This window comes from Schistocerca nitens, chromosome 1, assembly GCF_023898315.1.
Source record: "Schistocerca nitens isolate TAMUIC-IGC-003100 chromosome 1, iqSchNite1.1, whole genome shotgun sequence".
Taxonomy (NCBI): Eukaryota; Metazoa; Arthropoda; class Insecta; order Orthoptera; family Acrididae; genus Schistocerca; species Schistocerca nitens.
This window is the reverse complement of record NC_064614.1, coordinates 982,619,163-982,763,341: the sequence shown is the minus strand read 5'-3', so window position 1 is coordinate 982,763,341 and position 144,179 is coordinate 982,619,163.

Genomic DNA, 144,179 nt, shown 5'->3' with positions numbered 1-144,179 from the left:
TTTCATTAAATACGGAAATTAAAACAGTGCACCGAGCCACAGATATCGGGCGATTAATTTTAATGCGGACGTAAGCTCATTAATAAACCAAATAATTCCAAAACAAAGTTCCCCTGCATTCGCGTTCAGCTGCGCCGCCCTACGCGGGGGGTTGACACACGACTGGCTGCCGGATTCTCGGCAACGCCGCAGTCAGCTGCACAGCTGCAGAGGCTCCAGTTTGCGATCTGTCCACTGTGAAAGTGTCAGGTGGTGTGGGGCTTTCATTTTAAAAAGTATATCGTATAAATTAGTCACTATGCTCGACCATAGTTCTGTTCCATAGAGAATTTTGGAGGACGTTTATACATATTTTATTGTAACAACATAATGTGTTTGATACTCTGTAATATAATAGCTAAAGTTCTCACATGGAGTCGTCAATCAATACTTCTGGAGTTCTGCGCGTATGCGGATATGCGCTATGTACTGCATCTGCGTGTTAATAACTAGCAAGTTTACGGTTAAAAGGCTACGCCGATGAGGATATCCGCGGAGGTACTGTATTAATAATCACTTTGAACTTGAAAGGTAACTGGCGGTGTCAATATTACGATATTCGTCTATTTGCTTTACATGAATCAATAGTAATAATTATTATTGTTAGGTATTTCATCCAATGCTTCCTGGTTTACCGTGTAACTACTCTTGCATCCTGTTTCCGCCTTACGTGCAGTTGCCTCAGGTCAAAATCACTTCTGTTTAGTTTTCAGCAACAAAGGAGATCATGTATGCAGTTCCCATCAGTTACCACAAAACTAGTCAGAGTAGGACACTCAAAAAGTGTGCTCTAAGCACTATGGGACTTAACATCTTAAGTCATCAGTCCCCTAGAATTAGAACTACTTAAGCCTAACTAAACTAAGTACATCACACACATCCATACCCGAAGCAGCATTCGAACCTGCGACCGTAGCAGCAGATCGGTTCCGGACTGAAGCGCCTAGAACCGCTCGGTCACAACGACCGGCTGAAGGACACTCCACTGAGGGGAAACTTCGCTTCAGGCTATGACTCCTGCTTGTGTATCACATATGGCACAATGGTAGCTACGAAATCAGTGAATCTATTAAAGTTCGCCTTAAATACATTATCAATTACTTGATGTACTTCATTGGGGACATGTTGAAAATGTGTGCCCCGACCGGTACTCGAACCCGGGATCTCCTGCTTACATGGCAGACGCTCTACCCATCTGAGCCACCGAGGACACAGATGAATAGCGCGACTGCAGGGACTTATCCCTTGCACGCTCCCCGTGAGATCCACATTCCCAACATGTCAACACCACTACGTTCGCAGTGCGCCTAATAGATGTTGGCCCATCATACTCATTACTCGTGGCAGATTAATCTACCAAGTCCCGTACGAGTTCGGGCATAGCGTGTGCGTACGCACAAGAAGGTCAATGGCCGGAAAGCCATATTTTAACTATATATGACGGTAGTATCTGTTCCCGAAAGAACAGTTACCGTGGATGACCATGCAGCTTGCTAGAAATGAAATGATAATTAAATGGACACCCTAGCTGCAAAAAATGAAGCACATCAACGCCTGTTTGCAGCTAGGGTGTCCATTTAATTATCATTTCATTTCTAGCAAGCTGCATGGTCATCCACGGTAACTGTTCTTTCGGGAACAGATACTACCGTCATATATAGTTAAAATATGGCTTTCCGGCCATTGACCTTCTTGTGCGTACGCACACGCTATGCCCGAACTCGTACGGGACTTGGTAGATTAATCTGCCACGAGTAATGAGTATGATGGGCCAACATCTATTAGGCGCACTGCGAACGTAGTGGTGTTGACATGTTGGGAATATGGATCTCACGGGGAGCGTGCAAGGGATAAGTCCCTGCAGTCGCGCTATTCATCTGTGTCCTCGGTGGCTCAGATGGATAGAGCGTCTGCCATGTAAGCAGGAGATCCCGGGTTCGAGTCCCGGTCGGGGCACACATTTTCAACATGTCCCCAATGAAGTACATCAACGCTTGTTTGCAGCTAGGGTGTCCATTTAATTATCATTTCATTTCTAGCAAGCTGCATGGTCATCCACGGTAACTGTTCTTTCGGGAACAGATACTACCGTCATATATAATTATCAATTACACAATGCAAAGCTTATCACATTGAGAAGTGTAGCAAGTTATATGATTATGATGAGTTAACATACAATCCACGTATGAAATATGTGAAAAAAATGGTGCAAATGGCTCTGAGCACTAAGGAACCTACCATATGGGGTCATCAGTCCCCTAGAACTTAGAACTACTTAAACCTAACTAACCTAAGGCCATCACACACATCCATGCCAGAGGCAGGATTCGAACCTGCGACCGTAGCGGTCGCGCGGCTCCAGACTGAAGCGCCTAGAACCGCTCGGCCTCTCCGGAAATATGCGAGAAACATGAAATAGCATGCAGTACGTCACGAGAACTTGTAATATGACATCATTTGACTTCCTAGTACTTCGGAAGTGCTCCACAGCAAATGGCACAAAATCCGTTTTTTAATATTATGATAGACGAAGCTTTTCATCAAGGTGTCAGGGCGTGTTGTATTAAAACGTAATCGTAATCATGATCAATCTCTACGACCTTAGTTAACGGCAAATAAATAACGAGATCCAACGTAAGCAGGCGAAAATTTAGGCCTTAGGGAATCATAACGTCAGCACTCCTGCGTACCGAATCAGTTAAAGCGGTTTACACAGTTATACCTCATATCCGCGGCTGCAAATGCGGATAAAACACTTATTGATGAGGCATTTCCGAATGCGTTGCGGTACACACCTCTAAACATAGAACTGTTGCGCTCAATCAAGCGTCCCAGGAAAATAATGTAGGAAACTCGGCAAGAAAGGCTTTACCCATTCTCGGAGAAAAAGTTATCTGTCGATGGATGTGTACACAACTGCCATGAATCTATGTACCATCTGTCGACTATGTGTTCTACTGGTAGTATCTTAACACACTACACATTTCAGAAGCAAAGCATTAGAAATATACAAATGCCTTACCGAATTGGTACATAGCAACAGTAAGATTTTGGAGTAGACCAAGAATATCATAATATATTTTATTAAAATTATGAATCATAAAAATAGTTTTAAAGTGTCAGATCATTAGTTTCGGCTCGTAGTAAGCAATGTCAGACCTGAGTGTACAGTTTGTCTTTCAAAGCGATCAGCATATGTGAAACGATACGGTCAAAAACTGAGCAAAATAAGTTTAGTAATTTTGATTTAAAACTCTAAGTACAGTTGTAATACACATGATCATTTCATGAAGAAGTACCTTCTGCTAATTTGTGTAGCTATTCTGCGGTGTACTACATTCTGCATGGCTCCCTGAAAATTTTTCGCTGCTCAGGGAATATGCTCTAAATTATGATTAAGTATGGAGCTGTTGTATATTCAAACCCCCGTTTACAATCTAAGAGTGACTTACCAACTACTGGGCTCTTGTTTAGTTTTGATGACTTCACCTGGATTTCAGTAGACATGTACAACATTCATATCTGGGTGAACATACTAATGAAAACATTAATAAATCGCAAATAATTCCTTGCAATATGGATCCTAAGTGGGTGTTCACGTTTGAAATGATCTCCCACGAATGTGTTTTATCCATGTAGTATACATGAATATGCAACACACGTTCTTACACACAAAGACAAACTGAACAGATATCAGTTTTCTTTGCTTAATAGCGTCATATAGCTACAATGTAATCGTGCAGTCATGGGTACACAAGATGGATGAGATATCTGTTATCTCCACGCGTTGTCATAGCAGATCTACAGTTGTCGCAGTCACTGCACACAGAACAAGCCTTGTTCTATCAGAACCTATACACTCCCAGTGGGAAGCAGGTCTCGCATTCGTGTTGGCCGAAGGCGTTGTCGAGCGCGCTCGGTCACGACACAAATAAGTACAGTGTTAGACATAAAAACTGACCGCCGGCCGGCCGCCACAGAGACTAAGTCCGAGTCGTTCACTTAAGGTGGCCAATAAAACTGACCGCCCCTGACAACTCTAAGTCCGGCCATCTGTACAATCTGGCAACACTGTAAGATGGGGAAGTGTCAAGAGGAAGTGTTGTCTACTTGCGAGGTATTGGCGGATTGTGTGAGCCCGTGATCTAGTGACCCCCAAAATGTCGAACTAAAATATCCTGACGTACGGTGGCGCGTGGTGTCGAAGACTGTACACGATGCCATGCTTGATTCTGATGTTGTTTCCCAATGGTACGTAGTCGTTAATGGGAAGCTGGTGACGCAAGAACGTCTCTACAATATCCACATGGCAGAATCTCCCAATTGTGTGGGTTGCAATACAGTAGATTCTGACGAGCACCGCCTCAGCTGTGGAGAGGCGGAACCGGTTTGGCACCTTGTGCGGCAGATGCTGGCTTATCTCTTGCGAGTTAGGCCGGAGCATATATCTGCACGCACGTTATTGTTTCCGGATGAGACATTTTACCCTACGACTCGAACCAACTCTGTCAACTGGATATGTGGACATGCGGTCCATTACATCTGTCGTGACGGACACAAGAACTTACTTGACTTCTGGCTCTATTTGCAAGAAAGACATCATGCTATTTCCGGGCATACCAGATATCGACAATGCTTCGGAAACTACCTCTGGAGTGCCTTTCACAACCCGCCGTATAGATGTAATGTTCCAGGCAGTGGTAGATGAGGTCAGAACGAACTGCAAACGATCATATATTCAACAATCCTTATCAGTGGGCACAGTCGCTGGGAAGCCTAGCTACGAAGTAGTGGCTTTATTTTCATGTTATTTATGTTTACTATCTTCGATGGTGTCTTCATTCTGTTATAGTTTCCAGGCTTCATTAACTATGACTGTTCGCACATTGATATCTATATAAATAAAAAGAATGAAAAAAAAGTAAAAAAGTAAAAAAAAAAACAAAAAATAATTTAAAAAAAATTACCTTCCGCGCCCTACTAGAAATACACTTCCCACATTCCTTTCATCGTGTTTTTGTGGGTTGATGCACATTTTCGATGGGGGGTGCTTACATATAGTTAGGAAGGCAACGCCTGAAGAGGTAAGGGTTCATTTTTGTTTGGAGGGACACAAGTGGCGGTGCCCCGTAGGGATGGCTATGATTTTGTTTTATTTCTTTTGATAGGAAAAACAATTTTAAAAAAAGGGGTAGCGTCTAAAAAAAAGTGGAAACCGTCGTGTATTCTAAACTTATAAGTCGCCTGTTCGCGTCCAACTGTACCTTTTTTTTTTTTTTTACATTTCGGCCCTCGTCTAAAGTTATGAGTCTGCAGGATAGCTCATGGCTGCGACGTGATCAGAACAGCTTACGCTCGAGCGTTTCCTCGCGCTGCAGCGGCTACCGGCCACCGGCCAGACGCCACCCGCCGCCCGAAATCCGGCGCCGCTCAGGTGAACGCGGCGCGACGCTGTCAGTGTATGTGTCAACTGTGATTTTCGAATTTGAAGCTCTAGTTATCATCTTACAGTTAAGCATTGAATTTTGCATAACTGAAAATCATGAACTACGGTTAAGCATTGTAAAATTGAGTCGCAAGTGGAAAAAGGTGTAATATCTACAACACAATATATACTTTTGGTATAACAGAGGGGTGAATGCAGAGGAGGCAGCTACAAAGATTTGAACTGTGTGTGGAGCGAGTGCTTTTGGGAAAAATACGCCAGAAAAAGATATTCTTGTTTCAACAAAGATCGTTCTGGCATGAATGATTTTCCACATTAAGGAAGTCTCGACTACTGATATATGTGATGGATTACCACTTAACCATCATGCGACATTTGCATTCAACAGGGAAAGTTCAGAAGTCTGGTGTAGGAGTACTGCTTGCTCTAATTCGAAACAACAGAAATCACCGGAGTGAATATTATTGAACGTCATCAGGTCGCTCATTGAGCATTCCTATGCAGTACTGTTAGTGGTAACGAGTTATGATGCCTTTATCGTTAACTTTCTAAGAAGAAATGAAAGGCTGAGCCCACTAAAAGACATAAACTCGAGCAAAGGGTAGTGTGAACATAATAGCTTACATCTGATGGCACCAAAAATGTGTTTTGGGCTACGAATTATGCTCCAAGGAGTGTGTGCATCACAGCAGGAATTTGTTACCAACAACTGAGACACCTTTCGGTCGCAGTGTACGAAAATCGACCGACAAAACTACATCACCTGTGCTACTGCGTGATAACGCACTCTGCTGATTTGAGAAACAGAACCATCCAGGAGATTGATAGGAAAGTCGTCTTTCAAACACTTGTATTGATAGGGAAGTCATCTCTCAAGCAGTTGTCCTCGTCATATACTCGTAGAATTTTTACGTTTCCCGCTCTTGATCGATCAACCGTCAAGACAATTCATTTCTAGACGAAAATACTCTTCAAACCACACTGGTTTAATGACATCGTTAGAAGCAGTAGGTTTCTACGGGCGTGGAATTTGTAAACTACTTTAGCATTGTCAGATTGTTTTAGATATCGTGAAAGAAAATTCTGCTGCTGATTAATTTCTCTTCGATGATGACTGTTGCGTTCAGTAAACTAATGGAAAACGCAATTAAAATATTCACTGTACTAACACAAATTAAATTCAGCTTACCTCAGAAACATCACGACGGCAGTCTATCATAATAAAGCATTAAGTATCTGTAAGACTATTGCGCCTATTTTAACACTAATTAGTAGGATATTACCCACTTCTGACTTCAAAAAGGTCTGTATTTACTTCATTTACTGTACCATTCGCAAGTATTATGAAAATGTGGCAGTTCATAGATAAAATTATGTATTCACAACAAAAAATATGTCGGCTTATAACAAAAGTGGCATATGAATTTTGCAGTACCGTAAGGTTTTCTCTCTGACACTAAGAGGTACTAAAAGTAGCAAGACGAATTTTGCTCGAGCGTTGTCTTACGATTCCCTTATTGAGTTTGTATCTGCGTGCTTGGTCCTCTGCTACGAAAGAATTAAAAGTCTGGCTTCCAGCGAGTCTCGAAAGGCTTGCACCTGGTAGCCAAGCATGTTACCTGAGAACTGGTTTTTTCCTAAAGTGGGTAGACATCATTTTGAGGTTGAATTGTTGGCAAATGTCAGTCAGACGTATGCTGTTGGTGTAAGTGTTTCAGTGTGTTGAATTTGTACCATTGATTTTTCTACAGGTTTTTTCTGTCCCAAATGCAGAGTTGAAGTCTCCCAAGCTGTTCCACAGAGGAAGACCGCACTGCAGTTCCTTCTCTAAACCCTCGCACAAAAGGAAAAATGGCTGACATCAAAATAAGTGCCGAAGGGATAGAGAAGCAACTGAAATCACTCAACAGAGGAAAGTCCACTGGACCTGACGGGATACCAATTCGATTCTACACAAGTACGCGAAAGAACTTGCCCCCCTTCTAACGGCCGTGTACCGCAAGTCTCTAGAGGAAGGGAGGGTTCCAAATGCTTCGAAAAGAGCACAGGTAGCACCAATCTTCAAGAAGGGTTGTCGAGCAGATGCGCAAAGCTATAGACCTATATCTCTGACATCGATCTGTTCTAGAATTTAGAACATGTTTTTTGCTCGCGTATCATGTCATTTCTGGAAACCCAGAATCTACTCTGTAGGAATGAACATGGATTCTGGAAACAGCGATCGTGTGAGACCCAACTCGCTTTATTTGTTCATGAGACCCAGAAAATATCAGATACATGCACCCAGATAGATGCCATTTTCCTTGACTTCCGGAAGGCGTTCGATACAGTTCCGCACTGTCGCTTGCATTTGTAGGTCCACATGACAATGACCTTGTTACCTCTGCCCACATATTCTCTATCTGGTTGATGTTCGGTGATCTTGTAACAAACCGCTATGATTTATCCTCTCTTGGCCCTGAAACCAATCTTGCACTGCTCTGGTATGATGTATGGGGCACTGTTCCTGTAAATAAATTGTTCTCTCGTTACTTCATACATTTATATTCAAATAACGTTTTTGTAATAAGCACATTGTATTAGTATTTTCCATAGTGTTTAAGAATTCAGGCCCTGTCGTAGATAAGTGATCCAGATTCAGCAGTCCGATTAAGAATGTGGTTTACCCAGTCTATCGTGTATGATGAGAGCCGTAGTCGGATATCCACATTAAGACTGACTGGCTGATTCCGATTAGAACGATCTGATATCGAAAAGAAATTACAGAAATCGGATAATTTGAACGTCTGTATTGCAACAATGCTGGGCAGATAATTCCTTTGATGGAGTAACATTCAGCAACTGTCTAAGGAGAAGTGAAAAATATGTCTACTAGCAGCAATGTAACGTAATTATAACCCACAATTATGTGATGGAAATATTGAATCGAACAATACACATCTACTCCAGTGGTGGGAAGATACACCATATCGGACTTGCTGATGACATAATGATAATATTAATAATAATAATAATAATAATAATCCAGTGTGGCGGATTGGGGAAAGCCTCCCACATATGGTTGGTAGCGAGGAAATCAAATACTTGGGGTGAACCAAATACTAACACAATTCTGAACGGCTACTCAATCTGTTGAACACAAAATCCAGACACGTCTGAGGGAAAATCACCGGTACTCTGGTCACCGTCTGTTAGCTCAATGAGCTCGGCTGAAAATATTTTCTTCCAAAGGCTTCAGCACCCTCTGGTCCTGTCTGGTCCTGGTATCACCCAGGCCATACCAATGAAACAGTAACAAACATGAACTGTGCAAACAAAGTCAGCTTTACCCCAGGTGGTACACAAAGCGCCCGTCGAAAGGCGACAGCTGGATTTTCGGATTCAGGGGAGTGCAGGCTAGCACGGCAAAGAATATCGCAGATCTCTGGTAAATTTCCCTACAAGCAGAAAACATGCATTTACAAACTAAACATCGATACATTGATGCAAACACGAAAACTACATAATCTCACATAAGAAATCGACCGACAAAAAATTCTCATGCTTGCTCTTCCAGAACCACGACTAACTAACAATGAAACGTTGCATTACGGGAACCATCGCATCTTGAAGAGCAAAACACAACAAAAGATAGCGAAATGCGCAGCAATCCTCGGCATGGCATTTCTCGAACACAGATCTATCATCAACTCTGTCAAAGAAATCACACACCTATCAACACTCGACTTATGACTATGCTCATTCAGATCCCTAATAAAAAATATACACTCATCAATGCACATGCCCAGACGAACATCAAAAATAAGAAAAACACCGAAAAAGTCGATAAATTCTGTAACACACTCGAAAAAACTATGAGCTAAATACACCAAGAGACATGTAAATACTAATCTACTTCTACATCTACATTTATACTCCGCAATCCACCCAATAGTGTGTGGCGTAGGGCACTTTACGTGCCACTGTCATTACCTCCCTTTCCTATTCCAGTGGCGTATGGTTCGCGGGAAGAACGACGGCCGGAAAACCTCCGTGTGCGCACGAATCTCTCTAATTTTACATTCGTGATCTCCTCGGGAGGTATAAGTAGGGGGAAGGAATATATTCGATAACCCATCCAGAAACGCACCCTCTCGAAACCTGGACAACAAGCTACACCGCGATGCAGAGCGCCTCTATTGCAGAGTCTCCCACTTGAGTTTGCTAAACATCTCCGTAACGCTATCACGCCTACCTACGAACCCTGTAACAAAACGCGCCGCTCTTCTTTGGATCTTCTCTATATCCTCTGTCAACCCGACCTGGTACGGATCCCACACTGATGAGCAATACTCAAGTATAGGTCGAACGAGTGTTTTGTAAGCCACCTCCTTTGTTGACAGACTACATTTTCTAAGGACTCTCCCAATGAATCTAAACCTGGCCCCCCCGTACCAACAATTAATTTTATATGAACATTCCACTTCAAATCGTTTCGCACGCATACTCCCAGATAGTTTACAGAAGTAACTGCTACCAGTGTTTGTTCCGCTATCATATAATCATGCAATAAAGGATCCTTATTTCTATGTATTCGCAATACATTACATTTGTCTATGTTAAGGGTCAATTGCCACTCCCTGCACCAAGTGCTTATCCGCTGCAAATCTTCCTGCATTTCGTTGCAATTTTCTAAAGCTGCAGCTTCTCTGTATACTACAGCATCATCCGCGAAAAGCCGCATGGAACTTCCGACACTACTAGGTCATTTATATATATTGTGAAAAGAAATGGTCCCATAACACTTCCCTGTGGCACGCCAGAGGTTACCTTAACGTCTGTAGACGTCTCTCTATTGAGAACAACATGCTGTGTTCTGTTTGCTAAAAACTCTTCAATCCAGCCACACAGCTGGTCTGATATTCCGTAGGCTCTTACTTCGATTATCAGGCGACAGTGCTGAACTGTATCGAACGCCTTCCGGAAGTCAAGGAAAATGGCATCTACCTGGGTGCATGTATCTGATATTTTCTGGGTCTCATGAACAAATAAAGCGAGTTGGGTCTCACACGATCGCTGTTTCCAGAATCCATGTTCATTCCTACAGAGTAGATTCTGGGTTTCCAGAAATGACATGATACGCGAGCAAAAAACATGTTCTAAAATTCTACAACAGATCGATGTTAGAGATATAGGTCTATAGTTTTGCGCATATGCTCGACGATCCTTCTTGAAGACTGGGACTACCTGTGCTCTTTTCGAAGCATTTGGAACCCTCCCTTCCTCTAGAGACTTGCGGTACACGGCCGTTAGAAGGGGGGCAAGTTCTTTCGCGTACTTGTGTAGAATCGAATTGGTATCCCGTCAGGTCCAGTGGACTTCCCTCTGTTGAGTGATTTCAGTTGCTTTTCTATTCCTTCGGCACTTATTTCGATGTCGGCCATTTTTCATTTTGTGCGAGGGTTTAGAGAAGGAACTGCAGTGCGGTCTTCCTCTGTGGAACAGCTTGGGAGACTTCAACTTTGCATTTGGGACAGAAAAAACCTGTAGAAAAATCATTGGTATAAATTCAACACACCGAAACACTTACACCAACGGCACACGTCTGACTGACATTTGCCAACAATTCAACCTCAAAATGATGTCTACCCACTTTAGGAAAAAACCACTTCTCAGGTAACATGCTTGGCTACCAGGTGGAAGCTGCTTTCGTTCGCCTTTCGAGACTCGCTGGAAGCCAGACTTTTAATTCTTTCGTAGCAGAGGACCAAGCAGGCAGATACAAACTCAATAAGGGAATCGTAAGACAACGCTCGAGCAAAATTCGTCTTGCTACTTTTAGTACCTCTTAGTGTCAGAGAGAAAACCTTACGGTACTGCAAAATTCATATGCCACTTTTGTTATAAGCCGACATATTTTTTGTTGTGAATACATAATTTTATCTATGAACTGCCACATTTTCATAATACTTGCGAATGGTACAGTAAATGAAGTAAATACAGACCTTTTTGAAGTCAGAAGTGGGTAATATCCTACTAATTAGTGTTAAAATAGGCGCAATAGTCTTACAGATACTTAATGCTTTATTATGATAGACTGCCGTCGTGATGTTTCTGAGGTAAGCTGAATTTAATTTGTGTTAGTACAGTTAATATTTTGATTTCGTTTTCCATTAGTTTACTGAACGCAACAGTCATCATCGAAGAGAAATTAATCAGCAGCAGAATTTTCTTTCACGATATCTAAAACAATCTGACAATGCTAAAGTAGTTTACAAATTCCACGCCCGTAGAAACCTACTGCTTCTAACGATGTCATTAATCCAGTGTGGTTTGAAGAGTACTTTCGTCTAGAAATGAATTGTCTTGACGGTTGATCGATCAAGAGCGGGAAACGTAAAAATTCTACGAGTATATGACGAGGACAACTGCTTGAGAGATGACTTCCCTATCAATACAAGTGCTTGAAAGACGACTTTTCTATCAATCTCCTGGATGGTTCTGTTTCTCAAATCAGCAGAGTGCGTTATCACGCAGTAGCACAGGTGATGTAGTTTTGTCGGTAGATTTTCTTACACTGCGACCGAAAGGTGTCTCAGTTGTTGGCAACAAATTCCTGCTGTGATGCACACACTCCTTGGAGCATAATTCGTAGCCCAAAACACATTTTTGGTGCCATAAGATGTAAACTATTATGTTCACACTACCCTTTGCTCGAGTTTATGTCTTTTAGTAGGGCTCAGCCTTTCATTTCTTCTTAGAAAGTTAACGATAAAGGCATCATAACTCGTTACCACTAACAGTACTGCATAGGAATGCTCAATGAGCGACCTGATGACGTTCAATAATATTCACTCCGGTGATTTCTGTTGTTTCGAATTAGAGCAAGCAGTACTCCTACACCAGACTTCTGAACTTTCCCTGTTGAATGCAAATGTCGCATGATGGTTAAGTGGTAATCCATCACATATATCAGTAGTCGAGACTTCCTTAATGTGGAAAATCATTCATGCCAGAACGATCTTTGTTGAAACAAGAATATCTTTTTCTGGCGTATTTTTCCCAAAAGCACTCGCTCCACACACAGTTCAAATCTTTGTAGCTGCCTCCTCTGCATTCACCGCTCTGTTATACCAAAAGTATATATTGTGTTGTAGATATTACACCTTTTTCCACTTGCGACTCAATTTTACAATGCTTAACCGTAGTTCATGATTTTCAGTTATGCAAAATTCAATGCTTAACTGTAAGATGATAACTAGAGCTTCAAATTCGAAAATCACAGTTGACACATACACTGACAGCGTCGCGCCGCGTTCACCTGAGCGGCGCCGGATTTCGGGCGGCGGGTGGCGTCTGGCCGGTGGCCGGTAGCCGCTGCAGCGCGAGGAAACGCTCGAGCGTAAGCTGTTCTGATCACGTCGCAGCCATGAGCTGTCCTGAGGAATTGTTTGTAGAAGTTCTTGTTATTGCTGGTGGGTAGAATGTGAAGCGGATTATGTTCGGTGTTCAACCAGACTCATAACTTTAGACGAGGGCCGAAACGTAAAAAAGAAAAAAAAAGAAAAATTATGTTTCAGTTGGACGCGAACAGGCGACTATAAGTTTAGAATACACAACAGTTTCGACTTTTTTGTTTCTGTTCTTTTTTTTTCATTTTTATTTTATTTTATTTTATTTATTTATTTATTTTGTAAAAAAAAAATAAAGTTGGACGCGAATAGGCGACTATAAGGTTAGAGCGCATGACGCTTGCCACTTTTTTTTTTTACCAGGAACAGGGTAAACGAACAAATGATCTTTATTGGTACAAACTTAAATACAACAGAAATGCCATCCTTCCGGCGAAAATAACACATGACATACTCGTACAACGCGATTTTTTTTGATGAACAAGTTGTAGGAAAAAAAAGAATAATAATACTGATGTAAGCTAAGAGGTGTGAAGCAATATACAGTGGAGTGAGGGAAAAACCAGTGTTTTCTGGTATAGTGCATAAAAGAAAGGAGGCGCGTGTCCATGTGCCTACTCCACTGTGGGTTACAATGTAGAAAGTAGCGCGGGGAGTCTCAGATTTCAGCAGAGGGGGCGGGAGTTTTGTCGGCGTGTGGCACCATCCAACTGAGCGGGGTGACGTAAAGATCGCATGTAGGTAATTGGCGAAGAAGTCGCGGTAGCGCGGTCGGTGTTCGACTTTACTGTGGGCGGTTTCTAAGTACTGCCAGAAATCAAGGTGTGATTTGTCGCCATCATTATACATGTAGGTGATCGTCCATCCCTTGACCCATACAATCGCATGATTTTTGGTGGCGGGGAAATAAGTATTCTCGGGATGGATAAAGGTCCATGGGTCAATCGAGTCCGGCGGAACGCGGAGGTAACAGGCAACGAACTGTCGGGCAAGTTTCCAGACGTCACTGGTGGCAGCACAAGTCAGTTGGTGGACATCGTCATCCACGAGGTGGCAAATGGAACAAAGTGGAGAGTCCTTTAGTCCGATGGCGTAAAGACGATGATTTGTGGCGAATTTTTCATTTGCGACTTGGTGTCATGTTGCCCGGACGTTGGAGGGAACAAAAGGCTGGTGGATGTGACGCCAAACCGTGGGCCACCGCGTGGACGGATGTCTCATTTCGATATTGTTGCTGGATATGGAACGAAGGAGTGGGGTGTAAAAATCTTTAGGTCGAGGAGAAAGCGTGGCCGGTAAGTGTGTGAGAGCATAACTGAAGTCGACGATGAAATCAGAAATGTGCGTCAGATGGTGCTTGATGTGTCCGACTGGTACTGGTGGTGTTATGGTCGCGGGCACAAGAATTTCCAGCAAGCTGCGCGTAAGGGAGGTGCCCCCGTGCCACTGCTTGTGCATGGTGGACATGTACTGTACAAGGACGCCGCGCGGAGTCCCACATTGACAAGGCCGAGGCCCCCCGCTCGCGGGGGGAGGGTGAGCGTGTCGTAGCGGGCCTTAAAGAGCGTACCGGCCGTAAGGAAGTATCCGAAGGCAGCCTGGAGGCTGCGTCCAATAGTTGATGGCAGCGGGAGGACCTGTGCAATGTGGACCATTCTGGACGCCACATGTTGATTCAGGTATTGGACACGTTGTAAAGAATCGAGTCGTCGGAGAATATTTTGTCGCACCGTCGTGCGGATAGTTTGGAGTGCACGCCGAAAATTGATGGCAGCGGCGCGGCGCACGGTGGAGATGAAAATGATACCAGGGTATCGTAGTTTTTGTTCACACGGGAGAGGTGCTACGTCGTCGTGTGAGAGGCCGCGTCCAATGGGCATCGCCGCGGATTTAGCCACATTCATGTTACTGCCCGCTGCAGTGCCGTACGTTGATATCAAATCAAGTACCGTGTGTGTTTCACTCCGTGAGCGGATCAAGAGGAGGAGGTCGTCCGCATACGCACGACATCGAAAACTGTGCTGTCGCAAAGTGAGACCAGAAAGGTGGCTCGTCAGACTCCCGATGAGTGGCTCCATACTTATGGCATAGAGTAGGGTCGAAAGTGGGCAGCCTTGCCGTACGGAACGCTGGATCCTTATGGCATAGAGTAGGGTCGAAAGTGGGCAGCCTTGCCGTACGGAACGCCGGATCGCCACTGGTCCCGCCACGCGGCCATTAACATGAATCAGCGATTCGGCGGTGCCATACATGCGCCGGATCACGTCGATAAAGGCTGGTGGAAAACCCATGCGGTTCATCATTGAGAACAGAAAAAGATGCCGCACTTTGTCGAATGCGCTGTCAAAATCAATGGCAACCACTGCGGCGCGGAGTCTGCACGCCGCTGCCAGTGCAATTAAATCGCGACATTCTCCTGTGGCCGTTTGTATATTAACTGAACCGCCCGGAGTTGTCTGTTCCGGGGATAGAATGCTAGGCAGGACCTTGCGGCATCGCGTTGCCAGTAGGCGTGTAAAAATTTTACAGGCTGCGTTAAGCAGAGTCAGGGGACGGTAATGTGCTGTCGTCACACCTGGTGTCTGTTTGTGGATGGGTATAATAATTCCCGTGACGAAGGACGGCGGTACGGCGTTCCCCATCCTCAGCAGTTCATGAAACATCGTTGTCCACCGTGACGCCATTAGTGTGAAGAAAGCGCGATAAAATTCTATCGGCAATCCGTCGACACCAGGTGACTTATTCAGAGCACCTTGCATCGTGGATTTCGTCACGCGTAATGGGCTCCATCAGCTCGTCCGCTTCGTCGCTGGTGAGGGTGCGAGTTACGTGTGGTAACACAGACTCCTCAGCATGGTTGTTGGTAGTCTCCTCCTGGTACATTGTGCGGTAGTGGTCGACAAAGGCACTGACGATTTCGGTCTGGCAAGTGACGTGCTGGCCGCGACAGGTGGTGATCTTCGTGATGAGTTGTTGTCGTCGATGTTTCCTAGCGGATGCGATATGATGCATGGTCGAATGTTCTTGTTCCGCCGAATCTTGACATCGGGTTCGCACCATGGCCCTCTGCAGTCTACGGCGTGTCAAAGTTACAATTTGCGCCTTAATCTTGCTGCGTTCCCTCTGGGTGTCGGGGGTGGGCGGTTGGGCGTCCAGGTCGCGGAGAGCGGCGTAGAAATATTCGGTAGTGTGCCGGCGCCACATAGCAACTTCCTTTCCATAATGAATCAAAGTACGTCGAATGGCAGGTTTGGCACATTCCAGCCACTAGGTCAAGATCGTGCAATATTTGGGTAAGCGACGTTCACAGGTGGCCCATGTCTCGGTAACACGTTGAAGACATACGGGATCATGAAGATGGAAGGTGTTTAGCGTCCACGGTGCACGACTACGCCAGACCACTTGCTTGGGGAATAGAATGTTGCAGATGTAGGCACAGTGGTCCGAAAAGAACAGGGGCCAAAGTTCTGCACTTTGGACTGCAGGTGTGGGTTCCCGAGAGACGTAAATTCTATCAAGGCGGCTGGCGGAGTGACTAGTCTGGTAAGTATGTCCAGGCGCGTCGCCGTGCTGAACTTCCCAAGTGCCGCGGAGCAACAGATCTCGGACGACAGGACGCAGTTCTTGACAGGTGTTGTAGTGGGGCACTTGATCTTTAGGGTGCAAGACACAATTAAAATCACCCCCAAGCAAGTAATGGTCGAAGAGTCCAAGAAACAAAGGAGCGATTTCTTCTGAATAGAAGAGTGCCCTGTCGCGTCTGCGGGTGGAGCCTGACGGAGCGTAAATGTTGACGATACGCGTCCACATGACGGTGACGGCCATGCCTCTGGCAGATGGAAGGTATGTGATATCGACCACGGGAATGCCTTCTCTGGCGTAGATGGCTACGCCGCGTCCCAGTTGGTCACCAGGAGAAGGATAAATGTTATATCCCGCGACGTCTGGAAGTGTGGCCAAGTATACTTCCTGTAGTAGTGCGATATCGACGTCCGACGCCCATATCATCTCTCGCAGCAGTTGATGTTTCACGGGTGAGCTAATGGTGTTAGTGTTGATCGTCGCTATTCGGTAGGTTTGGATCCGTACTCCGCCGTGGAAGGGAACTCCACCGGCGGAGGATGAAGAGGGGCGAGGCAACGGCGAGTCGTGCCGTACGCCACCTGACGGCGCTATCAGCGGCGTAACGATGCTTCCGTCTGGGGTAACTCTGTCCCCAGCGTGTGGTCCGGGTCCTCATCGACGTCCTCACTCCACACCATTGAAGGCGCTGTCGTTGTGATGGTCGTACGTTCCACTTCGGTCGTAGGGGCGGAGGACGTCTCGGCGGCAGTCGCAACGGTGGAGTCCATTGGTTCAGGAGCACCTGAGCGAGCCAGTAGAGTAGGCATCGACACAGCCACAGTCGGCGTCATGTTGTTGTCATTCGTATCGTCATGTAGGTTCTCCGAGGCCTCGTCGGGTCGGACGGCCTCTGGAGCATCAGGGGGACGTGATCCGTCTCGTTCCGAGACCGTACGGCGCCTCCTCTTGCGGGTGGGTGTCGGAAGTCGTTGCTGTTGGTAGTGGCGCCGGAGTAGCGTCAGGCTTTGAGCGCGACGTGTCGGCCCCGGCGGTATCCGCAGCAGCTGGAAGGGTCACCGGTGCGTGGTCCGATGGGCGGCGACCGGTGGGAGGAGAAGAGAGCGCCGATGCGTAGGTGATCGGTAAAACCGTCGTCGGAGCCGGAGGTGCCACGGTAGCGGCTGGCAATTGGGTGATTCGTCGCTGAAGACACTCAGATCTGAGGTGGCCTTCTTTGCCGCACCCGGAACAGGTCTTGCGTTGGCCGTCGTATATGACAACCGCGCGGCACCCGCTAATTTGCAGGTAAGATGGCACGTGGCGATGGAGGTCGATGGTGATCTGCCGTACACCGTTAAGAACGGGGTACGTTTGGAATTGAGCCCAGCGTTCTGCAGTGTGGCCATGTAGAGTGCCATAGGGGTGGAAAGCCGCGATAACCTCTTCCGCCGGAAGCTCGAAAGGGAGTTCGAAAACTCGTATGGTGCGCATTCCTAAGTCGGCATGGTCGACAGTGACCGCTCCGACATCGCCGTCGGCGTAGCAAAAGCGTAATCCATGGTTGGTGTCACAAAGTATTCTTTCACATACCGCGTCATTGACGACTTTGTCGTACACGGTACTGCTTAATATGGACAAATGGATGCCCAAGATGTCGGAAGCTGGGATCTTAGCAACGTCGCGTAGGAAGCGTTCCACTTCCAAGGCCTTTGGTCGTGCGTATTCGTTGCAGAAGTTGAATCGTAATGTTGATTTTCTAAAACGGTTGGCCATGGTTCTAGTGCACGTAAGCGACACGTAAGTGACGGCCGCTGAAATGTAAACAACAGCGAGCGCGCGCGCTCCGCAGGCGGAAACAACAACACGTCCGCACTGCACGGCTGCGAAAGCCGGACTGCTAGACCACGGGCTCACACAATCCGTCAATACCTCGGAAGTAGATAACACTTCCTCTTGACACTTTTTTTTTTATTTGGCCTTTGAGTGTGTACTCAATTTAGCCATCGGCAACACATAGTAACAATGTACACATATTTGAATAAACAAATACAGAAATGCATATTCACAAGAATAAAAAGCTTAACTGTTACAGTTTTGTACATAATGTTTTAAAAGTTGAATTGAATTGAATTGGAAAATAATTAAAAGTGTCTTGGCTTACAATTCACACCAATTCTGAAATATCTTCGTCAGCAAGACATATTTATAATTGACGTACACCATTAAAACCTACAGATTGTGACCAGTACTCTTGATGAAGTTAACGATCACTTTATATAGACGAACGTCTTTAGTGCACGAAAGAGAAGAAGCTGATTGAGGAAGATGGTAGCCCATACTCAGCAATATCTTCAAAAAGACCAACCGATCACGGTCAAATTTGGGGCACATAAATAAGATGTGGCTGACATCAGCTTCCGACTCAGGATCACACTCACATGCTGGTGAACTGTAAACGTTGATCAGATGTAGATGTTGTGGGAAAGAGGCATGATCGAAGCGGAGTCTTATGATGGTAGAAATCGTGGATCGGCCCAGATGTGTCCTCATGAACCACGGCTGTGAAGGAATCCGAGGTTGTAGCACTGTGTAATAACCGCCTTTTGTCTGTTGAGAAACGTTCCACATTTCCTGCCATTGTTGTCTTGCGTGATCCTTGACTGCACGTAAGTAGTCTTTATAAGGAACTCTTGACACTTCCCCATCTTACAGTGTTGCCAGATTGTGGAGATGGCCGGACTTAGAGTTGTCAGGGACGGTCAGTTTTATTGGAAACCTTAAGTGAACGACTCGGACTTAGTGTCTGTGGCGGCCGGCCGGCGGGTAGTTTTTATGTCTAAGACTGTACATGATATTGTATTGTTAGCACAGCAGTCTTACAATTGTAGGAACGGGAAGAAGTATGTTCGATAGTGTTCTGGATGCATCTTGCACTATTGCTTTGTAGGGCAAAGCTCCCCGAACCATAACTGACGGAGATGTTACTGAATCATATACGGATGGATGGATCTAAGATGATTGGGTGCAAAACAACGAGGTAGTCAGCGCTCTTCCTCAAGTACTGGTGTATGGGTGGTTACTGTTTTTGAAACGAAAAGCTAAGATCATGTAACTACTATATTTTCACATACAGTTTCCAGTATATCTGTTCATACCGGTGTCATATGTTAAGAATAGCACTAAAATATTGGACAGCATTACGATGGCTGGTCAGTCACTGAAGTAATAGGATAAGCCCAAGACGCAAAAATACATAAAAACCATCGTTCAACTCAGCATCTCTCTCGCGACCAGAGTCCCACTCAGAAAAAAAAGTCTTCACTGGCACAAGGTACAATCAGGTCACTTAACTGAACACAACCTTACCTCATTCTTCTCAGGGTGTCCCAGAACGACTGGTCAATATTCAGGAATATGAAAGGAATGACCTGTCGAAACAAAAATGTCGAGTACACACGGGCTTTAAAGCCTATGGCTTAAGAGCTATGAGCAATTGTGCATCGTCGCTACTGAACAAGTGCCCGTAGCTCTGAAGACATGGGCCTTAGAGCGCATGCATACTGGACAGCTTTCTCTTGTTATCTGCTCCCAAAATACTGAAAACGAAGATCTTGCAGTAGAGGAAATTAGTTTCGCACTATCGAAGATGAAAAAGTGCTCATAGCTCTTAGGATATGCGTTTTAGAAAACATGTTCAGCATACTTTTTGCTTCGAATAATCGCTCCTGTCATATTGACCATTACTCCTGGGACCCCCTGTATAGCTGAGATTTCCGCTATCACGTTGGAGGTGGAATGAGGATGAGGGGTCGTGGGACACACAATCACTCGCCGTCACCCAACTTCTACTCATTGCGCGGATGTCAGTGGCTGCTCGTCTGCTAAATCGGTCCTGGCGCGTAAACTACAGCTGTCCGGAACATGAACGACGAGATTAAGCGCTTTCTGTAGACCAACTGTTAGGAAACGGAATGTACTCTCGGTAGCCACGGTGTGGGAGAGGGCGGCAGAAACGTTCTCCCGTCGCAGTCTCCAATGATTTTGCTTTCCTACCACGAACGTTGAGGTCTGAAACTGGTCACAGACCTCTGGAGCGACAAAGGTAGACGTCAAAAACTCGTACTCCGTTTCGTAAGTCTTTTGAAACAGTTTACCTATCATATACGAGGAAGATACAAAACTGATATTCATTTAAAGAGGAAAGTAGCATCAAATAATACTACTAAAATAAATGTATTTGAGAGCAAGTAGTTAAAAAGTAAGTTGTACGAAAAGCGAAGCGGGCGTACTCAAGAGCTCGGTGTTCTCAGCACCAGGAAAGACGATAACGCCACAAACGTATTTTGTCACTTAGAGTGTCCAGGGTATGGACATGGACCTTAGCGAGCTCTGCGTTTGCATCCGATGACGCTTTACGGGTATTTACGTAGCCGTCTTAGTCTCAACGTATGAGACAACTTAATGTTAAATTGAATATTATTCAATGATTTTCTTTTCATGTGGCCTCTCATGCATACATTCAGGTTTTCAATGTGTGATAAAGTGAGTTTTCTTTTCTCTTTTAACTTTTTAATATCTCTCATCTCACGCACGCTCGTGGTGTTTTATATCATTAGGTATACAGACTATAAAACTATTAATCAAGATAACAGGTTGAAACTTCCTGGCAGATTAAAACTGTTTGCCGGACCGAGACTCGAATTTTTGACCTTTGCCTTTCGTGGGAAATTGCTCATACCAGAGCACACCGCTGCAGACTGAAAATTCATTTTGGAAACATCCCCCGGGATGCGTCAAAGCCATGTCTCTCCAATACCCTAACTGCCAGGAGTTTTGTCCTGGAAGTTTCGCAGCAGAGCTTCTGTGAAGTTTGGATGGTAGGAGTCGAGGTACTGGCGGAATTAAAGTTGTGAGGACGGCGCGTGAGTTGTGTTTGGGTAGCTTAGTCAGTAGAGCAGTTGCCCGCGAAAAACAAAAGTCCCGAGTTCGAGTCTCGGTCCGGCAGACAGTTTTAATCTGCCAGGAAGTTTCATATCAGCGGGCAATCCACTACAGAATTCTGGAAGGTAACAGTTTGTTTGAGGTACTTTTGTGAAAGCTTCACTGTGCAGTAACGTCTTGGCCACAAAGTTTGTTGCTACGTCTGATTAAGTAGCGGTTAAACACTCTCTCCTTTGGTGATTTATATGGATCTTTTCATCCAGATCACCGTTGTTACACTTGTTCCCATTAAATCCAGTGTCAGAGTTGTGGAAAGTCCATAATCAGCGATAAGTTTTACGAGAACATTAAAATTCACAAATATCTCATGATCAACGCTTTGGCCAATTCCTCGAAGGGAACATCCACAAGGTCGCAATGTGACGTGTGCTTTCCTGTCGATGTCTCATCCTAACTGACCCAGCATAAGTTCGAAACAATGACCGCCCACTCAGCATGTCAATTACAGCTATTTTTGGCTCGGTGGTATTATGAACAGTGCGTAGTTCATACTCCGGCTACTTCACAGAGCTTTGAATCATTCCCTATATTGCCTCCTAGCAGTGTCTTAATGCGGTATTTCTAAGTCCTGTCTTTGGTGTTTTTCATTTTCCACTCGTATTATTCGTGCTGAAATGGCCTGTCACTTGGAAAACCATTAAGCCCTGCCAGCACTTACGTTTCACGCTGCGTATTCACCCGCTGCTGTAGTTGCCGCACTAATGAGCGAACTCAGTGGAGCGTGGGAGAGGGGAAATGATCTGCACAAACCCAACTCGAGTATCGCCCACCACGCGTAGGTATCAGTTTGAAGAAAGGTGGAATAAGTAATGCATATTGACTACTAGCAACTGTACCCAGAATAATTTATCGAGAGACTAACACAAGTTGCCTCCTCCCCTTAAGTTCTGATGTCGTGTCTCGTCACTGGTCCTACCACCAGCTGTGAATGAAAATGTGGTCTGTGCGGCGCAAACAGGACACAGGCGACAATGTGAGCTGAGGTCTATTCCTTTAATGGGGTGAGAGGCAGAACGTCTAGTAGCATATTTAGCAAAGATTAAGTTGGAACGGAGAGGAGAAGTTTATTGGCTAGGTACGAAGTTAATAACGATGCAAAAGTTCCAGATACAATTTATAATTCTCGATAATTCAGCCCTATTGCCAGAGGTGCCTTACAGTGTCTTTTCACAAGTCATCGACTACTCTCCACTGCTTTATATTGTAAAGTAAATGCGGCAAATTCGCTGAGTAGCTACAGCCATATTGCCAATGTTCGTCATTAGAAATGGACTCGATAAGGAACCTGAGTTATCAGTAAACTGAATTTAAGCTGCTAAACACTGTGTGCGTGTTTTATCAGTGTCAGTTTCACTGTATTTAAGCCCTCAACAGATCGATACATGAAAAACTTAAAACTAACATTTGGATAAGGTATCTGACTGCGTATTTGAATATGAAAATCTACAGGAACAAATGAACCTCTAACAATGAATACCTGAGCTATCTGACTGCGTTTTTGAACAATAATTTACAAGTGATGCAAAATCTGACTCGTGCAACGGAATTTACTGGATTAGAGTACATGACGTGTTGTGATGTATCAGTGTCTCTGTTTTGGCCCTAAGTTTTGCACTCACCTCCTTAGATGACTGCCTGTTTCCATGTCGTTTACAGCAATTGGCAACAGCATACAGCAGGAGCGGCTAAAGCTTATTGTTACTAAAAATGAATTTAATAAAAAGGAGCTTCCTTGGGTCCTTTTAACTACTAAATAAATCGTGAGAAGGGATTTCATAAATTAATACTATTTAAGACTCCAGAATCATCATGACCAATAATAGACGATGACAACTAGAATGACATAGGTATCAATAATGTGTGAGTGCCAGATTAACAAATTATTTCAATTTCAGAGTTACATTAACATTTAATAACCACAGCATTTATTTATTAATTAGATGTGCAGAATAATTCTTATTATTTGGAGCATAAGGAGGATTCTTTAACTAACAATAAAAACATGGAATTATTGCAAACTCGGACTGACAATCACGAGCTTAACCGTGCAATTGCTTTCGGTCTATGCTTTCGAATTTTACCTTCAATTCCATCTTCAAACGTAGTTAAATCATCTAAATCTCTCCTGGCTATGTGAATTAAATCAGGCCTTGAGTATGATAAGATCTACCATTACCGACGTGAGGACAGCGTGAGACGTCTTCTGTCTCCGAGCTCTCGAACGACGCACTATTTCCACTCTTGCAGACAGACCTCGTCTCACAACAAAGAATCGCACTCCCATGTTTCGCCCTCAGATTGTTACTATCGATATCTGAGCGCTTATACAACGCAAGGAATGGCGTTAACTTAGATATAATGGTTCATGTAATGGAGAGTTCTGAAACACTCCTTACAACATGTTAGTCTTTACGAGCAACTCGCAGTTCCATCTTTCACTATCAGAGGCAAGTGCTGTACTTGCGAGTCGTTCTAATGATACACGATCAATATTCGAATCAAGATAAGAGAAGAGTACGAGGTAGCTCTGATAGACAGACAAATACTAATTGTCCTTCATTACAACTCATGCAATAAGACACTTTATTCACGTGTAACACGCCAGTGTTCCTCTGAATTTTTTTACGCACAGAAGTGCTATTGCTCGTTGCTACTTCTAAAGGCAAACTCTGACAACCTTGTTCTTTACTGGCAGGCACAAAATAAAAGGTAATGCTGGTAAGTTGTAAGTTCTATGGGATCGAACTGCTGAGGCTATCGGTCCCTAGGCTAACACACTACTTTTTGTTGTCGTGGTCTTCAGTCCTGAGACTGGTTTGATGCAGCTCTCCATGCTACTCTATCCTGTGCAAGCTTCTTCATCTCCCAGTACTTACTGCAACCTACATCCTTCTGAATCTGCTTCGTGTATTCATCTCTTGTTCTCCCTCTACGATTTTTACCCTCCACGCTGTCCTCCAATGCTAAATTTTTGATCCCTTGATGCCTCAGAACATGTCCTACCAACCGATCCCTTCTTCTAGTCAAGTTGTGCCACAAACTTCTCTTCTCCCCAATCCTATTCGATACCTCCTCATTAGTTATGCGATCCACCCATCTAATCTTCAACATTCTTCTGTAGGACCACATTTCGAAAGCTTCTATTCTCTTCTTGTCCAAACTATTTATCGTCCATGTTTCAGTACCATACATGGCTACACTACATACAAATACTTTTAGAAACGACTTCCTGACACTTAACTCTATACTCGATGTTAACAAATTTTTCTGCTTCAGAAACGCTTTCCTTGCCATCTCCAGTCTACATTTTATATCTTCTCTACTTCGACCATCATCAGTTATTTTGCTCCCCAAATAGCAAAACTCCTTTACTACTTTAAGTGTCTCATTTCCTAATGTAATTCCCTCAGCATCACCCGAGTTAATGCGACTAGATTCCATTATCCGCGTTTTGCTTTTGTTGATGTTCATCTTATGTCCTATCAGGACACTGTCCATCCTGTTCAACTGCTCTTACAAGTCCTTTGATGTCTCTGACAGAATTACAATTTCATCGGTGAACCTCAAAGTTTTTATTTCTTCTCCTTGGATTTTAATTTGTTTCCTTTACTGCTTGCCCAATATATAGATTGAATAACATCGGGGAGAGGCTGCAACCCTGTCTCACTCCCTTCCCAACCACTGCTTCCCTTTCATGCCCCTCGATTCTTATAACTGCCATCTGGTTACTGTACAAATTGTAAATAGCCATTCGCTCCCTGTATTTTACCCCTGCCACCTTTAGAATTTGAAAGAGAGGATTCCAGTCAACATTGTCAAAAGCTTTCTCTAAGTCTACAAATGCTAGAAACGTAGGTTTGCCTTTGTTTAATCTTTCTTCTAAGATAAGTCGTAAGGTCAGTATTGTGTCATGTGTTCCAATATTTATACGGAATCCAAACTGATCTTTCCCGAGGTCGGCTTCTACAGATTAGGTCTGCCATTTTGTCATGTCACGGCCAGTCCACACTAGGCGACTCCGCTGCGCTCTCCAGAAGGGCTGAGACGACACCCCGCCTCGCAGGCGCTATCTCTTCCAGCAGCCGCGGCCCCTGCTGTGCCGGCTAACGACGCGCTGTGGGCCGGCCTGGCTATCGCATCGGCGCCTATTGATCGGCCCGCGTCCCTCCACGGCCAACTGGCCAGCCATCAGCCCGCAGTCGCGGTCGCTCCGGTTAAATCGACCGCGAATTAGCCGAGCGATAGCCGCCTAATGAGCAAACACGTCACGTCGCGCCGCCCCCGATTGTCCGGCATCGGCTGCACGAATGCTGCATAACATTTACCATAGCCGTCTCCTGGCTCACGTCCAAACGGTTAGCGTATACTCCTCGCCTGCCTGTGGCAGTTACGTTAAGAGGCAAAAGAAAAACAGTTCGTTTTCGGATATTAAGGTTCAACGACGTGAAGTGTTAGCAAACAAGCACACGAACACACATCGTCTCATATTTTCCGTCTGGTTACTCAGTTTACGTAATTCTGCATCGTGAGGTAAAGAAGATACAACAGTTGCAAGTTACACGGTATTCTGTAGACATAATACAGTGTGAAGTAAAGAGCAAATGTTAACTGGTGTCATTCGAATCTAAGGAAGAATGAAGTTTGAGATAGTTAAAGACTAAGTACGAGCTCAGCTGGACAACTTTCGCGGCACCGGTCTTATGATGCAATTTCATGTGGTTCGCCATGGTTTCCTCTCCTCTACCAATCTCTTCATTCCAGAGGGGCACCTACACTCAGTGTCCTCAATTACTTCTCATAAAAACTTGGTATTTCCCTATACATGTTACTTTCTACGGCTCGCTCTAGTATCATGGAAGTTATTCTGATGACTTAACACATATAATATCGTCCCGTCCTTTCTACTGTCTCGTGATTTTCTATCACTCCTTTCCTTGTCGATTTTGTGGAGAACATCCTCTTTTCTTGCCAGCGAAAAATAGAAATGCTGCAATTTAAATCACTTAGAAATAAAATCAATACGCAGTCCTACGAAGTTAAAGCGAAATGGTTCAATACAGCACAACTGTTGGGTGTCGGTTGTGGTTGGGTGCATACGCCTATAATGCACAGGACCAAACTCCGTTGACGATCAGAGTGAGGAACAACCACAAACGATCATGCAAATTAATTTAAAACGGGGATACCTTCGTAGAATGGAAACGTCTAATTTAAATGAATATTAATTGGGGGTGACTCAATTAAGCATGGAACAAATGGGCGCTACTCCGCTCATATAGACATAGTAATGCATGGAAGGATGTTCTAGCCACGAATGGAAACAAACGGTCGCTATAACAAACAGATTTATGAATTTTGCACCTCTCGAAGAATGAAATTACAATGAAATCCAGACCATTAGCTGCTTACAGGCGTTGATAAATATCAACTGGGACAGTTGAAAATGTTTGCGCCGACCGGGACTAGAACCTACGATCTCCTGTTTGCTTGGGAGACGGTCTATCCGACGAAGCCATCAAGGAAACACATGATAGTGCGACTGCAGGGACTAATCTCTGGCACGCTTCCCGAGACCCACATTTCCAACTTACTGTTCACTCACTACGTTTGTAGTGCCCTGCCCACTGTAGTCATTACTCGCAGTAGTTAATCTATAGATTCCCGTAAGAATTTGCGCAAAGTGAGTGCTCGGTAGATTGACTGCCACGAGTAATGAGTATAGTGGGCGGAGGCACTACAAATGTAGTGTGTGGACAGTAAGTTGGAAATGTGGGTCTCATGGGGAGCGTGGCATAGAAATGTCTCTGCAGTCGCACTATCCTCTGTGTCCTCGATGGCTCAGTCGGGCGTCCGGCTTTCGCAGCCGTACAGTGCGGACGTGCTGTTGTTTCCGCCTGCGGAGCGCGCGCTCACGTTGTTTACTTTTCAGCGGCTATCACATACTTGTCGCTTAAGTGTGGTAGAACCATGGCCAATCGGTTTCGAAAATGAACACTATGATTCAGCTTCTGCAGCGACTACACTCGAGCAAAGACCTTGGAAGTGGAACGCTTCCCACGCGAAGTTGCTAAGATCCCAGCTTCCGATATCTTGGGCATCCATTTGTCCATATTAAGCAGTACTGTGTACGTCAAAGTCGTCAATGACGCGGTATGTGGTAGAATCCTTTGTGACACCAAACAAGGAATACGCTTTTGCCACGCCGAAGGAAATGTCGGTGCTGTCACTGTCGACCATGCAGGCTTGGGAATGCGCACCATACGAGTATTCGAACTTCCGTTCGAGCTCCCGGCGGAATACGTTATGGCGGCTTTCCACCCCTATGGCCCTGTACATGACCACACTGCCGAACGATAGGCGCAATTCCAAACGTACCCTGTTCTTAACGGTATACGACAGATCACCGTCGATCTCCATCGCCACTTGCCTACAACTCAGCGGATTCCGCGATCGTCATATATGACGGCCAACCCAAGATCTGTTCCGGGTGCAGCAAAGAAGGCTACCTCAGGTCTGAGTGTCTTCAGCGACGAATCACCCAATTGCCAGCCGCTATCGTGGCGCCTCCAACTCTGACGACGGTTTTACAGATCACCAACGCATCGCCGCTCTCTTCTCCTCCCACCTACGCCGTCCGTCGGACCACGTGTCGGTGAACCTTCCCGCTTCTACGGATACCGCCGGGGTTGACACGTCGCGCCCTCAACCTGACGCTACTCCGGCGCCTCTAGCAACAGCGACGACTTTCGATCCACACCAGGCCGATGATATTGACCCTCCTTGACTTATCGTTCCCGCGACGGCCTTCCTCTTTGACCGCTGCGACTCCTTCCGTCTTCCGACACAGAGGGACGAACACGCAAATAACGTTCACCTAAAAAGCACAAGAGGAGGCGCCGTACGGTCTCGGAGAACCTGCACGACGACACGAATGTCGACAACATGACGCCGGCTGTGGCTGTGCCGGTGCCTGCTCTGCTGCCTCGCCCAGGTGCACCTGGAAACAATAGACTCCGCCGTTGCGACTGCCGCCGAGACGTCCTCCGCTCGTACGAACGCAGTGAAACGTTAGAACATCACAACGACAGTGAATTCAATGGCGTGGAGTGATGACGTCGATGAAGGCCCGAACGACACGCTGGGGACGGAGGTACCCCAGATGGGAGCCTAGTTACGCCGTCGATAATGCCGTCAGGTGGCGTACTGCATGACTCGCCGTTGTCGCGCCCCTCTTCGCCCTCCGTTGATGGAGTTCCCTCCACAGAGGGGTATGACTCCAAACCTACCGAGTAGCGACGATCAGCATTAACACCATTATCTCCCCCGTGAAATTCAACTGCTGCGAGAGATGATATGGGCAACGGAAGTCGACATCGCCCTACTACAGGAAGTACAATTAGCCACACTTCCAGACGTCAAGGGATATATCACAAATCCTTCTCCTCGTGACCACTTGGGGCGTGGCGCAGCCATCTACACCCGAGAAGGCATTCCGGCAGCTGATATCACGTACCTTCCATCCTCCGGAGGCATGGCCATCACTGTCATGGGGACGCGTATTGTCAACCTTTTCGCTCCATCAGGTTCCACCTGCAGACGCGATAGGGCACACTTCTATTCAGAAGAAATCGCCCCTTTGTTTCTTGGACGCTGTGACCATTACTTGCTTGGGGGTGATTTTAGTTGTGTCCTGCACCCTGAGGATCAAATGCCCCACTACATCACCTATCAAGAATGCGGCTTGTCGTCCGCGATCTGTTGCTCCGCGACGCTTGGGAAGTTCGGCATGGCGACGCACTAGGACATACTTACCAGACGAGCACTCCATGATCCGCCTTGATAGGATTTACGTCTCTCGGGAACTCACACCTGCAGTCCAGGGTGCAGAACTTTGGCCCTAAGTCTGTAACATTCTCCTCCCGCAACAAGTAATCTGATGTTGTTGTGCACTGTGGAAGCTGAACATCTCTTATCTTCATGATCCCGAATGTCTTCAACGTGTTACCGAGACATGGGCCACCTGTGAGCGTCACTTACCTAAGTGCTGCACAACCTTGAATTGGTGTCTGCAATGTGTCAAAACTGCCATTCGATGTATCTTGATTCAGTATGGCAAGAAAGTAACTGCAAGGCGCCGGCACAGTACCGGCTATTTCTATGCCGTTCTCCGCGGCCTGGACGCCCAGGTCGAAGATGGGGCTAACATCTTCCTTGATCAATAGCTCCCCATCATCCACGTACTACTTTTTGCGGACTGCATCCTTCTTTGGTCCAAACAGATAAGAGTCAGAAAGAGCGAAGTGATGTGACACCACTCCATTAATTGCAATTTTGTTTCTGGTTCGATGTGATGAAACCATGTCTCATCGCCTGTGTCGATGTTCGGCAAAAAATTGTCACGATCAACCTCGTAACGCGCAACCAGTCCCGCACAGATGGTCCTTCATTGCTCCTTATGATCTCCTGTCAGGAGGCGAGGAACCCAGAGGGCGCGCACCTTTGAGTATCCCACCTGGCAGTCGAGCACGTCAGCACTACCAACAGAGACGTCCAATTGAACAGCAAGGTGTTCAGTTGTAATCTGTCCATCACCTCAAATGAGAGTGTGCACACATTCCAACTCTGCAAGATCCACAGCTATATGCGGCAGGCTGACACGCAGAAGATAGGATAGGATTGCACGACCTTATTACGATGATGACAGAACACACCATTCTTTTGTTCTCTTCTCATGAATATCTGCGATGCTCCGAGTTTCCTCCAAAATAAACTCAATCTCTGCTTGGAACACACCTCCGTTACAGAAGTCATTTTGGAACGCCGTCAGCTGTTGCAGCATCATGAAACTACAGCGGCTGAAGTGGAAATACACTCCTGGAAATGGAAAACAGAACACATTGACACCGGTGTGTCAGACACACCATACTTGCTCCGGACACTGCGAGAGGGCTGTACAAGCAATGATCACACGCACGGCACAGCGGACACACCAGGAACCGCGGTGTTGGCCGTCGAATGGCGCTAGCTGCGCAGCATTTGTGCACCGCCGCCGTCAGTGTCAGCCAGTTTGCCGTGGCATACGGAGCTCCATCGCAGTCTTTAACACTGGTAGCATGCCGCGACAGCGTGGACGTGAACCGTATGTGCAGTTGACGGACTTTGAGCGAGGGCGTATAGTGGGCATGCGGGAGGCCGGGTGGACGTACCGCCGAATTGCTCAACACGTGGGGCGTGAGGTCTCCACAGTACATCGATGTCGTTGCCAGTGGTCGGCGGAAGGTGCACGTGCCCGTCGACCTGGGACCGGACCGCAGCGACGCACGGATGCACGCCAAGACCGTAGGATCCTACGCAGTGCCGTAGGGGAGCGCACCGCCACTTCCCAGCAAATTAGGGACACTGTTGCTCCTGGGGTATCGGCGAGGACCATTCGCAACCGTCTCCATGAAGCTGGGCTACGGTCCCGCACACCGTTAGGCCGTCTTCCGCTCACGCCCCAACATCGTGCAGCCCGCCTCCAGTGGTGTCGCGACAGGCGTGAATGGAGGGACGAATGGAGACGTGTCGTCTTCAGCGATGAGAGTCGCTTCTGCCTTGGTGCCAATGATGGTCGTATGCGTGTTTGGCGCCGTGCAGGTGAGCGCCACAATCAGGACTGCATACGACCGAGGCACACAGGGCCAACACCCGGCATCATGGTGTGGGGAGCGATCTCCTACACTGGCCGTACACCACTGGTGATCGTCGAGGGGACACTGAATAGTGCACGGTACATCCAAACCGTCATCGAACCCATCGTTCTACCATTCCTAGACCGGCAAGGGAACTTGCTGTTCCAACAGGACAATGCACGTCCGCATGTATCCCGTGCCACCCAACGTGCTCTAGAAGGTGTAAGTCAACTACCCTGGCCAGCAAGATCTCCGGATCTGTCCCCCATTGAGCATGTTTGGGACTGGATGAAGCGTCGTCTCACGCGGTCTGCACGTCCAGCACGAACGCTGGTCCTACTGAGGCGCCAGGTGGAAATGGCATGGCAAGCCGTTCCACAGGACTACATCCAGCATCTCTACGATCGTCTCCATGGGAGAATAGCAGCCTGCATTGCTGCGAAAGGTGGATATACACTGTACTAGTGCCGACATTGTGCATGCTCTGTTGCCTGTGTCTATGTACCTGTGGTTCTGTCAGTGTGATCATGTGATGTATCTGACCCCAGGAATGTGTCAATAAAGTTTCCCCTTCCTGGGACAATGAATTCACGGTGTACTTATTTCAATTCCCAGGAGTGTATTCCATGATGTCACCCAACAAATTTCACATTTCTTTTTCAACCAAAAATGGCCGAGAAAAGTGTTGCATTGCTTATTGGGCGCCCCTCGTAACATGCCAACCCCATAAAGATAAGGGGTAAAGCCCAGGAAAAAGAAGAAGAAGAAAAAATTGAAGAAGAATACTGTCAAATGCAGATTAGAGAGAGGATATTAGGGAAAGACTGCACTGCAGTCATCTACTACGAAGAGGGTCGAGTTACGTGAAATGCGATGAAGTCGGTGTTGAGCTGGTGGACGAAAGGGACTCTAGTATTACACTCATTGTGTGGCAGAGTTTCGAAAGACGATAAAACATCGCATTAGGGATAGGTAATATCTACATCTACATGGGTCTCTCCAAAAGAAATGCGCACTATTTTTTTACATACATCTTTTATTCTACATGTTGGAAAGTTTTACAGTGTGTAGATACATCCTTTAGGAACATTATTTTCATTTCTCCACATGATTTCCATCCCTCTCAACTGCCTTACGCCATCTTGGAACCAGCGTCCGTATACCCGCACGGTAAAATTCTGGACCAACCTGTTGGAGTCACTGTTTGGCAGCATGCACAAGGGAGTCATTATCTTCAAACCTTGTTCCACGATGAGAGTCTATCAGTTTCCCAAAGAGATGATAGTCACATGGAGCCAGGTTAGGACTGTAAGGCGGGTGTTTCAGTGTTATTCATCTGAGTTTTGTGATCGCTTCCATGGTTTTTTGACAATGTGGCCGTGCATTGTTGTGCAGTAGCAAAACATCCTGCTTTTGCCGATGTGGTCGAACACGACTCAGTCGAGCTTGAAGTTTCTTCAGTGTCGTCACATATGCATCAGAATTTATGGTGGTTCCACTTGGCATGATGTCCACAAGCAAGAGTCCTTCGGAATCGAAAAACATCGTAGCCATAATTTTTCCAGCAGTAGTCGTGGTTTTGAATTTTTTTTCCTTGGGTGAATTTGCATGATGCCACTCCATTGGTTGCCTCTTTGTCTCTGGTGAAAAATGATGGAGCCATGTTTTATCACCTGTTACAAATCTTCCAAAATATTCATCTCCACCATTCTCGTACTGTTCCAAACGTTCGCTGCATACCGTTTTTCTTGTTTCTTTGTGAGCCACTGTCAACATCCTGGGAGTGGGTTCCCAGGACTCTTGCTTGCGGCACAAACCTTTCTTAATGCCAACACTTTCAGAATTCTGCAAACACTTCCTTCCCCTATCCCAACGTAGCGTGACAATTCATTCACTGTGATGCGTCTGTCAGCAGTAACCAATTCGTTAACCCTGTGCATATTGTCTGGAGTGTGTGAAGTACGAGGCCCACCGCTGCGAGGACAATCCTCAATATTGCTGTGCCCGCTTTCACCACGTAAGCTGCTTGCCCACCGACTAACTGTACCCTCCATACACCTTTTTTCAACCTCTTGTGGGTGTTTCCCACCGTCTCGTTTTCACAGCACAGGAATTCTGTGACAGCACATTGCTTCTGACGAACGTCAAGTGTAGCAGCCATCTTGAAGACATGCTGTGACGGCGCCACTCACGGGAACAGGTTGAACTAAGTACATCTTCATGATTACTCTGAAATTCACAATTAAGTGCCTAGCAGAGAGTTCATTGAATCACTTCTAGCTGTTTCTCTACGGTTCCACTCTCGAACGGCGCACGGGAAAAACGAACACTTAAATGTTTCCGTGCGTGCTTTGATTCCTCTTGTTACACCATGACGATCATTTTATCCTATGTCGGTGGGTGCCAACAAAATATTTTCGCACTGCGAAGAGAAAGTTGGTGATCTAAATTTCCTGAGAAGATCCTGTCGTAACGAACAACGCCTGTGTTTTAATGATTGCCTTCCCAATTCGCATAACAAATCTGTGGCAGTCTCTCCCAGTTTTCGCTATAATACGAAACGAGCTGCATTTCTATAAACTTTTTCAATGTACTCCGTCAGTCCTATCTGATGCGGATCCCACAACGCACAGAAGTACTGTAGAAGAGGGTGGACAAGCACAGTGTAAGTAGTCTCTTCAGCAGAGCTCCTGAATTTTCTAAGTGTCCTGACAATAAATCGCAGTCTTTGATTTGCTTTCCCCACAACGTTATCTTTTTGATCACTCCAATTTAGTTTTTTTCAACTGTAATCCCTAAGTATGTAGCTGAATTTACAGCCTTTAGGTTTGTGAGATTTATCGTGTAACATTTTTTTTAGTACTTATGTGGATGACTTCACACTTTTTATCGTTTCAGAGTCAATTGCCACTTTTCGCACCATACAGATATCTTGTCTAAACCATTTTTCAATTGGTTTTGATCATCTGATTACATTACAAGACAGTAAATGGCAGCATCATCTGCAAACAGTCTAAGAGGGCTCTTCTGATTGTCTCCTAAATCGTTTACGTAGATCAGGGATAGCAGAGAGCCTATAACGCCTCCTTGGCGAACGCCTGATATTGATTCTGAATTATTCCATGGTTTTCCGTTAGTTACTATGAACTGTGACCTTTCTGATATATCACGAATCCAGTCACATAACTGAGGCGATACTCCATAGGCACGCAGTTTAGCTATGAGTCACTTTTGAGGAACGGTGTCAAAAGCCTTCCGGAAATTTAAAGTTTTCGTATCATTTTGACATCACCTGCCGATAGTTCTCATTACAGACTCTCTAAAATCACCGGGGAAGGCGACAACCAGTCGACTACGTCAGCTAGTTTGCAGAATCTAAGAGACTGTAGACATACCATCGGACTTTCGTAAGAGTATCATCCACACAATTCCGGTGACTACAAAGGGCAGGTGTCTGCGAGAACTTACACACGAGCAGTTTGATCGGAAACGGAAGCTGAGGTTCGCTTCACAGTGTAAAGTGGTACAAGATGTCAGAGATTTAGAGACAAATTGGTATACGCTATACAGTATGTACAACGAGCAACAGGGGATCGATAAGAATGGAAGACCTACAGATATGTTTTTTCTATTAATAAACGCGGAAGCCAGGAGTCATGTCTTTCTTCTGGACTGCTCAAACCCGTATATCCAAGTGACATTGAAGAATGGTTAAGAGTTGAGATTAAAATTCAGGGTTAATCGATACGAGTAATAATATCCGATGATGATATCACTATCGTTTACGAGAGCGAGGCAGAAGTACATGATTTCTTTAATGGTATGCATAGTCCACTGAACACAGAATACGGTTTCAGAGTAAACCAAGAAATATTTAGGACTACCAAATAATGACTAGCGACAAAATTAACATCAGAAATGGAGACTTCATGGTAGACGATATGAACGAATTCTACGACCTCGGAACCAAAATAATGAATGTTGTACGGAGGAAGAAGTGCACGAAGCATAAAGTAATCACTCCTCATCAAATTCTATCTGTTAGTGTCAAACATAGATCTTATTACAAGAAGGAAATGTCTGCTAACGTACGTCTGGAGCACAACGTTACGAACTACGGAAAAACCAGAAATGAAAGAGAATAGAAACGTTTACGATTAGTTGTTAAAAAATGCTGAGAATTAACTCGACTGATGAAATTGGAAGGTTCTCCGCTGAATCGACGAGAAAAGGGATATTTAGAAAACCCTATCTAGGAGAAGATGTAAGTTGACAGCACGTGCATTAAGGCATCAGGCAATAACTTTCATAGTACTATCAAGTCGGTAGAGAGCCATAAATGTAGGGGAAAACAGAGATTGGAATATATCCAAGAAATAATTGAGAACGTAGAGTGTAAGTACTATTCTGAGCTGCAGAGATAGGCGCAAAAGATGAAATCTTAGCTGATTGCATTTACAAAGTTAAAAAAAAATGATGTTTGATAACCAGAGTTAATAAACAACAGTACCCAAAAACATTACGGGAGAGACGGTGGTTACCTCCGTGAAATGTGGATGATTGTAGGTAAGTGGAACACATACAGTGATCTTAACAGTCATGTCTTTTCAGGAACGTCAGTAAAAACTCGACAACGTTCGATTCAGCTGCGATAGATCCAAGCACGAAGTGGAGCACATACAATGATCTTAACTATCATGCCTTTTCAGGAACATCAGTAAAAACTCGACAACCTTCGATTCAGCTGCGACGGATTCTCTTCAGTACAGAGACGAGAAGCGCCAGCAGCGTTCACTGCTATCAGAACGCACGAACTGGTAAAGTATCGTATCAGGATAAAGAGGAATATTCGACACTAGTGGCCGACTTTGATCAGTGATGTAGCAAACACGCGACATACGTCGTTAACTGCATGGCGACTGTAACATCACTGGCTTTTTTTTAAACAGCCTAAGATATATACCAGTCAGTCACCACGTCCAGTTTTTAACTTGTCGCTAAGGGTTAAGTGTGACACTGCAATGCTTGCAACTTTGCGTCCTCGAACAAATGGCGTTTTCTAAATTTTAAATTTAACGTGCTGTAATGCAACTTCTTTTTTCCGAAAGCCATTGCCACCCTTCTCTTTGCTGGTTCGATTATTATTTACAAGTAACGCCAAAACCATCACAACCAATTGCACTGCTTCTGAATTGCGCCAATATTAAATTGTGTGTGATTTATTAACAAACTCAGATAAATTGTAGTTACACGTTACTAACGTTATAACACTGTATTCACTACTAAACTGTGATTTGCTATGAATTAAACATACTGTTTCTTGCGTGTCTCCAAACGTGATATGAGTGTGCTGATTTGGATAGTGGTGCGAATGTATTGTATTCGTTTCTCTGATTTCTGTTTTTGCATGTTCTATTCGAAATTAGCAATGGCGTTACCGTCTATCTGGGCACTGTTAACTCAGATAAATTGCAGTTACACGTTGTTAACATTTACAGCACAGTGTTCAATTTAATAGGGTTATGAACAGCTAATAGGTGAGCTAATCGTTTTGAAAATTTTCAGTGCTGACTTTCTGTGAGATATTTCCGAATCAAAACAATCACCGTTTTTGTGTATTGTTTAGGATTATTTTTCACTATAAGATATCCCAGAAACATCTATCGAAACTTCCTTTTGAGTTCAACTATTTTAAGTGGTTTAGCAGAGAAAGCGATAGTGAGAGCTATTTAACCAACACCCGCAAATTTTAACAAAGAAACATGTTAATCAGTTCGATTTAAAAGAATTTTCGAAGAAAAATTTTGTGACACCAACTTTTATGTATTGCTCCAGTTAAGCTGTAATTTCTAGAGAACTTCTGGAAAGAATACTGAAATGAAACTAAGAAAGTGAATAGTATAAATGAAAAAAATTTATGTTTCGTAAACATTTTCTAGTAGAAATTTCGGAATCGAAATTATTTCGTGAGATAAAGAAGAGTAAAGCGAAAAAATGCAGGAGAAATTATTGTTAACATGTGGAATTCAAAACTCTGTTTTTTTTTCTTTATTTACGGAACTGGTGTTGCAGTTCTTATGTTCGTGCTTGCTATGAAGATATGACAACGAATTACGCCTTATGCAAGACACCTTTAAAAGATGTTTTGCATAAGGTGGAATTCCTCGTCCTATTTGTATACAGGGTGTCCCATTTATCTTGACCACCCTAAATAACTTTTTGTCCAGATGCAAATTACAAAATGTTTCAAGCATATATATATATATATATATATATATATATATATATATATATATATATATATATATATATATATATATATATATATATATATAACATTAAACTATAGACAATAAGTAAATATATTTCCTGCAATCATAAATCTACCAACATTATATACCAAAACTGATTTTAGAGTGATAGGCGAAATACGGGATGCTGTCGGCAGCGGGTCATGTAACCGTGGTGCAATATAGAAAGAATTGTTTAAAATAAATGTTTTACGTTTTATGTGCATGAAGGTAAGTTAGTTTCACTCACAGAGTCGTAAAGTGTGGCTTTGGGTCATATATAATCATAACCCTGGAAATTCCCACTTATCCTTGCTAATATTATAAATGCGAAAGTCTTTCACGCTTGCACGACTGAACTATTGAACCGATTTCGATACAATTTGGTATGGGGATAGACTGAACGCTGAGGAAGAACATAGACTACTTTAGAAAGTGTGTGGACAACATATTTATTGATTTGAAGAATATAATGTGAAATATGGAACAATAGTGACTCTTTAGAAAAGCTGTTTACTCTCTGACTTCCGTACTTCATCATACTCGTATTTATGAAAATAATTTTATTATTTGATATGTTCTACATAATACGATCCAACGTAATGATTACGGTGTTTGGACAATGCTTTACGTGTTTAACCCATACATCCATACTAGTATCAGTCACAAACCCGTTGCATTTCAGCCGCGGAGCATCATGTGTTTCTTTTTAGTTGCGTTCCGACTTTTGTGAACAGCTCGTGGTCATGCGGTTAGCGTTGCTGTTTCACAATTATGCGCTCCTGGGTTGAATTTCCGCCCAGATCGTTTTTTTTTTTTTTTTCTGTTCGCTTCTGGATGTGTGCGTTGTCCTCATCATAATTTTACCATCATCGACGTGCAAGTCGCTAAAGTGACATCATATAAAAAATAAGCTCTCAAACATCCACACCGGAGTCTTTTGACCAATAAAGGCATATACACATTTCTGGCGCTCGATAGCGGCCGTGGGCAACAGCAAGAATACAATGCTTATACAGTACTCGAAATTTTTAATCCATGCCAATTCATACTTCCACACTAATATTATGAAATTAACTCTGTTATGTTTTCACGGCCCTACCACTGAACCCATTTCAATAATATTTGAATGGAGAGAGGTTGAACCGTGAGGAAGACCATATGTTACTTTAGACTGTTGCATCTTTTTGAGAATTACTAACATTTTTAAATGTGGTATACATTGGTGGCACGCAGACGACGCTGGTGCAATGGTCGGCTACTCTTTGTGCTTGTAGATTATTCCGTGACAGCGCAAATCCAGTGTTATTGTGCGTGGTTCACGATATAGGATTCCTACACCACCTGCCATAGCATGGGAGTTTTGGTGGATGTCAACAATAAAATCAGGTGGTACGCCCGAGAACCATATCTAAAACTATTATTATAAGCCTCGTAAACGTAAGCCTGATTTAGTTCATAGTTCTACCGAAAGTTACTCGAATCCAACGAACCTCAGAGAAAATTCGTGTGTACCGGAACTAGGACGCAAAACGTCAGGCGTTCTTACGAGATACAGAGACATTAGAACACTCACAAGCGCGTCACACATTAGACGCTGAGCGTCAAGTATTACTCATAGCTTTTAAGACGTTTGAATAGCCACAGCGACGGCGTTATTTAAAGGCTGTAACGACAAACAGAGAGCCATATCTTTACCTGTGGACCGTGGGAGGCTTCTGGTGAGGCTGTATTTTATTACAATCCGTTAACGGACCATGTTAATCACAAGTTATTCATCACAGGAGGAAGAACCAAAAATATAGGCACCGTAAAACACTTTAAAGTGGAAGGAAGAAACGACTGATTTGCGTTGCTCTGGTGGCACAACCTCACATGCAGTGCTAGGTGAGCCGGAGAAACCCCTTAAAGCTCTACTTCTGCAAGAATATAATGAACTGAGGCGTTTTTTTAAAATGTAATTAAAAATGTAATGCATGCTTTCGGATTAGACATGCAGCAAAATAATGGAAACATATTCGTTATGTACCTACATACCGGCAGTGCATACATTTTTATACATACGTCTCTACAACACTATAAACACAGGCATCTTGTAAATTTACTTACTTACTTACATACTGCCAGTCATCATAACAAAACTACTGACATGCGAGCGAAGCAGCGGGTAACAACTAGTTCCAAACCAATATATAACGTCTCCCTCGAAATAAAAAATTTGGAATTTATTACAGGCTATCTGTAACGTCTCCTGGCGAAACACATATTGCATGTGTTAAAAAAAAGAGAAGAATAATTGAACTGGATGATTGTAATTGTGTGGACAATGATTGTGTGAACTTTATGTAATAAAGAGAAACCATTATGTGTCATGTTTTATACTTATATAGAATTATGTACCGACTTTTTTAAAAGATAATATCTGTGTCGGCGAGTACTGAAACCGCCACAGATGATACTTATTAAATATCAAACAAAGATGAAAATATATCAAATAGTAGTGACCGAGCATTAATTTCTCTGTCATCTTTTTGGATACACGTGAGTAGGAAGAGCCTGTGACGCCATATTGTATGCTTGTGTAGCATTCTTTTGTCAATATTGAGAGAAGGACGCCATTAGGCATTGATTTGTAAAGGTGTGTAAGAATTTAATCTGTCTAAAAGTTTTGAATAGAATTACTTAGTGAAAACTTGCATTATGATTTGTAATAAGCTTGTCTGGTATTTTATCCCATGCTTTTAAGACATTTTCAGCTATTTAAATATTACCCGTGGTGCAGAGCTGAGTTACGAACGAACGAGCCGCTGCCGCGGCGCATTCCAACTGCATTAAATGAAACCAACCATACCGCAAAGAACCGGACAGGTAACAGTGAACTAAAATTATTTCTTTCAGCTTTCGGGATTGCAGGGCAGAGAAGCAGATTTTATGATGTGTTTTACAGGTGGACGCGGACTGCGGATGATGTTATATTATTAACAGTGTAAAAGATAATTTACCTTCATGACGTAAAAGAAATCTTGCTGTGCGTAGTTCTGATCTGGCAACCATTATAGTAAAAACATTTTTTCTCTGATAATAGTCTCACGTTCTCGTGTTAGTCGTGGTACAAATTGGTGTTTTAATGTTAACAAAAATCCACAGCAAAATTTTGATGTTGAGCAAACATTGCGTACTGTAACATCAGTATTGATAACGAAATAATTTTCAGTAACCTTTTCAATAACTTTGAAGTAAGAAAGATATGTTGAACTTTATAGCGAGTTACAGTACCGAAACAATGTTCCCTTTATAGAAAGCCAGATCCAGAAGAATAAGAACATAATACATTTCGTTCTGATGAAAATTAATGATCCAAAGAAAGTCAAAGCACGGCATCCCTAAAAAGTATTTTAGGGCTCTTTTCGTAGCAACATATTTCATCTCATATATTAGCTGTTGAGCGAGCAATAACAGAGCAGACAGCGTAGTAGCCTAACAAATACCAAGTCCTTATATTTTGCCCAACAGACGTCACATTCACGACGTTTCGAATCTAGTTCGAATATTATCATAAACATGCACTACCACAGCCACCTTTAGGATAATTACTGAAGGTTAGCAAACTTTCTCAACTCTGGTCAGAAAAATGTTCGTTAGTTTTCATCCTGGAACAACTAAAAATGAATATTTAAATTATGTGAGGTGGTCGTGAAGTGCTGGCTACAAAATCAAATATAACATTATCATTTTACCCTTCCTCGTTGAAAAGATATTTTCTGTAGCGCTGTTCATGATTAAATTATGATCAACCTGCTGAGATATTATCCGTGGACACAGGTATTAATATTTAAAAATGTTTATGTAACTGTAGTTGCTATTACGGATTCAGTTTACGAAAAATCAAGTAGGTGCATAGCGTAGTATGAAGTATTGATTATTTAGGAGAACATAGAGATGGAAATGTGCAGCTAAAGGGTTCATGTCGATCTGTTTCTGCTGGTAATGGTAACTGACGCTACAAACGTGTGATTTTTGTACAGTTCAAATGGCTTTGAGCACTATGGAACTTAACATCTGAGGTCATCAGTCACTTAGAACTTAGAACTATTTAAAACTAACTAACCTAAGGACATCTCACACATCCATGCCCGAGGCAGGATTCGAACCTGGGACCGTAGCGGTTGCGCGGTTCCAGACTGAAGCGCCTAGTACAGCTCGGCCACAGTGGCCGGCTTTGTACAGTTCTATAAAAATTTTCTGTTTTGGACAACATGAACTTTGGTCTTGGAACTTAAAGGAAAAGATTTCGTTTTTCTTGTTAACGTACAAAAATCGAGAAATTGCTGCTTACGGATGCGTCTCTGATATCAGAAGTTCTTTGTCAGGTGGTTCCCTTTGCCGGTGCCAGAATTATTAGAGGGGCCGCACTCCTGAGTGGAGAGGCGTTCACGACGAGCCCGCTTTACACGTCCGCCGGACCGGAAGGCCGGCTCTGGGAGCTGCAGAGTCTGGAGAGCGCGTTGGAGAGGGGGCGAGGAGGGGCGGCCGGAGGTGGAGGGAGGTATTATGGTCGACCCTAACAAATTCAATTCCTCGATAAAATGCGAATTTAAAGAAGCTTAACAGAACCTATCTATCCTGCGCGTCGTGCAACCAATTTACCCCGAAACACTCTGCAGCTTACTTTAAATTGCCAATTTCCGCGCCAACAAGATATATTACGGCTACCGACCTGACGAATAACATCAGCTTATGATGTGTAATATTCCGGAGCAGCGTCGGGAAAGGCACAAGTTCCGCGTCTCCTAAACCCACCGGAAGGCATCTGGTACAAGCTGCGGGGATTAACTTCCTCACTTGAGAGAATTACAGCAAGTTTTTCTTAACAGTGCGTTGCCTGCTTCCTACCAGCAATTCTGAAAGGAAAGGGATCCATACCGCTCATTGAATATGGTACTCTTCTTTGCATTTGCAGTTGTACGTGTGTAAGCATAATGTGGCAAATGATCTAGCGTCTATTGTGCTGCATCCTGTGGTGTTGACAGATGTGAAACCTTTAGTGAACGATGAATTGTATGGCTCTCTTTCCAATCTCTTTGTGTCTCAGATGGTCATCCAGGCTGATACGGACGACACAGACACAGAAAACAGTATATGTCCACAAGTCACTTCTACAAACAAGTTTTAATAATGGAAATAATGGTAATTTCGATTGCACGCGAGACGTTAGGACTGTGTGTAGTATCGGAACTCGAACCTGATCGCGAACATGTCGCTGTCAATTACGCTATCCGAGCACATATCAGGGTAACACTCAGATGTTCAGTTTCAGACACTCTTCCAACCGTGTCAGTGTTTCTTGCCGCATTGATTAACAGAGTTTATACGCTGCAAAGAAGAATTTAATCTCTGAGTTAATTCTATTGTATACTAAAAGGCACTGAGTTGCAACGTAGATGCCATGACATCGTTTAAGTAGAAAAGAAGGTGTGAAAAACTGTTGGAAGGGAGGAGGAGTCCAAGAGTTGTAGCAAATCATTGAGAGGATACAAGATATGAATCCACATGGGAGAGATGTAGCAGGTATTTTGTATTGGCTGTTCGCTCAACAAAAAGAAAGTAATCTGTGGCCGTATTAATTTCGAAAATTCAAACAGGACACAACTGGGTAAATGATTTCTTTCGGTGAGAGATACCTGCATGCATGTTATGTATTTAGTGGATGTGGGGTTGGAGATGAGGGAGGAGTGTGAACAGTGTAGTGAATCCTAAGGACACTACACTAACTAGTTTGTCTGTAGGATACTGGCCATCACTCAGAAAACGTAGACTGTCATTCCCATTATTTCACATTCTACACTCCTGGAAATGGAAAAAAGAACACATTGACACCGGTGTGTCAGACACACCATACTTGCTCCGGACACTGCGAGAGGGCTGTACAAGCAATGATCACACGCACGGCACAGCGGACACACCAGGAACCGCGGTGTTGGCCGTCGAATGGCGCTAGCTGCGCAGCATTTGTGCACCGCCGCCGTCAGTGTCAGCCAGTTTGCCGTGGCATTCGGAGCTCCATCGCAGTCTTTAACACTGGTAGCATGCCGCGACAGCGTGGACGTGAACCGTATGTGCAGTTGACGGACTTTGAGCGAGGGCGTATAGTGGGCATGCGGGAGGCCGGGTGGACGTACCGCCGAATTGCTCAACACGTGGGGCGTGAGATCTCCACAGTACATCGATGTTGTCGCCAGTGGTCGGCGGAAGGTGCACGTGCCCGTCGACCTGGGACCGGACCGCAGCGACGCACGGATGCACGCCAAGACCGTAGGATCCTACGCAGTGCCGTAGGGGACCGCACCGCCACTTCCCAGCAAATTAGGGACACTGTTGCTCCTGGGGTATCGGCGAGGACCATTCGCAACCGTCTCCATGAAGCTGGGCTACGGTCCCGCACACCGTTAGGCCGTCTTCCGCTCACGCCCCAACATCATGCAGCCCGCCTCCAGTGGTGTCGCGACAGGCGTGAATGGAGGGACGAATGGAGACGTGTCGTCTTCAGCGATGAGAGTCCTTCTGCCTTGGTGCCAATGATGGTCGTATGCGTGTTTGGCGCCGTGCAGGTGAGCGCCACAATCAGGACTGCATACGACCGAGGCACACAGGGCCAACACCCGGCATCATGGTGTGGGGAGCGATCTCCTACACTGGCCGTACACCACTGGTGATCGTCGAGGGGACACTGAATAGTGCACGGTACATCCAAACCGTCATCGAACCCATCGTTCTACCATTCCTAGACCGGCAAGGGAACTTGCTGTTCCAACAGGACAATGCACGTCCGCATGTATCCCGTGCCACCCAACGTGCTCTAGAAGGTGTAAGTCAACTACCCTGGCCAGCAAGATCTCCGGATCTGTCCCCCATTGAGCATGTTTGGGACTGGATGAAGCGTCGTCTCACGCGGTCTGCACGTCCAGCACGAACGCTGGTCCAACTGAGGCGCCAGGTGGAAATGGCATGGCAAGCCGTTCCACAAGACTACATCCAGCATCTCTACGATCGTCTCCATGGGAGAATAGCAGCCTGCATTGCTGCGAAAGGTGGATATACACTGTACTAGTGCCGACATTGTGCATGCTCTGTTGCCTGTGTCTATGTGCCTGTGGTTCTGTCAGTGTGATCATGTGATGTATCTGACCCCATGAATGTGTCAATAAAGTTTCCCCTTCCTGGGACAATGAATTCACGGTGTTCTTATTTCAATTTCCAGGAGTGTATTAGCGGATGTTGCGTGGGATGAATGACAATTAGTTTATTAACAAGTGAAATCGCATTCCTCTGGTTCTGCCGTCATTGCCAATGTATGAAACATATTTAGGATAAACTGATATGCTTCAATAGTCTGTTTGAGATATACTCTATTGAAATTCCGAAACGAAGGTTTCTCGTCCTAAGCAATACTTGTGTTGTAATTTACTTTCTCTCATTGCAAATCTCTTCCTAGTTCTGCGGCTTTCTCGCACTTCCTAAGAAGCCAATGGCTGTTCGTTTAGTGTCTATGTTTTTTTTTATCCAAAAGAGTAGAGACCCGAGAATATCTCTGTTGCTAACAAATTCCTCAGTATGGAATGGAAGCAATTTAACGCGACCTGCTTTCTTGAAGTAGAGTTTGTTCAAACAACTTTTGCCCGTCATTGTCATAAATATCGAGTTCATCTTAATGAGTATCTCACTGTGCAGAGGAGTATATGATGTTGCCAGACTCTCAGAAAATTTAAAGTTCTGTGTCAAACTGGCTTGTCAGTGCCGTGAAATGATTTGATCTATTAAACTACCCACCTACGACTCGCGGTACATCGCACGGCTTCAGTCTCTCCCACTTTCCAAAGTAAACACAGGCGCTTTCGTGTACACTTACCCTCGCTAGAGGTAACAGTATCGCTTAACCACAAATTACGTGGTGTTTCTACACTAAATCTATCACTCTGTAGCAGAACGTACATCATTACGAAATTCAAGGGTACAATACTGATCTGGTACACCGTGTTTATCTGTCAGAAACATTGAAACTCCCATGTACTTTGCTCTTCAGACAATTTAACAAAATGCACTCAAATAATACACTAGAATGGCCACTGCGCCAGTTCATTATCCTTTACGTTTTATGGGTTTGAACAGATACACTCAAGGCGTTCTACAGCGGCGGATGTTCACAGGCAATTTCGACATTTAAATATTTACAGAAACAGCTCCAAGTTCTAGCGAAATATTTCACTATTTTGCAAAGACTGTAAGGAGTGTGTCAGAACTCTCCATTACGTTGAAAACAATAGTCAATATAACCCTATTCTTTGCATTGTGGAAACACTCAAATATCGATAGTGTCTGGGAGCGAAACGTGGGAGCGCGATTCTAAGTATTGTTGTGAAACGAGGTCTGTCTGCGAGAGCGGAAAAGCAGTGTCGGTCGAGAGCTCGGAGACAGAAGACGTGTCACGCTGCCCTCACGTCGGTGATGGCGGATCTTAGCAAACTCAAGGCCTTATTTCATTTGTAGAGCCAGGAGAGATTTAGACGGCTTAACTACGCTTGAAGACGGAATTGAAGGTACGATTCGCAAGCATAGCGCAAAAGCGATTGAAGGGTTAGGTTCGTGATTGTTAGTTCGAGTTTCAATAATCCCATGTTTTGTTTGTCAGTTAAAGAAACCTGCAATTCTCCAGATAATAATTATTATTCTCCACATCTAATAAATAAATATGCTGTGGCTATTAAATGTTAATTTAACTCTGAAACTGAAATAATTTTTTAATCTGACTCTCAGCTATTATTGATACTTATGCGGTCATTGTGAGGCATTTCACCATTTTAATATTTGGTCACGATGATTTCTGAACTTTTTAAATAGACTTAATTTATGAAATTCCTTCTCACAAGTTATTTAGTGGTTAAGAGGACCCAAGAAAACTCCTGTTTATTAAATTCATTCTTAGTAACAATAAGCTTTAGTTGCTGCTACTGCTGCATGCTGCTGTGAATTCCTGTAAACAACATGGAAAAAGGCAGTCATCTAAAGAGTGAGTGAAAAACATAGGGCCAAAACAGAGACACTGACACACCACAACGTATCATTTACTCTAATCCAGTAAATTCCGTAGTACGAGTCAGATTCTGTATCACTTGTAAATTCTTATTCAGAAACGCAGTCAGATAGCTTAGGTATTCATCGTTACAGATTCATTTGTTCCTGTAGTTTTTCATATTCAAATACACACTCAGATAGCTTATCCAAATGTTAGTTTTAAGTTTTTCTTGTAAAGATCTGCTGAGGGCTTAAATGACAGTGAAACTGACATTCATACAACACGCGTATAGTATTATGCAGGTTAGATTCGTTTTACTTGCTTATAGAGTCCATTTTCACTGACGAACATAGGCAGATTTGTTGTAGCTACACACATATTGGTTGCATATACGTTACAAGACAACAGAAAGAAAATAACGGGAAACAGAAACCAGGATATAATAGGACAGGAAATCAGCTCCTAAGCCTACAGGCCAACAAATCAGGTGGTCTGTAAGTACCGGAAACAGTATAAAAACAGAAATTATTGCGTGTAATGCACAGATGAAATGCTGTTGCACAGTCTAACACGAATAACCATTTAGTTTGTGAGTTATCGTGCAGGAAATACGCTTGAAGAAGTTAGTCGTGTTAAAAAAACAGTCTCCACACACGAGGTAGCTTCTGAAAGAAACACCTGTCGTCCCTCGCTACGAACATTTTGCAGCAAGTGTAGCGCATTGTAAGAAGACAGTACATGTTAGGGGTACCCTGTAAATGTGTTGCGGTGCAGACAATAAGCGCATCAGAGTATGTGAGTCGGTGCCCAAGAGAAATACGGGCCCCTCAACGAACTCGTGTCGTCACACTACTCCCTTGCCAGACATACACCGCAAGCTTTCAAACAACTTCCGAGAATTCATATTACCTGGCTGAATTCCCATAAGTTGTTGTACACGCCAGGAGTAACTCAGGTCTCACATACAGCGCGAACGCTCGGCTTCATCCGGGACTCACAGGAAATCCATATGCTTGTGAGGAGGTAACCACGAAAGATCTAAACTTTGTCATGTGTTACCGTGAGCCCAAACAGGAATTATTACATTGGTCTGAAATTGTAACTCGCTCCCCGCCGGAGACTCGTAAGACCTGTAGTGTGAAGTGCTGTGACGCATGCCACAGGGCCCATATATGTCTTTGTCTCTGGTGCGAGTGAAACGACGCGGCTGCTGGTAACGTACCCCAAAGGTGAAGTACATGGGACGGTACGATTCATGTGGGCAGAACGTCTAAATTGCTCACAGATTCACTGTAAAATTCTGGCGGTATACGGATCAAATGCAATGTCGAACCCGCCTTATTCACATGATTCAGTTTATTTGACGAAGGCTGCATAAACGTGTGAAGCTTTTGGGAAAGGTGGTCATCTACATCGACCATAGGCGACAACATCCAGCCAGTCGAGGGACTGATTCACAACAGTCTCGAGGGAAATAGGTTTTCCTTTGATGAGGACGTCTACGCAGCGGTCCTCGAACGGATCCGTGACCAACGAGCAGATTTCTATCGTCGAGGATCTGAACACTTGGAACAATTGCAAGAATGTTGCGAACATTGTTTCCAGGGTCTTACTAATTGTGTTGAAAGACAGTGTCATATATCTGTATCACTTTTAAGTGTAGTGCAGAATTCAGTTTAAGTTACTCGACCTGCCATAACAACGTATAACTCTTAGAAGTCTCCTCGTGCGCAAACTAGGAGATGCGGTCCCGGTAACAAGAGGCGAGGCGGCGATGCTGCGCAAGCGCCCGCAGCTGTGGCGGCAGGCGGGGTCTCGATGGGACGATCCCGGTGATTGATACTGTGGGATGTGCCACATGACACGCCAATTTCAGCCCGGAATTTCATTTTCGCGGGAGGCGTAGAAGCGCGTTCGGGTACAGATCTACCGCAGATGATTCACCTGCCTCACAACTGATACTTTACGTAGATGCTGAAGTAGCCTATGTAACCTTTGCTTCTTTCAAGCAATGGTGCACTTACATCAAGTAGTTTTTTCATTACAGACAGACATAGCTAATATAACTATCTGACAATAATATGCGCCACTTAATATTCCTTCATAATAAATATTCGGATAGAATGGTCACTTGGAAAAAACCGTGTTGTTAGTTCAGAATGTAAGGTAGTCGGAAAAACTAAACGTGTAGTAATTGCTACTAGGTGTTACTTAAGGACAAAATTACTCTTGATTTTACTTTCAACACATTTTCAAAGAACGGCCATGTGCTTCACTTTCTACATCTTAACATGACAATATCAACACAGTATTTTACTATTTCTTTATATTTCGGAAAACACTCGTCATGAGAGTAAACATTTGTTCCTCTGGTCCTCCCTGCCCGACTTCGCCCCATCTCGTATCCCCGCTGCGGCAGAACTATTAAACGCTGCTGAAACAGATTCGCCCTCGTGTTTTACTGTCTGTACTTGCAGGTATCATTAACCTTCTGAATACAAGGGAGGAGGGTACTTTACGCCAACCTCTTGGAAACATTGTTATCTGGTCACTAAAGTTACTTCCTAAATTTGTTTAAAAAAAAGAATATTTTTTGTTAATTCTCCTACAGATTCTAAATATTTTTTTAATTTCTCAGTTAAACTCAGCACAAGAAATATAGTCGGCCGAGCAAATCTCATTTTCTCGAGTGAATGTTGCGTTCATTATTTCCAGCTGCGGGGCCTTATTTACAGGTACAAATCAGTATCTCTTTATTATACAACTTTCTTTTATGACGAGATACAACCTGATATTTTCCATTGATCCTGAGTGGCTCGTGAAACATGTGATGGCAGTAACTATTTTGTATAAATCTCTTTACAGTAAATTTATCACTCTTGCACCTCTCTGCTGTTACGTCCCCAATTTTACTGTTCAAAGATAAGCGCTGTATTTATCACTGCCTTTAATCGGAGAAGACCTCAGGACCTAGGTGTTGCAACTGAACTTTAGCTCATATTCTCGTTTTGTAACATGTAGGTTATGCAAAGTAATTATATTTATTTTTAATACATGTATGGCTCACTAGTGGCTCGTTTCGACTGGAAGTCAGTGTGTATGATTTTTTCAACATAAAATATTGCCCTTCTTATCTGGGGTCATCATCATGCGTTTGCTCGACTATATCCGTCTCTTATATAGACATCTCCTCTCATCAGCATCACCACACTCCTTCCGCATTCGCCATTCACTGTGACCGGCTCCTTACAAGAGTCGTAGGACGTGACATACATAAAAATGGTTTGTAGAAGAGAATGAGCCAGTCTACGGTCTGGAAGACAGTACTTAGCCTTTTAGCTGGCTTGATGCCCTCCTCCACCTTGTGTGTTAGGCCTCTCCTCTCTTCAACAAATCCCCTACCATAGCTTCTCTTGTTTCTTCAGTTCCTCACGGCGTATATTACGAAGGAAGACTTCTAGGGCCAACAGCAGATTCTTCGTGTCAGAGACGCCCTATATTTCGATAACAGAATGAGTCATCATCAAGTGCACTCACGGGCTATTTGCATCTGTGGAAGCCGTCGATGGGTCGTGTTCTCCGAACTCTGTCAGCGCTCTGGTCCTGTCGTCATCCCCCCCCCCCCCTCCCAAAACCTAAAAAGCACCACTCTGTCCATCTCGTTGTTTGACCTTTGGTTTTCATTCTCATATTTGACCCAGCTTCACCCTGCTTCTTAAGACGATCGAAAGCATGATCTCAGTTTAACTGAGGTGGTACGCCGTGTCATGAATGATGAGCTTTTATTTTACTTTAATTTAGATGGATCTGTTGCGATGAAATAGCAAAAGTTGGAGGTCAATACCTTCGCGTCGTTCAGTTTCGAAGTCTGTCCTGCTTCCAGGCAATGCTCTGTTTCGCTACCTTGCCCGCTTGTCCTAAGCGCGTGTCCCCTCTTGTCATCAAGGCACGTTCTCTCACGTTTCTGATAGTTTGGCTTTTGCATAACAAACCACACTGACAAGGCATCTGGTACACTTTCGACGCCCGGGAACTTAAATATTCATTTACGCTACTCAGGACATATTTAATCTGCTCTGGTTGGTGGTGTTCTGCCGAAAGTCGGCTGCTCGTGGGCCCTCTGCTTCCTCCTGTGTTGTGCGCTCACGTCCCGCCATTGCAAGTCAAAGATGGCGACCTATTTTCTGACGATTGTTCCAGTTCTAGTACACATTAATCTCCAATAAAGGGAAGATAAGTATAGTTAAGTTCGTGCCTAAATAGCTCCGTCGTCTCGCCAATCAGATTTGGAGAATGCTAGAAGAAAACCACGGCAAAGGTAACAAGAAAGTCAGTGTCATGAATCTGGAGTTTCTGAGACGTTGTACAAAGTCCAGAGTTATAGCTTTAGGGTGCCTGTGGAACTGTCGTTATATGCCGATACCAAAAGAGATGAATTTGGCCAGCAAAAATTGGAAATGCCGTCAGCACAAATCGAGCGGCCAAAATATCTAAGAACCTCATCTTGTCGAACGTTTACTTCGGAATTTCAACATGCTGTGCCTTCAAATAATTTGTCATTATTTCATTTTCAAGTAATAGGGTCACAGCATCCCCTCGTTAAACAGGCAATGGCATGACTGTCAATACTTTCTTCTAGCTAGTCCCACAAACTTCCGAAATTGCGTAAGTAAGATACTTCTTTATAACTGATCCTCCTATTTGAGATAAATTTTATTGCAGTCACTAATTCCTAAATCCATTATGCAACTGATAAACCTTTCACTGGATCGCCTGTTAAAAACCACTGCCCTTTTATCACATCATCCCTTCTTAGTAAAACGGACAGATATAAAATGGTAAAATACGCGAGGGAGGAAGCACCGTTATGTAATGTTCTTCAGGTATCTGACAAGTCCATATTTTGAGCCTCCCAGGTTTCCTACGATGGGAAGAAACGTCTCGTCTTCCTTGCCAATTTCTTCCATTTTCGTTTTAACAACCATAAAGCCCTCTACGACACCAGCTCTTCTATACGTCACTTATTGGTAACTTCTTTTGGCAGGCGAGATGTGTCAGCCTTAAGAAACTGGAGAAACTGCGTTGTAAAAAGTGACATTTGTTAAGCGCTCCCTCTTTTCTTCCTGACATGCCTTGAAGATGACAATATTCCTATTTTGATTTCACTGAATTATGATGCATTTTTCTGAATGAAAAACTCGTGATTTGCATATTTATTATGCGGATAACTGTGAGATTCGTGTTACATACTACTTTAAGAACATAGCAGAGTAAGATTTACTATTTTCAGAAAGACCTGATGTTTATAGGAAGGGATTATCGGCGTTGTTGTTTTAATCGTAAAACCCATGTTTGGTAGTACCTGTCCATACGCACAACTCATCATCAACATACCTAAACAAGAAACCAACCTTGGAAAAAATGGGTTGCACTTACGGGTGAGTACTACCAGAGAACTTCGTTCCTCAAGTAGGTAAATTCTAAGCACAACAATTGAGAAACCGACGTGGAGTATGTGGTAGCTCCATAAATTATTTACATCTAATCTTTGAAGAGAGTTACTTGTGCTTATGAACGGGTAATAACAGAACTTTTCAAACATTCCTCAAGCAGCTAAATTCCAAGAACAGCAGTGTCAGATTTTCAAATGGCTCTGAGCACTATGGGACTCAACTGCTGAGGTCATTAGTCCCCTAGAACTTAGAACTAGTTAAACCTAACTAACCTAAGGACATCACAAACATCCATGCCCGAGGCAGGATTCGAACCTGCGACCGCAGCGGTCTTGCGGTTCCAGACTGCAGCGCCTTTAACCGCACGGCCACTTCGGCCGGCGTCAGATTTTCAATGAAGTTTGTGTATAACCCCAAGAATTATTTCTATCTGACCTTAAACATTAGTAGTCACATTCGTACTTTCAAGATGTGTTGGGAACGCACCACGACAGATATTGTAATACCTGCCATGTCAACGCCCATAACCCATAAATATTCTGACTTTCGTTAAACGATACATCGTCTAGCATACACAAAACAAGTTTTGCAACACCTTGGTTCCGAGAGTTCCGGAACCTGTACAGAAAAGTGGAATAGAGATCAACATAAACATCATTTCCGCTCTTCTTATTGGTCATGAAAACCATACATTTCATGTTATACAACGATACAGCAAGACCTTCAGAGGTGGTGGTCCAGACTGCTGTACACACCGGTACCTCTAATAGTAGCACGTCCTCTTGCATTGCTGCATGCCTGTATTCGTCTTGGCATACTATCCACAAGTTCATCAAGGCACTGTTAGCCCAGATTGTCCCACTCCTCAACGGCGATACGGAGTTGATCTCTCAGAGTGGTTTGTGGATCACGTCGTCCGTAAACTTTTCAATCTATCCCAGGCATGTGCGATAGGGTTCACATCTGGAGAACATGCTGGCCACTCTAGTCGAGCGATGTCGTTATCCTGAAGGAAGTCATTAACAAGATGTGCACGACGGGGGCGCGAATTGTCGTCCATGAGGACGAATGCCTCGCCAATATGCTGCCGATATGGTTGCACTATCGGTCGGAGGATGGTATTCACGCGTCGTACAGCCGTTACAGCGCCTTCCATGGCCACCAGCGGCGTACGTCGGCGCCACATAGTGCCACCCAATAGCAGCAGGGAACCTCCACCTTGCTGCACTCATTGGACAGTGTGTCTAAGGCGTTCAGCCTGACCGGGTTGCCTCCAAACCCGTCTCCGACGATGTCTGGTTGAAGGAATAAGCGACACTCATCGGTAAAAACTCACGAATAGTGCGTGCGAAGAACGATTGTCGGTAAGCCTCTTTATTGACTCAAATTTCTCGAATTTTCTCCTCGTGGTCAATATGCAAGATGTATGTGGGGGGAAGCAATATGTTGTCCGTCTCCTCCTGAAAAGTGCTGTCCCGAAATTTCAATAGTAAATATATCCGTGATGCACAACGCCTCTCCTTTAACGTCTGCCAGTGGAGTTTGTTTAGATCTCCATAACGCTCTCTCGCCAGCTAAACGATCCCGTGACGAAACGCGCCGCTCTTCGTTGCATCTTCTGTATCTGTTCTATCAGTCCTACCTGATAGGTATCCCGGATAGATGAACAACACTCAAGAATCGGGCGAACAAGCGCCTTAAAAGCCACTTCTTTCGTGGATGAGTTACATTTCCGTAAGGTCCTTCCGATAAATCTGAGTCTAGTGTTTGCTTTTCACACTATCTGTCTTACATGGTCTTTCCACTTAAGGCCGCCTTGGATAGTTACGCCTAGATATTTTAAGGCAGACGCTGTCACCAGCTGTCTGTCATCAGTGGTTTCTTTTCCTATGTATACGCAGTATGTTGCATTTATTTACGTTCAAGGTCAACTGCCACAGCCTGCAACATTCATCAACTCTCTGCAGGTCGTTCTGCAAATTCTTACTGTGTTCTGGCTTGCTACTTTGGTATAGGCAACTGCATCATCTGCGAATAGGCTTAAACAGCATCCCATGCTTTTACTAGATCATTTATATGTTTTGTAACAGCAGCGGTCCTATCACACTTGCGCCGGCCGGAGTGGCCGTGCGGTTCTGGGCGCTACAGTCTGGAACCGAGCGACCGCTACGGTCGCAGGTTCGAATCCTGCCTCTGGCATGTATGTGTGTGATGTCCTTAGGTTAGTTAGGTTTAATTAGTTCTAGGCGACTGATGACCTAAGAAGTTAAGTCGCATAGTGCTCAGAGCCATTTGAGCCTATAACACTTGCCTGTGGTACTCCGGATACTGCCTTTAAATCTGTCGATTTAGTTCTTGAATCCAATAGCAGATCTGCTCCGCAATGCGGGTCGGTGTCAAATGCGTTACTAATATCAAGGAACACGGCATCAACCTGAGCGCTGTTCTCCACTGTGTTATAGATCTCACGGAGGAACAGAGAGAGCTGAGTTTCGAAGGATTTCTGTTTGCGGAATCCATGTTGATTTTTATAGAGGAGATGTTCATTTTCCAAAAACGTAATAATTCTTGAGCGTAAAACGTGTTCCATAATTCTACAACAGATTGACGTCAACGATACACTTATATAATTGTGTCGATCTGCCTTAGGGCGCTTCTTAAAAACGGGAACGACCAGCGCCTTTTTACAGTCGTTAGGTACCTTTCGTTGCTCAAGCGATCTACAATAAATTACTGCTATAAATGGAGTAAGTTCTCTCGCATAATCTTTATACAGTCTTAAAGATATGTCATCTGGTGCTGACGCCTTTCACTACTAAGCGATAGTAGCTGCTTTTCAATTCCGCGATTGGTTATCTCAAAATCAGCCATTTCGACGTTCGTACGACGATTGAAAGGAGGAACAGTGCTACCATCTTCCGCGGTGAAACAACTTCGGAAGACAGAATTCAGTATTTCGGCCTTCTCTCTGTTATCTTCCTTTTCGGTGCCAGTGTGGTCGCTAATAGAATGAACAGATGATTCCCGCTGTTCTGAAGCTTCACTGCAGATACTGTCGCCTTCAGATACCTGAATTGTGTGATCTCCAATATATCTTAGCGTCCATATGCTTAGCGCTATGCTATGCTATCCCAAGTTCAAAATCGATGCCGCTACTTTCACTCCTCCCTGACTGTAACAGACTAGAATGAGATTTTCACTCTGCAGCAGAGTATGCGCTGATATGAAACTTCCTGGCAGATTAAAACTGCGTGCCGGACCGAGACTCGAACTCGGGACCTTTGCCTTTCGCGGGCAAGTGCTCTACCGACTGAGCTACCCAAGCACGACTCACGCCCCGTCCTCACAGCTTTACTTCTGCCAGTACCTCGTCTCCTACCTTCCAAACTTTACAGAAGCTCTCCTGCGAACCTTGCAGAACTAGCACTCCTGATAGAAAGGATATTGCGGAAACATGGCTTTGCCACAACGTAGGGGATGTTTCCAGAACGAGATTTTCACTCTGCAGCGGAGTGTGCGCTGATATGAAACTTCCTGGCAGATTAACAGACTATTCAGATATCTTATCTAGACTCGCATCGTACGCCACATCCACGTGGCACATGCGGACGTATCTTCAAATGAGGAAATTCTATTACTTTTCACAATTCAGTTTACAATTTTTATGTAAATTTTCTACGCAAATTCTTCGTGTCGGACGTTACATAGTGACGCCTTACAAAACAGTTTCGTTGTTTCTACTTCCACATCTTACCTGTTTCGGCCGACTGTCGATGTCTTTCGAAGCGCAGTAAATATACCGTTTAGGGCCGGGGGCCGGTGGCTGGAGGAACGGCGGACAGTAGCCGCGGAACGCGCTCTGCCTAGTCAGTGCAGCAAGCCGTGTAATCTGCTAATGACAGTGGCCGGCGTGGCGTGGCGCGGCACGGCGACGCGGCGCTGCCGGAAAATTACTGAGCGCCACAATGGGCAGCGTCCCCAGCACGACTACCGCCTCCTCCTTTGTTCCGGCAGCCGCGCGGCCGAGTTCTCCCTGACTCTGCGGCGGCAGCAGCGGCTGCCTGCGCCAGACAATGATGGAGCGCCGTCTCCGCCAGCAGTCCGACGCCCTAAATGACGGAACTCAGCGGCGGCTCGGCTAGGAAAGCTAGAGGCAGCGCCACCGAAACCACTACCCGAGCAGCACTCGGGACTACGCCTTTTTCTCATCGTCATCATCATACATTTCTGTTTGTCTTGTTGTTTGTCACGGAGTAGTTCATGATGTTTATTTCTCAATCGTTTCGCACACCTGCAAAAAGCTCCTTCGGCCTGATGTACAATACTGGCCACTAAAATTGCTACACACAAGGATGATATACTACGGACGCGAAATTTAATCGACAGGAAAAGATGCTATGATATGCATATCATCAGCTTTTCAGAGCATTCACACAAGGTTGGCGCCGGTGGCGACACCTACAACGTGCTGACATGAGGAAAGTTTCCATCCGATTTCTCATACACAAACAGCACTTGACCGGCGTTGCCTGGTGAAACGTTGTTGTGATGCCTCGTGTAAGGAGGAGAAATGCGTACCATCACGTTTCTGACTTTGATAAGGGTCGGATTGTAGCCTATTGCGATTGCGGTTTATCGTATCGCGACATTGCTGCTCGCGTTGGTCGTGATCCGACTGTTAGCAGAATAAGGAATCGGTGGGTTCAGGAGGGTAATACGGAACGCCGAGCTGGATCCCAACGGCCTCGTGTAACTACTTCTTACCCGCATGGCTGTAACGGATCGTGCAGCCACGTCTCGGTCCCTGAGTCAATAGATGGGGACGTTTGCAAGACAACCATCTGCACGAACAGTTCGACGACGTTTGCAGCAGCATGATCAGCTCGGAGACCATGGCTGCGGTTACCCTTGACGCTGCATCACAGTCAGGAGCGCTTGCGATGGTGGACTCAACGGCAAACCTGGGTGCATTTATGGCAAAACGTCCATCCGCGTTCTGTTTACAGCATCATGATGGTCGCATCCGTGTTTGGCGACATCGCGGTGAACGCACATTGGAAGCGTGTATTCGTCATCGCGAATACTGGCGTATCACCCGCGTGATGGAAGGGGTGCCATTGGTTACACGTCTCGGTCACCTCTTGTTCGCATTGACGGCACTTTGAACAGTGGACGTTACATTTCAGATGTGTTACGACCCGTGGCTCTACCCTTCATTCGATCCCTCCGAAAATCTGCAGGATAATGCACGACCGCATGTTACAGGTCCTGTACGGGCCTCTCTGGATACAGAAAATGTTCGACTGCTGCCCTGGCCAGCACATTCTCCAGACCTCTCACCAATTGAAAACGTCTGGTCAATGATGACCGAGCAACTGGCTTGTCACAATACGCCAGTCACTACTGTTGATGAACGGTGGTATTGTCTTGAAGCTGCATGGGCAGCTGCACCTGTACACGCCATCCAAGCTCTGTTTGACTCAATGCCCAGGCGTATCAAGGCCGTTATTACGGCCAGAGGTGTTTGTTTTGGGTACTGATTTCTCAGGATCTATGCACCCAAATTGCGTGAAAATGTAATCACATGTCAATTCTAGTATAATACATTTGTCCAATTGATACCCATTTATCATCTGCATTTATTCGTCATGAAGCAATTTTAATGGCCAGTACTGTATATACAAAGTCAGTGACACACTTAAATTGATACTTGGCCGGTAAATTAAACTCAAAAATTGGGTGATTTTTATTCTGTAATACTTCGTCATCCGGCATTGAACAGAAGAGGAGCGCTTAAGCTGCAAGGGACGCTTTGGGCAGCAACTGGTTTGTGAGGCTCTCCCAGGTGTATTTGCTTCGCTCGTAAAAGTGTGCCATGTCGAACGCCACGGCTGTTTTCCCTGGCGCCAGCGATCACACGTTCTTGAGTATGTGGCATTGCTGGCGTCAGAGTGCGGATAATACGGAACATGTGAACGCTGTGAGCATAGTCGTCGAGCAGCTAGGAGAATGCATGGATAGTGGTTGTGAGTCTGTAGTACGCTGAAGAATTGGCAACATCTTCAGGAGGCCAGCACCAGCGCTTCGTTGGAAACAGGTGGAAGTCCTGTGGCGCGTCACCAAGTTCCAAACATTGGTGCGATGGCTCAGGTTTTCTGAACGGCAGGCTAGACCTGAAAGTTTTGGTGGCGGGAGGGAGTCTGCTATACAGATTGGGAGACTTCAACTTGAGCCAGCGCCAGAGCTGCTGCAGGCAGCGACAGACGTATTGTGGAATGGTACTGGGGTGTTACATGGTGTATGAACCATACTTGTGTGGGTCTGCGTGGGTGGCCCAGGGAATTTCCTTGGGTGCAGCCAGTTCCTGGAAAGGCACGAGCCGGCCGCGGTGGCCGAGCGGTTCTAGGCGCTACAGTCTGGAACCGCTAGACCGCTACGGTCGCAGGTTCGAATCCTGCCTCGGGCATGGATGTGTGTGATGTCCTTTGGTTAGTTAGGTTTAACTAGGTCTAAGTTCTAGGGGACTGATGACCTCCCATAGTGCTCAGAGCCATTTGAACCATTTTTGAAAGGCACAAACAAGGCTAGTCCGCGATGAGCCACACTCGTCTCACAGAGTTGGTGTAGAGCGATACTGGACAGACAATGGTCAACATGAACTACAGTCATGTGGACTGGGAGAGGCTCAAGTTGAAGTCGCCCAATCGTGTAGCAGACTTCCTCCCAACATTTCCAGGTCTAGCCTGCCGATCAGACAATCTGAGCCATCGCACCAATGTCTGGAGCTTGGTGATGCGCCACAGGACTTCCACCTGTTTCGAACGAAGCGCTGGTGCTGGCCTCCTGAAGATGTTGCCAATTCTTCATCGTACTACAGACTCACCACTCCCGGTTCACATGACTGCTGTCTACTCCATTTATGCGCACAACACCACAGTGAAGCAGAGGAACGGCTTCAGCAGCACAATCAGCTGCACACAGGAGCACAGTTAGGATGCTTTTGCAATAAATGTTGGTTTCAAGGAAACCTTGGCTTCAAGTCAAGGTATGGTGTTATACACCACTATATGAAGGCGTGTGTTCCGATTTATTGTTCACTGTGCTGCAGAAATTTGTGAGCATTTTGTAATGGCTAGTTAAATGAGAGTTGAAATTGTTTCTAGTATTACAGTTGTACTGTTCTGTAAACAGTGATTAGGAACTGTGTTATGATTTTGTTGCTATTGAGGCAGTGATTTACTGAAGTATGCTGAATATTTTTGTATTGCCTTACATGAGTGATTCATCGTATGTGTAACTGAGTTAATAATCTTCTCAGTTCAATAAACTTTACCAGGAGCCGTATACCTTAGCCTTTTTTTTTAATTTCGAATGCAACCAGTTTCATCAATTCATTTTGCCATCTTCAGACCCCATACACTTTTTTCGAATCAACGAGCTTATCGTACAGAGCCATAAATCTGGATGCCATGAATCCCAATCGTTGTGCAATTGATTCATAGGCCTAATGCAGAACTTCACGTCTTTCCCTAGTGGCCGAGACTTGTGGTCCGTATCTTGCAGTGGACTAAGAGCCTTTGGCAGTTTCCGACTGTACGGACAGTGGAACTACATGTCATCTGGGACGTATCATGCGTCACGAGGGAGAAATTAATCGTCCCGAGTCAGCATCTGACGATGACAATTCCAGCACGCACCGTCCTGTCTGTGAGTCAAATTGGTTTGGGCAGCCCAGCAAACGGGTGCACCTCACACTGAAATCTTCTGGGATTTCAGGTCTCTGATAGGGAAGTTCCCTATGTTCCGATAAACAGAACGCCCGACCGTGTAGTTTGAATATTTTTGTGGACGCGTCAGAACATTACAGTTGCCGCAGCGACCCCTCCTCGTCCACAGCGCGCCGTTCTCTGCTGCCATCTGAATCAAGTTGAAAGACTAAGATTCTGCTGCACCGGTGTTTTCAGGTGAAAAATATTTTGTGGTGTTGCTGATCCTAAGTGCATCTATTTGAATAGAGTTAGACTTCACATTAGGTTCATGTAAACGAAATCAGATAGCGTTCTAAAAGAGATTAATTCACGGTAGAATTTGTATAGCTTCCACCTCATTGTATGGTTTACCTATAAAACATCATTCCATAACTAATTTGTGGTTGTCATTTTTTGTGTAAGATTTATCAGCTGGTTCTCCAGAAAGTTGTAGTCACTAAAGATTTAATAAAACTTTTCATTATTTGTAAACTTGATTACAACACTATTCTCATTCATACTGCATCTACTATTCACTGTTTGTTACTTTATTGTGATGGTACATGTGTACACGAGCAATTTAAGGTTCAATATTACACTACTGGCAATTAAAATTGCTACACCAAGAAGAAATGCAGATGATAAACGGGTATTCATTGGACAAATATATTATACTAGAACTGACATGTGGTTACATTTTCACGCAATTCAGGTGCATAGAGCCTGAGAAATCAGTATCCAGAACAACCACCTCTGGTCTTAATAACGACCTTGATACACCTGGACATAGAGTCAAACAGAGCTTGAATGGCGTGTACAGCTACAGCTGCCCATGCAGCTTCAACACGATACCACAGTTCATCAAGAGTAGTGACTGGCGTATTGTGACGAGCCAGTTGCTCGGCCGCCATTGACCAGACGTTTTCAGTTGGTGAGAGATCTGGAGAATGTGCTGGCCAGGGCAGCAGTCAAACATTTTATGTATCCAGAAAGGCCCGAACAGGACCTGCAACATGCGGTCGTGCATTATCCTGCTCAAATGTAGGGTTTCACAGGGATCGAATGAAGGGTAGAGCCACGGGTCGTACACATCTGAAATGTAACGTCCACTGTTCAAAGTGCCGTCAATGCGAACAAGAGGTGACCGAGACGTGTAGCCAATGGCACCCCATACCATCACGCCGGATGATACGCCAGTATGGCGATGACGAATACACGCTTCCAATGTGCGTTCACCGCGATGTCGCCAAACACGGATGCGACCATCATGATGCTGTAAACAGAACCTGGATTCATCCGAAAAAATGTCATTTTGCCATTCGTGCACCCAGATTCGTCGTTGAGTACACCATCGCAGGCGCTCCTGTCTGTGATGCAGCGTCAAGGGTAACCGGAGACATGGTCTCCGAGCTGATAGTCCATGCTGCTGCAAACGTCGTCGAACTGTTCGTGCAGATGTTTGTTGTCTTGCAAACGTCCCCATCCGTTGACTCAGGGATCGAGACGTGGCTGCACCTTGCGTTACAGCCATGCGGATAAGATGCCTGTCATCTCAACTGCTAGTGATACGAGGCCGTTGGGATCCAGCACGGCGTTCCGTATTACCCTCCTGAACCCACCAATCCCATATTCTGCTAACAGTCATTGGATCTCGATCAACGCGAGCAGCAATGTCACGATACGATAAACCGCAATCGCGATAGGCTACAATCGTCCTTTATCAAAGTCGGAAATGTGATGGTACGTATTTCCCCTCCTTAAACGATGCATCACAACAACGTTTCACCATGCAACGCCGGTCAACTGCTGTTTCTGTATGAGAAATCGGTTGGAAACTTTCCTCATGTCAGGACGTTGTAGGTGTCGCCATCGGCGCCAACCTTGTATGAATGCTCTAAAAAGCTAATCATTTGCATATCACAGCATCTTCTTGCTGTCGGTTTAATTTCGCGTCTTTAGCACGTCATCTTCGTGGTATAGCAATTTTAATGGCCAGTAGTGTACTAAAGTAGTTAATTTTTTTTATTCTGTAAGTGATTACATACGTAGGGCAACGAAAGTGCCATGATTAAATACAGCAATTCATATAGAAGACAGTTGTGAGTAGCACTTTATCTGAAGGTTATTGGAAAAATATGTTTCTATATGTCAAGATAATAACATTTAGCTTCACTCAGACATATATCTATAATTAAAGCAAGTGACGGCTTGCAGTGTTACTGAATTTCTGGCAGGGCAGTGAATATTTCCTGGTATAAAGCTCACTAGTCTCATGACTATTGTGGACTGTGGGCTGTGGGCCATATGCTGTTACGTGTTGTGTTGTGTTGATAACCCACTGTACGCCTGATTGTTTAATATATATGAGATATCGTTATGTGAAACAGAATATTTGTGTTATTATTCGTACCTAATACAGTTTATTGGTGTTCCAAAGAATTTGATTGTTTTGCAATTTGATTGTCTTGCCACTGTGATTTCCATATTGTATATTGATACCTGCATGTCTCATAAATTGTTATTAAAACTGTGCTGACATCTGCATAATTCCGTCTGAGCCCCACTCCATCTAAATTCCACACATTATAGAGTTGCCCCATTGAATGTCTGATGGACAGTAAGAAGGATGCTCCACCTGGTGACACATAAGTAGAGCATAGGCATTCTCACTACGAACAAGGAGGTCTTCCGGTTGTTGTCTGCTTTATTGCGAAACCAGGAATGAAGGCAAACACGTGAAGCAGCATGCTGGGGAGCCTAAGTCCGTGGTATGAATTACCACAACACAGATCACATGAGAATGTGACAGGGATTACCATGTTACGCAGCATCTGTCATAGGATCGGAAATATTCACTCTGTGGGAAGACTAGGCGACATGATTATGCAGTATCGATCATTCATTGAGAATGCCAGCTGAGCCCATCGTTGCCAAACTTAATGAGATGGATAATTCAGGACGCTGGAGTGCTGACAGAAGGAGACCAGTAACAAAATCGGCAAGCAGCAGCAGCCAACCGATCTGACAGTGGATAGTCAAGGAGCCGATGGTCAGACAGTGAATAAACAGCCAGTAGGCAGTTAAAGGAACCAAATGTGACACTGAACGGTCAGTCATTTAGTGAGTTAACAATACAGAGAGAGAGAGAGAGAGAAATCGGACAGGAGGAGAGATGCAGTGAGTTTGCCTTTTGGAGACAAGCCAACCTATTGTCAAATCTGTCTCCAGACGTTGAATTAGATGATTGATTTCATTACAATGTTTATCGTCAGTTTGCGCATAACACGTTTTCGTCTGCGTGTTGTATGGGTATCGCTTGAGGTCCGATGCTCGAATCTTTAAGGATCTGCCTGCACTTCCTCATCTGGCCTCAGCCTCCACATGTTATGTTAACGCCCTCTCTGTGAGATAATCACCGCCGACAACAGTCGCTGAGAGCATAAGCACAACTTGGCCTGCAGGTTAGCACATTTGAAGACTGAAGTGGCCGGCACGGTGCGCAACGAAAACTTGCCGTATTTGGTGCTGGAATGATCACTAGTTATATCGCGGAAAGCAGCGCAGCTACATAAAAATGGCAGCAAAAATCAAATGACAGTCACCACTTGAGCCCTCGGCCTAAGCCACTTGATGCAGCTGGAAGCTCGATAAAAGTGTATCACGCTAAATCAATATGCTAACTACGACATTTTTATTCAATATGATAAGCTTTAGTACCCAGTGTGTTAGAACGAACAACATTATACAAACACCAGCACTTCTGCACGGAAATAATGTTTGGTCATGGCTCTCTGAAAGTTTCATAATTCCCATCATTAGAAACCATCGCCACATAAGCAGAATAACGACTGTCATTATGAATAATTTCACTGTCAGACAGATTTGTGACATTAAGGACTTATCACCTAACCAACTGCCACTCGATATTGTTATTATTGTTGATATTGTGGTGTCACCGCCAGACACCACACTTGCTAGGTGGTAGCTTAAATCGGCCGCGGTCCATTAGTACATGTCGGACCCGCGTGTCGCCACTGTCAGGATCGCAGACCGAGCGCCACCACAAGGCAGGTCTCGAGAGACGTACTAGCACTCGCCCAGTTGTACGGACTACATTGCTAGCGACTACACGTACGAAGCCTTTCTCTCAATTGCCGAGAGACAGTTAGAATAGCCTTCAGCTAAGTTAATGGCTACGACCTAGCAAGGCGCCATTTGTACCATTGCATGTACCTCAAGATAGAGTCTCACTTGTATCATCCAGAATGCTGTATACCAAAGGACAATATAAAAGTTAAGTGTTCTAGTAGCTACGTTCTTTTCTTTATCACACTCATCACGTATCCCGTTCCAGACTTCGCGCCAGTCGGCGTGTGTGTACGTGTGCCCTTTCGGCTACCCGTCTCTGTGGACTGGCTGCCTTGTCAGTCCACTACATTGGCGACGAGTCTAAAAAGGGACTTTAGCGTTCGTATTGTATTAATTTGCTTGTGTCATGGCTTCGCCACACTCTCCAGATGTACTGTCCGAATTTTATCGCTTGCAGAATCAGCAGACGCAGGCGTTATTGGATGCCCTTGGACAGCTCGTCCAGGGTCAACGTGCGCTGCACAACGATGCGGCCGCCGCCGCTTCATCGCTACCGCCGCCACAACACGCAGTTGCACCACCGTTTCGTAGTTTTGATGCAGCCAACGAAAGCTGGACAGAATGGTCCCGGCAATTTGGATTTCATCTCGCCGCCTACAGAATTCAAGGTAATGAGCGGCAGCCGTTTTTGCTTTCGTGTGTAGGTGTGTCCACCTACCGTGTGATAGTGAAATTGTTTTCCCGGCGCGACGTAGCAACTCCGTCATACGAAGAAATTTTGTCTGCATTAGATGCCTATTTCAAGGACACAGTCAATGTCGTTGCAAAAAGGTATACATTCTTTCGTACAAAACGTACGGCCGGTCAAACTAATCGGGAGTGGGTTGCAACATTGCAAGGACTTACTAGGGATTGTACGTTTGAATGTGAATGTGGACTCCCTTATTCAGATACTATGGTGCGTGATGCAATTGCACAGAACGTTTCTGATGTTCGCATACGGGAACAGATTTTGAAACTCGTCAATCCCTCCCTTCAACAAGTGATAGACACATTGGATAGGCAAGACACACTTGACTTTGCTCAGGAATCATTTGAAACTTCGCCAGCAGTGTGTCGCATTAACCGGCCCGCCGGGCGCGCTGCGCGGAACTGTAAACAGCCTTCGCGCACGTCCGCACCGCCACGTGTCCCGCGAAAGCAAGCAAATGCAGTGAAATCATGCCCGCGGTGTGCAACTAGACATTCGCGTGAGAATTGCCCGTCACGCCAGGCTATTTGCTTTTTCTGTAATAAGAAAGGACATGTTCAAAGTGTTTGCCAGAAAAAGCTCAGATCAGACACTCACAACCATTCCAGGCCCTTTGCTTCGCGCCGGAATCGAATCAAGGACACACAGGCTCGGGAACCTTCGCCCATGGACATTCATGTAGTTAGTGCCACTCCGCCCAGTGTTCCTCTCGCTAACAGTGACTGTGTTCGTCCCACAAAAAGTGTGCGTCGCCGTCGACGCAACTCCCGTCACGTCGCACGTGATTCTGTACCAGTGTCTGTTCACGTTGCACAAAACAGTCGCTCTTGTCGTCAGCAGGACAATAAACTTTTTGTAGATTTGGACTTTGCCGGACAAGTGATACCAATCCAGCTCGATACCGGAGCTGCGGTTTCATTGCTCAATCTCGCCACGTACAAACAACTGGGCGCACCGCCATTGCGTGCCGCAAATGTTCAGCTCAATAGTTATTCCGGACAAGCTATCCCTGTATTAGGACAGTGCACTCTTCTTGCCACATACGAGGGACGAACAAAACTTGTGTCATTTTACGTTCTTCGTTCTTCTACTGCAGTGAACTTGTTTGGTTTAGATTTATTTCAGTTGTTTAACTTGTCTATAGTCAATCAGGTCCTATCAGTGAATCAGACTGTGCCTTCAGCCAGTGTTTCTAGTCTATGTGACGAATTTGCAGACATTTTTGCACCGGGCCTTGGTTGCGCTAAGAACTATGAAGCACATTTGGAACTGAAGCCGGCCGCGGTGGCCGTGCGGTTCTGGCGCTGCAGTCCGGAACCGCGGGGCTGCTACGGTCGCAGGTTCGAATCCTGCCTCGGGCATGGGTGTGTGTGATGTCCTTAGGTTAGTTAGGTTTAAGTAGTTCTAAGTTCTAGGGGACTTATGACCTAAGATGTTGAGTCCCATAGTGCTCAGAGCCATTTGGAACTGAAAGTAAACGCGCAACCGAAATTTTTCAGAGCGCGCAATGTTCCCCACGCATTGCGTGATGAGGTCGCCAGAACATTAAACGATTTAGAATCGCAAGGTGTAATTGAACGTGTGCAGGCTTCTCTCTGGGCATCACCCTTAGTTATTTTGCAAAAACCTTCCGGAAAATTGAGACTTTGCGTGGACTTCAAGGCAACTGTGAATCCACAACTTGTGACTGCAACTTTTCCTTTGCCCCGCCCGGAAGATCTTTTTGACAAACTGTGCCCGGGTAAATACTTTTCGAAGTTGGACCTAGCAGATGCGTACTTGCAAATGCCTGTGGACGAAGAATCCCAGCGCGTCTTAGTGGTTAACACGCATCTTGGGTTGTATCGCTTCAAAAGACTGCCGTTCGGGTGTGCATCCGCCCCTGCATTGTTTCAGCAATATTTACAAACTGTTTGTGCGTCGGTCCCTACTGCAGCAAACTATCTGGACGATATTGTGATCTCCGGAAAGACAGAAGCCGAACATTTAGCAAACCTCCGAACGTTATTTCAGGTCTTGCGACAAAATGGTCTTCGCTTGAGGAAGGACAAATGTGTGTTTTTTGCTCGTGACTTACCATATTTGGGACATGTAATCAATGCCCAAGGCATACATCCGAGTCCAGAGCACCTCCGTGCCATACAGGACTTGCCTTCGCCACAGAATGTGAAGCAGCTACAGAGTGTGTTGGGAAAAATTAATTACTACCCTAAATATGTTCCCCATGCCTCTTCCATTTCAGATCCGCTTCATCGCTTACGCCGTAAAGGTGTTCCGTTCGTCTGGACGACGGAATGCGAACGCGCCTTTCGCCAGTTGAAATCGGCGTTGCTTTCTAATACTTGCCTTACGCCATTCGATCCCCAGAAACCCCTTTTGTTGATGGTAGATGCATCGGATTTCGGGATCGGTGCTGTGCTTGCGCACAAAGATGGTTCGCATGATCGCCCTATTGCCTTTGCGTCCAAATTGCTCACGTCAGCGCAACGGAATTATTCACAAATAGAGAAAGAAGCTTTGGCTCTCGTGTTTGGTGTTACGAAGTTTCACGATTTCTTGTATGGCCGTCACTTTACCATCATCACTGACCACAAACCTTTGACATCGCTTTTTCATCCGCACAAGCCTGTACCTCCACGTACAGCGCACAAATTCATTCGCTGGTCTATTTTTCTCTCGCAGTACCGCTACGATATCTTGTATCGGTCCACTACTAAGCACGGAAACGCTGATGCGTTGTCCCGTTTGCCTGTTGCTGCGGATAAAGCATTCGATTCTTCCGAACTTGCTTGCATGTTCATTGATGCGGAAACCGATGACGTGGTCGAATCGTTTCCGATTGATTTTCGTCGTGTAGCTACAGCCACAGCTGCTGACCCTGTCCTTGCTACTGTTTTGCGTTTTGTTGCTACGCAATGGCCCTTGTCGAAGTCACGGATCAAGGATCCGTTGGTTCGCCGATTTTTTGCTCACAAGGAGAGTCTTTTTGTACGACGTGGTGTTTTGTTGTTGCGTTCTGATAATGATCAGTCTAGGGTCGTGGTCCCACGTTCGTTACAGTCCTCTGTCTTAAAGCTTCTCCACCAAGGACATTGGGGTATAGTGCGTACGAAACAACTTGCTCGTCAGCACTGTACTTGGTTCGGAATCGATGCTGCGATTACGAATATGTGCTCTTCTTGCATGGCGTGTGCCGAACAACAATCCGCACCGCCGCGGAAATTCTTTGCATGGCCGAAAGCCACTTCCCCTTGGCAACGCTTGCACATAGATTTTGCCGGTCCATTCTGGAATGCTCGATGGTTGGTTGTGGTCGATTCATTCAGTAATTTTCCTTTTGTTGTCCGGATGTCTTCCACGACGTCTTCTGCCACAATCCAAGCGTTGTCTGCTAGTTTTTGCATTGAAGGTCTTCCGCAGACTATTGTTTCCGACAATGGCCCACAATTCATGTCCGCAGAATTTGTCATTCTGCAAGGCCAATGGTATTCAACATCTGACATCCGCGCCGTTTTCGCCTCAGTCAAACGGTGCCGCTGAACGGTTGGTCCGGACTTTCAAGTCACAGATGTTGAAGTTGGAAGAGTCGCATTCTCGGGAGGACGCGTTATTGCTCTTTTTGTCCTCATGTCGCTCTCAGCCCCGCGATGGTCGCTCGCCGGCTGAGTTGCTCCACGGTCGTCCTCATCGAACCTTGATGTCTTTGCTGCATCCGCCGCATCAGGTTCCTGTGCCGCGGCAGACTCCTGCTTTTGCTCCTGGCGACGTTGTATTTTATCGCAACTATCGCGGTTCACGGCGTTGGCTCGCAGGGCGCATTCTTCGCTGCCTCGGCCGCGCGATGTATTTGGTTTTGGGGGCCTCTGGTGAGGTGCGTCGGCATCTCAATCAGCTGCGCCTCTGTCGTCGCCTGGGTTCTGCCGCTCCCCGTCTGCTTTCAGCGACGGTGCCGTCCGGTCAGCGCCCTGGGGATCCATCTACTGGCTCGCCTCATCCCCAGGTGTTACCGACGCTGCCTTCCATTTTGCCTCATGGCGACATGCCGCCGCTGCCGCCGCCGCCGCCGCCTGTTCTCCCGCCGGCGCCGCCCGCAGTGGACGCTTCGCTGCAGCCGCCCAGCGCCTCCCTGGGTCACGCGCCGCCGATCGCTTACCGTGACCAGCTGTCCTCCGCCATGGAACTCTTGCCCGCTCCGGCCCAGATGTCGTCATCACGCGTCGGATCCCCCGACGCATTGGAGGTCGACCCTTCGGCCCCTCCTGTCTCATTACGGGCGCATACACCGCATGTTGACGTGCACCCTGGACTAGCTTTTCAGGCGTTTCCTAGCTTCCCTCGACCGAATGGCAGGGTGCGGGTGGCACGGCCTCGCCTGTTGTTAGGCTCCCCACCCCATCGCATACGTCAACATGGGGTCGTCCCCACGGCGGGCGGAAGCCTTATCACACGACCGTTCGCCGATTTGCGGGGGAGGAATGTGGTGTCACCGCCAGACACCACACTTGCTAGGTGGTAGCTTAAATCGGCCGCGGTCCATTAGTACATGTCGGACCCGCGTGTCGCCACTGTCAGGATCGCAGACCGAGCGCCACCACAAGGCAGGTCTCGAGAGACGTACTAGCACTCGCCCAGTTGTACGGACTACATTGCTAGCGACTACACGTACGAAGCCTTTCTCTCAATTGCCGAGAGACAGTTAGAATAGCCTTCAGCTAAGTTAATGGCTACGACCTAGCAAGGCGCCATTTGTACCATTGCATGTACCTCAAGATAGAGTCTCACTTGTATCATCCAGAATGCTGTATACCAAAGGACAATATAAAAGTTAAGTGTTCTAGTAGCTACGTTCTTTTCTTTAACACATTCATCACGTATCCTGTTCCAGACTTCGCGCCAGTCGGCGTGTGTGTACGTGTGCCGTTTCGGCTACCCGTCTCTGTGGACTGGCTGCCTTGTCGGTCCACTACAGATATTATTACTATGTGTAGGAGTGTGAAGTTTCTTGATTTAATTACTGAAAACAGAATGAACTCTGTATCCATGAACATTGGAAACAGAGTGTAGAACAGTCGTGGGAGTGATAGAGCACAGTTTGCCCACAATCAAAGGCAAGTTTGTATGGCTTATCAACGCTACAAGATGTTAGGAGTACAGGTACAAATATTGTGGTAATTCGCACCTTAATATGTACCCATTACATGTTGCTTTTTCTCTGCTTCCAGTAGTTTTCCCAGCAACACACCACATAACTTACTATCTGTTGCCTTCTGCATGGTCGTACTGCGCCTGTCAGTATAGACTATCTGTGTGGCATGCATGCGTTCACACTTCAGTAACTGAACTACTGCAGAGATCAAAATAGGCATTAATAGTTTGGTTTGTGCCATACATACTTGGAGGCGTTAATCAAACTAAAATCGTGCTACTCGTAATACCTAAAAATATTAGTTAGCAAAAAGTAAATGCTGATGTAATGTTGCTCAGTACACTGGCGTCAGCCACCAATAGAAACTTTTGCACATATACACCCAATACCCTACATATGTTATGTGGAACAATTGGCATAATTGTGCAAGCTATGAATTCAAAAATTGCAAAAGCACTGTCTAACGTATAGCAGCAGCTAATGTCACCGTTTTAAGGCATTTATGAGAGATTTTTGTTCGAATGGGATTTGACATTGGCTTGATAAACATGTTTTGAAATCGTAATGCTAACACAGTGATGTTCTTGTATTTTGGGAAAGATCAAAAGTGGTCGTAAAAGCAGCTGCCGCTGTGTGTATCGATCAAGAGTTTCATGCAGTGTTTGTCAGCTGTGGAGCATCACTCAACAAAAATATTTCTCAACGTAATGTAACGGCAAAGCTTCAAACGGAGCTGCTTCCTCCGACCCCTGAAACCTCTGATAGACAGCCAAACGCAGTACTATGCCAGAACTGTAACTGTGTCCATCATCGATTGGTCCCAGTTCCCCCTCTGCGACAATTAAGAGAAGTTCACAGGTCTCCTGCCTTGATATACACATATGTATGTGTGATTGTTCCTTGGTTACACTCTTGAACGTACATTGATTTTTTCAGTAATGGCTCAAATGTTTCAAATGGGTCTGAGCACTATGGGACTTAACTTCTGAGGTCATCAGTCCCCTAGAACTTAGAATAAACCTAAGTAACCTAAGGACATCACACACATCCATGCCCGAGGCAGGATTCGAACCTGCGACGGTAGCGGTCTCGCAGTTCCAGACTGTAGCGTCTAGAGCCGCTCGGCCACCCCGGCCGGCTTTTTTTCAGTAATCTTGGAGCTAATATTACACATTTTAAGGGATAAGTATTCGAGACAGATAGTGAATTTTCTTACTTCACCGATCGTACACCTCGCGGTCCATCTTCACGAGGTAGTCGTAAGAGGTTACTATCCTTATGAAAACACAGAGAGAGAAACTTTTTCCTCGGACCTCAATAGCAGATGGAATAGAAAAGTGGTTGACAAATTATTATACGGAAAAGCACAGCCGATTGTCGTGTATACGTGCAGATAGTTTTCCTTAGTTCTGAAGATTTCTTTGGGAGAAACAAGATAGCTCAGTTCTGACGGGAAACACGTTATGTGCTCCTAATGTTTATATTAGCTGACATATTTAAAATACTATGGTTTTTTTCATGGAACAATGTACTTTCTTAAATGTCGTCAGAGAATCTTTTTAAAGATGATTGTAGTAAGGTCACATTTTTCATGATTTCCACTGAAAATTCGTAGGGAAATATAAACACAGGGCGGCGCAAACTAGGCGTTAGAAAGTATTTATCTACTGTAGTGTAACTGTATGTCTGAAATGATTCTCCTTATGATATTGCTATATTGTAGCTCTCAAAATTCTATAGCTCATTCCCCAATTTCTCTGTTTGCATTTCTGTATGGAAGCCCCATCAATGGAACGGCATTTGTTGCTCGTAAAGATATTTTACGAAATTTTTGGACATATAGTTCTGATCAGAAGCACTTCCAGCTGTACATTGGTCTAAAATCAGCAACATCCGGAATGACCACATCCCGCTGAGATTACAGTATAGAACGGAAGTCAAAGTGTGATGATAAGGAATGTTTTCCGTGTTTTTTTTTCCAGGTTGATGAAATGTTTTGAAAACATAGAATTCCTACATGGTTCCAGGAAGGACCAGTCAGGAAAATCAGCCTGATCTGTAACCTTTTCAACGAGTGCCAAACTTATTCACTGAAGAGGAGCCTACTATATGAACAAGAGATGCAGCACAGCAGCTCAAGGTGTCCCGACGGTCCCTCCAAAGAAAGAGGAATTTAACCTTCTGTCTCACAGATTTCAACTGTTGAGGGACGGGGATATGGAGCAGTAACATTATTCTGGAAATGAGATTATAGAGGCCTTTGAGAGTGGATTAGTCGATACGGATCAGATCTAGTTTACTGATGGAGGACATTTCTACCTCCAGGGTACGTCAACCAACAGAACTAGCGCCTCTTGGCTACTGAGAATCCACGCTATCAAGCTGCCTGCTTCTCCACTTTATCAACAAAAAGTCACTGTTTGGTATACAATCAGTGCACAGTGCTTTATTGGACCCATTTTTATTGACTAACCTGTCACAGTAGACCATTACAGTCAGGTAATTTGTACATGAATTTGTACCGGCTGAAGGACGTGGCCGAATGCTCCGAAGCTACTGGTTCATGCAGCATAGAGAACGTCCACGCTGTGCTGCTGCGGATATCCTCTATTTCTGTCACCAGACGTTCAAGGATCAGATTGTTGCCCTGGAGATCTTAGCATTCACTGGAAGTGGTGTTGAACGGTGCCTTATGGTCCCGATATCAACCCCTGTGATTACTTCTGACGGGAATAGCTGAACGACAGAATCTTTAAAGATGCACTGCAACAGGCAGGCCAGAATGTTGATACTGTAGCTTGCAGAGAGATTGATGCAATCTAAAATAATGTTCTCTAGAAAGCCGTCACGGAACTCAATTTAAGGCTCCACGCACTGATTGCTTCCGAAGGAAAACGCTTTGAAAACTTGACATTGTTCTAGTTTGGGGACGATCTGGATTAATATGAAAACGGAAGTAGAAAACTTCAAACAGCCACCATGGCTTTTCTAGAACATTTATTTTGACCTAAATAAGAGCTCTGTAAAAGCGATCGTGGTTGTCTGACGTTTTTTGCTTCTGATTCATTTTGAAAACATCCTGTACTAAATTTTAGATTGTCTAAATCTGTTAACCCATATTATGTTACAGTAAATAAACATTTTGTAACACTTGTTTTGCGCGAGCCTGTTTGAATACCCACCGCGGTTAAACCAGCACAGTAACATAAGCATCAGGTAATGAGATAGAACCTATACTGTGGCTGCAGTCTCCGATTTTCTGTTTAGCATACTGTTGCCCTCTTTTCATGAAAACTTCCACTGGAAACCGTAGCATACATTGTATCACTACACTGTTTCTAAAGGTTGTTTAGCACCTTAATAAAGGCACGTATTTTCAATGAAGCCACAACGACTGCTTGCGTATGTCGGTAGATAATTATCTCACTTTCGACAGTTTCATTTTCCCGCAACTTTGATTCGATATATTCAGTGATTCTGGAGACGTCTCACGTTAACAGCTTAAGTGACTCACTCCATACACCTAAATATAGAAGATTTTTCTTTTAATTCTGAGGTTAGTTAGACAAATTTATAACAAAGGACGAGGGACAGATCTCTTGATGTGCCTAGACCGCGGCCCAAGGATTCTTCAACGAGGGAAGCTCAGCCTGGTGCAGCTGCAGACGGTCTTCTCGGAGAGCTGCTGCGACGCCTTTGGAACAATGCGCCCCGCGAGACGCGCCGCTGGGATTTAATCACCGCTAAAGCCCCGGGCTTACGCACCGCCTCGGCACCTGTTACGGAGATGTTGGCTGCCAGTGTTGCGACCTACCTGCCGGCGGGGTGGCAAAACAAGCGCGCCGACAGATCTAGTTGCATTTAAGTCATATTTGGAAAGTAGCATTTGAACATGGGAAACTACGTGAGAACAAAAAGTAATTGTCTGCTTAGAAAACGCTCGCTTCGTACACGCTCGCTATTTCACGTATGGCTGAAAGAGAAAAATTTTTCTATCTTAAAAATTTTATAGAGTGGTCCTTATGGTGCTCAGCCACACACACCGCTGGAAAAAATCATCACACCGTTTTAGAGGTTTCCAATTCACTCAAGATATACGAGGGGGGACCCAAAAATAACCGGAATTTCTTTCTAGAAAGCATACATTTTATTGTTTTCAAATACAACCTTAATCTCCTTCGAAGTACTCTCCAATAGCATTAGTACACTTGCCCAAACGTTCATTCCAGTGTTCGAAGCACCTTTTAAATTCATCCTCTTTGATACCTGCTAGCACTTTCATGATATTGCATTTCACGTCTTCCACATCCGCAAAACGCTTCCCTCTCAAGTTCAAATGGTTCAAATGGCTCTGAGCACTATGGGACTTAACATCTTAGGTCATCAGTCCCCTAGAACTTAGAACTAGTTAAACCTAACTAACCTAAGGACATCACACACATCCATGCCCGAGGCAGGATTCGAACCTGCGACCGTAGCAGTCGCGCGGTTCCGGACTGCGCGCCTAGAACCGCGAGACCACCGCGGCCGGCCCCTCTCAAGTCTTTTTTCATCCTCGGGATTAGGAGGAAGTCCGAGGCTGCTAAATCCGGCGAATAGGGCGCATGGGTCTAGGTAGTCGTCTTCGTTGAGGCCAAAAACTGGCGAACGCTGAGAGCCGTGTGCGCGGGAGCGTTATCGCGATGCAGGAACCACACGCCAGAGTCCCACAAAGCCGGACGTTTTTGTGACAAACTTCTGCGAAGCCGTTTCATAACCTCCAAATAGAATTGTTGGTTTACTGTCTGGTTTTCAGAGATAAATTCAGAGTGTACGATCCCACTGATGTCAAAAAAGCAGATCAACATCGTATTCACATTCGATTTCACTTGTCGAGCTTTTTTTGCTCGAGGTGACCCAGGCGACTTCCATTGTGATGACTATTGTTTACATTCTGGATCGTACCCATAGCACCATGACTCATCACCTGTAATGATTTTGTTGAAAAAATGTGGACTATCTTTGAACGCGTCCTTCATTTCGAGACGGCCCTGAACGAGACGATCCCTTTGATCTCCGGTAAGAAGCTTCGGCGCGAATTTTGCTGCCACTCTTCGCACCTCCAAATCGATGGTCAAGATGCGCTGAATTGAGTTTCAAGGCAACCCGGACAAGTTATCGAGTTGGTCGATTGTCCTGCGTCGATCTTCACTGATGAGATCACGGATTTTGTCGATGTTGTCTTTGCTTCGAGTAGTTGAAGGTCGACCGGAACGGGGCTGATCTTCAACCACCATTTCTCCCTTTTTAAACCGAGAAAACCATTCGTACATTTGCGTTTTACTAAGAGAATGGTCTTTGTAGGCTGTCTGAATCATCGCAGCAGTTTCTGCTGCTTTCTTGCCGAGCAAGAAACCATACTTCACCGCCGCGCGTTGTTCATAAGAACTAGCCATTTCCTCGTGTCACGTCTGCACTGTACGCACACTCAAAGAACTACCAAAGAAACCACCCTTCTCACTTTTGTGTGACGCGGCGTGGCAGAATGACTCAGCAGAGCTCCTACTACAACCCTTTGGCGGCGCAACCTCTTACTCCCCCCATGAACCATGGACTTTGCCGTTGGTGGGGAGGCTTGCGTGCCTCAGCGATACAGATAGCCGTACCGTAGGTACAACCACAATGGAGGGGTATCTGTTGAGAGGCCAGACAAACGTATGGTTCCTGAAGAGGGGCAGCAGCCTTTTCAGTAGTTGCAGGGGCAACAGTCTGGATGATTGACTGATCTGGCCTTGTAACAATAACCAAAACGGCCTTGCTGTGCTGGTACTGCGAACGGCTGAAAGCAAGGGGAAACTACGGCCGTAATTTTTCCCGAGGGCATGCAGAAACAAGGCCCCCGGAGTAGACAACATTCCATTGGAACTACTGACGGCCTTGGGAGAGGCAGTCCTGACAAAACTCTACCATCTGGTGAGCAAGATGTATGAAACAGGCGAAATACCCTCAGACTTCAAAAAGAATGTAATAATTCCAATCCCAAAGAAAGCAGGTGTTGTGAAAATTACCGAACAATCAGTTTAATAAGCCACAGCTGCAAAATACTAACACGAATTCTTTACAGACGTATGGAAAAACTGGTAGAAGCCGACCTCGGGGAAGATCAGTTTGGATTCCGTAGAAATACTGGAACACGTGAGGCAATACTGACCTTACGACTCATCTTAGAAGAAAGATTAAGGAAAGGCAAACCTACGTTTCTAGCATTTGTAGACTTAGAGAAAGCTTTTGACAACGTTAACTGGAATACTCTCTTTCAAATTCTAAAGGTGGCAGGGGTACAATACAGGGAGCGAAAGGCTATTTACAATTTGTACAGAAACCAGATGGCAGTTATAAGAGTCGAGGGACATGAAAGGGAAGCAGTGGTTGGGAAGGGAGTAAGACAGGGTTGTAGCCTCTCCCCGATGTTATTCAATCTGTATATTGAGGAAGCAGTAAAGGAAACAAAAGAAAAATTCGGAATAGGTATTAAAATCCAGGGAGAAGAAATAAAAACTTTGAGGTTCGCCGATGACATTGTAATTCTGTCAGAGACAGCAAAGGACTTGGAAGAGCAGTTGAACGGAATGGATGGTGTCTTGAAGGGAGGATATAAGATGAACATCAACAAAAGCAAAACGAGGACAATGGAATCTAGTCGCATTAACTCGGGTGATGCTGAGGGAATTACATTAGGAAATGAGACACTTAAAGTAGTAAAGGAGTTTTGCTATTTGGGGAGCAAAATAACTGATGATGGTCGAAGTAGAGAGGATATAAAATGTAGACTGGCAATGGCAAGGAAAGCGTTTCTGAAGAAGAGAAATTTGTTAATATCGAATATAGATTTAAGTGTCAGGAAGTCATTTCTGAAAGTATTTGTATGGAGTGTAGCCATGTATGGAAGTGAAACATGGACGGTAAATGGTTTGGACAAGAAGAGAATATAAGCTTTCGAAATGTGGTGCTACAGAAGAATGCTGAAGATTAGATGGGTAGATCACATGAGGAGGTACTGAATAGGATTGGGGAGAAGAGGAGTTTGTGGCACAACTTGACCAGAAGAAGGGATCGGTTGGTAGGACATGTTCTGAGACGTCAAGGGATCACCAATTTAGTACTGGAGGGCAGCGTGGAGGGTAAAAATCGTAGGGGGAGACCAAGAGATGAATACACTAAGCAAATTCAGAAGGATGTAGGTTGCAGTAGGTACTGGGAGATGAAGAAGCTTGCACGGGATAGCATGGAGAGCTGCATCAAACCAGTCTCAGGACTGAAGACCACAACAACAACAACAACCTCTTACTACAAGTACACGCTGTGCAGCATTACGGTTCCTGTTACTTTTGGGCCCCCATCGTATTGCTGCAATGGATTACATGAAATGGTTACATTTAGAGATCAATAGCATAAGTGGTTGCGTACCCGTATTCCGCTGCTCATAACCGGTCCGCAACAGTTCATGTTGACACGTCTGGGCTCACAAACCCTCTGATCTGTGCTGTGTTAGCTGTACGATCTGCCACTGCTGCCCTTACAATACGACGATCTTGGCGGGCGTCCGTGCCGCGTGGACGTCCAGACAATCGTCTACGGGTGTGAGAACGTTCACATGACCACTGATGCCAGCATCGTTGCACAACTGACGCAGCAAGTCCTACTTCTGTAGCAATTTTCGGAAAGGATCGTCCCCTCAGTCAGACGGCCACAAAAATGAGACCCCTACCAAAGTCAATCAGTTGGCTGCAGAAATCACGAGTGCTTCACACGTTTGCACAACACTGAGTCTTCTTGCTGTTAGCATATTTTACTAAACGGTAGACACAGATAGCATTCTAGTAGCTACGTCACTACTTTATCTTTTGGCGGACGACGTTGAAACCATTATCAGCACATCTACTATGCACAGTGTGACATATGGCGTCTTCGATGATCACTATACAAGTCGTCTTTCCAGGTGTAATAATGTTTATCCACCAGCGTATATACGTCGTCAAAATTCTAGAATGCTGACAATGCTTCTAATAAACTTACTTTTTCTGTCAGAGGTGGAATCAAGTGATTTGTCGTTTCTCTCAGCTAATTCATTTCTCAGCTGATTAATTTTTCATCTTATTTTCATTTCCGAAAAATTCATTGCCACAGATGAAGAGATCGCAAAACAGTATGCACATAGGACGTCGGCGTATAGCATATTGCCATGTATAGAACTTTGGAATGGTCAAATCGTCGGCAAGAGGGACATCCATGTATCGTACCGGAAGATCGCACAGATTGTTAGCCGTAGGGCAACGACTGCAGAACGAGTCGTGGCCAAATGGTTTAGGAAAACTGTGTGGCGAGACGATCAGTACGGTTTACTAACGAACAGCACAAGTACGCGATATTCAGAAGTCCGTTTCCGAGAAAACAGGCAATAGGAAACGACAAGTCGTAAGTAATCTAAAATGTGAAAGCTAAGAATTGCAAACAGCGTATAAATAAAATGCCAGTTGCAGACCGGGACAAAAACCATGAGTAAGTGAGTTCGTGTTTGAGAAAGTAACGTCGGAGGTCGGAAAGCTTCGGAAACGTCAACATAACTGGACGAGGAGAACGCACATACCGTCCTCGTAGCTTACGCCTCCAGACTCTCTTCCCCACTGACGCAAAATCCACACCGCCGGTGTCAAACGCAGCAACACAGTATAGCAATTGCTGGTACCTCTATTCCGACCTTGATGTCAAAGTCCGGCGAGGATACTAAACACAGGTCGTTCCACAAGAACTACTTACTACAAGATTGAGCGGCTGTTCGACTGGCCAGACCAATAGACCGATGATAGCTGAAATTCGGGCAGGTATAAGTTACTGGAGGCTTTATTGAGATCTTGAGTTCCTGTACGTCGTTTACTGCTGACACCACACCACATTCAACAGAGCCTTGCATGATGTAGGGCCAGAGAGCAAATTGGAGCATTGGGTGCCATAGTGTTCCTGGATGTGTCTCGCTTCTGTTTGTTCTAGTCAGATCGAAACTACCGGTTTTATAGACGACATGGTGAAACATCACAGAAAGAAGAGATTTTCGAGACCCGTAATTCTCCAACTCCTGGAATCGTGATGTGCAAAAGTACTGCTTACTAGCTGCACCCATCTACTCTTTGCTATGGCTTAGTCTGCTTAAATGGAAAAGAAAGAAAAGAGAAAGCACACGTTTCTAAGATACATGGGAATTTGATATATGTCCTAATCTTCTTTTCTGTCCCGTCTCTGTCCATCTTCCCGTTCCCTTTTATTTGTCCGTCTACTCTGTCCATCTTCGCTTCCCCTCTCTCTCTCCATCTTCTCCTGCCCCCATCCCTCCCTCTCTCTCAGGCCATCACCTCCTACCCCTTTTCTCTGTCCATCTTCTCCTCCTGCCCCCCCCCCCCTCTCTCTCTCACTCTGTCCACACCCTACTTCCCATTTTCGCTTTCCTTTTCCTGCCAACCCTCCATCCGTCTCCTCTACCCCTCTCCATGACGCTGAGCCTTGTTTACTGTAATTGCAAATTCAGATTATGTAGTAGTATTCTAATCATATACCAATAATCCATAAAAAAACTTTCATGCTTACTAACAACGTTTCATTATAGCACGTTTTATGTATGCGTTTATACACTGAAAAGTATACAGTTTACATGTGTGTAAACGTTTATTACAGTTACGTGCAAAACTTTGAAATGCGGTAAATCGAAAAGACATATTTTGAGATTTTTGGTACAATGTTTTCTCCTTATGTGTATATAAAAGAATTAGATAGTTAAAAACACGCCCCTATTAAAATTCAGCGTTGTGTCAAACTTTCAAAGCAATCGGTCAGGAGCTTTTGGAGATTAACGATTTTGAATAAACCAAGAATCATATTTATTATAACGTTTCCCCTTTTACTACCTATGTTTTACGTATATACCGGACTGCGTTGCAGTTAGCACGTAACAACACGTGAGAATTCGAATGCAATGTTGTAACAAAATTTAAAAGCAATCCGTAAAGAACTTCCGGAAATTTTAGTTACTGAAGAAACGAGCATGTACGTTTGTATTTATTTAGGAACTACAAAAGTTCGTAATTGCAAATCTCCGAAAGTTTACGACCGAAAGGTTTGAAGCTTTGGCACAACGTTGCATTAGAATATGCGTGTGTTTTATATACCTATATTTTTAAAATATGTAGTACATAGGTTTTTATTAATTTAATAATAGGGAAACGATGTTACAAACAATCTCATAAAAAGAAATAGGCACCCAAAAATAGCCCAGTATTAGAGTGCAACGTTGTGACAGAATTTGAAAGCTGTCGGCCAAGAACTTTCGAAGACAGACGATTTTGAACAAACGAACATTTACATTTTTGCTTATATAGATGACAACATGACTGATTTGGCGATTGTTGAAGGGGGGATGAATGGTCGCCAGTATAAGATGCTAGTTCATACTACAAACGTCTTTGTGCGGATTCTTGAGTGGCTGGCCTGATCCCCCGGTTTGTTACCCATACAGCATGGCTGGGAGGTGGTAGGAAGACGTATATTTTCATACTTCTCTCCAGCCGGAAATCTTAATTTGTTTGAGACGTGGCAAGAAATTTACCGATGACGTTTACAGCCTGTTAGCTTCCCTTCCACGACGATTAGAAGAGTATTAATGACTGTTGGTATCCTAATTTATATTGACGACAGACATCAATTCTGAAAGAAATGAAAGTTCAATAATTTAATACCCATTATATGAACATCATCACGAAGTTTGATCAATTAAAGAGTGGTGCTTTCCATTCCCGTCAGTGTGTAAGGATCATGCCACATGCTAATGGCAGTTTATACGCTACAGATGTCATTTTCAGCCACACTTATTACCTAGGTGTCCGAGTGTTTGTGGCTTTCACGCCGAGTTTCATCGAAGAGACATGAAGTTCGTGAAAACTTCTATTAATTGGATTGTCTCAGTTCCCAAGTAGAAGAGTCATCACCGCCGATTCCAGGGATTGGAACGTCTTCATCTCTGTGGCTCCTATCCAGTCACGTCTACTGCATGTTGAACTGCGCCCATATGTCGATCACGTCTTCATACGTCTGGGGATTCTTGAGGTATACAAATTCACTATGTGATCAATATTAGCTCATTTCTTGGGAATGTTGTCAGAGATTATCATTATACGAACCTTCGTCTCTTACAACCATATACTAGTATCTGGCTCACTATGATGTTGGATATTCTAAAGACACCAGTTCAAGACAGTTACACATGTCCATTGGGTACTACCTAATTATTTTTAAATATTGGTGACAACACCCGTGTCACGTTAGGTGTATTATCTTCCTAATGAATTTATAAGGAACAGTCAAACGCAAACGAGAGAGAAGAGAAAAGTATGTGACCTTTTCTTTATTTCAAAAACAATTTCCGTAACTGTTAATACATCTAACTCACTGTGAAATGATACGGTCAGTGCCTTCCTGGAGAAATGTTTGTGTTAGTCTACGGAACTATTATTGTACCCAGACGACCATCTCTTCGTACGAAGCAAATCGACACCCACGAATGTCTTCCATTAGGGCTCCAAAAATACATAAATCGCATGGGAAGAGATCGCCAAAATTAATACACAGAGGTGTATGGACACTTTCCAAAAACTGAAGTGCGCCATCGAGCCCAAACGACCAGTACTGTTGAGGGACGGCATTATTCGGCAGAATAATATCCGCCTACATGTGGCCAAGTTTGTTTCGACCCTACAGAAGTTTCGCTGAGAAACCCTTACTCATCCTCCATCAGTCCCGATCTTTCGCCATGCGATTTCCAAATTTTGGAGCTCTGGAGAGATATAGTCCTGGCCATAGATTTGCCTCGGATGAAGTGGTAAACATGATACAATCATGTATGCAGCTGCAAACATTTTTCCTTCAAGGCATTTACCATCTAGTCTCACAGTGGGGAAGATGTATCAACAGTTATGGTACTAATAATAATAATAAAAAAAGAGGCGATAGTCGGAACCTAATAATCAAAAGTGCATAGCAGACCACCATTGTAAAATTCCCAAGCTATATCACTCTTCATCGAGTATGCGAGTCATAGATACCATTTACAGTGACCGCAAGGCAGCGATAAAGTAGCTGCTCTCGCTCTACAAATTTGTGAAAGTGATTGGAAAGATATGACGAGGCGGCGACCACAAGACTTGTCTTTGACTGGTGTTGTCCAGCTTCTGGGAGTCACCGAGTATTCTCTGCGTTGGCGAGTATGTGGCAGTTTCCATGAGGTGGTCAACGAGTGTACTAGCGCCCACGATTGGGTACAGAGGTCAGTGTGCTAGTGGAAGCCACGAAGTGCATGCTCGATCGAGTCAGCCGTGTGCGTGCAACAAGATTCGTTGCAGTTCTAACAGCTGTTTCTTCAATCGCGCAAATAGCTGCAATACATCGCACATAGCCATTAGCCCTGCGGGTGGTTTGATGGAGCCCGCCACGAATCTCTCCCTGAGTCAACCTCTTCATTCAAAGTAACACCTGCGCCATTCTACGTCCTCAGTTATTTTCTGGATGTATTCCATTCTCTTTCTTCCCCTAGAGTCTTTATTCTCTACAACTCCCTCTAATACCACGCAGGTTTTTCCCAGACGTCTGAACAGGTATCGTACCAGCCCGTCCTTTCTTCTTGTCAGTTTACCGTATGTTCCTTTCTTCTGTGGAGTACCTCCTCATTCGTTATCAGTCCACCTTCACCACCGCCACGTGTTATTTTGCCTCCGAGGTAGCAGATTTCCTTCACGTCATCTATTTCGTGGTCCGCAATGTTGATGTTAACGTCACAGTTGATCTCATTTCTGCAACTCCTCAGTACTTTCTCCTTTTTTAGGTTTGCTCTAAATACTTCCTCTGTGCTAATTAGGTATTTCATCATATTCAATGGATTCTGTAATTCTTCACTTGCACTGCAATGTCATCAGAGAATCTTATCATTTATATACTTTCAACGTGAATTTTAATCCAAACTTTGAACCTCCCTTTTACTTCCGTCATTGGTTCCTTGATGTATAGACCGACGAGTCAAAGCGAAAGACTTCGGCACTGTCTTACGTCCTTTTCCCTCAGTGTACTTCGTTCTTGGCCTTCTATTCCTACTTTTACCTCACGGCTCTTTTATATTCTGTATATTACACGTCTTTCCCTACAGCTAACTCCTATTTTTTCTCAGAATTTCGAACATCGTATACCATTTCACGTTGTCGAAAGCTTTTTCCAAGCAGCAATGTCTTGGAGTGATAAACCGCAGTCTCTGTCAAAATTCCGCCTCTTGCTAATGGACGTTTCTGTGCCTTACACGAGGCTAATGCGAACTTTTGAAACATATGCTGGTGCGATTTCTGAATAAGAAACTTGCTGTGCTATCTTTCCCTATATGAAGAATGTAGATGACCTACTCGGGCCTAAATTTTCAAGTTGTGCTGAAAACCGTAAGGAACCATTTAGTAACTACATGGCACTTTGACCTCTTATGCACACTAGTTTCGTGCTGTATTTTTTTTCGTCAGAAGGGTACACACTGTGCTGAGAAAAGTTATGAGTAGAGACCGAATTATATGCACTTGCATTTTGCATATGCATTTGCAAATTTGGCTCCTTTTCGCTAGTTTGTGCAAATTTTGACTAGAAACTAGTGACGATGCATATTTTTGCTCTATGTTTACAATATCTTAAAAATTTTGACGGGCGGTCTCTAGCTCGATCTAGTTTCGATGTCTCAGAGATCGACCGCGACCTAGTGCTGCGTGCGATCGCTAACCGAGAGGTCACTGTGTAGCGAAATCATTACGGAAGAGGAACAGGAACAGGCAGACAGAGCCAATGCTCCTGCGCCCGCGCCCCCGGTTAATCCCCTCCGCTGTACGCGTCGGCAACAATTAAATTAAACTACGTAAGCTTTTAGTCGCACGTACATTGTATCATTTTAGCTTTCTATTTACCTGTACACAGCAGAACCTGTTTACGACGTGTAGTGTGTAACGTGTTGTGCGCCATGCCGCCCGAAAAAAGAAACGTAATACTGCCACATTTACATATGACGGAATGGTTTTAAACTTTCGAGTCTGCGAGAAAAACGTTTTGTACAAAAAAAGTTTCAAATAGACCAGCACGTCAAGACAAGTCTTCATATCGCAGGAATGCAGAAGAAAGGACCACGACAACAACTTCTGACCACAGCAAATTGCAGTAGCAGGGATTTTTCCAAAGTAAGCAAAAAAGTCGATTTAACATGTATCTGTGCAAACGATAGTCCTCTTCACAAATTTACAAACCATATCTTCAAAGTATTCCTGTGCAAATATTGCTTAAATTCAAACATACCAGATGAATCAACATAGCGTAAAAGTTACATACCGACAATTTACGTAAATGTTCTGGAATAAATACGCAATGAACTCAAGGACAGCATTATCTGGATGTCAGTTGACGAAACTACAGACACTGGCAGCCGTTACATTTCAAATTTAATTGCTGGTGCTTTAAAAGTTCTTCTTTTCCTATTTAGCGGCCTGCAAAGATCTTGGAAAAACAAATCATTCCACAATCGCAAGATTTGTGAACGAGGGCATTAGAAAAATATTTCCAGAATATTCTGCAGATAAAATGGTGCTTGTGTTTATTTCAGACGCTGCTCCCTATATGATCAAAGCAGGAAAAGCCTTCCGAGTGTTTTATTCCAATTTGATTCATGTGGCGTGCTTTGCTCATGGAGTATTTTGCCTTACTGAAGAAATACGTTCAACGTTTTTGAATGTAAATAGACGGATTTCATCCAGAAAGAAAGTCTTTCTAAGGGCTCTTGCTCGCATCAAGACCTATAAAGAAAAACTACCAATTGTGCCTTTACCTCCCGAACCAGTGGTAACTCGCTGGGGTACGTGGATCGAAGCTGTGTTGTTTTACAATGAACATTTCGAGGCCATTGGAGGGGTTGTAAACGACTTCGATAGTGCAGAGGCTTTGACAGTTTGCCAGTGCAAGGAAGCTTTTAATGATTCCGGTATCAAAAAAGACATTGCTGTGATAACCACTCATTTTTCCCATATACCTGCAAGTATTAAAAAGCTTGACGCTCAAGGTTCGGCGTTGAATGAATCTATTCAGTCAATTAATAAAATTATGCTGGTGAACTCGTCGTTTCCGGATGTATTCCCAAGAAAAAGAAAAGTTTGAAAACATTTTAAACAATAACCCAGGCTTTGAACCGTTGTGCCAAATTGGTACTTTTATTAACGGGACGGGTGAACTTTCACCAGAAACAATAAGCGCCAACATAGCACCCAATCTCAAATACTGCCAAGTTACCTCAGTTGATGTAGAACGGTCCTTTTATGCTTATAAAAATGTTTTGAGTTATCGAAGACATAATCTTACTTCCGACCGTTTGGAACAGTACTTCGTCGTTTTTGCTTACAATAGTAGAAAGAAGGTTAAATAAAATGTAAATGATGGTTTAGTCCAATAGTATTAATTGAAAGTTAATACTGTTCAAAAATTCATGATTGTACTTTTTTTTAAATAAACTATTGCGGAGTTTTCGAGCACAGTCCTCTGCTTAGACATATCTCGAAGTTGGTACTGTACATATCGATTGTGTCGCTGCGATTCACTCGCACCCCATCGGCTTGTTACCAACAACAATAGCAAAGAAGGAACAACTCTTGAAACACGATATGCGTCCTAGTTTTGCGACTTTTTGGAAAATAATCCCAGAAAGGCTCCCTTCCTAAAGTCTACCAGAAAGTATTCAGAAAATGATAGCGTTCTAAATGTACCGATTTTTCGAGTGGCCGGAGCTCTTCCTCGGAACTGGTTCGACTTTGATATATAATGCACGCAGTAACTACTACGATATTTTTATTACTTGATATTGCATATTTCGAAACTTTTCATGCAATTTTAAGCATTTTTCATGCACATTTGCTTGCGTATTTTAAGGCTTTTATAATACACATAATCCGGTCTCTAGTTATAACATACCTCTTACTATAATGTCGGACCTCCTTTTGCTCAGTGTACAATGGAGTGGCCAGAACAAGTCGTTGTAACTACCCTGTAGAAATGCTGCATCTTTAGCCGGCAATAATTGCGAAAGAATTTCCAGTGCACGATTTTATACACGAACTCACCTCCCAATTATATGTCATAAATGTTGGATGAGATTCACGACGGGCGATTTAGGCCGCCAAATCATTCGCTCGAGCCGTCCAGAATGTTCATCAAACCAATCGTGGACAATCATGGCCTGGTGTCATGGCGCATGCAAAATGATTCAAATGGCTCCGAGCACTATGGGACTTAACATTTGAGGTCACCAGTCCCCTAGAACTTAGAACTACTTAACCTAACTAACCTAACTACATCACACATATCCATGCCCGAGCCAGGATTCGAATCTGCCACCGTAGCAGCAGCGCGGTTCCGGAATGAAGCGCCTAGAACCGCTGGTCCACAGCGGCCTGCCCCATGGCGCACTGTCGTCCATAAAAATTCCATCGTTGTTTGGGAACACGAAGGCTGCAACTGGTCTCCAAGCAGCCGAACATAAAACAGGACCCAGGACACAGGACCAGCCACCACCAGCTTCGACAGTGCCTTGGAGACAGCTTGGGCCCATGGCTTCGTCGGGTCTGCGCCACACTCGAACCCTACCATCAGCTCTTACCAATTGGAACTGGGTCTCATCTGACAGCTACAGTTTTCCAGTTATCTAGGGTCCAACTGATATGATCAGGAGACCACGAGAGGCGCCGAAGGCGATATTGTGCTGTTAGCATAGGCACTTGCGACGGTCGCCTGCTGACATAGGCCGTTAACGCCAAATTTCGCCCCATTGTACTAATGGATGCGAACATCGTACGTCCCACATTGATTTCTGCTGTTGTTTCACGCAGCGTTCTTTGTCTGTTAGCAGTGCAAAGTCTATGCAAACGCTGTTGCTCTCGGTCGTTAACTGAGGGCTGCAGCCACTGAGTTGACTGTGGTGAGTGATAATGCCTGAAATTTGGTATTCTAGGCACACTCTTGACACTGCAGATCTCGGAATATTGAATTCCCTAATGATTACCGAAATGGAATTTCCGCGTTCAAAGATTGCTAATACCCGTCGTGCGTCGGAAACTTTTCGACATGAAACATCTGACAGCTTCGCCAATGCACTTCCCTTTTGTCTCATGTGTACGCGTTGCTACCGCCATCAGTATATGTGCATATCGCTAGTCCACAACCTCTGTCACCTCTGTGTTGCTGTAAAAGGATGAGGATATTGTGTGTAAGTACTACTCCGAGATCAAGAGACTGTCCCAGCAGGAAAATCATGGCGGGTCGCATCAGATCAGTCGGCAGACTTGTGAGATTCTGTCCTGCTCCCTGGGCACGAAACACGGGAAGAATGAGGTGGATCACCTTCGCCAAAGTACAAGTGCAATGCGTCTTCTATGAGCAGCTCTGACTGGTTGAACCTTCCTGCTGGCGGCCTGAGCCCCACGCCACGCCACCATCGCCACTGTGCCACGGCGGCCTACTTGCGATTCCAGCCAGCATTGTTGCAGGCGGACGGGCGGGCTATTTGCGCTGGCGCGGCCGGCCCGGCTGATCACCCAATCAGCGGGAACTGCCGGCTCTGCTGCCTGCTAACGAGTCCCCAGGGGGCCGCCGCCCCCGACCGCTTACTCTTGCAATTTACAGCGCGCCGCGGTTTCCGCTCAATATCCAAATTACGGATCCGTGGCCTGCGACCGCGCCGCGCTGCCGGCCGCTCCTAATGAACTAATGGCCCTCATTAGCAGCCGGCGTCCCCGGCTCCGCCAGCACCACACGTCACCCGGCCATCGCCGGCCCGGCACAAACTTCCGGCGACCGCGAGTTCTGCCGAGCGGATTTGCATCCTGCAGATCTGCGCGTCTTTCGCCGAAGGTAAACATGTTGAACTTGGAGCAGTAAACTGAACTCCGACAGCCGAGTACTGCAGAACTGGTAGTGGTGCAATTTGCAGCGTTACAGCGGACACCGTGTTGAATGATCATATCTCCGTAAAATGTGGGGACGACATCTTCGTCATCCGATGCTAACCACTCGGAGTTTTTCACGGCGTCATTCAAGTATAAAACATTTACGGTGTTCAACTCTCGACATGTCTGAGCTACGACTTCATGTTTCGAGGATTTTCACTGTCCTCTTCTCTCGGATCTGAATCTAGCAATGGGCTGTCTTATTATTGACGTAGTGGCGTCAACTGTGGCAGCGTTTTTACGAAACATTTTGGAAACGGAAAGTTAGTAGCGTGTAGTCCGCCTGTCCTCGCAGCCAAGAAATGCGGAATGGAAGCAGAAGGTATACTGTCCCAAGCAAAACCACTTTCCTTTGTGATAAAGTTTTCAATTTTCGTTCTTTATGAAGGTTACGTTTCTAACACTTGATACCAGGTTCTACTAGGTTAATACTCTCATATTTAACAGTGAAAATCCGACTTTCTATTTTTAGGGTTCCGTACGCCAATACATAAAAACGGAACCGTTATTGGATAATTTTCGTTGTCCTTATGTCTGTTCGCCTGTTAAGACCGCTTTTACTCAGGAACAGGCAGAAGTATCAAGTTGAAATTTACGTAAGATACGAAGGTCTACAGTCTCTTGTCGGTGCAAGATATTTAAGCTTCTAAATCAATGCAGTCAAAAGATACAGCCTTTCATGCCACATATTTTTATATAAATTCACTCATGAAAACCTGTAGCTGATGTGTGTATACGAGGGTGAGTCAAATGAAAACCTTAAATATTTTTTTAAATATTATTTACTATGCAGAAGTGGTACAAAGATGTATCACTTTTCAACATAATCTCCCCCACGCTCAATGCAAGTCCTCCAGCGTTTAGAAAGTGCATAAATTAGTTTAGAAAAAATCTTTTGGTAGTCCGCGCAACCACTCGTGCACCTCGTGAAGTACCTCTTCATCAGAATGAATCTTCTTTCCTCCCATTGGGTCTTTGAGTGGTTCAAACATATTAAAATCACTTGGGGCAAGGTCTGGTGAGTATGATGGATGTGGAAGACACACAAAATGTAGGCCTGTGATTGTTGCAACTGTTGTATGGGCAGTGTGGGGCCTTGCATTGTCATGTGGCAAAAGGACACCTGCTGACAGTAATCCACATCGCTTTGATTTGATTGCAGGATATCTGTGTATGATGCACTGGTGACAGTGGTCCCTGTAGGCATGTAATGCTCCAAAATGACGCCTTTTTCGTCCCAAAGGAGAGTAGCATAACCTTTTCTGCTGATGGTTCTGTTCGAAATTTCTTTGATTTTGGTGATGAGAAACGGTGCCATTCCTTGCTCGCTCTCTTCGTTTCCGGTTGGTGGAAGTGAACCCATGTTTCATCCCCAGTAACGATTCTTGCAAGGAAGCCATCACCTTCTCGTTCAAAGCGCCGAAGAAGTTCTTCACAAGCATCAACACGTCGTTCTCTCATTTCAGGAGTCAGCTGTCGTGGCACCCATCTTGCAGACACTTTGTGAAACTGGAACACATCTTGCACAATGTGGTGTACTGACCCATGACTAATCTGTAAACATGATGCAATGACATTCAGTGTCACTCGGCGGTTTTCCTTCACTATGGCTTCAAGTGCTCCAATGTTCTGTGGAGTCACAACTCGTTGTGCCTGACCTGTACGAGGAGCATCTTCCACACCATTTGCGAACTTCCTACTCCATTCGTAGACTTGTTGCTGTGAGAAATATGCATCACCGTACTGAACCTTCATTGGTCGATGAATTTCAATAGGTTTCACACCTTCACTACACTAAAACCGAATAACAGAACGCCGTTCTTCCCTGGTGCAAGTCGCAATGGGAGCGGCCATCTTTATACTGGCACTGCGACGGTTATGTGTGCATGTGCACTATGCTGGCACCTACAGGCCATTCTGCACGATGTTTGTAACACGCTTGCCAACTTACAGGATAAAGGCGCGAAATTTCGATTTGTTATTGCGAATTTAAGGTTTTCATTTGACTCACCCTCGTAGTTACGTCAGTTAGGCTCCACCTCTCGGATGATATACGAGCACAACTACAGAGCGGCAAGTACTTTTCCTGTGTTTTCCTTGTACTGTATTTATTACATTTCGTATGGGTTTCCCTGTTTAAGAGGTTTAGTCTGGCGTTTTCGTAAGTGTAAATTCGTTTCAGTCTGTAGCGCAATAGTTGCTCACCGAACAGTCAGCTACGTAGCTCATTAACGCATTAGCGTCCATTTGAGACACATCAGGAGGCTAGCAAGCTGCATATCTAGTATCGTCTGCTTTTATAGTTCACTTCTTCAGTCAGTCCTGCTGGGATGGCCAGGATATGTTCATGCTGTGGCGCACGCAGGAGGAGCTGGCTGCAGTTCGCTAACAGCTGAATGTGCATTTGGTTATGGTCAGTCGCCTTAAGTCTGCTGCGTCGGGGTGTAGCGGTGGCGGAAAATCTGGCGCGTCGCATGGAACACCTCAGGTGTCGCTTGTTTTGCCCACAGGCTTTGCTTCCGAGGCACCTCCTAGTGCAACCGACGCGGTGGATCCACCTTCACAGCAGTGGTGGGTGGTAACACGTTCGCGTCGCTCGAGACGGTGGGCCAATGTGGATACTTGCCGCCTGGCCCAGCCCATTCACCCTTCGAGTGGACAGATCGCCGCTCCTTTAGCAGGGTCCGAGCAGGCAAACGGAGGGAGGCGTTTACTAGGTACTGGGAGCTCCAGTGTTAGGGGCGTTATGGAGCCCCTTAGGCCGGTATTAATCAAATTTCTTTGTCCAATATCTTTGTCCAATATCTTTGTCAAAGATATTTGATAGCGTAATAGAGACTTTGTCAAATGTCGTCCAATATTTGATCAAATCTAGGGCCTCGTTGTAGATTTGATCAAAGAAATCGCTTGTCTTCTGTTCACTGCAATGTGACATGTTACCACATGGAGCGCTAGCATCGCTACAGGATTCTGTCGTCTGTAGTGTTTTTATAAACATTGCCGGTAAATACAATTGGTGTATGCCGACAACTACAAAATTAATAGAGATGTATGAAGCTGATGAGGCGCTTTACAACGTGAGGCACCCTGAATACAAAAATAGATTAAGAAGATTGGAGACCTGACGTGACCTAACCTAACCTAACCTAACATAACATAACATAACCCTCTCTTGTAGCAAGGAATCGGAGTGTTACAGTGAGCCTGTCTTCTGAAGATGTAGCAGTTCTTGAGTGAATATTGTGCTTTGTGATATGAGGATACACTTCACTGAGCACATACAGAAATGTATGCTCATCCATTCTTAAGTAATTAATGTACGAATTGACGTCTTCCACTGTAAGCTCACGTAACAAGTTTTGTTGAATGCTTTTATCGTGTCGTCGTGAAACCCACGGCTTCATCCAGATTAGATTAGTTTTCGCTCCATAGATCCGTGCTTAGGAGATCCTCGTGAATGTGGAACACATCAATTTTTTAAGCTGAAATAACAATACTAATAGTATGAATAAATACATCATTTGTTTCTATTAAAAATTTCGTCAATGGAGTAGAAGGAGTTGGCCACTAGTAAGTCTTTCAGGCTTCTTTTAAACAGATCTTCACTTGTAACTAAATTTTTTATGTTTGCTGGCAAATTCTGGCAAATTATTGAAGATGAGTGTTCCTGAGTAGTTGACCCCTTTTTGAACTAAAGTAAGTGCTTTTAAGTCCTTTTGCAGATCATTTTTGTTCCTGGTATTGTATGTATGAACTGAGTTGTTTGTTGGAAAAAGAGATATATTATTTAGGACAAACTTCATTAAGGAGTAAATATACTGAGAGGCAGTAGTTAGTATACCCTGTTCTTTGAAGAGGTTTCTGCAGGGCGTCCGTGAATTTACTCCACAAATAATATGTATTACACGCTTTTGGACTCTGAAAACTTTTGTTTGACTTTACGATTTACCCCAAAATATTACACCATACGACATTATGGAATAAAAGTAGGCAAAGTACGCAAGCTTTTTCATTTTTATGTTGCCTATGTCTGCTAACACTCGAATTGCAAATACAGATTTGTTAAGGCGCTTCTGCAGTTCTGTGTTGTGCTCCTCCCAACTGAATTTATTATCAAGTTGTAATCCCAGGCCGGCCGAAGTGGCCGCGCGGTTCTGGCGCTGCAGTCTGGAACCGCGAGACCGCTACGGTCGCAGGTTCGAATCCTGCCTCGGGCATCGATGTGTGTGATGTCCTTAGGTTAGTTAGGTTTAACTAGTTCTAAGTTCTAGGGGACTAATGACCTCAGCAGTTGAGTCCCATAGTGCTCAGAGCCATTTGAACCATTTGTAATCCCAGGAATTAAAGACTGACAACCTTGTATGTATGGTTCCTTTTTTTCCCCCACATCTTTTCCGCATGTGCACACAATGTAATTGCGGTAAGTGCAACTGCTGCGGTTAATAACAAGTTGTTGTCAGCCATCTTGAACTTTGACGAAAAATTTGATGACAGTGTAATACCCCTTCTAGCGCTACGTCAAAGATCTTTGTCAAATATATTTGACGGAATATTTGATCACATCTTTGATCAAATCTTTGACAAAGAAATTTGATAGTGTAATACCGGTCTTAGGCAGATAGCGTTCAGAGCTGGAAAGAAAGCCGATGTGCACTCTGTATATCTGCAGAGTACCTCATACGGTATGTGGAGGCGACCTTGTCTGAGACTATCGAGCGTGCAGGATGCAGTCGTCTGCATGTCGTGGCTCACGCGCCAATGACGTCTGTCGCATGGGTTCTGAGGCAATCCTCAGTTTGTACAGGTGGCTGACGGAAGTACTGTAGACTGCTGGCTTCGGGCGCGGGGTGCAAGCAGAGCTTGCAATTTGCAGCATTGTTCCCAAAGCTGATCGGGGTCCTTTGGTTTGGAGCCGAGTAGAGGGTCTCAACCAAAAGCTTCGTCGACTCTGTAACAGTCTTGGATGCAGATTTCTAGTCCTGCGTTATCGTGTGTGTTTTTTTAGGACTCCCCTTGATAGATCATGGGTTTAACACACAAAGGAAGGAGTTATTCGGCTAGCAGAGTATTTCTGGAGTAAACATGTGGTTTTTTTTAGGCTTGGCAGTAATTTGAGGTTTCTGATGAACACTCGCAGCAAGGGAAGGCAAACGGCGCTTAGAATAGAGACACATAGACTGTCACAAGTTTATCAGTAAACTACCCAAGTATCCGCAATAAATTTCCCGAATTTAGTGGCCTCCAGAAAAGTTCTCGCATTCAAATAATTTTTGGAACAGAGAGCTGGCTGCAACCTGAAGTAGAAAGCTCTGAGATATTTAGCGAGTCGTAGAACGTACATCGGAAAGACAGATTAGAAGCCGTAGGAGGCTGAGTGTTCATCGCAGTTGATAAATATGTTGTCTCTGTTGAAGTCGAAGTTAAGTGTGACAGTGAAGTCATCTGGCGGTGAATACAAGGGTAGGAGTAACCAGGTTAATTGTGGGATGTTTTTACCGGCCATCCGATTCTGATGTGATAGTTCTAGAAGCACTCAAAGAACGTCTACGGTCAATAGCGTGTAAATACCCAGATCATGCAGTACTAGTTGGAGGTGACTTTAACTTGCCGACTATAGACTGGGATACCTAGGGATTCATTGTGGGGTGCAGACAGACCGTCATACGAAACACTTTTGAACATATTTCCTGAAAATTGTTTTGAGCAGCTATCTTGGCAGCCCACATGCATTGGAAATATCTTGTAGCTACAAATAGGCCTGAGCTTGTCGACAGTGTGAGTATAGAAACGGGGATAAGCGATCATGATGTTATTACAGCAGTTATGATTACAAAAGTTAACAAACCAGTCAAGAAGGCTGACATATAGAGCAGATAGAACAGATAAATAGGTATTAGCATCTCACTTAAACAGTAAATTGACATCCATTAGTTCTAATAAGATGGATGGAGACGAATTATGGGCATAGTTGAAGCACATTGTATATCGTCGTCTGGAGAGGTACGTGCTTAGTAAGTGGATAAAGGATGGAAAAGACCCACCATGGTTTAATAACGAAATTCGGCAGGTGCTGAGGAAGCAGAGGCTGTTGCACTCTTGGTTCAAAAGGGAACGCACAAATGACGAAAGCGAAGGTTAGTAGAGATTCGTGCATCTGTGAAAAGATCTATGCGTGAAGCATACAACCAGTACCACCATCTGACCTTATCAAAAGATCTGGTAGAGAATCCCAGAAAATTATGGTCGTACGTAAACTCCCTCGTTGACCAGTCTGGTGTAGCAGTCGCAGATAGCAAAACGAAAGCCGAAGGTTTAAATTTCGCGTTCAAGAAATCGTTCACAGAGGAGAATCATACAAACATACCGTCATTTGACCATCGGACAGACTCCCTTATAGATGACATAGTAATAAGCACACCTGGCGTAGAGAAACGCCTGAAAGATTAGAAAGCAAATAAATCAGTAGGTCCGGAGGAACCCTCGTTCGATTATATAGCGAGTACTCTACAGCACTGGTCCCTTACCTAGCTTGCGTTTATCGTGCATCTCTCGCCCAGCACAAAGTCCCAACCGACTGGAAAAGAGGCGCAGGTGACTCCAGTACTTAGGAAGAGTAATAGTGCAGACCAAAATTCAGACCAATATCTCTAACTTCTGTTTGTTGCAGAATCCTTAAACATATTCTCAGTTCGAATACAATACACTTTCATGAGACTGGGATGCTTATGTCCACGAATCAACATGAATTTAGAAAGCATAGCTCGTGCAAAACCCAGATTGCCCTTTTCTCACATGGCATAAGTAATAGGGAAATGGGGGAATGGGTGCAATTTTGATATCAAATTGATATGCAAGCTAATGAAGTTGATCCATTAATTCCTCCATGACCGCATCCACCCCAACCCCAACCACCGCACTTCCACCCCCAGATGACATCATGTGTTTTTCTCAGCCTGCACATGGGCCCCAGCTCCCTCTCCCCTCTCCACCCTTCCACTTCCTCAAACTACCATATTGGCGGAAATTTTGAATTTTGTCGAGAATTTCTAATTTTGGTTGGAATTTTTTTATCCAAGGGTTGTGCTGTCATCCCACTCCACCCTCCACCCAGGAATTAGCGGGAAATTAAAATTGGCAGTGCCCTTTCTAGGACGGACCCTGGTCCCTCTGGACAGAAAGCCTAGGTGCACCCTCTTAACACAATTATACCAACAGAGGGACTTGGAATAGGTGGCAAATTAAAAATAGTGGTGCCCTTTCTAGGACATGAACACTGTTTCTACTGGATGGAGAGCCCAAGTGCACCGCCCAAATGGTTCAAATGGCTCTGAGCACTATGGGACTCAACATCTTAGGTCATAAGTCCCCTAGAACTTAGAACTACTTAAACCTAACTAACCTAAGGACATCACACACACCCATGCCCGAGGCAGGATTCGAACCTGCGACCGTAGCAGTCCCGCGGTTCCGGACTGCAGCGCCAGAACCGCTAGACCACCGCGGCCGGCTGCACCGCCCAACATATGGACAGACGCAGGAGAAGATGGTTAGGTAAGTGCACTTTATTTATTTTGGTCGGGAAAATGAAGTAAAGATGGGTCCTTATTATGTAATTAATGGTAAAGATCGTGCATAATTACATAAATATATGTATAGCGCTACAAAAAATGGTTCAAATGCCTCTGAGCACTATGGGACTTAACTTCTAAGGTCATCAGTCGCCTATAACTTAGAACTACTTAAACCTAACTAACCTAAGGACACATCCAGGCCCGAGGCAAGATTCGAACCTGCGACCGTAGCAGTCGCGCGGTTCCAGACTGTAGCGCCTAGAACCGCTCGGCCACACCGGCCGGCTATAGTGCTACACAAGAATGGCCTAAAATCGTAATACAACTCAAAAAACTGACGATATCATACAACTAGAGTTATCCTGCTGGGAAAAAATGTCACAATACCACTCGAAACTAGTGACAGACACACTCATACTCTACTCTTCACCTACAAGCAGGCGGAAAAAAGGCAGGAGTGTGAGGTACCTTTTTTATTATTTTTGGCTGGAAATATGTTCAACTGACGAAATGCTGGTGTTGGACAGAGAGGAGCTTAAAAAGTGTATTACCTGTAAGCATACAGCTGATGACAGTATCTATCGTCGTATGACGTCAATTTCGCTACAGACACCTTCTCAAAAACCACCCTGCAGCCCACATAACCAAAGCCAGTACACGCTACCACAGCTAATGGAAAAATGTATCATAATTCTAATTACAAATCAAAATTGTCATGAAAAAACCAGCCCTCATAATGAACGGGTCATAATGCAACATAATTACTGAGGAAAATCGTCGCCCCAAAAGACTGCAGAGGGGGCGGTAGTTAAACATGTGTTCTCCTCAAGAGGCGCCCACAAACTGCCGAAAATCAAGGCTCTCCTACCTCCACACATGCCTCCCCTCCCTCCCTCCCTCCATCCACCTAAGGGGAAGACACAGACATTTTCAAATGGCTATCTGCTCCACTGTGCTTTGCATTCTACCACCCTTCCGCCCTCACTGTGAACACTAACCGCCTTGAGGCGACTCTCCTTCACCAACACAACAGCATATGTAGTCAACTAAACAATAGGAGATAAAAGGATGGCCTCTCGAAGTGCAACTTGTTTGACTAAACTGTGGTAACACTGCCCCCACATGCCTCCTGCCTAGTCAGAGCACAGCTGTGTCTGGCGACCACCCACAGTAGACACATCCCCCATCGCCCCCCTGCAGCCCGCCGTTCTGTGATGGAGAACAATTGCACCTATCGTTTTTTGCAATCTGTGAAATATATTTCTCAGAAAGACTGGACCTCTCTGGAACAACAACAAAATTCAGGAGAACAGATAGCTTTTCCAAACAGCTAGCTGCTCTACCGAGTACTTTTTCTGCCGACCACTGCCATCCCTCTGTGGTCACTGGTCCCACGAGGCCTTCCCCTATGCTCCACAGTCGCTCGCAGCACGCGGCCTGTGCCTACAGAAACGACGAATTTAGCAGCACCACCCTGCCCCTCGTCGAAGCTTGGGTGTGTCCAACGACGACCCACAGTAGAATTGCACCCCCCCCCAACCCTCCCCCTGCGCCCTCTGTTCTGTGATGCTGAACATTTGTACTTGATGTCAGCACATCTCCTATAATGAAGCATATATTTAAAAAGGAAAACACAACTGCGACGATAATAAATATCCTCTTTCCACGAAAATAGGCGCAGTCCATTTTCTGTCAGTTTTATGAGCAAAATCGGTATAGCTTTACGTTTAACTGCAGAATACAATTCGCATCTCATTATTTTGCGACATCCAGCGAAGTGTAATGTAGCTGATTACAGATGATTAGCAGAGACATGTCCACCCTGCGTAAAATCAGGAAAAAAGACCTTGGCTGTTTTGCTGCAAAAACAACCTATCACTGCAGAATGCCATCGTTATTTCTAAACCATCATCAGCGTAAAGAAAAAGCGAGAATTTAAACTCTGAATTTCTTTCTGGTTGATGAACAAATTACAGGATCTGAGAGTGTTTTTCATGTTCAGTATCTCTAAATAAACTGACATGCACGAGTGTATTACAAACACTTCAGATTCGTGAAATAATATTAGAGATACAATCTTCCATGCGATGACTCACATGTCGGAAAAACCACTACCATTTTACGTTCAACAACAGCAAGCTATAATTCAAGAGGACGTAGCTGTTTTGTACACTATGGCAGGTCCCTTTTATGCTGTATCGAACTAGCTGTTATGAAACAAATCTTGAGTGCCTGTCTCGCCCTGGGTAGGTGGGAGAATGAAATTTCATTAAAAGATATCGCCACAACGAAAAGAAAAGAAACGCCTGCCAAGACTCATTCGGTGGTACCCTAGTCATCTCTTCTACCCACCAGATGGCACGTCTTTGTTACCAAACTGACAGGCTAATTAATTAAATTGACATTTGAAGCTGACAACAGAGGGATTCTACAACCCGCAACATACTTTCGCTTAAGGACAGCGCTATTAAAAACACGATCATAACGACTATGTCACCCTGCATAAAAAGTGGTCATTAGCGTACAAGTGCTCATGAGTGTACAGTCACACATGGGTTGCTGATAGCGTTAACAATCTCTGGTAGAAATACTTGCATTGGATTCTGTAGAGACGTCTTTTAATGATTACAGCAGGGGTGAATCCTATTTATGCTACTGTCATGTCTCGAAACAGGTCACCTTTTTCGAACCTATCTACTAGGGAACTCATACAGCAAAAACTCCAGCGCTGTGTTTTAGACAGTCCTTCTGCACCTAACTGCTCCTCAATCTCTGCCCAGCTGTCGCTGCAGCTTCACCCATGTGATCATTCCAATTTAAGTCAGACCTGAACGGAAGCCAGAGAGCGCTGTATCTGAGACCTTCTGCATCCTGTGGAGAAACAGGACGAGCTGGATTAACGTTACAGGACCACATTGAGACCCCTTGGTGGAAATGGGAACATGTCGTAGCTCCACCAACCGTGTACAGTATGTAAGGCGAGCACCAAACGAAGCTTCCCCTTGCAACATGAGGTAGTATAAAAGATAGTACAAGCAGTTACGGTGGTGTTTCCTGTTGGTAAAATTAGGTAGACTCCAAATAATACATGGTATGGAAGACGGACAAGGATTTTGCTTCTGCATTGCGATGTATCTCCAAACTATATGCAGGCACAGCATTCTGAAGGAGATCTGCATCTCTCGTGGTGCGTTCATGTCTATCACCCAAATCACACAAAGATTCTCTCCCACCTCGGTATTTTGTACCATCCAACAGAGAAAACCTACAAACTAAAAACACTCCACTAATGTTATCCATTAGGGAACTTGATAAGGTATTTTCACTTTCCTGTCTTCTGATGTATCTGAAACAAATACAGCCTGCTTTCCGGTATGGACCATATGTAGCAACCCTTCTAAATATACAGGTATTGGTTCCTTGATGCAGTGGGCTCATCATCGAAGTCGCTTCCACAGACTGATGTGAAGTTTCGTCACCTGTACTGTAGGAGGACCATATCCAACAGAGTATTAACCACACAAGAGGGTTTCCGTATTGTTCCTTCATATGCAGTTTAATTTTTTTTTGTTGCAACATATCCAAACAGTGTACACCCCTATACACTTTGTTTTTTCTACCATGACTTAGAGGTCTGCGTCAGCTGCTGCTGAACCAACATAATCACGTTTCGGTCCTTTGGCTCATGCAGAAAGCTGAACATCGCATGGCATAAACTGTACACGTACCACAACACGGGCTGATAGAAATAAAACACAGAGTCGATGTTTCTCATTGACATAAATGTGGAAGACATCGCACTTAGGGAAACGAAGAGTTTGTGGTGTTGTAGAGCGCTTCCAACAGCTATTCGAAGACCTAATCTTCCCCATCGACAGGGTAGCAGATGTCTCGATGTTCCATTTTGAAAAGCATTGTTCCCTCATTTTGCAGTCAGGTGCATGATCACTGTTCGTGTTGACCATCGCATGAAGGTGCTGTTCACAACACGTGTGAGGTAGTACGAATAAAAAGAGTTACTGTTGTCTTATAGGTGAAAATAATTAAAAATAAATACATGTGGAGGACAACGCAGCGTATTGAAATAGAATGTGTCTGCAGCATTGAGGAACACTTCTAAACAACTGTATGAAGGTGCTCTACATTTAATCCCATGCCCCACAGCGACAAGTAGCAGATATCCAGTGTTCCACCGAGGCTCCCTTCATCTCAACGGAGTGGTGTCAGTCAGTCATTATGCGGTACCAGTGGACGGTCGGGATGGGAAAGATGCCGTTGATATGTGACGTTGTAATGTAATATGCACCGCAGTTGATAGCGAGGTCAGTTTTAGCAATTTTACCTGTTGTTCGGTAATTTCAACACCAGTCAGAGACACAGTAGAACACTTCCCAATTTCTGCATCATCGCTAAATCGCCCTCAACTACTTTGCAAGTAACATATACTAGATTGCGAATGCAGCTAGATGACCGTGCAGTGCATCCAGTCGACCATATACACCAAAGTATACCAGACAGCGTCCTATACCGATGTAAACAGTTTATCTACAAACTTCCAGCACATCGATCATAGTGCAGAATTTACGATTACGAATGGCCATCTCTCCTTGTGCGGATGGGCAGAGGCTCACAAACCCCCTCCCACATTGTCCTTGACCAATCCATCCTGCAACACTAGTCTTACCCACGGCACATGTACAAAAGCACAACATCTCCCCAGATGCGTGCGTGTCGAGGAGCGTGGGAACTGTTATTGGTGTATAGTAGACAAGGAAGTGTTGCGTTGCTATAACAGACTGTTAAGAAGAAACGTGTGGTTTATACATGACGGAGGTCCAGACATATGGAGTTTGAAACATTTCACGTAAATCAACCGCGCAATCAATTCTGAAGCATTAATCCACTGTCTGGAGTCAGTACCAAGAACGTACAGGCATGATCATAGAGCATAAACGCACAATCCGATGATTACTAGGTTCTGCGCCTAGAAGTGCTATACTGTTAAAGCCATACGGTTTCCGAACTATTAGCTGTGCGAAATGCAACGCTCTAAATACTCTAATGGAGGATATAATTGTTCAACATCAGACTTACAACCACCCTGCAAGTATGTTACCCCATTCACTACCGTGACAAATTTTAAAATCATGAAACTGCTTCCTTCTGTACTATTCCGGTATAATAGGAAGACATCGTCAGTGCGTATCCACACCTCGAGCTGCTTATAAACCAACTAGAATGAAGTCTGGAGACTGCTGTTCTGTCTCTCGGGAAATTAATGGATTTTATACGTCTTTTTAAGTCGGGAACGTACGTAACCTTAATCACACTTCTCAAATCAGTCGTGCATTTCATTAGTAATAGTAGTAGTATGGGTTTTGACTGATGCGGCTATGTCCCACTAGGAAACAGAGCGAAGAAAAACCGACTTGAATATTTTCGATAGCTGATACATTGAGGTACCACACACACTGTGCTACAGTAAAATGCACAGGAAGAAGCAGCAACTTCTTACGAGGGAGTGAGCACTATGGTCAGCAGACAGAGGACATGTAAATGCCGTTTGCTGCTTACAGAAGCACAGCTCTGGTACCATTCCTCTTGCAGAAAGAAGTCCTGGTCTCATGTTAGATAGTTTTAATCATGTTTAGGGTAATATAGCAATTCCATCCTAACGCCGCATCTCTCAAGAACACCCCCCTCACAGTACTAAAAGGTGAATATGCCACATCGATCTACTCTCCTACAAAACATTCTAAGGAATAGCTTCATTCTGATAAACGCAATTATCCTTCTTTTTAATACTTACGGAAGGACATTCTTTGTGAGAACTGGCCGTAATTCGGAAACATATATATTCAACTGCATGTGTGAGAACGCAGCTATGGATCGGGGTACATATGTTTTGCCTAGTCTAATATGACGCCTCTGCGTAATACATACGCCGCCTTTGTTGGAGTGTAGTTTACAGGGAGAGTGGAGGGGGTTTAAAAGTGAATGCAGCCACAGCATAATTTTTAAGCTTTTTTCGGTTTATAGTGACCGGGTGCTCTCCAACACTCCTCAGTTCCCCACATTTCATGGTACTTTTTCTCTAATGTAATATATTCTCAGCCAATTTAAGTAATTTTGCAAATTTTTTCGCAGTTTTACATATTTCGTCGTTTTTCCCTCCATTTACGTATATACCATCGATTTGTCGTAATTGTACCAGGTTTTCATCGATTTTTATGGATTTTATGTCTTTTCATATATTTTTAAAATGTTTTACCGTAGGTATATGGCCATATTGCAGGGATGCCCGTGTGTTGTTTCAGTTTATACGACAATATTTGCCTGTCCTATACCCATTTCTTAAGGAAAAAAAATACGTTAAGAATTTTCACTCTTTCTGATGATACACATGCACGCATTTTGGGTAGAAAGCTCATGAAAAGTATAGTAGCATTCGTCTCATACCTTGATGCGACTCAGCGAGTGGTGCAGTTTGGAAACTCGTAGTCTGAAAACAAATCCGCGTATTGCTACGGCATATCAAATGTGTGTGAAATCTTATGGGACTTAACTGCTAAGGTCATCAGTCCCTAAGCTTACACACTACTTAACTTAATTATCCTAAGGACAAACACACACACCCATGACCGAGGGAGGACTCGAACTTCCGTCGGGACCAGCCGCACAGTCCATGACTGCAGCGTCTTAGACCGCTAGGCTAATCTCGCGCGGCTACGGCATATCAGAAAGCTTGTCTAGAGACTCATGTAGCCACACACTTGATGGAAACTCAAAGTCTGACACAGTTCTACACGTTCATTTGACTTCTACTCTACAGTGTAGGGATCTGCAACAGGGAGTTGACATGTGTACAGAAGTGATTTCTGCTGCTGCTCGGATATTCTTCTTCCCCATAAGTATGTGCACTTATCGCTTACCATATGAGCTTCACCGCTGTTGTTTACGTCGCCAATCTCTGACAGGTACCATAGTCGACCTTGTCGTGTCACACGGGCTACAATTTCGGTATAGAGTTCTTCGGTGCGCATGTTGACATGCGCAGTGTTTCCAGTGCCGGCCACTCTGATTTAGGTTTCCCGTGATTTCCCTAAATCGCTTCAGACAAATGCTCGGATGGTTCCTTTGAAAGGTTAAGGCCGACGTCCTACCCCATCCTTCCCTAACCCGATGAGACCGGCCTCGGTGTTTGGTCTCCTCCCCCAAATCGACCCAACCCCAGCCTCCAGTGACGGAAAGTGAATGCCTATTACACTCTGGGGCTTATTAACATTTTCAGTTTCAATAGGTCGTGGTCGTGCATATTCTGTTTCGAAAGAGACCTTCACCGTTGTCGGGAGGTAAAAGGAAACCATGGATCGCTCGTAAGAGGAACGCAATACTCGAGAGGTAAACAAGGAAATCACTCACGCACACTCCTCGTCAGGCGGGATGCAAGCAGACCTCTGCGTCTCACGACTATGCGAGCCGAAGTACAGTTAGACCATGACGCCAGATGGAAATTTTATTATGCTTCCTGGTCTCTCAAGTACTGCTGCTCTCTCCATTTGTGGTGACTGTTCACTCGGTGGCAATGGTGTCCCTTTCGCATCTTATCTTTCATTCGTCATAATTCAGACTATGTGTACCAAATATTTACAAATTATATAAGCACAAAAATCTTCCTTGTGAGTATATTTATTAGACAAAACCAGATCAAGATCTGTGCAGCGGTTTCTGAGATTAGCTCTACCCACTGAACATGGCAGTTCCATATCTTTCTAGGGCCTTTCCGCAGCCTGTCGCAGTCATTTGGTTATAGGTCTCTACAGGTAACAGCTTGTCCGTGTGTTTTGTGTGCATAATATATCCCGTTTTTTTCGTCTAGTAGCATTTCTTCTTTTGGTCATGATGTCCCTTCTATATTGACTAGGATGATAGTTGTGGTGTCGAAAAGGTCGCAGATCACGTTTCTGGTGTGAAAGGTTCTGCCGGTATTCCAGTTGTTGCTGACGAAACGCCTGAGTGCTTCGTCTATTGAGATTTTCTGCAATCTCCGAGGAGACACCATTCTCGTTTCTCAGTACGTAAGAATATGGAGTTATAAATGCAGGTTATTTAAAAATCTGAAGCTGGTGAAATATGCATTGTCATTTAAATAGACAGAAAGTTATACTGGTATAAATGCCCCTTAACGTTCATTCTATGGCCAAAAGCGGCTCATTAACTCTGCAAGCGGAAAGTGCGATGGTCCTCGTTGACAGCAGGAACGTTGCCTTTGCTGCTCCCAGAGGGAAGGTTAGTGGGCGGCAGTGTTAGGCTGCGGCTGTAGATATATTCCACTGCGTCATCTGGAATTTTTTAGGAGGTGATTGCAAATGTTCTTGTTCAAACCTCTTCATGTTTATTTGTCATAAACCTCGCAAATTAAGAGTAATTCTTTGCATTTATTTCCGTAATATGGTCTGCACTGGGACAAATATGACCTGAGCTTCAATCATTTCTGAAACAGAGACTGTGATAAAAATTAATTCAGTTATTTTCATTACTTAATTTATTGACCTCAGTGAACGTATTTCGGCGTCGTTGTTGGCTCAAAAGATACAGGTATATTTCCAAAATGAGATTTTCATTCTGCAGCGGAGTGTGCACTGATATGAAACTTCCTGGCAGATTAAAACTGTGTGCCGGACCGAAACTCGAACTTGGGACCTTTGCCTTTCGCGCTCAAGTGCTCTAACAACTGAGCTACCCACGCACGACTCACGCTCCGTCCTTACAGCTCTACTTCTGCCAGTGTTTCGTCTCCTACCTTCCAAACTTTACAGAAGTTCTCCTGCAAACCTTGCGGAACTAGCTCTTGCCCTCGAAAGCCAAAGGTCCCGAGTTCGAGTCTCGGTCCGGCACACAGTTTTAATCTGACAGGAAGTTTCATATCAGCGCACACTCCACCGGAGAGTGAAAATCTCATTCTGGAAACTTCCCCCAGGCTGTGGCTAAGCCATGTCTCCGCTATATCCTTTCTTTCAGGAGTGCTAGTTCTGCAAGGTCCGGCACACAGTTTTAATCTGCCAGGAAGTTTCAAGTATATTTCTGCTTGCAGGAGGAAATAACCAGGTTTTGGTTTAAAATATGTACATTGAAATAACTTGTCGTAGGAACTTTTCTTTCAGATGGAGCACTTTTTCTGATTCTCTTCATTACGTATCATCACAGTTTTAACTTTCAAATACGTCTGAAGCTCAGAATAGTATGTGACACACACAGTGCAGCAACTCGCCGCCAACTTCGTACTTCTCGCAATTAACTAAAAAGAACAAAGATTATACACGTATCAAAGAAGTTCTTAATGAAGATATATCGCTTGCTGTTCATAATGAATGAGTTAATTATCGACTTTCTTTTCACTGAAGATATTTTTTTACAATTTAACAAGTAAACCAGTTTCGAAATAAATCCAGTGTACGAAATATAATTAACTGTATTGAAAAACAACTAAAGTAATATTATCTATTTTACATCCATGTTTGTACACATATTATGTGCGTAAGTGTACAAAATTATGTGTTGTCGTTCAAACGGAACATGAAACTAAAATTTCCAACTTCTCTGTATCCTATAGCAAATTTGCGGAGTGTATCGAATAATCCATTTCTCTTAACGTATCGACAAACAGAAGCTCTGCTCCTGGTGTGGATCTGTGTGTAGAAGGGTGGAGGCGTGCCGCTCCGTACTGTTCCTAGGGCTACCCGTGGGCTACCTTCTGCTGCCAATCGGTCATTGTGCAGCCACCGCATGCTTGCCATCGGCCCGCAGTGGGTGAGTAACGGACGAGCCGGCGGTCCAGCGAACGGCAGCGGAGGCAGACCGGCCTAGCAGTCCGAAATGCGCCGCTCCTATCGATTAGGCGGACGCCGCTTTTTCAGACGAACCACGCTGCGGACTGTCTCTCCGTGTGGGACCACCACGCAGGGAAGAGGTAAGTCATTTACAACCCTCTCAATCGAGCTTTGAAGGACAGCATGCGAAACATGGGGTTTCGCGTTATCTTGTTGAAAGATAACCCCACGGAGACCTAGAAGACAGGGCACAGCCAGCGGCCTCAACCCGTCAGAAATGAGACGTCTGCTGTCCAAATTACAGGCTATGCGAGCCACAGGTTATCTGGCCGTGCACCCAATATAACGCAACACCATTACGCTAGGTGCTCGAACCATGTGACAATGGCCAGTGCAGTAGGGCACCATTACTTCGTCTCGGAGGTTCCACAGACGTATAAATTTGACATTATACAGTATGAAGAATTGGGAGTACATAAGAAGAGTGCCTCTTCTTGTAATGCTGTAAGCTGACTGCTACTACAGGGTTCAAAAAATGGTTCAAATGGCTCTGAGCATTATGCGACTTAACTTCTGAGGTCATCAGTCCCTTAGAACTGAGAACTACTTAAACCTAACTAACCTAAGGACATCACACACATCCATGCCCGAGGCAGGATTCGAACCTGCGACCGTAGCGGTGGCGCGGTCCCAGACTGTAACTACAGGGTGTATCAAAGAATGTGTTATAAGGCGTCTTGGTTGACAGATGGGTACAATGAAAACATATTTTTCTAACTAACGTATATTTTAAAACACTTCATTTGCGTGATAGCGACTGTGAAATGTGGAGGAGGACGTGGGCAGTTTGCACCATATAAGCTAGGCTAGGAGTAAAGGGGACAACGCGAATTGCCATTGCTCTGAGACTGTTGAAGCACTAGGACGTCCTTAACGGGACTGAAAGTAAACAAAGCAGCACAGATAAGCTGCAGAAGGCGTACTCTGTGTACTGTGAGGTCAGAGTGTTTACTAGTCGAAACGCTTTATTTGTTACTTGACACAGAGAGCACTCTACAGTCTTACGTACAGAACGGTAGAGTACAGTACTTTCTTCCATGCCGCAGATAGTATTCAGTCATTCGTGTGGCTGTCACAAAACAGGAAATAACAATGACTGTTGTGTACACAGCTACAGAACACTTGCTTGCCGTTTATGTGAAAGACAAAATAAGTGCAAGACAAGCTTGCTGGCTCTATGAAGAACAGTACCCAAACAGGCATCACCCAGCCCACAACATGTCTTTGCGATACCGGAGAGGTCTTTACATAAAACTGGCAGCTTATGTCCTAATGGTCACCAAATTGGATGCCTGCATACACACAATACGCCATAGTTTAAACAAGCTGTAGAACAACGTAATGCAGATCATCCCTATACGAGCCCCTGAGCTATGGCACACATCATGGGCTTCAACTACATGGCAGTGTGGCATGTTCTGCACGAACGCCTTCATCCCTACAAACTCTAGAAGGATCGTGTGGGGACAGCATGCATGACCTTCCTCGTCGAGTCGACTTTTGCTGATGTGTGCGCGAGCAAAGTGGACAGCATCCTCACTCCCTACGATGTTTCTGTTTTCTGATGAGTGCAGCTTTACCAGGAACAGGATGTTGAACACCAGAAACTGCCATGTTTGAATGAAATAAGATTCTCATGGGCTGCATATCTGAGGCACAAACGTCCCTTAGCTGTCAGTGTGTGGTCAGGCTTCATTGATGACCATCTCATGCCCATGCTTCTTCATGGTTCCACTTGCCTTGTATGTCTGTGAGAGGTCTTACCGTGGTTGCTCGACGAGGTGCCTGTGGACATCCATCGTGCCATGTGGTTCCTGCAGAATGATGCCAAAGCAACCTGTAACAACGATGTGTGTCTATCTAAATGACACCTTTAACAACCGATAGACTGGGCGTGGAACCAAACATTGCATTTTAATTCCTGGGAATGCATCAAAGCTCTGCTGTACGGGATACCCATGGAGTCACCACAGGATCTGGTGGCATGAATACAAGTAGGAGCTTGAGTCATCCGTGGTGTATCCAGAATCTTTCCCAGGGTTCGGCACGACATCGTCAGGCGATAAACAAAATGTACAGAAATTGGTGACGATCATATGTCTTAAGGAGCGCACCTAAGTGTAATTATTTTTCGACTTCAGTGCAGTAGTCAAGCAATATTCCCAGTAAATTTTAGAAAGTTTACATGAGTAGTTTCGGTAAAGCTCAGTCACCATTATTCAATGTAATAAGTATGAAATAAGTCTGGTATTAATTATGAGTACCTGAAATATAAGTAACATCTAACTGCAAAACCTTTGTCATACCAAATAACACTGTGAATTTATCTAGTTAAATTAAGTCTCGTTATGCTGTAATGGCCAAGAATCAAGCAACATCATTGCGATTGATTGCTGTTAAGCCTTTATTTACACAGCAAATTAAAGCCTTAATGTCGCATATGTTGAATTCGGATCGACATAGTCCAATTACATGTGTAACGAAACTGAAAAATGAAAATCTTCTGTTATTAATCTTAGCAATTCTGCTGCTATTCTGAAAATGAGTCGCTCAAGTATAAGGTGGGACCGTTAATTGCAGTATCAGAACGCACATTGATGAAGTTAATGAAATAATAACATCCAAGCATGAATATTGCTTATTATTATTTCTGTATATTGTTTCCAGACCTATTGGTCAAGTCTGAAACAAAAATCTCCATATGTCAGGTTCTTAATGTTGAAAATACACAGCTTGTAATGTTGAACACAGCACTCAGTAGCACTGTGTACAAGAAACAACGGTTTACTCGGATGACACATATACAGCCGAGGTTACCATATGACTCAGATGTTTCTTACATTTCAAGTTCTCATAATTAATATCAGACTTATTTCATACTTATCACATTTGATGATAGTGGCTGAGCTTCATTGAACTTCTGTAACGTACTATGACGTTTGGCATGACTACAGTACTGAAGCCAAATAAATTTGAAAACAAATCTGTAAGTGATTTAAACTGGTGTTTATTAACAAGTAATGTACATTGTCTCGTTTACTCCTTGCCTAGCTTGTGTAGTTGAAATTGCCTACATCCTCTTTTACGTTTCAGAGACGCTAGCACGTAAACGAATCGTTCTCGAAAATAAGTTTATTGATGCAATGTCCTCACATGGTACCCATCTATCGACCACCAGAACTTGTAATATACGTTTTGATATATTCTGTATATCATGAAAGATATAAGTATCGTGTACATTTTTGCTGTTGACGATGCAATTTATATTACCATTTGACAAAAGTGAGAAATTATGGGTTGTATACTTTTGACACCATTGATTTTATATAGCCTTGTAAATTGTTGTAGATATTTAATTATATCTGACGATGGTTTATAGACCACAGCTGGTTGTATAATAAATAAATTTTGATCGGCGGTTCTTGTCAGTGACTCAAGATGTTCTATCTACTCGTTGAATGTCACCGAACAATACAAAAATTGTGAAGTATCCAGAATTTATCGATTGAATCCTTGTTTCATCATTCCCAGAAAAGGATGGACGAGTCTGAAAAGTGTTTGCCTCTCTGGCAAGCATCTGCACTAAGACCTGCTGCAATAACCACGACACACCTGAAATAATAATCATACACGTATCGAAACGTGTAGTACCTAAGAATGAATCTTTTACTCTGCAGTGAAGTCAGTGTTTTGAAATATCTTGGCACATTAACACTCTGAACAGGACCAGGACACGAACCTGAAACCTCGCTTTCCGTGGGCGAAGTTCTTAATAACTGAGGTACCTAGGCACGAATGATGACTCACTCTCAACCCAGCTTCCCGGTCCAGCACACAGTTATAATTCGAGAGGAAGTTTCACTTTGAACTGAGCCATGTTGCAGCTCGCATTGGTGCTGTCTGTAGGTTTCCGCCCTCTGTTGGTGGTCGCACGGTATCGTTTAGTTGGCATAGTTGCGGTTGTTTGTCTTTTTCTCGTGTTGGCTGGCGCCACCCAGTTTCGCAAGCATTGCCTGTCCGCTAGTGGCAGCAGTGGCGGTTATCGGTATGTAGTAACTGTTGCCCTATCTTTGGGGCGACGGCGTTGTTTTTCCGGGTCGTGTGAGTAGGCCAGTTCGCTTGGGGAGCCAGGTCCGCGCATTGCCAGAACACGCTGGGACCGCTGGCGGCACGCATGGACTGCCAGATGGAAGGATGTGGTCACAGGGGTGCACGACCTCGTCGTAAACCGGATCCAGCAAGCTTTAAGATGAGTGCATTTGAATCCAAGCAGAGTAACCTCCACCAGTGTGATATCTCGCGATTCTCCAGTCACTTGTGTTCGTGTAGCTGCTTGTAGTGTCGCCGAGGCGAAGAACAGCGAGTGGAGTGCTTGGGGAACGCGTATCTGATTAGCTTTCCTCGACTTCTTATTACTACTTACTGCATTCAACTTGTTACAATTTGTTAAGTTCAACCAGCGGTAATTTTCCTTGCCTGGTGGCCGCTAACGCCCCAGTTACCTGCCCTGGAGGTTAGTGTACGTAATGACAGTGTACGTTTCCTCGCCTTGCCGTTGCTGTCCGGTAAGGAGTGTAGTTTTGACAGCTTTCTTGATTGTAGGCCGATGGGTGATTCCCCTACTCTGGTGGTAATGATCCCTTTTTCGTTCTGGGGGCTCTAAACACAGTATTCTGGCCGTAGTGCAGACCGCCCGTTCCGGCTTTGGCGTATTGTTCCATCGTTGGATTTGGTTTATCGGACGTCAGGTAGCTTCAGTAAGATTATCGTTACTGATTCGTTAGACTGCCACTAGTCTAAGTTACCACTTTATGAAGTGAATGCAACTCTTGGCTGCCTATCTCATCGCTCGCGACCTTCTCAGAGGTCGATTCCTGGAGCACCGTCTGTGGCCCCTTGGGTCTTGTAAGACATGTGTGTTCTAAAAGGAGGTCTGATGACCAGTAGTTCAGTGTAACGCTCCATCAGCCCACGCCTTCTTCGGGTGTAATCTACCTCAGTACCCTTTAAGGAACTTATGTACTGGTCCTTGTGTTTTATTATTGTATTATTTATTACAATACCTTGTAATGTCTACATTAAGGGTTATATATGTCTTGTTAATGGTCACCTTCTAGCAGTGTAGTGTTCAGTGAATGTTAAGGGTTGTGTTACAAAGTTTACCAACATCTTATTTCACCCGTTTGGTGATCATTTGCTTGTTTTTTAATTAACCTTTCCTGTTGTATTTGCTGTTTTACTGCAGGTTTCTAATTTTTTATATTATTGCCGTTCCTGGCGTGTGAGGCCTTCAGCGATGATTGTGGTCATTTGCCTTAACATTCTGATTTGTATTTTAGCATTAAGTCTTAAAACCTTATTTACTACCATTGCTGGCGTCTGATGCCTTCTGCTGTGTTTGTGGCCACTTGCCTTTAATATTTCAATACTTGTAATTTGTAGGTTGCAGCGAGTTTTAAACAGTTTTTAATTTATTGCCATTTATGGCGTGTAAGTCCGTCTGCCCAGATCACAGTGGCTTACATTTAAATCATTATCTGCTGTATCTATATTTAATGGTGATTTGCTAAATTGTAACTCACTGGAGACACTATTTTTTACTCAGTTGTTTATTCCTTCATTAATAACGTGTGGTATTTTTATTTATTGGTGAGTCTGGAATTACTCGTTTAAAATAAATTATGTGTAACTGTTAAAGGCAGCCAGTGGTAACTGATTACGGCCATGTCCACAATCGTAACCGAATCCTGCCTTTCCTTGACTACCAGGTTACATGAACATTTCAAGCCAATTTGATCTTTGTTGCATGACGCATACGAGGTGTTGCAGTTTCAGTGTCCAGTGTCGTACAAATCAGCACCTTCGCCTACTTTCCGGGCTTTACATGCTCATATCATGTATGTGACAACATAAAGAAAGTCTATGAGTCAATTATTATTTCATCCTCTCTTTTTTGCTTATTTGTAACGTTGTTGGACCCTACTGTGCCTACTGTCCATCTGGAATAAACGTGCCTGCCATTAGGAGAGGTATTCTGATGCCTTGTATATTATGAATCCACGTCCTAATTGATTTCTCTCTAGTAATCAGACTTTTTATTACAGACAGGTCACCATATTAAACTGTTATAATACCACACTGTCCGTTAACACTTAAACTGGTGCGAACTGTCAGGCTAAAGAAAAGCTGACGACCACAGGGTAGTGTTACGAGCCTACAACACAAATTCGAGATAAATGATCCATATTTTAAGCATTTCTCAGTAAGGATCGCAACGTCAAATGGCTGACACATCCAGTGAAAGTGTTCGGAAACACCTGCAAACCGTTATATGGTATCGATCAAGTGATTCAGCTCGTGGAAAACTACTTTTGTAACTGTCTACTTAGCCTACTCGTCCGGTTGTCGAGCGTCTTTGACTGACATATGAGAACCCCTGCACGCTGCCAGGCAGAAACACATGGCAGTGTCAGCGTGGAGGGTTGGCCGAGGGGACGCTGCGATATGCCTGTTCAGCTGTCGCAGTACTGGCGCTGCCCCTGACGAGCGCCACTAAAATCCACTCAAACTTTCATTGCGACAAGAAAATCCTTTCGGATGGCGAAAAGTGCCTGCCCCCGCCTCCGTCTGTCAGTTGATCCCCTGAAGCAGCGCACTGCACGTGTCATTAGCGTGACTGAGCCACCCGTTGTGCACGTACCTATTCGCAGGAACGTACAGCTTCTATGTGCCGATACACCAGACTCCGCGTTACAATAGCGATGCATATTAATCAAACATACGCAGTCATATTAAGATAGTTATAGCTGCTTAACTGAACATTGCACTTTTGCTGGGGACATATTTTAGGCCTTTTTTGCTATCGATCGCAAACAGACCGAACTCAGTAGATACTGTGCCTCCATAAACGCAAGGTGTTCAGTTTTGAAGCGTATCTTAGAACATCTTAACATTCATCTCCGGATAGGCAGACGCCAGCTGGGCTGGACGCAGAGGGGGAATACTTGACAGGCTGCTTCAAACCAGTCAGAACAGTGGTAGTTTGGGAGGAGACTAGATTTTTTCTTTTTTTTGAGTCATCAGTCTTCTGACCGGTTTGATGCACCCGGTAGAGAAATTCCTCACCTACGCCACCCTTTTCATCTCAGAGTAGCACTAGCAACCTACATTCTCAATTATTTGCTGGATGTGTTCCAATCTCCGTCTTCCTCTACAGTTTGTACCCCCTAGAGCTCCCTCCAGTACCATAGAAGTCATTCCCGGACGTCATAACAGATGACCTATCATCTATTGTGTTGTCCGAACCTCCAGATTGGCAGACGCCACCTGAGCTGGACACAGAGAAGGAATACCTGATAGGCTGCTTCAAACCAGTTAGAACAATAGTACTTTGGGAGGAGACTAGTTTTTTTTTTTTTTTTTTTTTTTTTTTTTTTTTTTTTTTTTTGAGTCACCAGACTAGTTTGATGCGGCCCATAGAGAAATTCCTCACCTGCGCCAACCTCTTCGTCTCAGAGTAGCACTAGCAACCTACATTCTCAATTATTTGCTGGATGTGTTCTAATCTCCGTCTTCCTCTACAGTTTGTACCCCCTAGAGCTCCCTCCAGTACCATAGAAGTCATTCCCGGACATCATAACAGATGACCTATCATCTATCGTCGTCCGAACAAGATACAGCCAGAGCACAAGCACCAAAAGCGCAAGGATGTGTTCTGGTGCCAGTGCCATAGGGACTCGCCACTTTCGCGAGTTCCACCAGCGCTACTGGCGGCGCTGAGGATGAGAATACGGACCTCGTCTCGACCAATAGCCGGCCAAGTACAATCCGACAATGCTCGGACGACAAAATACAGAAGCCTATTCGGAGGATAGAAGAGCAGCTCTCGCCATCTTGGTTATAGATCATCGTCCGGGGCTCACTTAAACACGAAACGTCGTTTAGTGAACTCTTAGAAGTGGACAGACAGTTGTTGTAAATTGCATTTGCTACGTACTCAGAAGTTTATCTGCCATTATTTGCAGTAACCCATTAAAGGCCTTTTCTGTGTTACATTACTTGCGTGTTGCAGTCTTCATTATTCAACAAGTCACAAAGATAAGTAAACCTTGTTAACTCACGCGACTTTGTTACTAATTTGTTGGTGAGTTGTATAACTCTTGTTCTCCTATCCTGTTACCTGAACCTGGAGCACAGCAGTGTAATTGTGGCAGGGAGAAGTGTCTTAGCGCTGTACTGCACCAGAATCCGTTTCAGGAACACACAAATTCGGGCTACCGTAACAACAGAGGCAACTTGCCTCCACAGCAGTAGCGACGAGACCTTCAGGGCGACGCGGGTTTACAAAACCATCCTGTCACTTCTACTGGTCAGTGTTTTCCACATATCCCTTTCCTCTCCGGATCTGCGCAGAACCTTGTAATTCCTCACCTTATCAGTTCACCTAATTTTCGACACGTCTGTAGTACCACATCTCAAATGCTTCGATTCTCTTCTGTTCCGTTTTTCCCACAGTCCATCTTTCATTGCCATACGTACAATCTCAAAATTTCGTCTTCAAACTAAGGTCTATGTTCGATACTAGTAGACTTCTCTTCTTCAGCAATACCCCTTTTTACCACTGCTAGTCTGCTTTTGATGTCCTCCTTTCTGCGTTCGTCATTGGTTATTTTGCTGATTAGGTAGCTGAATTTTTTATCTTCATCTACACACATAAAAAAATATTGCATCTCCTCTGTTCCGAGAGTTCCGTAACCTGTATGGAAAATTGGAATTGAGATCAACATAAACATCACTTCCGCCCTTTTTATTCCTCATGAAAACCACACATTGCATATTGTACCACCATATAGCGAGACCTTCAGAGATGGTGGTCCAGATTGCTGTACACACCGGTACCTCTAATACCTAGTAGCACGTCCTCTTGCGTTGATGCATGCCTGTATTCGTCGTGGCATGCTATCCACAAGTTCATCAAGGCACTGTTGGTCCAGACTGTCCCAGTGCTCAACGGTGATTCGGCATAGATCCCTCAGAGTGGTTGGTGGGTCACGTAGTCCATAAACAGTCCTTTTCAGTAAATCCCAGGCATGTTAGATAGGGTTCAGGTCTGGAGAACATGCTGGTTACTGTAGTCTAGCGATATCGTTGTCCTGAAGGAAGTCATTCAGAAGATGTGCACAGTGGGAGCGCGAATTGTCGTCCATGAGGACGAATTCGTCGCCAATATGCTGCCAATATGGTTGCACTGTCGGTCGGAGGATGGCATTCACGTATCGTACAGCCGTTACGGCGCCTTCCACGGCCACTGCGGCGTACGTCGACGCAACATAATGCCACCCAAAAACAGCAGGGAACTTCCACCTTGCTGCACTCGCTGGACAGTATGTCTAAGGCGTTCAGCTAGACCGGGTTGTCTCCAAACACGTCTCCGACGATTGTCTGGTTGAAGTCATATGCGACACTCATCGGTGAAGTGAACGTGATGCCAATCCGGAGCGGTCAATTCGGCATGTTGTTGGACTCGTCTGTCCCGCGCTGCGTGGTGCCGTGGTTGCAAAGATGGACCCCGCCATCGACGTTGGGAGTGACATTGCGCATCATGCAGCCTATTGCGCACAGTTTGAGTCGTAACACGACGTCCTGTGGCGGCACGGAAAGCGTTATTCAACATGGTGGCGTTGCTGTCAGGGTTCCTCCGAGACATAATCCGTAGGTAGTGGTCATCCACTGCAATAGTAGCCCTTGGGAGGCCTGAGCAAGGCATGTCATCGACAGTTCCTGTCCCTCTGTATCTCCTCCGAACAACATCGCTTTGGTTCACTCAGAGACGCCTGGACACTTGCCTTGTTAAGAGCCCTTCCTGTCACAAAGTAACAATGCAGACGCGATCGAACCGCCGTACTGACCGTTTGGGCATGGTCAAACTACAGACAACACGAGCCGTGAAACTTCCTGGCAGATTAAAACTGTGTGCCCGACCGAGACTCGAACTCGGGACCTTTGCCTTTCGCGGGCAAGTGCTCTACCATCTGAGCTACCGAAGCACGACTCACGCCCGGTACTCACAGCTTTACTTCTGCCAGTATCTCGTCTCCTACCTTCCAAACTTCCATGTTCAGTTCGCATTAGACTGTTCATTGCGTTGAGCAGATCTTGTAATTCTTCATCACTTTCACACAGGATAGCAATGTCTCAGCGAATAGTATAACTGATATCCTTTCACGTTGAATTTTAATTCCACTCCTGAACGTTTCTGTTATTTCCATCATTGCATCTTAGGTGTAGAGATTGAACAGCAGGGGCCAAAGACTACTTGCCTGTCTTACACTCTTTTTATTCCGAGCACTTCTTCGTCGTCCACACTTATTACTCTCTCTTGGCTCTTTTACGTATTGTATATTACCCGTCTCTCCCTCTTGCTTACCCTTATTTTTCTCAGAATTTCGAACATCCTACACCATTTTACTTTTTCCTCGTCGCCAAATTCTGTTAACTTGTCTTGATTTTTCTTCAGCCATTCTTCCATTATCAGCAGCAACGTCAGAATTGCCTCTCTGGTGCCTTTTCCTTTCCTAAAGCCAAACTGATTGTTATCTAACATATCCTCAGTTTTCTTTCCGATTCTTCTGTATATTACTCTTGTTAGCAACATAGATGCATGAGCTGTTAAGGTGATTGTGCGATATTCTCGGAATTGCAGTTTTCGGAAATATGTGGACGATATTTTCCGAAAGTCAAGTGGTATGTCGCCAGACTCATACATTCTACACACCAACGTGAATAGCCGTTTTGTTGCCAATTCCATCAATGATTTTAGAAATTCTGATTGAATGTTATCTATCCCTTCTGCCTTATTTGTTCTTAAGTCCTCCAAAGCTCTCTTAATTTCTGATTCTAAAACTGAATCCGTTATGTCTTATAAGTCGAATCCTGTTTTTCTTCTATCATATCAGACAAATTTTAACCTTAGTAGAGGCCTCAATGTACTATTTTCACCTATCCGCTCTCTCCTTTGTATTTAACAGTGGTATTCCCATTGCACTTCTAATGTTACCACACCTCCTTTTCATTTCGCCAAAGGTTGTTTTGACTTTCCTATATGCCGAGTTAGTCCTTCCGACAATCGTTTCTTTCTCGATTTCTTCAGATTTTTCATCCAGCCAATCGTCTTACCTTCTCTGCACTTCCTATTTATTTCATTACTCAGCGATATTTATTTATGAATCCCTAAAATTATCGGAACGTTTTTGTACTTCCTCCTTTCATCGATTAACTCTAGTATATTTTATATTACCCACGGTTTCTTCGCAGCTATCTTCTTTCTACCTACGTTTTTCTTTCCAACTTGTGTGGCTGCTGTGTTTAGATGTGTCCATTCTTCTTCAACTGTACTGCCTACTGAGTTATTCGCTATTGCTGTATCTATAGCCTTAGGAAATTTCAAGCGTATCTCGTCATTCTATTGTATTTCCGTATCCTATTTCTTCGTGTGTTCCTGACTAATTTCTTAAACTTCAGCTCACTCTTCGTCAATAACTACATTGTGATCTGAGTCTATATCTGCTCTTGGATTGCCTTAAAATCCTGTATCTGGTTTCGAAATCTCTTCCTGATGATGTGATCTAACTGAAATTTTCCTGTATCACCCGGCCTTTTCTAAGTGTACTACATGCTTTTGTGATTGTTCAACAGAGTATTCGCTATAACCGGTTGACTTTTACTACGGAACTCAATTAGTTTTTATCCTCTCTCAATCCTCCTCCCAAGCCTATATTCTCGTTAAACGTTTTCACTACCTCTCCCGGTACAACTGCGTTCCATTTCCCCATAAATATAAGATTTTAATCTCCCTTTACTTACTGTGTTACCCTTTAAATATCCTCGTATACTTTCTCTATCACTTCATCTTCTGCTTGCGACGTCGGCATCTACAACTGAACTACCGTTGTCCGTGTTTGTTTGCTATCGATTCTGATAAGAACAACCCTATCACTTAACTTTTCACATTAACATACTCTCTGCCCTACCTTCCTATTCACACCGAATCCTACTGCTGTTATACCATTTTTCGTTGCCTATGATATTAACTTGTATTCATCTGACCATAAATCTTGGTCGTCGTACCATTTCACTTCACTGACCCCTACTGTATCTAGCTTGAGCCTTCGCATTTCCCTTTTCAGATTTTATAGTTTCCCTACCACGTTCAAGCTTCTGCCATTCCACACCTCGACTCGTAGAAGTTTGTCCTTTCGCTGCTTATTCAAGTTTTTCATTAGTATCACGGCCCCCTTGGCAGTACCATCCTAGAGTTCCGAATGGGGACTATTCCGGAATCTTTTGTTAGTGGAGAGATCATCATGACACTTTTTCAATTACAGGCCACATGAACTGTGGATACACGTTACGTGTCCTTAATGATTTGGTTTCCATTGCGTCTCCATCCCCATGAAGTTGATAATTGCTGATCCTTCCGCCTTTAGGGGCAGGTTCTCACACCAAGGACGAAAGAATGCCCCGGACCTTTGCCGACTCTTGCGCTGTCTTTGACAAATCCGTTGGCAGAATTAAGGTGACTTCATATGCCGGAAGTCTTTGGCCGCCAGTGCTGGTTCTTAATCAAAATTTAAGTGGTGGCAGGTTTCGAACCCGGTATAGAGGACGTTTTGGTTACTAATCCGAGACGCTACCCTAACCACGGTGGAACGGCGGGAAAAGTGCTACTCTCAAATAAACGATTATTTAAAAATTGTACCAACTTCTATGACATTGCTCCACTCTTGGCGCTATTTCCGCTGGTCGGCTTTAAGAAGGAGACTCAATCGCCATTACATTTTCCCCTCAGTGTCTAGAAAGTCCATAGGAGTGAGGTGAAAGCAGTGTAGACTCGCAATAGAAGTAAGTTTGACTTCCAGGTTTTTTTAGTGATACGGCATCCGTTTTACAGAGATCCAAACCTTACCCGAGATTCTCTAAATTGGCGAGTACGTTGCAAACTTTTGATCTTTGCAGAAGGTGATTCTTAATGGCGGACTCTGTGTGTTATCAGTTTTACAACTGCAGCACACTTTCTCATCGAAAATTAAGGCAACATAGCGATTTACATGGCTGTCATAAGATATTTTCTTTACATATATACAAGTAGTAACGGGTATAACTGTAGATATTTCTATCGGTGACTGAGGACGCTGTACCAAAGAATTTTACATCAATATTTATGTAATTTGCAGGCTAATAATTATCTAATTACAAGTCGTATGTTTTCAGGTTGGTTACTACCTCCAAGTATGTGTGGCAAGGATAGGTCATTAATCCTATTTTCCCTGGGCAGCAGGCCAGATGCTGAAGTACGAATGCATGGACATAAAACGATTGGTCTATAGTGACAGGCATAGTTCTCTTAGTGGTGCAGTTATGGCCAAGTAGACAACACTAGGTCATAAAGTTTGGCAGGTGTTTATAGGAAAACTGTTTGGTGCAGAGGAAAACAACCACCACGCAAATGTGTGTTCACGTTAACGTACCACATACAAAAATATACGTACTTGTACCCATTTCCCCTGCACAGTGAATTCTATGCACACATGGTTATGTTTTTATTTTACCACTCTTTACCTCTCCCCCCCCCCCCCCCCCCCAACTTCCCACATATAACTCGCAACCAGATACACCATACACGTTGAAGAGACGATTTGCAAGTCGTAACCACCACCTACAAACCCTCTATACTCTAAAAATCACTTTCGCAGTTACTGCCAATGTAAAGACGACACGGAGAGATTTGTATCATTGTTTTGTAGTTGTGGAAGAGGTCTTCTTGTTCACTTAATTTTTATGAATGTGTTTACATTAGCATAACTGGCCTGATTACTTCTTTGGGAGGGAGTTGAGTGTCTTAATCGTAAGATTAAGCTTTACAATGCTCTGTAGTTGTTCCGATATCTTGTTCAGAAAATCTTCTCATACTACTCGACTACGTCTAATTTCGGACGGCGATATTTTTAGAGCCATTGCTCACTCTCCATCAGCGATTGACAATCCTTGGAATCACTATAAGCACTTTATGTGATCAGCCATACACAAGGAAGAGCCAAAGAAACTGCTACACCTGCCTAATGTCGTGTAGGGGAGCACGCAGAAGTGCCACATTCCGACGTTTTATGGACTCGACTAACGTCTGAGTTTGTTCTGGAGGGAACTTACACCATGAATCCTACAGGTATGTCCATAAATCCGTTAGAGTACGAGGGGGCGAAGATATCTTCTAAATACGACGATGCAAGGCATCCCATATATGCTCAATAATGTTCATGTCTGGAGCGTTTGGAGGCCAGTGGAGGTGTTTAAACTTAGAACAGTATATCTGGAGCCAGTCTGTAGCTATTCTGGACGTGTGGGGGGTAACGCATTGTCCTTCTGGAACTGTCCAAATCCGTCGGAATTCACAATCGATATGAATGGATGCAGGTGATCAGATAGGATGCTTACGTACGTGTCACCTGTCAGAGCCGTCTCTAGGCGTATCGGGTATCCCATATCACTCTAATTGCACACGCCCCATGCCATTGACGGCCGCTGTGGCCGAGCGGTTCTAGGCACTTCAGTCTGAAACCGCGCAACCGCTACGGTCGCAGGTTCGAAACCTGCCTCGGGCGTGGATGTGTGTGATGTCCTTAGGTTAGTTAGGTTTAAGTAGTTCTAAGTTCTAGGGGACTGCTGGCCTCAGATGTTAAGTCCCATAGTGCTCAGAGCCATTTGAACTATTTGAGAACCATGCCATTACAGGCCCTCCACCAGCTTGAACAGTCCCCTAATGACAAGCAAGGTCCATGGATTCATGAGGTTGTCTGCAAACTCGTAGACGTCCATCAGGTCGATACAATTTGAAACGAAACTCGTCCGACCAGGCAACATATTTACAGTGATCAACCATCTAAAGTCGGTGTTGACGGGCCTAGGCGAAGCGTAAAGCCTTGTGTCTTGCAGTCGTCAAGGGTACACGAGTGGGCCTTCTACTCTGAAACCACATATCGATGATTTTTCGTTGGATGGTTTGCACACTGACACTTGTTGATGGCCCAGCACTGAAGTCTACAGCAATCTGCAAGGGATTGTACTTCTGTCACGACGAACGATTCTCTTCAGTCGTCGATGGTCCCGTTCTTTTCGGGGTCTCTTTCCAGCCGCAACGATGTAGAGGCTAGATGTTTTACAGGATTCCTGATATTCACGGTACACTCGTGAAATAGTCGTACGAGAAAGTCCCCCCTTCATCGCTACCTCGGAGATGCTGTGTCCCATCGTTCGTGTGCCGACTATAACACTACGTACAAGCTCCCTTAAATTTTGATAATATGTCATTGTAGCAACAGTAACCGATCTAACAACTGCGCCAGACACTTGTTATCTTATACAGGCGTTGCTGACAGCAGCGCCATGTTCTTCCTGTTTACATATCTCTGTGTTTGAGTAAGCACGCCAATAAAAGTTTCTTTGGCGCTCCAGTGTATATGCATGCTTGACCCTTGAGAAAAGAAGAAGGAACGGTACTGTGCAGACCCGATTTCGGAGGTCTATAAAAGTTGCCGCATATCGGCAATAAGCCAGCACAGAGAAGTAATTGGCGTTAAAATGGAGCTAACGGGTTTCAGTAAACGGATGAGCCGGAGAGACGGGTGTGCGGCCGGACAGCCCCGCGCGGCGCCGCGCCCGGCTACGTCCGCCTCCGCGCAGTACGTGCCGGTAATTCAAAGGGCCTAGCGGCACTGCAGGGCACGGCGGGGCAGAGCGGAGGCTCGTTAAAACTGCGACTGGACGGGGCTGGGCTGCGCTGGACAGGGCTGGAGGCCGCCTTGTGCTGCGCGCCACAGCGCGGCCCGGTAATGCAATCACCGAATTAGGCGGCGGACTGCGACGGCCGGTCGCTCGTTAGCGCTGCGTGCCGCGCCGCGGCCTGCCGTGCTGCCGGGAACTCCCCTCGTCCCTCGTCCTCGTCAGGAACCGCTCCGCCACAGACGGATTCGGGGCATACCAGCTGCTGGCGAAGTCGCCCGCGTCCGTCGCCCGCTCGTCTAGCGCCGTCTGCGTAGACGAGACAGCTAGCATTAACAGAACTTGCGACCAAGTGTTCGAAGAATGAGGTATGTACTAGTGTGCAAAACGTAAGGATGAGCTAAGTTAATCGCACAAAAAAATTGTCATCCCTAAAGAAACCATTACAAGCAACTTTTAATACCATGTAATTCCGACCTTGGACTTAACAACCGCGTAGAATCGGTTAGGAAGTGAGTCTACCCCAGGTAAGATACGTCGCGTCCCCGTAAAGCCATTTGCAGGGAATTTGATCGCGCCGTTTCAGAAAATTGCGATTATGCTGATGTCGGCGTTTTACCCAGCGTTCCAACACGTTCCACATACGAGTCCCACATACAAGTACCAGGTCGGGTTGACAGAGGAGATTGAGAAGATCCAAAGAAGAGCGGTGCGTTTCATCACAGGGTTATTTGGTAAGCGTGATAGCGTTACGGAGATGTTTAGCAAACTCAAGTTTCTGCATCGCGGTGTAGCTTGCTGTCCAGGTTTCGAGAGGGTGCGTTTCTGGATGAGGTTCAAATGGTTAATGTGGTTTCACCGCCAGACACCACACTTGCTAGGTGGTAGCCTTTAAATCGGGCGCGGTCCGTTAGTATACGTCGGACCCGCGTGTCGCCACTATCAGTGATCGCAGACCGTGCGCCGCCACACGGCAGGTCTAGAGAGACTTCCTAGCACTCGCCCCAGTTGTACAGCCGACTTTGCTAGCGATGGTTCACTGACAAATTACGCTCTCATTTGCCGAGACGATATTTAGCATAGCCTTCAGCTACGTCATTTGCTACGACCTAGCAAGGCGCCATTACCCGTCACTATTGATGCTGTAAAACATGTACTGTCAAGAGCGATGTTCACCAATTATGGATTAAAGTTAAGTATTCCAGCAGCTACGTACGTTTTTGGCTATTCTCATTTCCGTGTCCTGTTCCAGACCTCACGCCAGCCTGTGTGAGCTTAGACGCGTGCCTTTCGGCTTCCTGCTAGTGGATTGGCTGTCTTGCCAAGCCACAACAGTTCAAACGGCTCTGAGCACTATGGGACTTAACTACTGTGGTCATCAGTCCCCTAGAACTTAGAACTACTTAAACCTAACTAACCTAAGGACATCACACACAGCCATGCCCGAGGCAGGATTCGAACCTGCGACCGTAGCGGTCACGCGGTTCCACACTGAAGCGCCTAGAACCGCACGGCCACACCGGCCGGCTCAAGATGAGGTATCGAATATATTGCTTCCCCCTACTTATACCTCCCGAGGAGATGACGAATGTAAAATGAGAGGGATTCGAGCGCGCACGGAGGCTTTCCGGCAGTCGTTCTTCCCGCGAACCATACGTGACTGGAACAGAAAAGGGAGGTAATGACTGTGGCACGTAAAGTGCCCTCCGCCACACACCGTTGGATGGCTTGCGGAGTATAAATTTAGATGTGGATGTAGATGTAGATTTTGTAGACCAGTCGAGATGTAATATGGCGGCGGAGTGTCCAGAAATCTGATCATATATTCTTCCAGTCTGATGAACCTTGGAGTTCTCATCTTTATGTGTCTGTGTGAGTAATGGCCTCTTGCGATGTGACGGGCTCCAAACGTTCATTGCATGCAGTTCACGTCGTAGTGTTCTCTCGCTAATAGGTGGTGAAGAATATTCATTTACTGCCTGCAGCGATTCCTATCGTGTTTGGAAGCAACTTGGATTCAGAAGCCGGGAAATGCGTCTCCAGTCTGTCTCGGTCAGGATCTTCTTCCGGCCACAATTCTGATGACGTGTTTCGTGGCAGCGTGTGTTAGACTAGTGCTTGAACACACGTTGAACACCAGGAAATTCAGCAACTTCACACACCGTGTCATCATTGTCATGACCAAACAGGATAGCCCCTGTTTGCTACTCTGACACGACCTGACATTTAAACATGTGTGCTTAGAATGTTCAGTTTAAAGGTAGATGCCTCACTGATTGCTACTGCCTTATGCTCACGTAGGTGCAATACGTACGTGGTTGAACACGTGATTCGATCGCTTCGCCATCTGTACTTGCACCCTGGGGTGACTAATTTTTTGTCCAGTGATCTTAGATTAAGTAACATAGTATTTGAACCACTCCGTGGAAATGAAAGAATGTACAAGAACATGTTGCCAAAGGTGGAGCACACAGAGTTGGACGTCACACAGCCTGAGGTCACCATGACTCTAGCGCCAAATGTGGCTTTTCAGCAAAAGAAATGTGATCGACAGAAGAAAAGATCAACAACCAGCTCTTCCCAAAATGCAGAAAGGCTGGAGCTTGTGTAGAAGAGGTCCGCTGTCGCTGTCGCTTATAACATTTGCCACAGTCGTTTGCAGACCAAGAACCCTCCATTCAAATTGATACATTTACCCTCCTCCGTCTTCCCTGGAAGTTGGTAACATCATCATGGAATTACCCTGTATATATACAGATAAGGCAAAACATTATGAAAACCGCGTCCCTGAGACTCAACACCCCCTGGTGACGCTGTGCGCATGTAACATGCAAAGAAAGTATCAGGTGGCCCATGGACGCTGTCCTCTGTTGGCGTAAATTAGTCCCAGGTACCGCAGACGCCGAAAGGTGTGCATAAGCAGAAGAACAAAGGGGGTCCCACACCAACAGAGAGGACACACTGCTAAACGTGAGGCCGGCGCTTGAAAATAAACACTCTATACCTATAACTGATCCTACAGCTCGTCTCTAGAAAACTTGCTTGCTTTAGGAGGGGCGCCGGGTTCGATTTCCCGCCTTGAGAAAGGTGTCTGTGTACAAGAATGATTGTCCCTGCAAAAACCAATCCGCACAACGGCCAAAGTATATTAGTTATGTTTCAAGGCATATCATCATATGCAGCTCATTTATTAAAATCACATAATGCATCAATCTGAGCTTCATAGTTGACAGTAATTGCTATCCTATCTTTGATTGCGAGAAAGAACAACGATTATAAAGAATGTCATAAATGATGTTCCTTTAAACCTATGCTACAGATTGACAGATCTTTATAATTGCTTTATTCATAAAAGAGATGTTCAAATACAAGGACGCCCTGTTGGATGCACTGATGTAAGCGCCTCTAGGTATTAGTACAGACACTTCTTAACATTTCTGGAGATACTAAAGCTCAACCAATACGTTTTGGTTGTTGAAACACATCTGAATTTTTCAGCTCCGTTCTGTAAACCCTGACTAAACAGTGTTGCACTAACACATGTGAGAATCATAAAACTACAGAGGACGACTTGTGCGGGCCACCTGGTATATGACCGACGCGGAGCAGGGACGAATGATGATTCATTCCAGTGACGATGCGAGCTGTAAAAGTGGAAATCCTCTGTCGTAAACGAGTTTCACAAGGTAAAGATTATTTTATACAAGCTATATCTTGTCGAATTCCAAAATGTTAATTTATTTCATTTTAACGCTTTATTTTAATGCCGGCTTCTTCAGATAGGTTAGTTTTTTCCAGTTAGAACAATGTATTCGTCAGCAACTTGCCATCCGTTCTTGCAGTGTTCACAAGCATTTTAAGTAATTAACACTGGTTTATATGTTTTGTGGATAGCAAGAACATGTTAATATGCCTGCATTTGATAAGATGTAAAGTAAAACGAAGCACCAACCACAGCAAGATATATAACAGCATGTAGCTATTTTACTTTCTATCAAATGCAGGCTTATCGACATGTTTTTGCTAGCTAAGCAAAACATAAACTAGCATTCAATAGCTAAATATTCTTGTGCAGGGCAGGAGTAGACACCATGCTGCTGGTGAAAACTTGCCCGTAATTGTGAAATTTAGTCTTCAAAAAGTGAGCATGATAGCCTGAAATCAGTAGAAACAAAGCTTTTGAAAAGCAGCGTTCTTTACCAACAACAAATAGACTGTTAACGGCCTGGCACCCGACAACGAACATCTCGGGAATGGCGAAGCAAGTCAGCTTGTGTCAGGATCATATATGGAAAGTTGTTGAAGGATGGAGAAACTAAGAGCAAGCAAAACGGTGTTGAAAATCAACGCCTCATCACAGAAAGTGGAGGTCGGGCACTTGGTCACCCTGTAAAACAGGTTAGCCTTTTGCAGGAGGATTAATGTCCACTTCACAAGGCCAGAATCGTGCTACAGTGCTCTCAGGACCATGATAGTGAAATGACGTTGATGTATTCGCCATTACGTTTGCCCTACCTGAATTCATTAGGACACATCAGGGGCGCTATCAGGCACCAGCTATAATTTCCGGGTAATGGGTGACGTGTGTATAGTCACTGAAAGTTCTCTGTTAAAACAGTCTTTCAGGTTATGTGTCAATACACGAGTTGTGAACCACTCGCAGGCTTCAAAAGCTTTACAGTCCATACGTCGAGAGAGTAGAAAGAGGATGTTTTCATGAAGCACATTGGAGGCAGAGACCTATCAGAAAATAGGATTTATAGGCGCCGAGATTCGAGTTCGGTAGGGCAGACAAACCATTGCTCTTCATTTTCGCTTGGCCTGTGTCAGACATTGTTGACGTCGTACTACCTGCCGACTATTTGTAAAATTCACAATTTGTTAGATGAATTACGTGAGATGAGCAAGATTATCGGTGATATCGTTGCTCGTTTGTGTTGCATTGACGTAATTCCGTACCATATGATTTTTCGGGGCTGCTGTGGGGCATGCTTTTGCTGCTGTGTTTCCTTGTGAGCAAAGTTAGATCTCTGTTCAGATCGCGTCTTTGTTGGACTAGGCGAGAATCAATAGCTATTTTTCAGTGAGCCATCAGTGAGTATAGGTCGTCTTTCGCATTACTACTCAATTCTCTAAATAGTATCACGGCGACTGTAATGCATATGGGGTTACTTTTTCTGAATTTTGCTAATTTATGGCGTTGTACCCCCGTGATCCCCAATCATAATGTAATATTCGGTGAAGACTTTAATGATCCAACAATCAACTGGAAAAATTACACTTTTGTTATTGGTGGGCATGATAAGCCATCCCGTGAATCTTTACTAAACGCCTTCTCTGGAAACTACCTAGAACAGCTACTTAGGATCTAATGGCAGCTAATAGACCTCACCTCTTTAAGGATGTCCGCATCGAAACTGGTATCAGCGACCATGACGCAACGATGATTACCAAAGTACAAAGGACAACTAAAACAAGCAAAAACGTATGTATGTTCAGTAAACTAGACAAAAAAATCAGTGATGTCATATCTCAACGAGAAACTTGAAACTTTCAGGACAGGGTAGGAGCATGTTCAGGAACTCTGGCTAAGTTAAAAAGAATAATTGACCATGCATTGGACAGATAAGTACCCAGTAGAACAGTTCATAATGGGAGGGAACCTCCTCGGTATTCAGTCACTGTAAAGAAACTCGTAAAGAAACAGAGATTACTGCATAATAAGTGTAAAACAAAGCGTAAGGCTACAGATAGAGAGACGCTGAATCAAACGCGTTTGGCTATAAAGAGAGCAACGCGTGATGCCTTCAATGACTACCGCAGCAGAATATTGTCATTTGATCTTTCACAAAACCCAAATAATTTCTGATCCTATGTAAAGGCTGTTATTGGCACCAAAGTTATTGTCCAGCCCCTAGCGAATGAGACATGAATTGAAATTGAGGGTAGCAAAGCAAAAGGTGCAATGCTCAACTCCGTTTTCAAATGTTCCTTTACCAAGGAAAACCAAGGAGAATTGCCTCAATTTAATTCCACTGAAAAGATAAATGAAATAAATATTTGTGTCAGTGGCGTTGAGAAACAGATGAAATCGTTTGGTTTAGTTTAATTTAGTTATGTCACGTTCCGTAGATCATTTTCACGATTATTTTATCGATATAATGTGGAACAAGTCAGATTACAAGATATATAAATATACAACCATAAATAGTGCTAATATTATTATTACTGCAATTTTTAATTCTACACATGCGACTACATTTAGACGTACAAATATTTTTTTTTTCTGAAACAGAAACTCGTCCATGGAATAGACGGAGTTCTCCAAAAGAAATGATTTCAAGCTAGATTTGAAATTTTGTCAGCTACCTGCCAGACACTTTATGTTGTTGGGCAAATGATCAAAGATTTTTGTTGCTGAATAATGTACTCCTTTTTGAGCAAATGACAGCTTCAATAACGGATTCGAAAGGTCATTTTTCCCTCTGAAGGAACTGAACTGGAAGACTCTTAAAGATATACGTAAACTATCCCCAGAAAGTCTACGAACAAAGCTCCAGGGCCCGATGGGATCCCTGTCAGATTCTCTACTGAATTTGTAGCAGAGTTAACCCCTCTTCTAACTATAATCTAAAGTAGATTCCTCGAACAAAAATCCTTGCCCAGTTTTTCGGAAAAGGCACAGGTCAGGCCCGTCTAAAAGAAAGATAGAACTGATCGACAAAACTACCGTCCAATATCCTTGACATCGATTTGTTGTAGAATCTTACAACATATTCTGAGCTGAAACATATTGATGTACCTTGAACAGAATGACCTCCTCAGTGCTATCCAGCATGGATTTCGAATACACAGGTCTTGTGAAACCCAGCTCGCACTTTTCTCATATTACATATTGAAAGCTTTGAATCAAGGCAGTCAGGTAGCTGCAGTATTTTTTGATTTACGGAAAGCATTTGACTCAGTACCACACCTACTCCTATAGTTAAAACTACGAACATATGGGATATCAAGTGAAATTTGTGGGTTCAAATGGCTCTGAGCACTATGGGACTTAACAGCTGTGGTCATCAGTCAACTAGAACTTGGAACTACTTAAACCTGACTAACCTAAGGACAACACACACATCCATGTTTGATGCAGGACTCGAACCTGCGACCGTAGCGGTCGCGCGGTTCCAGACTGAAGCGCCTAGAACTGCTCGGCCACCCCAGCAGGCGAAATTTGTGTCTGAGGGCTTTTTGGTAGAAAGGACGCTGCACATTATCTTGGATGGAAAGTCATCGTCAGAAGTAACTTCCGATGTGCCATGGCAAGTGTGTGGGGACTCTTGCTGTTGAAACTCTAGAATTTTCCAAATCTATTAAAAACTGTGGTAAAAATTGAGATATTTTACTACAAAATTTGAGTTTTTTCTAAACATAAAGTTTAAAATGTAACAGCTCACTCATTTTCTCACGAATTAAATAAATACTGTAGTTTGATACACTTGTAAGTATGGTTTGTACGCTGTGCAAAATTCATCGAACAATCTCTCTTATTTACGAAGAAAAGTGTACCTATAGCAACAAATGCAGCCAATAATAAGCAAAAATATCATGAAATTTCACGTGTAAAAACTTTTACATTGTTATGTTTTTGAACTTCCACTGCTATGAGTGTGAATCCTGGTTTCTACCTGGTCATGCTGACAATGTTTTATGAATTTATTTGTTAAACGATAGACAGTGGAAATTAAAATATCCTTTGGTGCCTCTCCTGCTCCAAGTCGGCCCCTTTGACGTCCTACCCCCCCATTAACAGTACCCTAAACTCGTCAGTTGTGTGTATTCACTGCACTCAGTAGTGTAAGGTACACCTCGTCACCCAGCAAAGTGTTGCCCGGCCACATCTCATCAACTTTGACCAGTGCCAGAAACCGAAGAGCAAATTTAGTATGTCAGTGCGGACTTCTCAGCTGTTGCACCGTTGTATTTCGTACCGGTGTAATACAGACCTCAAAACTTGGCGTACTGTTGACCAGGGGACGGACACTTCTCGTGACTCTTCACGAGCACTAACATTATCCGCGGCCAGTTCTGTATGGTCAGTTACAGCAACAGCAACCTCGTCAGTACCTCCCACGGGGACAGGGAGCCCTCCTCTTCCAGGTGCCACATCAAGGGCACTCACATTTTCGGATATCATTATCATCATTTTTTAAACTATTTAATGACATCGGGCCTCTCCTGAGACCTTCCAGCTGACGACACCCTGCAAATGCAGCACTTTAGTTGCTGCCCATCACATAATACAGTTTCACTAACAGCGAACGGTCTCGCTTCACAATAGTCATACTATTCACTGACGTTATGACATATGATATGACAGAGCGGATGTCATACCGCCATACAAACAGACTCTAGCGCCAAATTTGGACCTGGTGGCCAAAATTTCCAGCTTCATTCAGTTCCATATTAACGTGTTAGTACCGGGTGATCAAAACGTCAGTATAAATTTGAAAACTTAATAAACCACGGAACAATGTAGATAGAGAGATAAAAATTGACACACATGCTTGAAATGACATGGGGTTTTATCAGAACAAAAAAAAAAGTTCACAAAATGTCCGACAGATGGCGCTGGACAACAAAACGTCAATGACAGCGCATGACAATCATGTGTAAAAGGAACTGTAATGAGAGAGAGAATCAGATGCGCCAGCAGTCGCAGCATGTTGACGTTACCTGAAAAGGCGCTTTTAGTGAAGCTGTATTATCAGAATGGGGAATGTGCTAGTTAAGCGATACGATCCTATCGCCATAGGAAGGGGATTCGAACCGGTAAAGGTCCGTTGACAAATGTAGCTGTGGCGAGAATGATTTCGGAGTTCGAAGCCACGGATTGTTTAGACGATAGACCCCGTAGTGGCCGAGCGAGCACAAGGCGTAATGCTGCTGAGACAGTTCTGGAAGAAATGGAGACTGTAGCGGGTTCGTCTATGCACGGGGAAGTCAACGCTCGCGCAGTCGCACGTCGCACCCGCATTCCATACACTACAGCTTGGTTGGCCCTGAGGCGTACCCTCCGATGCTATCCGTACAAAATCCATCGGCATCATGAACTGTTACCTGGCGATTTAGTGAAGTGGAGGGCCTTTGTTGTGTGGGCGTTTCAAAAGATGGCGGAAGATGACGATTGGTTGAGTAACGTGTTGTGGACCGACGAAGCTCATTTACGGTCCGAGGGTCTGTCAACGCCCACAACTGCAGAATTTGGGCTACCGAAAATCCTAGAACTGTCGTGGAAACTCCATTGCACGACGAGAAAGTCACGGTATGGGGTGGATTACCACATCTACCGTTATCGGGCCTTTTTTCTTCGAGGAAATGCATGATTCTGGTTTTGTAACTGCCACCGTGACGGGTGAGAGGTACGCCGATATGTTACAGAATCGCATCATTCCCAGCCTGGCTGATAAACACCTGCTGGAACGTACGATGTTTATGCAGGATGGCGCTCCATCCCATACTGCTAGTCGCGTGAAACGTGTCTTGCGCGCGTTGTTTGGTGATGATCGTGTGCTCAGCCGCCACTTTCGTCATGCTAGGCCTCCCAGGTCCCCAGACCTCAGTCCGTGCGATTATTGGCTTTGGGGTTACCTGAAGTCGCAAGTGCATCGTGATCGACAGACATCTCTGGGGATGCTGAAAGACAACATCCGACGCGAATGCCTCACCATATCTCCGGACATGCTTTCCAGTGCTGTTCACAACATTATTCTTCGACTACAGCTATTGTTGAGGAATGATGGTGGACATTCTGAGCATTTCCTGTAAAGAACATCATCTTTGCCTTGTCTTAATTTGTTGTGCCAATTGTTGCTATTCTATTCTGTCGGACATTTTTTGAACTTTTGTAATTTTTTGGTTCTAATAAAACCCAATGTCATTTCAAGCATGTGTGTCAATTTGTACCTCTCTATCTACATTATTCCGTGATTTATTCAGTTTTCAAATTTGTACTGACTTTTTTATCACCCGGTTATATCTATCAACTTTCACTGTCATATGTTTATTATAGCCGGCACTGGACGTCTGCGGGTAGCTGCATTTTAATTAGAACCACCCGGTACAACTAGCACCAAAGTAAAGTTTTAGTTTCGATGCCTACAATTTACCCAGATTTCTATGTTAGTAAAGTGGAAGATGTCGTCTTGAAGAATACTGTATAATTGAGTCTAGTGGGGCCGGTGTATAACACGGTCGTGTCTGGAGGCTGGATGATGAAACGTCTTCCTCTTTTCCCTCTGGGAGACAGAATAGCTCGCAGCAGCCACCGTAAAACACCGCACTTCAAGGCCGGCTGTGGAGGCGGCAGAAATAAGATAAGGGCGGGCCAGGAATCGCATTGTGCACGACAGGCGGCAGCCCCGCGCGACAAGTGGATCAGCGGGGCCCACGAGGGGCGCAATTGCTGCCAGCTCCAGCGCCGGCAGCGGACGGCTCCATCCATCTCCGTTTCCTCCCTCAGCGAAGCTGATCCGCCTCTAGACGCCGCCGCCGCCGCCGCCGGCGCTGGCGGAGCTGTCGGCTGCAATTATTTATTATCTCTGTTTGGCGAGCTCCCCTCCTCGCGAGTGCGGGCCGTGTCGGGGTAATGAAAACAGACTCGGGAGCGAGAGCGCGCGACAGGCGCGCCAACAAGTGCGCCCGGATTAAAAACGGGGCCCTGCCCCGGCCCGGGCCCCGGCGCCGGCACGCCTCTCCACTACTCGCCGGGTTTATGTTCGCGAGACGCAAATAAGACAAGATGACGCCGCGTGCCCGCGGAGGGCGCTGGGAAATTAACTTTATGTCTGGCGCAACAGCGGCGGGGCGTGCCCGCCGGCCGTGTAATCTACCTGCCAGGCGCGGGGGCGGCCCCGACGCTAAGCGACTGCAGCGCTGTTCAGCGGTAATTGCTGTTCCGCACACAACTCGCGAGGCGCAGGCATCTCTGCCAGCATCATTCTTCGTCACACTGTGGCGATACACACGTGCCGTCAGAAAACCCACACCGTGTTAAAATTTCCATGTGGCACACTAAATGACAGTCTTCTTCAAACATACCTTGCTGAAGACAATGTGCATAACAGAGAGCTTTGCGGTACCCTATTCTAGGATAGCTGGTTAACTTCTGGAGCAACGAATAACTAAAGTTCATTTAAAATTACTTGATAGTCGACACTTCACGCGCTGGATCTCGTATCATGCAGTTAGAGCATGCAACGTCTCGTCACAACCACAGTCTAATACATACAGTCACGACACTCTCCTGTGCGAAAGTTGTTGCCGTTTGACATTTGGAGCGATACCAGCGCTGCATGCGGTGAGAAAGCAAACTGCTCCATGTGTCTTAAGGATAATGTTTGTTTTTAGATATTTTCTACTTAATTGACGAAATGGTTGGTATATTTTTGCGTTTTGTGCCGTAGTAAATTACCAGGAGACACAGTTATGCTGAAACAATTCCAAAAGCAGCTGAATCACACCGATTAATGACAAAATCTACATCTTACTCCCGAAGAAGTACTTTCGACGATATGTGTGAATACAGCTTTCTCCGCTGAAAGAAAGAGAATATAAACAATTGTTTCAAGCCTGGGAAGCATATATGTCTGTAGTTTTCTGTTGTTATTATCATAGGCACTTCTTTTACCCTTAAATAAATTATTCGTCCATTCTTACAGCTCACTCGACTTTCTAACACACAAGTATGTTTGTATATCTGATTACCTTTGCTTCAATTGTATGTACATTAGTTTGTGTCTCAGATGTGGTAACAATTCTCGAATTCGTTTCTTCTGCATTTGGAAAGAGTTTTATTACTTTTGACGATTTATTATGACGTCTGTTGGGCATTCCCTTATCTACAGGTGTGGTGGCTTATTTGGTACATTAAACAATGTTGGTATTATATTCCACACAGGTTTCCTACGTTCCACGTTCACTGATTTGTCTGAAAGAGTAGGTAACATAACTGCGCTTTCGTGGGTAGGTATACGACGTCTTTCCGCAAAAGGTCAGGTCTTCTGGAGTTTATTAGCTGGCTTTTGTTATTAAAAGAGAACAACATTATTCACTAAATACGTTAAGCAAATTCACTACAAAAGAATCGCAAATAAACTGTCCTGTGATGTACCGTTTCGTACCTCTCAGGGTCCTTAGGAAACTAAAGGATGACAAATGTAGTGTCATTTTTTAGGAAATGAGCTGTTGTGGCGGTCATCACTTCGAAGACTGGTTTGATGGAGGTTTCCGTGTTAGTCTATCCAGTGCGATCCTCATCACTTCTGCGTAGCTCCTGCTACCAACGTCCATTTGAACTTACTTGCAACATTTCAGACTTTGTCTTACTTTTTAAAAGTAACCCTCGCATTTTCTTCCGTTACCAAATTAACAATTCTTTGATGACACAGGAGTATCCTAGCAACCATTTCCTTCTTTACCTCCAGTTGCGCAATTTTTACCGTACTCCGTTCAGTACCCTCTTACTTGTTACTCTTTGTTTTTATTTGCCACTCTGGTTCAAGAGGTTTTTTATGTGGGTCTGAATTTACTGTAAAGCGAAAATTCAAGTATGTTGTGAAATAAAGTATTAAAAGCTATGTTCTCTCAGAGCTCAACACATGATTCCCCTGTACCACTATGCCGGCCGTGGTGGCGAAGCGGTTAAAGGCGCTACAGTCTGGAACCGCGCGGCCGCTACGGTCGCACGTTCGAATCCTGCCTCGGGCATGGATGTGTGTGATGTCCTTAGGTTAGTTAGGTTTAAGTAGTTCTAAGTTCTAGGCGACTCATGACCGCAGAAGTTAAGTCGCATAGTGCTCAGAGCCATTTTTTTTTTTGTACCACTATAACAAAACCGTACGAGTCTGGATTATAGAAATCAAAACCACTATGGTATAAATAGACAATCTGAATATTAAAGTTGCATTAATATAGGGTCAGATAAAAGTCTTTAACAAAAGATTCGAAACAGAAACACAGAAGGTCCAGGAAAACATTGGACCTATTTTTGAGTCTAAATTGAATGATAACATGTCTATCTTAAAAGCTGAAACTATGAATGAACATAGAACGGAAATCTCAAATTTGGTAAAAGCCATTTATGAAACTGAGACTGAATTAAGTGAATTAAGTCTGCAACTGAATCAGAGAAGTTTCGGAGAAAGATGAAGTTGCTAGTAATGAAGCAAAGAAAGGCGGAAAGATGATGAAATTATTAGCATTACAAACTAAATATTCCTGGCTAATGAAGCAAACGTGAAAGAAGCTGTTGTAGTAAAGTGACATGATACAATTATTGATGACAGCGTATGAGTTATTGAGATGAGTGACAATTATGCAGGTATAAAGTTGAAGCAAACTGACTCGTAGCTGAAAGGTTAGCTTTCCAGCTTTCAGTGACGAAAGAACTGGTATTGACTGCCAGTAACTCCTTAGGTTTGGTACGTTGGCCATCCACTCTTGCAAGGCCAAATGGGGGGGTTATATGAATAAAGAGGCAGTGGAATTATCAGGATCCATCTACTGGCGACAACGGCTGGAGGGATTGGAAACTTGCAGTTCACATATCAAGCAATTATAGATGTTCCCTTGTACTGTCATGTAGTAGAAATTGGCGTTTCACATCAGACCTGCTACGCGGTGTAGCCACCCGCGTTGAGGCGCTTTGCACGGTTCACTCGGCTCCCTTCGTCGGGGTTCGAGTCTTCCCTCGGGCATGGGTGTGTGTGTTGTCCTTAGCGTAAGTTAGTTTCAGTTAGATTAAGTAGTGTGTAAGTTTAGGGACCGGTGGCCTCAGCAGTTTGATCCAATAGAACTTACCACAAATTTCCAATTTACAACAGGCCTAAATTCTAATCTGTGAGAATTGTTTACTTCACTATGAGGTTAAAGTTGATGTTTTGAGAGGCGACGAAAATGAAAGCAATCTTTTAGGGTCTGATGCAAACAGAAAATGATGAAGTTAGTTCACCTGATGTAATGTCAATGCAAAAACCAGAAACAGACAGAATCAGTAAAAAAGAGATATCCAGATACGGCCATACATAGTGAACACCAACTACAGACAGCACTATATGTGGCAATCAGAAAACCAAAAAAACCTGCAGACAAACGCAATATATGAATGATCAACATGTCCTGGAATGACTTTAAGGTTGATCTAGATTAGTTTTGTGGGAATCAGGAAAATACTGAAAATATGCTATTTGATTGTTTTCTGGAAATTGGTTTAAATGATTAATTACGCCATTTTATGCTCGTAACATGCTTTTCTTTCCTCTTGAATTTCACTATTCTTTTATAAAATCGGAAATGAATTCAAATAATTTGAATGCCCGCTAAAATGCTCCATTCCCATCATTTGATGCCCGTGGCATAACTGGCTAACCCACTGCTCCTACTGTCATAGTGCTGTTCCACATTGGTGTCTCGTTTTGGAATTTAACTATCGCAAAATGGGTTACAAATGGTGTGTAGTACCGTACTGTACGAGTAAATCTACGAAAACTCCTGAAAAGTTGTTTTTGAGTGTTCCAGAGAAAGAGAAGATGCGTAAAATGTGATTGTACTGTACCGGAAAATTGCCACCACGTCGACACACAAGTTCACTAACTTAATTAAAATTATATTTCACTGTAAAGTAAACATTAACTTATCCCCGAGATAGTTTAAACTCTCAGTGAAAATTGTCGTTTTGTCTAAGTACATCTCAATTAATCGGTAGCTCGGTGGTTAGAGTAATAAACCCTCAAGTTTTATAAGATGATGTCAATAGATCGCTGGTTAGAATCTAACCAGGAAGAAAATTTTAACTTATTTCTAAAACGACTCGACAGTCGTCTCATGCGGAAATCGAACCACAATTACGGAACTTAACCTTGCTGTTTACATGCGCTTATATTTGCAATCGCTGTTCACAAGTCACGTTCAAAAAGATATTTTCTAGTTAATGTAACCACACATTTTCATTTTATTAGAAACTATGTCTTTTATCTTCGTACTTTCTAGCTAGGATCCTTACTGTTTAAACTGTTGCAGTTGCATCATCTTACATAAAGTCTACTTCCGAGGCTTACGTTAGTTCACACTCACAAATATCACAGCTCTTACATTTGTGTCACCTGCATGTTGTACATGGTTTATATGTCTCCATATAACCACCTCGTCCTACACCTCATTGTAATGTGGACGTATCTTCACTACTAGCACAATTTGCAAAATTGTGAATTGTTCGTTCGCAAAGTAAATGCATTTATCTTCTACTGTCCGTTTCTAAGACTAAGACTAATGTGAAGATGTGTATAACACATCCCACAATCGAAAAAACTGCTACAATCAGTGCTTTCTAACGTTATTATCGTATTTCGTGTAAAAAAATTAAAAAATATATATATGACCCCTTTTTTTAATAAGAGACGAATGGAAATATGTACCGATGCCGGGATTCGAACCTAGGTCTCCTGCTCGCCAGGCAGATATACTAGCCACTATTTTTTTTAGAATTAAATTAAAATTTATGCCGCAGTTGGGACTCGAACCCAGGTCCTTTAATTTTCTTAAATTTTTTAGATAATGGAAGAGCAAATAAAAATCTCTGGCGTTCTAAAGTAAATGACGCTCACAAATTAAAAAAAATTTCTTGAAAACGTAAGTAAGTACACGTTTTCAACATCAGTTTCTTTTTTTTTTCAGATCGTGTATCATACCAAATATCTTTTTTGTTTAGATCACATAGGATGTCCTCCAGGCGAATAATAATGATGTGTAATTAGCATCAAAACAAACAAATCACAAAGGGAACCAAACAAAACCCCTCCTGGCAGAACAAACAAAATGGCACCCGTGTCCCGCCAACTTGTAAGTAGACGCACTTTGAATCCCAAGGCACTCAAGCATGTTCCAAGCACGTCTTAGCGAAGTGTATTCCAATTTGCGGTACATTGAACCGAGTCATGGTATTACACAATTACACCTTCTCATACCTGGGACACCCCAGCTGTAGGGGATCGAATAAAGCACTACCCAAAAAGTTGGCTTAGTATTGACGGTATCGCGGATGGTGCAGGAGACAACTAATGCGATCGTGCAGGAACGTCCAAAAATCAAGAACATTCTTATCGCCTTCATGGAACAAATAAGAGATCGAGAGGCCTTTTATCCAGATCACAGTGTTAGTCTTCGTACGTGTGAAATAAGTCTCATATTGAAACAGATATGATTTCGGTATAATGATATGGGGAGCCGTCTGTAGAAGAAAGGCAAGCATTGTAACGTCCCCTTAGAAAAATTAGTGAACTACTGTGCTGGTAAGCCCCTACGTTATTTCATTTTCAAACAGCTGAGCAGAACTGAACGTACTCAGACATTTCGCATTTCGCTCTTTACCTATTCTGATCAACACTAAAATGACACACAATATTTTTAGCGCAACGCAATCTGACTTTCAATAATCCCTACAAAAGAATGGCCCTGACTAACATTAAACTATACCTTTCACAAATCACTTACCTCATAAAAATCTTCGTTACTCAAGCTACTGCAATACAGCGACCGCCACTACTGCCAGCTAAATAAAAGTTTCAAACTACTGAAGGCACTACTGCTGATAGGCATAGTTAGCAAATGAAAGATTTTGATAGAGAAAAAAAATGTATTTACCTTAATATTGTTCAAAAGTCATATTATATATATCGGTTCATGACATCTAGTCTTACAAATTTACTGTCTCTGTCCAGATCATCCGCTCTCAAAACCCCGTCATCGCACTCCCCACATCCACCACTGCTGAAGGCTCACCTCCAACTGTGCAACGCTACGTGCTGTTCACATCCAGCTGCCCAACACTACAATGGCAGACAACAATGCAAACTAGCCACAGACTGCACACAGCACAGCCAGTGATTTTCATACAGAGCGCTACGTGACGTTACCAATAAGAAAACCTAAACAGCCTACTTACATAGCCCCCATGCTCCCCACAAAAAATTTTACAAATTGTTTTGGGCAGTGGCCAATATAGATTTGAAATTTTTTTTCATAAATACAATAGCAAAGAAATCAAATGATCACACTTATTGATACACTGTTGGTCAAAAGCAAAGATTTTCTCACAGTCCATAAAGACAGTCCTGATCATTCATCACAGTAAAATTGCAATGTTTCTTTTTTTCTCGAAGTCTGAGCAGTAAAAGAAAATGCACACGGAAGTAGTAGATTTCCATGCAGTCTTGAAGAAGTAGTGTTGTCCTTCCAACGGAAAGACAGTGCTGACTCTTCACATGCATAGAGGTAATGGGCCACAACAGAGCAAACCCACAGCAGCGTCAGTCGAAGTTTTGAAGAATATTGGTAGGTAGGTCATCACAGAGCAGAACAACTGTAGTCCTGGTAGAGATTATGGTATTGGTGGGCCACCAGAGGAACAGACCCACTGCAGTCCTTGTAGAAATTATGGTATTGGTGGGCCATCAAAGATGCAGACCCACTGTAGTCCTTGTAGAGATGGCCAGCAGCCATCTGCTGCGACTGTGCAGGTGCACAATCACCCTCGAAGAGTCTTGCAGACAATATAGCAAGTCCATAACCACCACTTGTGCACTCACAAAGTTTTTGGAATTGTCCTTAGAACCAGCAATGCTGTTATCCAGTCCCTTGCTGAATTATTAACACATGTGCAAACACTATCAGTCCCTACTTCTCACAAATTGTCCATATACTATGACCAACAGAAACGTGTGCAGTGAAATGTAACTTACAAGTTACTTAATTTGATGAACTGGTGTCACTTACCATTTTATAACATAAAAATACAATAACAAAGGAACAAAATACATCATTAAAGAACATAACAATACAGATAACATTAGTAGTAAAACAGGCTTTACAAATGAATAGAAATAAAACATGTACATCAGTGTTACAAGAATTATGACATAAGTACGTACATAAAAGATGAGAAAAACTTTTGAAACATCAACTTCACACATGAGCATTGAAACAAAACAGAATAAATAATGTCTAAACATCTTCACAAAGTAAATAACATAGTATTAGAAAAATTCTACAACATAACTCTCATCAGATAAACACATAAAGACAGGAAGAACACAAATACACAAGGGTATACAAACACATAGCGGAATAATACAAAAGGAAAGACAGGGTTCGTTTTCAGTGTAACACTTGGTACTGGAATCCAACCCAAAACTTCATTCCATAGATCTTTCCTCTTATTTCAACATTTGTTTCCACCAAAAAAGTCCTATCCAAGCATGCTTTATGTATTCTGTTCACATCCTCTTTCAAAAATAGTTTTTCTCCACTGTACACTACTTTTTTGGCCAAACCATTTTCTTATAGCTTCTCAATGCATTTCTTCCAATTCATCACAACTCGTTCTCTTATATCGCCTACCCCATCTTAAGCTAACTTAATTCTACTGTGCTCAGATATATACAGGGTGAGTCACCTAACGTTACCGCTGGATATATTTCCTAAACCACATCAAATACTGATGAACCGATTCCACACACCGAACGTAAGGAGAGGGGCTAGTGTAATTGTTTAATACAAAACATACAAAAATGCACGAAAGTATGTTTTTTAACACAAACCTACGTTTTTTTAAATGGAACCACGTTAGTTTTGTTAGCACATCTGAACATATAAACAAATACGTAATCAGTGCCGTTAGTTGCATTGTAAAATGTTAATTACATCCGGAGATATTGTAATCTAAAGTTGACGCTTGAAACCTCCAACGTTCAGTTGCGAGCTGTAACAAACATTAGCCACTGTCGGCGAGCAAAATCTAGAGGGACATCTTTACGATGACGACCGTGTTTACGAGTGTGGCTGTAATGCACTGTTGTGGTTTGGTCTAGCTGTCGCAGTGTCCGCATGTAGCGCTTGCTGCTATTGTTATTCTGCACTCATCTCCGCACGCAGACCAACTCTAGTACACCGTGTTACCAGACGTCTGTGATAGTGTAGTGTTGTAGGAACTGTGACCATGGTGTATTCGAACTCTGAAAAGGTGGAGATGACACTTATCTATGGCGAGTGTCGACGAAATGCAGCTGAAGCCTGCAGGGTGTATGCAGAACGGTACCCGGACAGAGAGCATCCAACATGCCGCACATTGCAAAACATCTACCGCCAACTGTATGCAACAGGTATGGTCGTAGCACGCAAACGGGTCCGTAACAGGCCCGTCACAGGAGAAGCGGGTGCAATTGGTGTGTTAGCTGCTGTTGCCATGAACCCACACATGAGTACACGGGACATTGCGAGAGCCGGTGGACTGAGTCAAAGTAGTGTCATGCGCATACTGCATCGTCACCGCTTTCACCCGTTTCATGTGTCGCTACATCAGCAATTACATGGTGATGACTTTAATCATCGAGTGAAATTCTGTCGATGGGCGTTAACAGAGAGTGCGTTGCAGTTCTACCTGTTTACCGATGAAGCGGGTTTCACAAACCACGGAGCAGTGAATCTACGGAACATGCATTACTGGTCCGTGGACAATCCTCGCTGGCTCAGACAGGTAGAGCGGCAGCGACCGTGGACTGTAAATGTATGGTGCGGAATCATTGGCGACCACCTCATTGGTCCTCACTTCATTGCAGGTGCCCAAACAGCTGCAACATACATCGCGTTTCTACAGAATGATCTGCCAACGTTGCTCGAAAATGTCCCACTGGAAACACGTCGACGTATGTGGTATCAGCATGATGGTGCACCTGCACATTCCGCAATTAACACTAGGCTGACCCTTGACAGGATGTTCGACAGGCGTTTCATAGAACGTGGAGGACGCATAAATTGGCCAGCCCGTTCTCCTGGTCTTACACCTCTGGACTTCTTTCTGTGGGGTACGTTAAAGGGGAATGTGCACTGTGATGTGCCTACAAACTCAGATGATATGAAACAAAGCATTGTGGCAGCCTGCAGTGACACTTCACCAGATGTACTGCGGCGTGTACGACATTTATTACGCCAGAGATTGCAATTGTGTTCAGCAAATGATGGCCACCACATTGAACATCTTTTGGCCTGACATGTCGGGACACACACTATTCCACTCCGTAATTGAAAACGGAAACCACGTGTGTACGTGTACCTCACCCCTCATGGTAATGTACATGTGCGTCAGTGAAAAAGACCAATAACAAGGTGTTAGCATGTGACGTAATGTGCTGTTCCAGTCTCTTGTGTACCTAAGGCCCATCACCGTTCCGTTTGGATCCCTACGTAATTCGGTGCTCTCCGATACACATGATCGAACAGCGGAGGAGTGGTACTCAAGCGTTAACTTTAGGTTACAATATCTCCGGATGTAATTAACATTTTACTATGCAACAAACGGCACTGATTACGTATTTGTTTATATGTTCAGATGTGCTAACAAAACTAACGGGGTTCTATTTAGAAAACGTAGGTTTGTGTTAAAAAACATACTTCCGTGCATTATTTTATGGTTTGTATTACCCAATTACACTAGCCCCTCTCCTCACGTTCGGTCTGTTCGTCAGTGATGTGGTTTACGAAATATATCCAGCGGTAATGTTAGGTGACTCACCCTGTATACTAAGGGACGAGGCAATGCAGCAGTACAAAACAATTAACACAAACAGCAATGACAAAAAATGCAGATTTGCAAAGCAATCAGCAGTATATCTAAATTAGCAAAGCAAATGCAATATTACAACTAATATAAGGCAATGTGCAGCAACAAGAAAAATAAATCAGTAGTAAATCTGGCTTAACACAAGGTAAAATTCAGTAGAGCTATGCCTGGCAAACAGCAGCCAAAAAATGCAATAACTTATACCTAAACATGATAAAGCTCAAGCAGAAAATATATTACAGTAAAGATATGAAATGTCTAATACCACTGCCGGATCTTAACACTAGAGTGATGCATCACGATAACTTACTCCAGCAGACAAATTACCAAGTCATTGCCAAAATTATGTAAGCAGTTCCTGTGAAGTGGAAATGTCTTTTTCTGCTGCCTCGTTTTTTTTTTTTTTTGGAATTAGAACACAAAATCATTATTTACTGGATCTGTTGGCATAAAATAACTATATTAGTACATCTATTAAATTTTATTTTAACCAATGCTGCAGTACAGCTAGAAACTAGATATTATACAAAATAGGCAAAGCAAGGCGTAAAACGTCATTCACTTGCCATATGGCATTTCATAATGCAGTAAAAAATTTTTCAACTAACAAGACAATAGATGTAAAAATGTTTCTCATCATTTCCTTATGCATTTTAGTAAATATCATAAATTAAGAGCTCCACAGTGTAATCATATGTTTTCAAGTTTGAGCTTGTCGTATTTGCGATGCTTTCTACAAAGAAAAGTCAATAGCGAGGTTAAATGGCCTCCTTTTTTCTCCACCTGTGCCTCTGAAAGGCACACACTAATGGCTTTTTTTCCAGGCGACTGTCGCGCAGCTGGGTGCTTACAGTGCATTACATCAAGGTGACCTACCTTCCTTACCGAAATATATACATCAGCTTCCACTACAGTGACAGTCTCATATAAAATAAAAAAATTCAAAGGTTAGAAATTTACATTAGAAGTGTGTAGAAACAAATTCTCATATATAACAGTGTTCAAAAAGTTTTATCAGCATTGTAGTAACTAACATTCACGTATGTACACGCATTTCATAACTCTTAAAGTACGATTCTTGGTTTCCAACATCCTTTTCATAAATCAGAGTCCCTAACCACTACTCCTTATTCCTTACCTTATTACACATGTACATATTCATATTCATCAACACGTCTTCAATATTTCATCATAATAAATACATAGCATAATCAGATTCCTCATATAGCATCATCTCCTTGATCATAAACATACCTCAGAAGCATAATACACATCTTCGTCGTAATAATAACATCATAACACCTCAGTCAAATCTCAGAAACGTCGTAGCTTTCTGCAATACTCTCAAAATCTAAAAAAAATTCTCTGCTCATTTCAATAGTGTCATCTACCTCAAATGTACTTTAAAAACCATGACCCCATACCAAATGCATCATTCAAAGCTCTCATAGCATCACAATGGTTCTGAAAAAATATGAACTGTTCACAAAGTACAGACAAAATACAATTTCGTAAGTGTGATGTTATCCAACGGTGTAATTACGTAAACATCTGTCACTGTTGTAGTAAAATAAATGATTGTCTCTCTCAGTTGAATGATCAAATAGCTGTGTAATTTATGTGTTAGAGAAATATGGTACCGATGTGTAAGGTTGTATAAGCAAATACCATATTAGCTAGGGCTCCTTGTGCTTGCCAAGCACATGGTACACAAAGTAGGCATGTACCCCCCTGAGGGTTAATGTAATTATACCATCAAGTGTTACAAATTACAGCAATGGAATGAAATGTATCATGGAAAACCTTTGTATCTTTGTAATTGAAAAATCTTTAAAAATAAATGTTTTAAGTACAAAATTAATCACTGAAATACGTGTACTGTAGCGCTAAACTGTGCGTCTTGTTGTAAGATAATCTCTGTCATTACTTAAGGGTAAAAAATGTGCCAAGTGTTGTAATTATCGTTGTCCGTAAGTAAAGTTCTGTGGAAGTCAATGTACTTACCTCGTAATAAACAAAAGCGAAATGCTATGCGCATAGATATCGTAGTTATTACGTACAGTACCGTATCAAGAAAGTACTATACTGTAACATATTGTTGTGCTACGAAAAAGGCTGTCTCATTGTAGCTATACCACAAAAGTTACTACTAAAACATGTTTTACTTTCCAGAAGAATTCAGAAAAACTGTGCAGATATAAAACAGATACACCGCAAAAGCAACAATGTAAATTGCGTCACACATTAGTAGCGTCGTGATATAATCGCGTAGCTGTCAAAGAAACCAAATGCTAAGTCATCTTTAATCTCACAGAAAGTACTTTAAATCCAGAATGTATTCTCAAGTAAACCAAAATGTTGCATTAAAATCTCGTCAGCATTACTGGTATATACTCTAAGTATATGAGCCTTAGAGTCGTTACGTAATCATACAACTAACAAGCAAGAATGTACACACACAATAACACTGTGTCATCTGTTCACTATAACAATGCATTCGTAATTACTGTCTAAATATGTTCCCTAGGTTCTAGACTGGATAG